This window comes from Pygocentrus nattereri, chromosome 1 (assembly GCF_015220715.1).
Source record: "Pygocentrus nattereri isolate fPygNat1 chromosome 1, fPygNat1.pri, whole genome shotgun sequence".
In the NCBI taxonomy this organism is placed as follows: domain Eukaryota; kingdom Metazoa; phylum Chordata; class Actinopteri; order Characiformes; family Serrasalmidae; genus Pygocentrus; species Pygocentrus nattereri.
In genome coordinates, this window is record NC_051211.1 from 13,417,512 (window position 1) to 13,561,690 (window position 144,179).

Below are 144,179 nucleotides of genomic sequence, written 5' to 3' on the forward strand. Positions count from 1 at the left end.
TTCTTCTTCACTCCCTCCTTCAGCTCGTATGGAGTGTCTCTTTCTCACTCGTTGTGAATAAATCAATAAATCTGCCCTTCATGTGCCGTTTCTGGCCACGTCAGAGCGTGAGCTTCACGTGAGGAGAGAAAGACAGTCAGCTGCCCGGGACAGGGGTCAAAAGGTCAGGAGAGTTAGGATTTGGATTCATTCATGCTTTGGTCCGGTGTCTGGACATGTGTCAGTCCATCTGTTTGTTATAATGTTCTGTAGTGAGTTTCTCTTTTTCCACACGTATTTTAGGTCTGGTTTTCTCGATCTGTACGAGACTCCACAGCAGTATCTGAAACTCCACTCACAGGTCTATGTTCTGTTCTATATTTCATCTGCGTAAGTAAGCTGTTTTTAAAATTGCGTTTTTTTTTTGTTTTTTTTTGACTTAACGCCACTTTTTAAAAATCATCTGAACTGCACGAGTGCGCCGAGCAAGTCGCTCTTCACGTCACTGCGTCACCTGCACCTATATTTACCCCGTCTATCATATCTGGAACGGTGTGAATAGTTGGGAGTTTGGTTGGTGGTGTTTTATTCCCTAATCTCAGTGTTCATCTGGCTGAAGTTTGTCCCTTACAGTGGACCGTACTTGGTCTCGTACTGGGCCATCATCTTCTTGCAGCGGCTGCAGTCCTTCCGGAGCTCGGCCACTTCCTGCCGCAGCGCAGCGTTTTCCCGCTCTAGAAAACTAGCCCGTACTGCGATTTGATTCTCCTTCAGCCGCCGTGCGTCACGGGAGCGCTTCGCTGCCACATTATTCTTCTTCCTCCTCACCCAGTACTTCTCATCCTGAGAGAGAGAGAGAGAGAGAGAGAGAGAGAGAGAGAGAGAGAGAGAGAGAGAGAGAGAGAGAGAGAGAGAGAGAGAGAGAGAGAGAGAGATTTGTAAGGATATTTAAGATATCCTTATATGTTTGAAAGACATCCTAGGTTACACTACCTATATACAGCTAAGTAGTAGCAGTATCAAAATTCTGAGGGGTTCATGAAAATAAACTTATGATGCCACGCTGCCACGGTTTAGCCGCTTCACCCACAGTGTGTGACATTCAGTCTTTGGTACCCTTAACTAACTAGAGATGCAGCAATGGTTTACCTCAGTGTGGTGCTACAGCTAACTGATTAAGGCAATTGGTCCTTCATAGCCTAGCAACTGTAAACAAGCACGGGAATACCTCTGAAAACCTGTACAAGCCAAAGCATATTTGTGAATCTGAAAATTTGCCGTTTTCCAGATTTTGGTGGAAAGACTGAATTGTTTCCCAAGCTCCTCTGTTTGAGAAATGAGTAAGACCTCAATGTGTGGAAGAGCAAATTGCCAAACTAGCAAAGAGCATTTCTACTATTTCCCCCCCCCCCAGTCAGAATCAGAAGACAATTTAGAGAGTCAGGAAAAGGTCATTACATTTTGATAGAATATTATGGGAAAATAAGAATACTGACCTTTAAATTTTAAGTGTAAAAAAGATACATTTTAAAAGGTGTCAAAAAGGGTTCTGCGGAGTAAAATGATAGACAAACCACTTTTAAGGTCCTATAACCTTTCAATAAACGATTATTTGCAAATGAGACGTGAGTGTGAAGAGCCTTTTCTAAAGGTTAAAGAACCTCCACATAAGTGTTCTGCAGGGTTCTATACCAGCAAGCAACAACTCCTCATGAAAATCTACTTTCCTGCAAAGTTTATCTGCGTCTAACACGCTGGGCCCTCGCACCCAAAACTAACACAGCTGAGCTGATCAGCCGATCTTGGACATCTAAAGAGGTTCATTATATGGAGCATGTGTGGTAGGTTGTGATTGGAACTAGACAGGACCAAGGTTGGTGAACACTGTTCTACAATAATTCATGTTCTATAAGGTTCAACTTAGTTTTCCTAGAACTGTACATCTAAGCAAAAGAACCATTTAGGAACCTTACTTTTTTACTGTAGCTCTTAAAGTCACATGTTTTTGCTCAGCACTAACATAAAACTGCTCTGTTGGAATCAACAATCTTTCACTTTAAAATTCATTTTAAAAATATCAGAAAGGCAACTTTACCTAATATAAACAGCAAATGGACAATAAAACAATAACAAATATATACAAAAAAATAACATACTCCTATAAAAAGTAACTTCATAGGAAAAGCAAAACATGCTTTTAACTTTCACTGCAAATTAATAACAAAATAACATTTTTATTAAATTCAATCAATTTTGACAATGTAAATGAAGCTAAACCTTCCAAATTATGTAAAATAATGAAAAACACTTAAAAAAAAAAAAAAAAAATATATATATATATATATATATATATATATATATATATATATATATATATATATATATATATACATACATACATATATATATACATACACACATACACACACACACACACACACTTTTTTTAAATGAAACAAAAGATAGATTTAATCATTATCTGATCAGTATCTGAACTTCCATACGTTTTCCATGCAAATGTCTTTCCTTCTACTATAGATATTTTTAACAAGGAACACGATTTAAAACGACGGTATGGTTATTTTTTTTATATACTACACTAAAATGCTGCATTCCACGCTGACCGTAACCCCAACTCTGTAAACCAACCACAAAGTCCTTCTCTGTAACCTATCCTCAAACTATTTCCCCTCGGGGCTCTCTCCCTTCATAGACCCTTACTCGGCAAGGGCTCTTGGCTCTTCTGATTTGCTGTTGCTAATCCAGCACTGCGATTTGCTAGCAGTCACACAGCTTGAGGGTGTGAATGGAACAAAGAGTTGCATTCACAAAGTGTAGAGACATTGAGTTCTGATGTGGGAATAAGGGTCTACTGTACACGTATTGAATGATCCCAGCTCACTGATGGGTTAGCAGGCCGATGCTTCAAGGACATAACTTTTTGTACAGTGACATTTCCAGGTGAAACACGGTATAAGGAAGGGTCTCAGCAGAAAAAGAAGAAAAACTCTATTTAGAGATGATTCCCAGTACTGTTAGTTTACTATTACATACAAGTTAACAAATTTACACGGTAAGAGTAAATGGTTATAGGGTTATAGAGTTGCTGTGGTTTTGCATTACTGTCAGATCTTTCATAATCATTATATTTTAGCTAATGATTAATTACCATAATAATAATAATAATAATAATAATTGTAATGAATTAAAATTGTCTTTTGTTTATTATATCCAACAAGTACAAGCTTAAAGTGGCCAAACTGGCTGTTTAGCCATCTTGCTTTCCAGCTGTAAACACTCCCAGGTAAAGACGGACACATCCTGAGCTCAAATAAGCAAACATTTCTCACCACTGCCTCATACTGGCTTTAAAGTAACAGGCAGAAGAAGAAATATTTGTTGATTCTGTATGTCTCATAACATGTCTTAATAAATGTGATTTCTGTTTTCTTGTATTTATGTCTGTTTTCCTCAACCCAACTGATGAAAATGACCCAACTGATGAAAATTCTTGGCGACGTAAACATAATTGCGATCAGCTCAAATAATTGCAAATAGGTAATCATGCAACAATTACAACAGTTGCATTGGCAAATTTGTTCACACGCAGACACGAAACTGTTCAGAACAAATTTAGCAAGTTAATTTATTCAAATAATCTGAGGAAACGTGCTGGGATTTCTGTTCCATTTTGTTCACAAAGGCTGCGGCCCGCGGTCTAGCTAAACCTGCTGCTACTCACGTTCGCAAACCACGGTTGGAAAATCTGGCCAATGATCTCATTGAATTACATGGAAAAATATATAGCAATGTCGATAATTAGCACTAGTTGTTATATGCATTTGTAAATGTTCAATTTAAAGTCTGAATTGCATTTAATTCTGATTATTTCTGATTTAAGAAAACTAAACTGATTCCATACTATAGTGGACATGCAGCCTTTTTTGTCAGTTTCTCTTCTGAGATCATTTTTCTGCCACATGTATGTAGATACCCATTCTACTTACTGAGTTCAACTATGTGAGACTAATAATTGCATAAAATCAAATCAGTCATGCAGTCTCCATAAATGATCACTAACAGTAGAATAAGAGTAAGAGTTCAGTGATTACAATGTGGTATGGTTATAGGATGCTACCTTTCCAACAAGTTTGTTGCCAATTTTTTGCTCTAGTAGAGCTACCCCAGTCAATTGTAAGTGCTGTTATAGTGAAGTGGAAGCGACTAGGATTAACAGCATAGTTGCAAAGAGGTAAGCCACACAACCTCACTTCATAGTCGAGGGATGAAGTGTACAACATAAGCAGTTTAGACTAAGTTTCAAACGGCTTCTGGAAGCAACATGAAACTTCATGGCTGAGCAGCCATTCAAGTAGAAGTAGTAGTGGGAGTACTGGAAATATGTTCTCTGGAGTGATAAATCTCACTCTACCATCTGCCAGCGTAATGGATGAATATGGATTTGAAGGAGAATACGTAAAATGCCGGCTGTGAATTTCAGTGGAGGAGGAATAAAAATGATTTGGTATTCAACTATCACATCTGGAGGAGGAGGTGGTGATGTCTGGGTGTCCACATACATTTGGCAATATAGTGCACCTTTAACAACAGTTACTGATAACAAAAAAATGAGTCTCTCACCTTGGCATCTTCAGGAACAAAGACTTTCTTAGCCTTTTTGATCATGGGTTGTGGTTTGAGCTCCTCCTCACTAAAGCGGTGTTTCCGTGGATTGAAAATCTCGCCTCCAGGAACACTGGATAGAAGCAGGTCTGTTGGGTCTGGCTGGAAGTTCACGTTCACCTCGATGTCCTCTGGGTTAAGTGGAGATGGAGTCACTCGGTCCAAATCCTTTCTGGGCTCTAGAAGAATACATGCAAATCATTTTTTATTTAAGTAAATTCAACATCATTGTCCCCGATATCAAAACTGCCTTGGGGCAGATTTACTAAAATAGGTGCCAATTACTTACAGTCTAAAAACTGCACTGCTGGGGTTGGCAAATTAGTGGATTGTCTAATATGATCTTCTATAGAAATAGAGGCGCAACCTTTCAGTTACCATATGACCAGCACAATATAATCCCACCCACCACCACCATCTTTCTGTATTGGAAACCTTTTTCAGTCAGATAGGATAAAACATCGTTGGTTGTTTGTATTGTTTCTGTCAGCGCAAATATGTTTATATTTTGACTTAGTATGTCAAAATCTTGACTTTTCATCTCGAAATAATGGCATGTTTTGATTTTATAAGTAGAGAGTGATTTATGAAGAAATACTGAGTTATTACTCTTCTATAAACTAAGCTTATTTCACCATAACTCATTATTTTGAGGCAATAAATAACAGATAAACAAGTCAAAATTGAGAAAATAAGTAGTAATAATAATTAAAATCTAATAATTAAAAATGTGAAGATGTCAAACATAAACTCTAAATTTGAGACATATTGCTCCAGAAAAAAGAAAAAATAATAATAAAACAAGAGTTTTTCAACTGGCAGAAACAGGCATTCATTTTGCCATGTTAAAGCCAAAAATTAGACATGTTTTTCTCAGACATTAAACAGCACACATAATTATCAATTCCCTATCATTCTGAGAAGGATACTACCATAAATGCATGTGATGAGGCAGAAGCACAGAATACTGATAGGTGGGGCCAGGAATCAGCATGTACATAAAGTAAACGTCCCAAAACCATGCCAAACATGCACTACGTAACTATGTTCCTGGTTATGGCCGCAGACTAAAGAGCTGATGAAACGTCTGAAATACTGATGGGCTACTAAATGTACTATACTGTAAAGTGCTTTGCTGTTTTTACCACTGGTTGTATTCACCACTCACTGCTCATCACTTGAAGATGCTTGCTTTTGATATTGTATGTGCCATCATCCTCCTGAAAAGTGGTTTGAACGCCAACATCCATGGCTGCACATTTTGGTAACCTTATCTAACAGAGCCAACTGCTTATTGCACCTTCACACATACCGTTCTTCAACTTAAAGGGTGAGACCAACTAAAAACGTCAACTTTTTTAACTGAGAGCACTGGCCAAACAATTATTCATGTACAAGTTAACTGTTAATGATTTACATCACTATATCAAAGAAACAGAAAAAATTCCATTCACAAGTTTATAACAGTCCTCAGATTGGGGGATGTGACTACCTGGGGGGCTGCAGGGTGTGTGAAGGGGGCTGCAGAAAAATCTCAGGAGTTGTATTACTGAGTTTTAATTTTGTCACTTAATTACTACAAAGGAAGCCTTAAACTAAACTTGGAGGGAAAAAGGCGCTAAAAAAGTGCTACATATTGACAAGAGCACATCATATTGTTCAAATGTTTGGAATCACTTATTTTAATGTTTGTTTAATAATATTAAACACAACAATAATTTGGAGATTTAAATATGATAAACTAGTCACCAAAGCATGACTAGCAGTTAACTGCCCTCAATTTTTTCTGAATATTTATTAGATTATAACTCAATTCTTGATGTTCTAGAGCTTTTTCAGCCAATTCAAAATGATCTAGAGATCTGTTCATCATTCTGGACATACCAAAATGTCCTTATTTATTACAGCTTCCTGCTTATTATTTGAAAGTTGTGAACTTGCACCGGACAAGAATATTAGAAATATTAGTTTATACATTTACCTGTGAGAAGACAAGCTATGTTTTATTGTAAACACGGACTGCAACCTCTTGAAATCCAACTCACCTGCAGCATTCTCCTTCACTTGCAGCTCAGCCGCATCACTCTCACACTCCTCCTCTCCCTCTTTTTCCTTGTCTTCTTCTTTAGCTTTCTCTTTTTCCTCAGACACTTTAGGGGTCGCCTCTGGGGCCGCCTCTGGGGCTGCCTCTGGGGCCGCCTCTGGGGCAGCTGTGGAAGATGCTGGAGCTTCGTTGCCATGATGCTCCTGCTCCAGAGTCTTCTGCAGCTCCTCCTCCAAAGCCACGGGGATGCCGTTCTCCAGCAGGAACTCATCTAGATCCATGTACTCCAGATGGAAGTTCTCCCCATCATACGGGATGGTTTTGTCCCAGATGGCTGGAGTTAGGGAGGCTGAAACACTGCCCGCACCCCCTGACCCTCCACTTCCACCTCCACCACCACCTCCATCTCCATGAGATTGCCCATCTCCATTGGAGCTCAACTTCTCCTTCTCGATTTCTGTGACCAAAAAAAAAAAAAAAAAAAGGAACGAGTTAGTGCAAACCAAAAACCAGAGGTGTTAAAATGCATCAAGCAATTAAAATGATATCCAATATAGCATGTGTGCATTTTACAAACTACCGACCAAAAGGTTTGGTATATTGGACCCGTTTTCACCGTCTTCATTTTGAGTATTCAATTAATTTTTAAAGGGCCAATATCATGGAAAATCAAACCCCTTACTTCTGTAAATCAAACAGTTTGACACTGCATATAAACAATACGCTTTCAAAACTTCTTGTTCATTCCCTAATTCCTATATGGAAACAACGGATGCAGAAAACAGTCCATTTGGAATTCAATGTTCTTATGATGTCATGAAAACCAACACATTTATATATATTTACTTATTCAATCTCTGGCAGTTTAGCTCAGCCCATTTATGCTGAAAGTTAGTAAAGAGAGTTTCAGTCTGAGCTCCTTTTTGAATATCAGTCATACATAAGGCACAGTAACAAAAAGACAATTTATTACTAAAAGCTAAACAGAGGTTGGAAAACAATAAATAAAACCACACAAACTTCATAGGGAACCAAATAAAAATGCAGAATACAGGCCCTTTAAATCAATCAATGAATCAATCAATCATTCTCATACAAAACTTATCAAATTTAATCAAATTGTGGGGTATGGATTTCATGATGCAATTATATATCAATCCACTTATTATAATCAATCCAGTTGAGGCTGGAAATTTACTCCATTCTGAAATACCACAGTTCATTGAAAGATCCCTGCGCAGGAATAGAACAGTAACTGGTCTTTTCTTTTGCTTCCATGGTCACCGAGTTCACTGCTGTTTGTGAAAATGCAGGCTAAACATTTCATGTACAAATATTTGAGCTGGTCCAAGTAACCATTGTAGTCTTGTGGATCCTGGAAGTGTGCAGTACTGTACACAAGACTGAAGAACTACAAAGAACTACATAAACTAAGAACTACAAAGGTTCTACAAAATCTTTGATAACAAATGCAGGGGACACTACAGGAGACGTGATGACAAAGCTTAGTGCTTTTATTTCTAACAATGTACATATAATGCAGAGTGTTTTCAATGTAAGAGAACAAAAGGTTGTGAAGCTTAGGAATGCATCAGTACCGATACTGGTGTTGGATATCAGCCTAATGTGGTGCTCGTATGCTTGCACTCATAAAAATGATACCAACATCTGATACCACCCAGTACCATGTGATGTATGCTGCTGTTACAAACAAATGACGTAAGTTGGCACTGAACGAATGTCTTCTCACACAAGTTTATCGAGTAATCATGTCACTATGGCCAAGGCACTACCCAACTTCACTCATTATGTGGACTGTCCCACCAGACAGGAAAGAACACTGGACCTGCTGTACGCTAATGTTAAGGATGCATACAGCTGCTCCCCCTCCCCCCTGGGAGGGTCAGACCACAACTTGGTGAACCTCAGTCCCTGGTATGTGCCGCTGGCGAAGAGTCAGCTTGTGACCACGCGGACAGTGAGTAGATGGTCTGAGGAGACTTACGAGGCACTGCAGGATTGCTTTGAGGCTACTGATTGGCTGGCACTTGGACATTGACAGGCTCACAGAGTGCATCATGGACTACAATAACTTCTGTCCGGACTCCACTGTCCCAACCAAGACTGTTAAATGCTACCCAAACAAGAAGCCGTAAGTAACAAAGGACATTAAAGCTCTTATTAACAGCAAGAAGAGGGCCTTCAGAGCTGGAGACAGAGAGGAGGTGAGAATGATCCAGAGGGAACTGAAGACAACTATCAGGGAGGCCAAGAACAAATATAGGAGGAAGCTGAAAGGAAAACTCCAGCAGAACAACATGAGGGAGGTTTGGTCCTCATTCCACTTCATCACCAGCTTTAGGTCCAGCAACAACAGAGGAGTAGAGGGCAGCGTGGACAGGGCTAACAAGCCAAATCTGTTCTTTAACAGATCTGACACTGCAGGCTCGGTCCTCCTCCGTCCTGACTCCTCTGTTGCTGGTCCTCAGCAGGCCATTCCACTCACCCTCCCTCCCCCTCCTGTGACAGCCCACCTCCAACCCTCCCCCACCCATCACCTCTACAGTGAGTCTCACTGCTGACCAGGTGAGAAGACAACTGAAGAGACTCCACACAAACAAGGCTGCAGGCCCTGATGGGGTCCCCCAAGGGTGCTTAAAGTCTGTGCCACCCAGCTTTGTGGAGTACTGCATCATGTCTTCAACATGAGCCTGAGTCTCCAGAGGGTTCCTATGATGTGGAAGACGTCCTGCATTGATATCTACAAACATCTGGGATTGTATATTGACAATAAACTGGACTGGGCTAAGAACACTGATGCTCTCTACAGGAAGGGCCATAGTCGTCTCTATTTTCTGAGGTGCCTGAGGTCCTTCAACATCTGCCAGACTATGCTCAGGATCTTCTATGAGCCTGTGGTGGCGATTGCCATCCTCTATGCTGTTGCATGCTGGGGAAGCAGGCTGAGGGTGGCAGATGCCAACAGGCTCAACAAACTGATCCGCAAGGTCGGTGACGTTGTGGGAGTGGAGCAGGATTTGCTGACGGCAGTATTAGAGAGGAGGATGCTGTTTAAGCTGCAGGCCATTATGGACAATGGCTCCCACCCACTCCACGACACAGTAATGAGAAAGAGGGGCAATTCAGTGCAAGACTCACTCTACCAAAATGCACCACAGGAAGTCATTCTTACCTGTGGCCATCAAACTCCTCCCTCAATGTGTGATACTATGGTTCATCTGTGCAGTACTCAATACCAAATTGTACTGTTCATATGGGTAATAATAATAATAAATAATTTTTTTTTATTATCCATGCAATAACTCAGAGGTGCAATAATTTGAACTGCTTTATACAGTATGTTTCATAATTATTATCACAGCCACTGCCACTTTAAACGTGTATATTGCAAATTTCTCTCTTGTTTTAAATTATTAAAGCGTTTATTCTTTTACATAAACAGTTGCAACTGTAATGACTGCAATTTCCCTCTGGGATCAATAAAGTATTCTGAATCTGAATCTGAAGTTCTGCCGATAGTGTGACAATCAGACGCCAAGTCGATGCACACTTCAAACATTTCACCTATGCAGTTTCCCACCTGACCTACACACGTATTTCAATCAGACCATTTTCATACCATGTGAATACATAATTTAGTAAGCTTTGCTCGATGCGCGATGCTCTATATATAACGTACAGTGTGAGTCACCAAAGAACAAGATTTCTAAACCTGCACAGTGAATGTCTGGCTTTAGAGGACCAAACTATGAAACATACTTTACTTACAGCTATAATGAAGTGCGTTTCTGATGTGGAACACCACTTAATCTTCTCCACTGCAACGCTACTCAAACTAAGGTAGCTAATGTAGCATAGCTAGCTAATGCATGTCATTGAGAATCATCTAGATTTTAATGATTTAACTGTTAAGGAGCAGTGCACTCATTTACACTAACAGCTACTCAATTCTAAGTAGGTTATATCGTATATTATGGGAACCTTGTTGGTAAGTAACTATTCAGTCTGAAAAAATGTTATTAATGCCTCACTAGTTAAGATTACTAAAGGAAAAGACGTTACAGAGTAGTTCTTGCTCATGTTCTAGGCCATCTGCAAAGGAACATCATGGCATACTAGTGAGTCCTGCAAGCTCCAATAATGCATTATATTTTCAGCATTACAATGCAAGCAGTAAAATACACCACCTCTAGAAAGAGTAACTGTATTTTATGGATATGGACCACCACATGATACAGATCCATTTTCAATACGCCCTCAATAACATCAACATTAAGCACTGTTAAAATGTGACAGACTTTAAATTATGAAGAAATGTAGAAAATCAGTAAACAAGCGATGTAAACAAAGTCATTCAGAGTAATTTGAGGTGAAATTGTTAATTATAGAGAAACTTGGTGGTTTCTTTAAAGTGGTGCTGAAAAGAACCAAGGGTCGCAATGGCTACAATGCAAAAAGCCAATCTATTTACTATCCAAAACCACCTGTGAAGCTACACAAGCCTGAGTTTTTACATGGAAGAATGACAATGGTAAAACACAAACAGTAAGTTTTCTTTGGGGACTGTTCGCCTTACAGCACAGGTCAAAACTTTCATAAAACAGACATTAGGCAGCTTATTTGCTACCATTTCATTTAACCCTCTTATTATCTTTGACCCTATTCAATGTTTAACATTACTAAATAAGGAATAGACATATTTTTGGTTCTGATTCAATGACTTTGCCTAATTTAAAGGGGACAAATGGGTGAACACAAAATTAACATGATATATTTTCAATGTTCTGTACACACTTTATATGCATCAGTGTACTCTGAGATCAATCTGACCTCAGCCTGGTTCAGCTGTATAAAACACATTTGTCATGACCAATAGTGGTCACAACAACACTGTAATTTTATAATCTCCAAAAACCTTCCCTTTGCTTTAGGGCCCTATCCTAACATAACCATACCAGTTAGAGAAAGAACCTCTGATGGCTCACAAAACACAGGAGGTTTAAACTGCTTAGGTCAAGGATGTGAGTGAATGTGAAGAGAACAGGAAAATTTAACTGTGATTCAGCATTTACACTCTGCATGCACTGAAGTTTGGTTCCCATCACCACTGCTGTGAACAATCACTTTCTACGCTTCTCTAGAACGGAGCATTTTATATTAGACCACTATGAATGACTGTTTACATCTGAACGATTTGATTATGCAGAAATGTGGTATTCCAGTTAAACTACTGAGGAGATACTGAACAGGTCTCCTAATGCAGTGAGCAATCATACACTTCACAGTGAATGACGGTGGAAGGGTAAAATTAGTAGCAGATCTAAAAGTAATGTGTAAAAGTGAAGGATGACCTGCTAAATCGCATGTTAGCGACAGAAACTTGGGCCAAGGGCAAAAAATTCTTAGCAGACTATCAGCTACTGTATCTAAATAACGCTAACAACTCTAACTCAGAGCAAACTGCTAGCAGTCTAGTAACAGTAATAGCCTTTTTCTTAGCGTGTTACAGGTTATAGATGGTGCTTTTGGACCACCAAGAAGAACCTAGCAGAAGAAAACTAAGGAGAGAACTTCATGTTCTTTCTGGTACAGCTAATGTCACTGTTACGCCAGAAGGAGGAAGTGCAGATACTGCATTAAAAGGCTGAACACTCTCTCTCTCTCTGCTTCTCACAGTTTCTCTTCATTCTAGGGTTTCGTCACCTGACTAGAGTACACAAAGCATGTACACAAAGGGCATTAATGCGCACGGCACGGAAAAACAGCCAACGAACAGATCTCTGTCTCCAAAATTAACTTCACGACAGAATGAACTTTGGACGGTGACGGTTGAGGCGTTCGGCTAGCTTAGCCTGCTACTCAACACCGACTCACTCGTATTTCATTTACGGACCACACGAAAACGCACACATACAAGGCCTGAGGACTTCACGGTCAGGCCAAAACCACCGTAATGTGCCCAGAACAATGTAATGTAATGTAATGTAAAGAACTCTTACCATCGTCTCCGTCGTCGAGTATATTAGGTGGAGGAATATCCATGATTTTCTTCAAAACAAAGGGGAACGATTTTTGCGGATCATTGCTGGGAGCAACAGCCACGGAAACGTTATCCGTCGTTTGTCCAGGCATAGCTCTCACACTGCAGTGGCCCTACCGTGAATAAGTAAATAACGAAACTACAGCTAAGCCGTTTCGCAGTCTTCCGTTGCCGCTAAAGCTGCCTTATTTTTCTAGCAGAAACAACGCCGTTGCTCCCCACTTCACCGTGTTAGGCTCTGGTTCGTTACATATTCATGAGACGAACACCGCCCTAAGACAAATCTAAAGCATCCATTGGCCATCGGTGACTTAACACATGAATATTAAGCAGACAGCGTTCATTCGAGCCAATGATCTCTAGGGAGGGCGGGGCAAATGCTCTACTCGATGTCCCACTGGTCAGCTATCGCGAATCCTTGAAACGTGCGGAAAGTGGAGAGAAAAGGGGATATAAACGCAGTCAATCCACCTTTTTAACTATCCCAAACCTGAGACAAAAACAGTAAACACCCAATATACTAACTCATTTCGGCAGTCACGCTTCAAAAAATAATTTTGTTTTTCTCATAACAATATTGATCACTTATTGCGTTACAGCTTTTGGAGTTTTTAAACACCTTGTCACTGCTGGACTGAGAATAGTCCACCAACCAAAAACATCCACCATCAACGTCCTGTGATCACTGATACAGTTTTTGATGATGACCAGCACAAACTGTGCAGCAACAGACGAGCTATGTCTAAGATTTCACATCTACAAGGTGGACCAACAAGGTGACCCGCTTCCTGAATAATGTCTGCTCTGTGGTGGTCCTGTGGGGGTCCTGACTACTGAAGCTCATTGTGAATGAGTGCACCCACATGTTAAGAGGAGCTGATAAAATGGACAATGAGTGCAGAAACAAGGAGGTGGTCTTAATATCATGGCTGGTGTATATATTATAGTATATTTATGTTTAACTAACAAGATATAGTTAAAGTATAATCATCTGTTATTTATATTACCGATTATACTTATTTTGACAATTATTTCATTTCCATATCTGCCCTTAATAATTACTGGACTCCGTATTCAGAGCTGACTGTGCTGGTACAGCCTGGATTCTGCCTGTATTTTTCCACCGTTTCTCTGCTCGTGTTTTCCCACGTGCCCATCACGCTCACCCGGAGTGTTCGGAATCGACGGCACGTGAGGCGGCGGGACAGAACGCGCTGACGTCACGCCCCGCCCCCGTGCTCAATTTCACTACGCACCGCAGTCTATAGCGAGGAGTTTCACGAACCGATTCATTCTAAATGTTCGATTCAATGATTAATTGATTCATGAGTAAACGCTCTTGTTTTCGGTCTGTTTGTGAGGGTTTCCAGACATTAGGACCACTGAACTGTCTCGCAGTAGTAGGTTCAAGCGACTAAACTTACAGCATAAACTTAAAACCTTGTGGTATTAAATGATTCATTGTGGTATTAAATGTGGTATTAAACACATTCATTATCAGTTCCTCTTCACAGTGTGAGTGCTGCGCTGCTGAGTACAATAGCACTTTCAAACAAGTTAGTTTCATTTAATTTCCTCCAGATTCAATGAGATTCGTCAGATTCATAAGTACAGAGCACAAACGCAAAACAGAAAAAGGTTACATTTTACTGAGAGATCTTTTACAACGTGGTATTTAATGTAGTGATTCTATGAGCATAAACTGGGTAAACTTGTGTCGCATTTATTTCTAATTTATAGGGGGGGGGTAACCTGTACCACGGACGTAGTAAGATCCATTTGGACTTGTGAATCGACTCGACCTGTGAATCAAAAGAACCGATTCATTCGTGAATCGGACCTCACTACGGGTTAGTACATTTTGTTCTCGCGCATTTTAACCGCAGGTGCAAAACCAAAAATGCTACAAAGGGGTTTGTTTCAACGCATCTTTCCTGCAATACGGTTGTAAAGACCGACTGTCTCAGTTTATAATCGTGCAACAAAAAATCAGGACCAACGTGACAAGAAAACCCACCAGAAACACGCACCGGAGCGAAGGCACGCGACCATGAGCGTGTGGAGCTGCGTTTACCCAGAATGACTTCTGCACCACATTAAAGCGGAAGGGGTGTGAGTGAACGGCCATAGGCACACTTCTCACGCACATATACGTGCACAGACACCCCCCCCCCACACACACACACACAAACACACACACACACACACACAAAAACAAACACACACAAAAACACACACACACACAAACAAACACACACAAAAACAAACACACACACAATACTGTGCAGTTAGAAACCACCCTTCATTTACTTAATTTCCAAATAGCACTAATTATCATTTTTCAGAATGAATATTTTTAAGAGTTTAAGATAATTCACATATGTAAAAAAGAAGGAAAGTCAAAAGCAAATAAGAAAGCATAAGCAAACAAGACTTTCCAAAACCTGAGTTTAAAAACGTTACAAGATACAGAAAAATGAGACTCCTAACACCAGTACAATTACTTGTACCTAAAGGCTATTTTGACTGGAAATTAAATAAATGATGGTTGGCTTGCACAGTACTCTATATGCATACATGTGCTCTCATGCATGTAGACACTGAGTGTGCATGCATATACTAGAGATGCACATACACACAACATATACACACATTCAGGACTCATGCATACATACATGCATACATAGAATTCTGTGCATGTATGTGTGCGTGGGTCCCTAGGCCTGTATACACATACACACACACACACACACACACGTTTTAATCACTGTGAGAACAGGAACATTATGTTCTATGCTGAATTCCTCTTGGACTACTTTGTGCTCTGTAACATGTAATCTCTGGTTACAGCGAAGCAGTAAACACTCTCAGCTTGAGCATTCACTTTTACACAAACACCACGAATGACAGCTTTATACAGAGCCGCTAGACAGGACCTACACCTCAGCCTCAGCACCTGTATTAACACTCCATTACAGTCACTATTACAGCTCATACATTAACCACAGTAGAGAAAGTGGCTCTACATGGCACAACATTCACTCAACTGTTGTTACATGAAAATAATAGGGATATAACAATACAATGTGATGTATATCAATTTATCATACATATTACCTTCTGGCTTGTGTATTAACTTATTAGCTTGTGACTACAGCAATAGACTGGAACACTGTATTGTTATCAAATATTGTACTTTTATAGAGTTGAAGGGTTGACTAAACTAAAAAAAGCTTGTTCTGCTTTGTTAACCGCTACCATGTCGGTGTCCCTGCAGTGCTGAAAATGATCCACTACCTAAATAATACCTGCTCTGTGGTGGTCCTATGTGGGCTAACAAAGTATGCAAAGAATCATATCTGAAATTGTACAAAGTGCACCTATATGTTCAATGGGGTCAACTGACAATGAGTGTAGATACCAAACAAGTGTACCTAATAAAATGACCAGTGAGTGTACATATATATACAGTCAAAGTTTGGGCATTGATGATCAAATGACTTTGTTTTGTTGATTTTCTGTGAAAGTGAAAATAAGTCTTCCACAGAGGGCACACTCCTGCACATTCAAACAAATACTGTTTATTTGCGTAATTTAATAATAAAACTGTATCCTGTGCAAAAGTTATGGCACATGTTTATTTATTTATTCACAGTATGTAAACTCAAGTTATTTGTACAGGGGTGTTTAAACCTTTGCTTGAGAATATGACGATTATCATGAATATGAAGATCAAAATGAACAAATCATATCTACTGAAAATGAAAATACAACATACTAATTTGATAAACATGTTCAAATCTATAAAGGGTGCATGCAAATTGTGCTTCGTGCAATCAACAGCCTGCAAACAGCTGCATGCGACCATGTAACTTTGGCCTTTTAGTCACAACAGAACAGAACAACAGCTTTGCAACAGCTTTACTCCCTTCAGGTGATCAGCTATAAGCTTCAGGTAATACGTAGCAGTTGAGCAGTTATTACACAGAATGCTACTGAATTAATAACCAGCTTCTGACCTTTATAATAAAACCCAACATTGACTGTAACACAAAGTAAGTAGTGAGAAAGCCCCTTTTTTTGCTAGGCCACCCTCAGTGAAGTCCATCACTCCCATCTCACTGCCTTATCACACTCCAGCAGGCTGCCAGCCAAAACAGACTTCATCTCACTTTTTCTCTAGAATACTGACTCAGGCTTTTTCCTCAAGCATGCACAAAGTGCTAATCAATATGGGTGAAGAATCAGCAAAAAGGCCCTTTATAAGATCTCAAAACATCTTTAAAAATCTCAAAAAATTACTTTTTTGCAAGCAGTGTATGTGGGGGCCTAATAGCAGTTATTCCCAGCATGCACAGATTTACTACAGCTAATATGCCCCATTACTATATAATTAATGTTATATGTAGGCAGTAAAATGTGCATTAGTATGCTATCTGTACAGCATGTGTTTACCTATTTTCATTTAAAAGATCTGCCAAACAAGTCATTTGAACAGAGGTACCCAAATGTTTGCATGCAAATGTTTATTTGATATTTAGTGAAAACCCAATCAGGACTGTTGCAAAGACAGCAGGGCCTAAATCTGCGCCTGCTGGGCTTTTTCCTGGCTTTTTCCTGGTAGCGCCTGTACAAACACACGACTGGCTCTTTGTACTGAAAGACAGGACTTCTTGTAATTCAAGCTATTCCATTCATATTTCAGCCACCGGGCACGTCTTCTGATAACATCACTGGTTCTAAGACAACCACAACAATGCTGGGAACTGCTACTCCACCATGTGATGATTATGGAAAGTTGTTTACCCAGGAGAACAAGAAGATCAGTGCTATTGCTTCTGAGGATTAAGGTCAATACAGATTTGTGGACCATGAGGTCCCCATCATTAAGGTTCATTTTAACTCTTTTAAACATCAAAGATTATTTTAATACAGCAAAGCCTCAGTCACAGAAACTGGTCATGATTGTTGCATACCCCTCTGCTGACTTTAGCACATCTGAATATGAATTTTTCCCCCATTCCTATTATTAGTTTTCATGCTGGTCTGAAACGAGTCTTGCAGACTTGCAAACTGTTTCTTTCACACCTCCCCTCCAAGGGCTTCAATCAGCACTTGGCTTCTCAGCATAGCTCCTTCCATTTTGAGGTTTTTAATTACAAAAATGTTAGTAGATCAGCACTCTGATTTTGACATATCAATACTGAGAGTCTGCCGTTTTTTTTTTGATAATCATTTCATACCACACTACTAGCATAATTTAGAAACTGCAGTAGGGAAACAGAATATACAAAATAAAGACATTTCAAATCCAGATAGCAAGAGGATTTCAGGCCACTGGTCCACTCATGGCAAAGCTGGTGGCTCACTGGCTTTTTGCTCAGTGTTTTCCAGGTAGCCCAGTGGTGATGCCAAGTCTCAGACAAAATACCACTTTTCCATCACTTATTTTCCACTCACAGTCCAACTGACAATTTACTTTTTTTCCCTTCAGTTATTCTTTAAGTTACGCTTTAGTGAATAATTTAGTAAATTAGTTAAGTAAATAATTCTAACAGAAATATCATAAATAAAGCCAGTTATACAGCTGTAACTAATCTAGCACATGGTCAGCAACAACATTTTCAACTAAATCACCTACTAACAACTGATGTTCTATTAGGCCTAGTCATCCTTTTTTCTCAGTAGTTTGTGATATTGGTCTTAAGCCCTATTCGAGTTGGATTAGTTTTATCTGGGGAGATCTGGTAATGTATTAAGTGTGCGATTTGACTGGCCCATTTCGACAGGATAAAGGATCTCTAATTTCCCTAAATTATCCCAAACAGCACAGACTGCAACATCATCACGCAGATGTTTAGCCGCACTGCAAACAGACAAGCATTAGGCCACCCAACAAGACAGAAAACGCACTTTCTGGTGAAAGAAGCTTTTGAGTTAAATTTCCTTTTCCTTGCAATTCAGCAAGCACCAAAAGCATTTGGGATTTCAGTATTCTTGACATAAATTTGAGGATTAAGGAATTGGGTCAAATCAAGCTCTATTTTAGCTGATAGCCTTGTCTTCAGGTCATAATAATGGGAGACACTGTTTTCGAAGTCAGCTTCTTATTCGCCAGCTTCTTGTTAGATTTTTTTAATTGAGGTGCCTGAATGTAACTGCTGCACCACTTAAGGTGGAACAGGAAAATTCAAACAAAAGGCTGGCAAATTGCAGTCAGCCTCATCCATTTTCTACTACCTGGTTTTGTTATTCCATTTCTGAGATGTAGATTTAAGCAGGACTACTACTACTGAGGAGCTCTGAGTTTGGCAAATTATAAAATGTAATGTTAATCCAGCTGGAATAAGGCTTTAGTTAATTTCCCCCAAATTTAAGGCTATGTGCATTTAAAATCTATGGAGATAATTAGATTCATTAGGCACGACAGTAATCTGGGTGGTCTAAAGTTGGACCAGCAACGGCATAGTGTCAGCAGGGTGCCGACCTTATCAGTGGACTGATATGTGCTTGCTATCTGGGAAATATCAGAAAGGCCTGACATGAGAAAGACCTGAAATCTTGCACAAAAACATGTTTGTGTCTGTTTTCCTTCAGTGAAAGAATGACTCAAGTAGCAATAAATGTAGCTGTCTAAAAACAACCTGAAGGAAAAAGTCGAAAGGCTTCAGAACTACTGGCACCATAATGAAGATAACAAAAAGACCTTAGAATAAAAAACAGTCTTCCACTGTAAACTTAAATTAGTTGACTTTAAAACAAATCCTGAAAAAAGTAAAGTTACTCAACAAGTACAAGCTTACATACTTTTATAGGAGCTATAGTTAATTTATAATTTTCAGTGATCCACACTTCCAAAGCAAGTAAGGTTAACTCAACCAGCTTAATATTTTCCACTAAAACAGACTTTTCCAAGTTTCATTTACTCTTAAGGTAGCTCCGGTAACTTCAATCGTATTTTCTTCCTTGCTCAAAACACATTGATTTCACTACATTACATATCATTACACATCCAACCTGTAACATTCTGCTTTAACAGTCTGATGCTGCTCGGCTTAACTTTTAAACCTGAACACAAACACCGTCATGGTGAGAACAACAAAATCATGTAAAAGCCATCCAAACTTCACATTTAACATGAGAGCATCTATGATATAAAATGAAGTTTTGAAAAGAGAATTATATTCATTAATTAGAAGAATAAGTGTTAATTAACACAAACCAACAAACAAAAAAACACTGAATGCTGGGAAGCTTTCTGGGCAAAAGACTTTTTGGCTGTAGAACTTGCAAATGGAAATGATCTTCACTCGATTCGCCTCAGTAACTAGGCATCATACAAGAAACAGTGCATGTTACTAGATTTGCATTAGTAACGTTAACAAAAAAGTACAATTATGTTTTACAGTGTAGGTTTTGAGGAGCTTGTGAAAGCATGCAAACCTGCGGAGCCCCACTGGTGACATCCTGTATAAATAAAAAAAATAATGCGTGGCCACAACTCAGTAAGCCACGATCTCGTTCCCACGCCTTATTAAGTCATGGCCACGCATTAGGATCTCGTTCCCACGCGTTAATAAGGCGTGGCCACGCAATATTTTTATTTATACAGGATGTCACCAGCGGGGCCCCGTACAACCCAGTAATTATAAGGTGTGTAGCTATTTTATAGCACGGTTTATGGAGGTCAGTGACCGTTCGTTTTATTCCACCTGTGTGTTCTCCAGTCTTCCCCAAGCTGATGGATGACTGAGGGTGTTTGGTCTGTCAGTAACCTTATATTCCCATTGCACGCCAAAAGCCATTGAATGGGGTCACTGAGCCCTAGAACCACAGTAGAACCACTGAGTACGTCCTGCATCTATCTAGCATAGGAACTGACGTCTGTTTGGCGCTTTTTCTCTCGTTTTGAGATTATTTTGGTCCAAAAGAAAGGCCAAAGCTCCAAAGTGAGACGTGTGAGCAACAGCCAAGTAATGCAGGAGGTAAACAAACAGCAGAGAATAAAGTTTAACACAGGTAAGAAGAAAATATATGAAGCTATAATTAAAAATCACAGATTCATCGACATCGTTTGAAGTATGGAGCTGCATATATGGAGTTAATTAGTTCGCTCCTCACGTCTGCCTGTATTGTCATTTACAGTTTTCATTAAGAATAGCTGGGATAACTGTAGGGAGACCTTTCCCCTGAACGTTTCAGCACAGCTAGCACAGGCTCCGAGAGTACAAAAGTCCATAAAACTGCTCAATTTGCAATCTATGAGGACAGGAATGTGAAGTTGACAGGAGAAGCTTTCTTACCGCCGTCATCAAAGTAAAGGAGTGAAGCTGGATAGTCCAGGAAAGTCTTGTAGACCTGCTGGACGTCACTGAGCCCGCTGAGAGAAAACATTTTAATATAAAATCCAAGAATCCACTGGTTTAAGGACAAAGATTCAGAAAAACTGTCGACATGTAACTAACTGCCCCGTCACTTCACTTAAGTTGCAACGCAGCAAACAAAAATCACGCGGCAGCGCCGTCTGCTACATTATTCAGCACGTGGGAACGTCCCCCGACTTATGAATATTCAAACCAGCGCCGGTGACCGGACCAATCCACTCATTGTCTCGTTGAATATGTAAATACTGGGCGTTAAAGGGCGTTGGTTGTCTACAAAACGAAAAACAGCGAAAAGCAATGTTTTGAACGTGCGTTTAGATTCACTTTATAAAAAGTTATGTAGTTTTCTCAACAATTTTATATATATATATATATATATATATATATATATATATATATATATATATATATATATATATATATATATATATAAAAATATGCACATATATATATATATATGTGTGTGTGCGTATGTATGTATAATATATATACATTTACATACATACATACATATAGATATATATACGTGTGTATTATATATATATATATATATATATATATATATATATATATATATATATATATATATATATATATATATATATAAACACATATACATACATACACACACACATACATACACACACTTATTTATTTTTCTTATTGGGTTGCTGTACTTATGTTTGAGAATAAACTTTAGTGCCGTTTCTTTCCATATATGATGCACAGGACAGCAGAAAGTAAAGCAGGAATGTCCTGCAAGGGTCACAGCATCAATTTACAGGCAACAGTTCATCTGGCACCACTGAATCACTCTGTACAGCCTCAGGTCAGGTGACAAACTCCATCTGCAGGCATAAATAACTTTTTCATGCTGGTGTTGAAGCAGATCACCTTTACCAAGTACAGCAAATGCTACACATGAAACTGAGCTGACAATCCTTTAAAAACACACAAAGAACAGCAGAGACAGTTAATCCTTTTATAAAAATATTTATTGGCATTATTTGGTCCATCGCTCATGGTGCTTGTATAATACGGAATTAAACTGAGGGCAAAATTAATACAAAATCATTCTCCTCCCTTTTCTTTCCCACACTCAAGTCACAGTCAGGTGTTTCATCATTCAAATATCAGCACTTTGTACACACGTTGATGGCTGCATGGCTGGGATCAGTACGGTAGTGGTTTCAAACCAGAAACTTTTATAACATTAGAATGAATCTCTTAACACAAATTGAATATGGCAAACTGAGTCACTTTCTCTTCACATGAAGAAAGGAAACTTCCCTCGTCACAAGAACTATGAGACGTTCACATTTTCAACTGGCAAAGCCTAATTTTGACATAAATTTGGCATATATTTCGTGACAAAAACAGAAACGTGACAAATAATGAGTATACATGAGCAATGAGTGATAAAGACAGTGGACCAGAAAATTCAGCAACTCTGAGTTCATCATTATCCATAATAATTCAAATAATTCTTCCTTCTTTAATATATTAAACTCTCACTGGCTTCTTCAGTCTATAAATGTTTTTACAGGCTGAGCCACTGCCAACACAAGTTCAAAATTACAGCACAAGGCCACACTATTGCTCTATACCCAGAGATCTCCATAATGACATAAAACACCACAATCCTGTGATGTCTGTTCAAACTTGTAGAACTCTCTCGATTTCTATCTCGAACTGTCTCTCTGGCCCAAATACCGAGCATGGTTTGGCCCCAAGAGATGTTTATTTGGGTCAGAGACAGTTTGTTCTGAATTAGACCGTAACCTGACCACTGTCTGTCTGCTGTGGTGGTGTTTTGGTCTGCTGGCTCTGTTGTGGGCTGACAGCCCGAAGACCCACAGAGCATATTCATTTATTCACCACATAGGGGACGACTACAGATAACTAGGCAAATATACCTTCAGAAATGCAGGTGCATTCTCTTCACTGTATCTTCAAAATGGTAACCTTTAAAGGGAAATGAAAAGGAAGGTACAACTTGAAGCCTGGCGAGAGTCATTTGGTAACTGACCAAAGAAACCAAAGATGAGAAATCAAATCATTGCTGGCCGCCGTATCTGCAATGGCTCACAAAGCAGAACATACAAAATAGGTCTGCACTACTTAGTCATATTGTTTGAATAACTATGTTCAAATTAAATGTTTTGTTGATTTCCTTTACAGGAAACAAACTCAAATATGGTGTTTTCCTGCAAAGGTAGATTTTCTTCCCCTAGTGTTAAGTCAGCAAATGAACATTAATTGTGTATTAAAACCATGCTGCGTGTGTTCTCTGTAGATAACTTATTTTCACTGAAAACAAATCATGTCATCTGACCAGGGGTGCCTAAACTTTTTCATACGACTCTATCAGTGTTACTCGTTATTGCGATACTGGCCTTCGCAATACTGATATCAAAGAAAGCTGCAATATGGAAACAAGCCCTCCATTGACCATTGTCTTTTAGTGTGTGCTCTGAACATCCTAAACGGCTTCAGATGAGCCTTGCTGCGAAGTCTGAATTATAATATTTCAAGGCAATTCACAATTGTGACTTGTAGCGATACAACTGCAATACAACCCCTTTCCAAAAAAGTTGGGACGCTGTGCAAAATGTACATAAAAACAAACTGCAATGATGTGCAAATCATTTAAAATGCTATCATTGAAAACAGTACAAAGGCAACATATCAAATGTTGAAATTGAGAAATTGTATTCTTTTTTGAAAAATATTTGCACATATTGAATTTGATGCCAACAACAGGTTTGACAAAGGTTGGGACCTGGGCAACAAAAGGCTGGTAATGTTGTGTAATACAATAAAAAAAAAAAAAAAAAACAAAAAAAAAAACACCTGGTGGTTGATTGGCAACAGGTCAGTAACATGATTGGGTGTCAAACCACATTTTGCATGCATTACAGCAGCACTGCTACGTATTAAGAGAGTCTGGGTGCTAAACTGACGTGCCTGCAGTCCAGACCTGTCACCACTGAAAACATTTGGTGCATTATGAAATGAACAATTTCCTGAACTGAGCAGCTGAAATCCTGCATCAAACAACAACAAAAAAGTTTCACTTTCAGAGCTACAGCAGCGTCTCCTCAGTTCCCAAACACTTAGTGTTGTTTAAAGAAGAGGTGATGAAACTCAGCAGTAAACCTGTCCCCGTCCCAACTTTCTGGAACATGTTGTTGGCATCAAATTCAAAATGGGCAAATATTTTTCAAAAAACAATAAAATTTCTCAGTTTCAACATTTGATTTGTTGCCTTTTTAGTATTTTCCTTTAAAAATAAATATGATGTACATGATTTGCACATCATTCCATCTTACTTTTATTTACATTCTCCACAGCATCCCAACCTTTTTGGAAATGGGGTTGTAGTATGCTGTCCATATTGTCTAGTAAAGTAAAAACATTAAATAAAAAAAAAATAAAATAAAAAAAAAGGCACCAGAGATTTGATCGTATTTTGAGCCTTAATCTACAGCGGTCAACCAGAATTTGTTTTAATTTCACCAAAAAAAAAAAAAAAAAAAAAAAACAACAAAACAATATAGCAGAGAGGTTTTCAAGTTTAGCGTCCATCATAAAACACATACATGGGAACTGAACATATTGAAAAAGTACATAAGGTACTTCAGAAGTAGTCTTGATTGAGGAATAGCTGGGATATCAGTAAAGATAGGGAGATATTGGATAGTAATGTCTAAAATCTTTGTCAGACGTGGCACAGGCACTACAGAACAATCTAATACTAATTTCAAAGGCACACTGATCATCCCTAAAGGCACACCATGGGTTCTAGGGAGCCCTGAAGGGAAAAAAAATGTGCTTTTTGATCTTTGATTTTTTGGTACTCTAACTTTCTCTGTCTCCTATGTAAGAGGTGAATCGTTTTCATTATAAAGTTCCTGCCTCCATGTAACTCAGAACTGCACAGTCATAAGCGAACATTTGAAAACAGTTTGAATAAAGTTTATGTTCACTTTTTTTCACTTAGAAAACCAACCAAACATCATTTGACCAGAGGCACCCCAATGTTTGCATACAACTGCAGGCTAGGGATGCACTGATATGGGAATTCTGGGCTGATGTTGATACACAAGAACTTTTAAATTGTAGAAATTGGGATTATACCTACATTAAAGAATAAATGCCATTTGTTTTTAGATGATTAAAAATACAGCAAAAGAAATAAAACAGACATTTTTGCAATACAAACCCAGCATCATCTAAACTTTCAGCTCCTTCAGAGTACAATATATTTATCAAATAGTTTGCAATAATGGTGAAATCTAAATCTAAGTTTCTAAGCAATTATCTGCAGAGACGGATATGATTCCCGTATTGTACTGCATCCCTAGTGTAAGCACAACTTAATCAAAATTTCAACCTGTACACATCACCAGCGTCATCTGATCAGCCATTTACAGAAATGTCTTCTTCTTAACTTGGGAAATGCATTCATGCTTCTACTTTTAAAGATTATTTCAGGAGAGCATTAGATGTTACTATATAACTGAGGCACTTAGTTTAAAGAGGCTTTTGCATTTGGTCCTAACTTTAGACTAGCAAGAACAGTCTATTACTGATCTATCTGAAGGTAAAAGTATGCTGTTGACTGTTTTGGCACAAATGAAGAGAGTTTAACATGTTAATAATGTTACCTGATGGAAGACCTGCTTCTAATGCCTGTTTTGGTCTAAAACTCCTGTACAGTCTGGTATACAGTGCTTTTAACACAAGTGTATTTGTCCCTAAAGACCTCCTCAGAGGAGGTGGGGTAATGTGATTATTACTGGTGTTTCTCTGCGATTATAGTCCTGTCCAAATCCATCATGTCAGTATTTATTACAAACTGTGCAAGTCCATTGCCTTTCCCTTCTATGAACCACAGAAAAAAAAAACTATATTTGAAAAAATTCTCTTTATAATAATGCTGTGCAAACTGCCATGTTGGTGAACACACACACACACACCTTCTAAACCGTTTATCCTTCTAGGTCGCGGGGGGCAGCTGGAGCCTATCCATCGTAGGGCAGACAGAAATATGCATTCTCTCTCACACACACACACACACACACACACACACACACACACACACCCCTAGAGGCAATTTCGCATGTCCAATTGGCCTGGCTACTGTGGGAGGAAACTGGAGCACCCAGAGGAAACCCAGGCAGACACAGGGAGAACATGCAGACACCACACAGAAAGGACCCCAGTATGTTGGTGTCCATCACATTTTTTCCTGATGTATGTATGCACTCAAAGAAACATTTACTTGTATTCTCTGTGGCCCAAATCATGCTGTTATGTATTGCCCTACCTTAAGTGTACTACTCAGCACATTATAAAAGTAAATTGCCAGAAAATAAAAATGTATGTGGCAGTGTTGACTGCTGGTTCTAATTGCTCAAGCTTATACATTCACATAAAGGGGAATTCCACAGATTTTTCAAAAATGTGTGCATAATTAAGTGCTTAAGATGTAAACGACGCATTTCAGAATGGTCTGAAGTAAAATGGTCCATTCTAGAGAAACATACTATATCAGAACTGTTCACAGTAGCGGTGATAGGAAATACACATCTGAAGTGTTTTAGTGTCTCTAAAAAGCTACCTTGCAGAAAGTTCTTACAGGAAGTGGTCCTGGATATACTGCCTAATATCGGAGACACTGTCTTATGATAGATTTATGATTTTAAAAATATTTTAGCTTTTGATGGAATAGTCCAGAAAGTAAATGTATTTCTCTAGATTTACCAATAATGCACCAACATCAACTTATGCATATAAAACTCAGAAGACACATGTAGATTCACTGGTCATTTTGGAGAGTAAATAAATTGGCAACATTTGCGTTGCACTGATTCCTTGGTAAAGAAACCAAAGCTGCATGTTTCTTTACAACAAACCATTTCACCTCAAACCACTCTGAATGACTATATTTAAATGACAATTATGCAAAAAAAAAATTAATTAAAAAAATCACCGGAATTCCTTTTTAGGGTAGGGTTAGATTGAGCTTAATTTTTCTTACAGTACATTTTTGGACGGCCCCATCTTGAGAGAAGTAATGTGTTACGTATGTATGCGACACCACTATGTGGTGTGGTGACAGTGCATAAACTCTGAAGCCAGTCTCTTCCCCAAAATTAATACCATTTATACCACCCATTTCATATCCTGTACAAATCGGTCATACACATTACAGATGTGGTAAAATTACATTACCTCACCTCCTCAAGGAAAACCTAAATTTAATCATAAAGTGCATAACATAAAACTTGCTCAAATGGGTAGGATTTCATTATTTTCTCAAAAGTTGAAGAACACAGAATCTATTCACTCCAGTTCTCAACTGGACTATACTTTTCACCTAAATGATGAGCCAGTTTGTTGAAGCACACAAATCCAACCAACAAAAACACCCTAGTTTAACAATGACAGCCTGCTGTCTTCCATGGCCTAAAATACATTTCCTTCTTGCTTCTTGGCTGGCAGCGTGGCACTGCCCAACTCTCATTAGTAAAGTAAGTATGATGCAGACAGTGCATTGTGTGTACAACAGCAGTATTGAATCTCATCCAGTTCTTAAGGCATTCAAAACACTAATATGGCCCAGTACCAGGGTGGTTCAGCAAGCATATTTTGGCATGCCTGAAATTCCACCTCTGTCTGGAAAATTAATCATGATTTATGTAATTTTAGGTATAGTTGGCAGTTCCAAGTATGTGCATTCTGACTAATTTTGATTTTGAGGATCTGCATGAGTATGTGAGCTTGTAAATGGATATTTGGTTAAACATAGAGAATAAAAAAAAAATTAATTAAAATTAATGTAGAGTTGTGGCCTATGTTTCAGGTGACAGCGCTGGTGTTGTACAAAAGATTAGCGTCATGCAGAGAAATGTTACACTGCTCAAAAATAGATGAGAGAGATTGGTAGGTTTTCGTGTTGGATGAATAACATAACGGAGACTCAATAATCTTCTATGTGTTTTTTTTTCTTTTCAGTGGACAATGTGCCAACATGCTTCTTTTTAAGGGAAATGTATTTTAATCATTTGTCAGCCTAGTCTAGAGCGACAAGATCTCTGCTTTCTTAGTCATATTCTTAACGTGTCCTTAAAAACACAGCCATGTTAAGGCACTCGCATTTCTGAGTAGCAAAGTATAACATAACGGCAAATTTAAGCAAAACTGATGTTTTACAGTTCTGTATCTGAATAGTGATTTCAGTATTTGAAAATATTGGCATCTTGAATGGTTAACCAAGTATTTGAGTACCCACAGAGAGCCCTAAGTGCTACCACTGAGACTCCGGTTCAAATGAGTTAACAACTGGAAGCCTTTGATGACACACATGGACGTCACTTCTGATACTATGTGCCACTCCAGTTGCCTGCAAACGCATAAAAGTACAGTGTGTAGAGTTCTTTTACAAGTGTGTTTAGGTGCTCAAGAAAGAGCAGCAACAAAACTCAAAAAAGTGCAGACACAAGGCTAACGTTTGATGCACTGAACTGCTATGGGAACCGGCTATGACTATGCTGGAAGGAGAAATGTGCAAAAATATAAGTATATATCTAAGAACAAAAAAATTAAACATAAATCATAAGCAAGTATCAAATAGTGAATAAAATGCGTGTGATAATACATGCACGGCAATTTGAAGTAAGGGAAGGGTCAGTGTGTGGTTCAAAAGAACTTGCGTGTGTGTGATTGCTTGTGAATGCATTTGTTCAATCTTGTAGGAGGAAGTTGTACTTCCCGAAGTCATTGTCAGTGGGAGCGATCAGCATGTCGGCTCGAGCTTTGTCCAACCTCCTCCGTAGGAAGTCCCGCCTGTCCCGCCATTCTTGAAGTTCCTCATCACTGTGGGCAAAGTCACAGCTCACACCTTCATCGCAGCCGGTCTGCAATCTGCCAATCAGCCAAACCGAAAAAAAACAACCTCTACAAATTCATTTTCAATTTCTTTTAGTAAAATGGACAGTTACACTTCTAAAATTTGACTGGCTGAGCTACAGTTGAATCTCATTTTTAAAATGTAAAATACTTGCTATATACATACATAACTGCACCCATATCAATTAAATTCAGTATTTCATTACCAGTTTAATGCAGTTATTAGAAAAAAGATAAGAAATGTTGTGTGGTTCATGTAAAACCTCCCTGAGAATGTGGAAGAAATGCTCAGATGAACAAAGACGAACCACTGAGGGGAACAAAGACTCAGAAAGAAAAACTCCTGAAAAGCACTAAAGAAGCGAAAAAAAAAAAAACACTCAGAAGAACTCTCTTAAAAAGACAAACTCTGTGAGCATTAGGAAGAACCACTGAGGTGAACCAAGACTCAAAAGGAAAAATATAAGAGCATTAGGAAAACCCACTCAAGACTCAAAAGAATAAACTCCAAAAGCACAAGAAAGAGCTGTTGTAACAAACCAAGAGTCATAAGGAGAAACATTAATAAGAACCACTAAAAGAAACCAAGACTTAGAAGGAAAAACTCCTTGAGCATGAAGTGGAAAAGTGGACCCATCCTCCTCTGGCACACACACACAACAGAAGAATGACAACAGGAAAAGTACATGTTTTGTGTACTGTGATATCAACTTCAATTTATCATTCTCATGCAGGGGTTGGCTGGCAAGCAAATGTATACACATACTACAACTGATTGGCAGGTTGCTATGACAGAAAAAGAAATATCCTGTAAAAAAAAATATCTTAAACTCTAATAAGCATCTACTTGCTGTCCTGAGAACCTCCACATCTCCAAAACAACCACTTTACTGGCTTGTTAAGGTTTAATCTAATTATCATAAAACCTCCAGGTATCTGGAGCTTTGTTTTGGATCTCAGAATTTCTAAAAGCCCAGGGGACATTAAAAGCGAGTACTAGAGTTATTAGCTGCACTTGGGCTTGTACTGTTTACATAATACATTAATGAGGCTGGCAGCTCACTGAAAACAAAAGGCACAGCAAAACTTACCTCTGTGCCAGTGACACTAATTAAATCCAGCCTCAGCAGAGTTTTTCTAGCCATAGCAAATATACAGACAGCTTTTGACTTTATATAATCCTTAGTATATCTTATAGTTATTTATACTGTAGAGCCTGAATGATAGGAAAACTGTCAGCAATACAATTTTAAGGAGTTCAAAATACTAAAAAATTAGCTGACATACCTAAACATGGTCAAAATCTAAACAGACACTAGGAGTTTTAGACAGTTCTTTTCTGACAGACATGAATTATTTCTCAATTGTGAGTTGTTGAGTTTTCAACTTCCTTCTTCTTTTTTTCTTTCGGCGGCTCCCTTTAGGGGTCGCCACAGCGGATCATCTGCCTCCATCTTGCCCTATCTACTGCCTCCTCTACTTTTACACCAACCATCTCCATGTCCAACTTCGCTACATCCATAAACCTTCTCTGAGGTCTACCTCTTCTCCTTTTGCCTGGCAGCTCCATCTCCAACATTCTTTGACCAATATATCCACTATTCCTCCTCAACACATGATGTCCAAACAATCTCAACCTGGCCTCTCTGGCTTTATCTCCAAACTGCTCCACCTTCACTGTCCCTCTGATCTGCTCATTTCTAATCTTGTCCATCCTTGTCACTCCCAACGAGTTTTCAACTTCCACATTTCATAAATGTAAAAAAACAGTAAAAATCCTAAGTCTTAAGTAATAAATACTGTAATAAATAGACATTCTGCGCTTCACTTGTGGTCAGTGGAAGTTGATGAGGGCAAGTTAAAAGGTACTGAATTGTGGCTTATTTTATCCAAAACCTTTTTTTCCCCAGACACCAAACATGTCTTGGCCAACTGACTACAATCAGGGAGGAACACTAGTGACGGCTTTTTGCTTTGTTTTGTTTTTTTTATCTTCTGCTTAAAAAGATGGTTTAGTTTAGTGAAAGGAGAGCAGGGTGTGTGTACCTAGGACACAGAGCGAAGCAGTGGCCGGGAAAACGGTGTATCCAGGTGAGGTTCTCCTCCTCACCCGCTCCACTCAACACGCGGTCTTTGTGACGCTCGGAGGAGATGTGCTGCTGCCACTGACGCTCGCTGTTACTGTGTTTACCACAGAGGCGGCAGTGGAATCCATCCTGACACATCCAGACAGAATACATATGTGAAGCAGATGTACAGTTAAAGTAGGTCAGATGAGTGGCATCCAACCCTGAGTTGTGTGTGCTGGATGCGGCAACAGAACAAAAGTTGAGCCAAGCTAAAGGGATTCAGATACTGTGGCTAGGCATAAGCATAATGGCATACTTCAAATACAAGGAAGAATATGTAAACTAACAAGTTTCTCTCTCACAAACCTACACATAATATTGCCAGGACATAAGATGTGCATGGGATTACATATATGCAACAATATATAATATTCTCTTTCTCTCTCTCTCTCTCTCTCTCTCTCACACACACACACAAAGATGTTGACACAACTACTACTTAAGTATACAGTATATGGCACTGAATCATAATGCAAGTTAGACATTATGATGTTCTGGACCTTTGCTTGTGGAAATTTTCCTTTGACGGGATCTTACTGAATTTTAATTGAAGACCTCTGCTCTACAGCATTGACTTTTACTTAACAGAACCATCAAGTTTATTTAGGCTTTGCAAGGATTGTAGCAATACTCTTATTTTGTTTTGGTTGAACTGCCCAGCAGAAAAGCAGGATCTCTCATTGGTGAAGCTTTTCAGAGCTGAACTGAGAGACATGCACCTTACATTAACCATCAACACAATTAGAAACCAGCAGCAGAATCAACCAAGCATGGTTTGGTTTACAACTGGTAGGACCAACATTGTTAGAAAAAAAAAGTCACTCTAGGCCTTCTGTCAAAGCATTACAGCAGAAATTAAAAATAGAAGTCACTGTAAAACTGCAACATGGAAAGTAAAATATCTTAATGTGCAATATGTTTATTACAAACTTCTAATAAAACATGGAGTGTCTTAAAAGCTCCAAGGGTCAGTTTTAATCTGGAACAGCCAGAACAATTTTACACAAACTTCTGCACAGCTGCTAGCTTAATGCTAACATACTACAGAAAAATCCAATAGAAGTGATAGCAGAAAATAGCACAATTGCTTTTGTGAGTTTTGACATTTATGGTCCAAAATCAAGGCCTAGCTAATGCAACAGAAGACCATTTTCTTTACAGCATATGCACTTTAGCACCGTTCTGTGAGCCTGCATGGTCTACAGCTTCAAGACTGACCTGTAGTTGCTCTATAGTAACTCCGTAGTACTTACAGTTGACTGGGGTAAATCTAGCAGGGTAATGACAGAACTCACTCATAGCAGAAGTGGAATCCTATGACAGTTTCATGTTATTCTATGAAATTTTAGTGCCAGTGTTTGTATATAGAGATTGCATGGCAATCAATTCCCGTACATAATGAAACACTAGGTCAATAACTAGAAGGGGTGGCACAGACCTCTGGTTATATACTTTTTGGCCATATGTATATATACACATTAATAATGTCCTACATCTACCACTTTTTAAGCCTAACCTACACCTGGTTTTGTCATTTCAGCTGCTATAAAAGGCACTTTACACTGTCAAGACACTTTTCGTAGTGTTTCAACAATTCAGGACATTTTTGAAAATGTACACAAACAATACTCACTATAGGTTCAGCAAAGTCTGTAGGCATGGTGATTTGTTTCTCCTCTACTGACTGAGACAGCGGAGTACCCTCAATTCGCTTGTTCTGATTGGCTGTTGACAGCCATACATCATAGACGTGCTGCAAGTCCCGCACTACAAAACAAATCCCCCAAAATTCCCACTTATTTAAAGCTCTCCAATGACTAAGCGTCTTACTGACTTGAAATACAGAGCTAAAACATTAGTCGTGTTTATGAACAACTTCTGCTTTTATTTAATAGGTACCCTTTTATAGGGGATTATTATTATAAGACATTATAGATATAGATATATATGTTTAATGCTACTAAAATGCTAGTGGTACAGATAGACTTTACAAGTTAGATAAAAACATTACATAAGCAGAAAATAAATGTGTATATATATGTTTAATCTCACAGCCTGTATTCTTCATGTAGGTCCACAGCTCCCTCTCCTCATGGCTGTGTGCAAAAGAACAGTTCCCAATGTAGTGGCACTTTTTCTGCTTCAACACATGCACACAAATCTGCAGGACACAAATATTTCATCCTTAGTTTTCAGAAAAAAATTTTTTTTTAAATATGTACTCACAGGCTCTAACAGTTCAGAGTGCTGGCAAAAGGGAGGATGTCATTTATATAGGGCTACAACTACCAAATATAATCAATTAACTTATTATTACATTGATTATCTGACTAATTAAAATATTATGCCCTCTTCAGTTCGTCTCTCAATTGCAAATAATTTTTATGGTACAAATAAACAATAGGTACCATATCACCCCCTATGCTTCCTGCAATGTAATGCAATCCATCAGAATGACAGCGTGTATCATACAAACCTAACAGCATTAATAAGTACTGCTGCACAATATGGACATGAAATGCAATGATGAATATTGTAAGGACAATATAATATAAGAACTATCATTGATTCTGAGCGTGCAGCACATACAAATACTCCTTTTCTGTGTAATTGAACAGAAATCCATCCATATCCATAATTTAATTAGTCATGCAACCCTATTTTTTTTTACATTGTGTCTGTAGCTGAATAATCACTACAGCCATAGTTTTAAATTTCTTAAAGTGCTGAAGTGAGTAAATAATGGGCTGTTATGACACTCACATCATACTGCTGGGGGTAGGTCTTTGCAAAGGGCAAAGGTCGTATAGACACCCACTTTTCCCTGTCCTGTGACTTCACCAAAAGCACTTTCCGTTCTTTAGTCCAGCTAGAGTGAGAGAGTTAGAGAGAGAGAAAGTGAGAGCGAGTGTGAGAGAGATAAGAGATAAGTGATAAGAGAACAAAAACACACAACATTCCCATTGCTTTGGCCAAAACACATCAAATGCTTACTCTTTAATATGTATCAAGGAATACAAGCAATTGCAGGTGCACTATACATGTACCTATGTCTTGCTTTAGAACTGCAGTATTTCTGCGTTTTGTCCGGTTCGCTCATTAGCCCATCCTTCCAGCACTGACTACAGACAAACTTCATCATTAGCCGCAGGTCCTTCACCGCCAAGACATTTCCTGTTCCAACGGCAACCATTCCACTTGATTGAACAGCTCCCAGTTTTCCGTTCATCTCAGTCCCTTTACCCACTCCCTCGCCTTTGGCTACAGCACCATCGGTTTGAGAAGAGAGCAGGTTCCCTGGCTGAGGGACAGATGGGGAGCAAGAAAGAGAGAGAAACAGCATTTTATTTATTTTGTGCTTTATATTAACTATTGCAGGACATTAAAGGAAATGCTAATTCTACTAGTTTAAAAAATATGTCTGTGATGTCTTGGCTAATCATCAATATAAGCAATACAAGCACTACAGAAGTGCAGTGTACATTCATCAACATTACATTAATAGAATAAAGGCAGGATATATGAAAATATGTATATCATGTACCAGTAATTGTAGAACATTTTTGTTGGAGCATTTCCATTAATCCTGATTAATGGAACAATCTGTAATTGTAACTGAAAATAGTGAAGACTTTTAAAGTATTTTAGCTTTTAATGCTCATTTTGTGAAATATACAAAATATTTCGCAGAAAAGGCTTCGGTCAACTGGTTTGGTGGGTAAGACTGGACAGTTTTCATGGACACTTATTTATTTAATTCAACATTGTGATAATACTGAAAACCATGCTTGATATATGTGTTATATAAATGTTACATGAGCGTGCAAATAATCCATATCCACATCTTTAAGCAGCAATACTGAAGGCTCTGTAGCAATGTGACTGAGCCTGGGAAGCAGATGGAGATCAGTCATTGGGTAGTCAAAGGAGAAACTCACTCTCTGTTTGTGCCAATGCTTCTTAGACTCCTGCACGATTTCCTCATGAGTGGTACCTGCACACGCACACACATGCACATACACATACACAAAAAGACTGTTGGAAGTATATCACCCCCTAATGGCTTGTTTATCATGTAGACTTGTTGGATAACAACATTTTGTTGTTCCCAAACTACATTAAAAACTAAATGAAATTTGTTATTAAACATTTAATAAGACAATTAAAGAGTGTGATTACAGACTATGAAGATATCATTTTAAAAGAAAATGCATGTGTGAGACAGCTTGAGGGAGTAGACATGTATGTGTGTACCTCTGTCTTTCTGCAGTATCCAGCACTCCAACTCAATCACTGAGTGTGCCAAAGAGCAACTGTTCTCAAGTGGGCAGGAGTGGCGCCGAGGGCAAACATCAAACTGACAGTGATAGCTCAGTGGCCTGATCTTATTGTAGCAGATACTGCTGTTCTTCACCACATGAACCAGACACCTGAGGAGAGAGAGAGAAAAAGGACCAAAAAGAAAAACAAAGATCAAGTAATAATGAAATAAAGCTGTTGTAACAGTATAGGCACATGTGCTTCATGAGTTAGTACACAAAATATGAAATAGAAAAATACTGCAAGCATAAAAAAGGTTTTAACGGCACTGACAAAAAAAAAAAAGAAAAAAGAAAAAAAAGAAACCGACTTGTTTTTGTCAAACTGATGGTGTGAGACCCCATTGGAGCATAAGGACGGACTCTCCTTATAGCGCTTACTTATGATCCTTGGCTTATAGTCAAAACACTCCTACACACGCGCACACGCAGACACACACACACAAAGACAGAAAACACATGGGTTTAGTTAAACTCAGGTAAAGAATACTGTTTTCATACACAATCTGAAAAATTCACTTGTAGGACCACAGTACACTGTTCCACTGTGCAGCAGTCAGTTTCGGATGATCTTAGCCCAGAGGAGTCAGCAGCGTTTCTGCATGTTGGCATATAGCTTCTGTAATTCTTAGCAAGCTATTGTCTAAACTTGCATTTGTGGGCGCAGAGACAAATAGTGTTTATCAACAATTGTTTGTCAGTTTGTGTTCCTTTAATGCAGTGACATCTGATGGATTAAAGGTTATAAGCATTCAGTTCTGGCATTGCCATTTCTCTGAATCTTTTGAAGATTATATGCACCATAGAGAGTGAAATACCAAAAAATCCTTGCAATCACTGATCGAGGAATCTTGTTTTTAAACTGCCAGATTATTCACATTGTTTGGCAAATGGTGAGTCTCAACCCACCCTTGCTCAAAAATACTCTTTCCTGGATGATTAAATGTTCTTAGTCTTAAACTGCTCATGTCCAGTCTTTTTTCTTTTTTGGAATATGATCAAAAATATCCATTTCAGAATGAGCTTATATTTACAAAAACAATGGTGTTTTAGGGTAAAATATAAAATCTAAATCTTTTCTTTGTACTGTTTCTGTTTAAATGCAGGTCAAAGTGGATTTACAAGTCTATTTACTGTGTCTATGTGCATTTCACTGTGCCAACTTAGAGTTTGTAGTTTAAAAGCCATCCATAAGGAGTAATGAGAGAGAGAGGAGGTCCGTGTATAGTATTTTAAAGGCAATGCATAAGGAATAAAGATGTATGCATGCATGTGTGTGAGCACACATACCTCACAGAGGAACATGAACATGCCCTTGTGTGAATTCAGCAGTCTGAGGACACTAAGTGCCTGCCTCTGATTGGTGGAGAGTGGGTTAAAGAGCAACTCTCTGGTCAGTAAGCCACGTCTCTCCTGCGTCCATACATCAATTTCTTCCTGACAATAAGCGAATGTGCAGGCTTCACCATATTTACAGTCCTGGTGTTCTAGAACCTCTACAAACACCAAAACAGAGTCAGAACATCATAATCTAAAACATGAGATATGTATGAACAACACAAAACTCATTGAGCACTTTGGTTAAAGCCATAAGAACTAGATTAGGCTTTTGCACTTGAGCATTATTTGAGCTTATGTAGTTTTATCAAGAGGAGCTGTACTGTGATTAGAGATTTGGCTTTTGGCTAAGTCTATCAGTTAGATCTGTCTTCGGGCTGGGCAATATGTCAAAAAGTATCGTTATCCGAATGTGGTTTGGATGTGTGATTTCATGTGTTTTTTTGCTGTCAAGATTATCAAAAATTAATCTAGATACAATATGGAATTTGCCAAAAGTCAGATTAGGGCTGGTGGTCTAAATAAGGCCAAAGAGATCATAATTAGTTCTGTTTAATTGGATTTAGTGCAGTCTAGTATGTGAAATATTGAAGGAAAAAAACCTAAGTATAGTGATATTACATTTTTGCCATATCACCAATTCAACTAACCAATAACTTCAAATTACTTAATATCTCAGAGATAACTCAGACTGAAAGGTAAAAGGGCAGATGTTCATGTCAGTGTTAGACCACAGGACACACAGGACAGTGCAGATTCATACGGAATTAAAAATCACTCCACCATTATTACTTGCAGACTGTAAAAACTACATGCTGAGAGTTCAAACTGGATTAAAATGACTCCACAATAACTAGCATCAGATGGTAAAAACCAACATACACTGCAGAATCATATTGGATTAAAATCATTCCACAATTATCACTGTCAAACTGTACAAACTACACATACTGTACATTCATACTGGATTAAAATCACTCCACAATAATTACCATCAGACGGCAAAAACTAGCCATGCTAAGGATTCATACATTCATAAACACACACACTGCAGATTCATATAGGATTAAGATCACTCCATAATTATTAATCTCAGACTCTGAAAACTACACAATGAGGATTCACACAGGATTAGAAGTTACTCCACAATTATCATGGCAAAACTAAAACCACACGCACATACAGTGCAGATTAATACTGGATTAGAATCCCTGCACAACTATTAATCAGAGTGAAAACTACACACACTGCACTTTCACACAGGATTAAAAGCCTTTTTAGTTACAGTATTCCCCCAAACTAACCCACTTTCAACAGGTCTTTGGGCTTGATTTGAATTCTAAAGCTCCTGGTTTGAGATTATTTTGAAGGTAAGTCTACTGACTACTTCACCACTGTGACAGAGCTGAAAGTTTACCTTTGCACAGCACATAGGAACCCAAGAAGTTATTTCGAGTTGGGCGTGGTCGAACTCGTCTCCAGGGATTCGCTCCTTTTCTTCTGCACAGCAGAATGTCTTTCTTACAGAAATGACCCAAATCAACCTTGTACTCGCAATCCAGCACTCCTGGACCTGAACGGAAGAAACAATATGAAATGAGATCATTTCATGGTTTTATGATGTAAAAGCACCAGATTTGCCAAATGGCTAAATTACACTTCTTACAGATAGATTTGGGCATGTTGCCCCAAACCATTACAACATAAAGATCTTCATAAGATTAGCTAAGAGTTCAAAAGAGCTCAGTATTGTAAGGCTTCATACAACCCGAATTCCAATGCAGTTGGGACGTTGTGTAAAACATAAATAAAAACAATACAACGATTTGCAAATGCTTTTCAATCTATATTCAATTGAATACACTACAAAGACAAGATATTTAATGTTCAAACGGACCAACTTAATTGTTTTTTACAAATATTCACTCATTTTGAATTTGATGCCTGCAACATGTTCCAAAGAAATTGGGACAGGGGCAACAAAAGACTGGGAAAGTTGAGGAATGCTCAAAAAACATCACAGGTGAACAGGTTAATTGGAAACAGGTGAGAGTCATGGTTGGGTATAAAGGGAGCCTCCCTGAAAGGCTCAGTCCTTCTGATGTGGTGAGGTTCACCACTTTGTGAACAACTGCATGAACAACTGTAATAGTCCAACAGTTTAAGAACAACATTTCTCAACGTGCAATTGCAAGGAATTTAGGGAGTTCATCACCTACCGTCCATAATATCATCAAAAGATTCAGAGAATCTGGAGAAATCTCTGCAAGTAAGCAGCAAGGCAGAAAACCAACATTGAATGCCCATGACCTTCGATCCCTCAGGCGGCACTGCATTAAAAACCCACATCATTCTGTAACGGATATTACCACATGGGCTCAGGAACACTTCAGGAAATCATTGTCAGTGAACAAAGTTTGTCGCTCCATCTACAAGTGCAAATCAAAAACTCAAATGCAAATGCAAAGCGAAAGCCATATATCAACAACACCCAGAAACGCCGCCAGCTTCTCTGGGCCCCAGCTCATCTGAGACAGACTGACGCAAAGTGGAATAGTGTTCTGTGGTCTGACGAGTCCTCATTTCAATTTGTTTCTGGAAATCATGGACGTCGTGTCCTCCAGGCCAAAGAGGAAAAGGACTGTCCAGATTGTTATCAGCGCAAAGTTCAAAAGCCAGCATCTCTGATAGTATGGGGGTGTGTTAGTGCCCATGGCATGGGTAACTTGCACATCTGTGAAGGTACCATTAATGCTGAAAGGTACATACAGGTTTTGGAGCAACATATGCTGCCATCCAAGCAAGCAACGTCTTTTTCAGGGACGTCCCTGCTTATTTCAGCAAGACAATGCCAAGCCACATTCTGCATATGTTACAACAGCGTGGCTTCGTAGTAAAAGAATGAGGGTACTAGACTGGCCTGCCTGCAGTCCTGACCTGTCTCTCATTGAAAATGTGTGGCGCATTATGAAGCGCAAAATACGACAACGGAGACCCCGGACTGTTGAGCAACTGAAGTTGTACATCAAGCAAGAATGGGAAAGAATTCCACCTACAAAGCTTCAACAATTAGTGTCTTCAGTTCCCAAACGCTTATTGAGTGTTGTTAAAAGGAAAGGTAATGTAACAACACAGTGGTAAACATGCCCCTGTCCCAACTTCTTTGGCACGTGTTGCAGGCATCAAATTCAAAACGAGTGAATATTTGCAAAAAACAATAATGTTTATCCGTTTGAACATTAAATATCTTGTCTTTGTAGTGTATTCAATTGAATATAGGTTGAAAAGGATTTGCAAATCATTGTATTCTGTTTTTATTTATGTTTTACATAACGTCCCAACTTCATTGGAATTGGGATTGTAGAAAGCTGAGCTTTGCTTTAGTTCCAGTATATGAGGAATGCAATGAGGTAGAATTAATTACCAGGGAGTGCATTCTGACTTTCTGTAAGAAGAGTGATTAAACGGATTGTTGGTTAACCACAAAGAATGGGGAAGAAACGGACAAGACAAACAAACAGTAGAATTCAGCTGAAATTAACATAGGCTCATGGTTTGCCATTGATTGTTAAGAGTTTTTTTTGCAATATGGCCCTTTTTAGGCCTTAACTCCACTACTGTTTTGTTTTTTGGATCAATTCTCAGCAGCAACTAATTGACATGACAGACTATGCTTAGTAGACTAGTTTTACTTCACCATAAATCACCACTCTCAATCATAGTCTGATCAATTACTGTTCTAGCAAGTAGGATAAATTGTTACTATGTGGAGTCTTGCCTAATCTGGCAACCTTGACCAGGTTGCTGAGAATGTGTGACCATGTCTGCGATAAGCAGTGCAGGTAAGACAACATGCTATCTAAAGCAGTAATGCAAAGCATTTGGACTGTATCCATCCACTTAAAACTGACTAATATAGGAAGTTAGGAATGAACTACTGCCAAAGATATAATATAATATAATATAATATATATATTTCTATATACACACACACACACACACACACACACACACACCCATCCATCTATCCATTATCTTCCGCTTTTCCCGGGTTCGGGTCGCGGGGGCAGCATCCTAAGCAATGAGGCCCAGACATCCCTTTCCCCAGCCACTTCCACTAGCTCTCCGGGGGCAATATAATCACGCCACCGTGTCCTGGGTCTTCCCCGGGGTCTCCTCCCGAGTGGACTTGCCTGTGACACCTCCCGAGGGAGGCGTACAGGAGGCATCCTAACCAGATGCCCGAACCACCTCAGCTGACTCCTCTCGATGTGGAGAAGCAGCGGCTCTACTCAAAGTCCCTCCCGGATGACCAAACTTCTCACCCTATCTCTAAGGGAGAGTCCAGACACCCTACGGAGGAAACTCATTTCAGCCAATCTATTCGCAATGTATTCGCAATCTCATTCTTTCGGTCATTACCCAAAGCTCATGACCATAGGTGAGGGTGGGAACATAGATCGACCGGTGAATCAAGAGCCTTGCCTTATGGCTCAGCTCTTTCTTTACCACAACAGACCGGTAAAGAGCCTGTCAATCTCCCGCTCCCTTGTACCATCACTCGTGAACAAGACCCCGAGATACTTAAACTCCACCACTTGAGGCAAGAGCTTATCCCCGACCCAGAGAGAGCTCTCCACCCTTTTCCGCCTGAGAACCATGGTCTCGGATTTGGAGGTACTGATTCTCATCCCGGCCGCTTCATGCTCGGCTGCAAACCGATCCAGCGAAAGCTGATGTGACCTTGAGGTCACCAAACCGGATACCATCCATCCCCTGACTGTGCCTAGAAATTCTATCCATAAAAATTATGAATAGAATCGGTGACAAAGGGCAATCCTGAGGCAGTCCAACTCTCACTGGGAACAAGTCTGACTTACTGCCGGCCATGCGAACCAAACTCCTGCTTTGTTTGTACAGGGCCTGTATGGCTCGTAGCAAAGAGCCATGTACTCTGTACTCCCAAAGCACCTCCCACAGGATACCCCGTGGAATACAGTCAAATGCCTTCTCCAAATCCACAAAGCACATGTGGACTGGTTGGGCAAACTCCCATGCATGGAGAGGGTGAAAAGTTGGTCCAGTGTTCCACGACCAGGGCAGAACCCGCACTGTTCCTCCTGAATCCGAGGTTCGACTATAAGCCGGACTCTCTTCTCCAGTACCCCTGCATAGACCTTACCAGGGAGGCTGAGGAGTGTGCTTCCCCTGTAGTTGGAACACTCCCTCCGGTCCCCCTTTTTAAAAAGAGGCACCACCACCCCAGTCTGCCAATCCAGTGGCACTGCCCCTGATGTCCACGCAATGTTGAAAAGGCGTGTCAGCCAAGACAGCCCCACAACATCCAGAGCCTTGAGGAACTCAGGACGGATCTCATCCACCCCTGGAGCCTTGCCGCCAAGGAGCTTCTTAACTACCTTAGCGACTTTGGCCACAGTAATGGTCAAGCCTATTCCCGTGTCCCCAGACTCTGCCTCCTCACTGGAGAACGTGTCGGCGGGATTGAGTATACCCCACTGTATACAGTGCTAGTGGCACACTGATTTCCCCTTCTGAGTCGTCTGACGGTTTGCCAGAATCTTTTCGGAGCCGACTTAAAGTCACTTTCCAAGGCCTCACCAAACTCCTCCCACACCCGGGTTTTCGCCTTGGCGACGACTGAAGTCGCAGATCGCTTGGCCTGTCGATACCTGCCAGCTGCCTCTGGTGTCCCACAGGCCAACCATGCCTGGTAGGACTCCTTCTTCAGCTTCACGGCATCTCTCACCTGGGGTGTCCACCACCGGGTTCGAGGATTACCGCCCCGACAGGCACAAACTACCTTGCGGCCACAGCTACAGTCAGTTGTTTCAACAACGGAGGAGTGGAACATGGCCCATTCTGGGTCAAGGTCCATCACCTCCCCCGATATCTGGTCAAAGTTCTGATGGAGGTGTGAGTTGAAGATCAATGTGACAGGTTCTTCTGCCAGACGTTCCCAGCAAACCCTCACTATATGTTTGAGTTTGCCTGGTCTGACCGGCATCTTCCCCCACCACCTGATCCAACTCACCACCAGGTGGTGACCAGTTGACAGCTCAGCTCCTCTCTTTACCCGAGTGTCCAAAACACATGGCCGGAAGTCAGATGACATGACTACAAAATCAATCATTGAACTGCGGCCTAGGGTGTCCTGGCGCCATGTGCACTTATGGACATCCTTGTGTTCAAATATGGTGATCCTGATGGACAAACTGTGGTTTGCACAGAAGTCCAAAAACTGAACACCACTCGGGTTCAGATCAGAGAGGCCATTCATCCCAATCACTCCCCTCCAGGTCTCACTGTCATTGCTCACGTGAGCATTGAAATCCCCCAGTAGGACAATAGAGTCTCCAGGAGGAGCACTTTTAAGCACCCTTCCCAAGGACTCTAAGAAGGCTGGGTACTCTGAACTGCTGTTCGGTGCATAAGCACAGACAACAGTCAGGACCCTGGGGAAGCTACCCTCTTGTCCACCGGAGAAAACCCACACAGGCGCCGAGTCGAGGGACTATGAGAAAGCCCACACCTGCTCGCCGCCTCTCACCATGGGCAACTCCAGAAAAGAATAAAGTCCAGCCCCTCTCAAGGAGATTGGTCCCAGAGCCCAAGCTGCGTGTTCCAAGTTCCAAAAGCCAGTTTCAGCAACCAAGGATCAGAACGCCAAGGCCCACGCCTTCGGACACTGCCCGATCCACAAAGCACAGAATCCCTACTACTGCCCCTCCCATCGGTGGTGGGTCGATGGGAGGGTATATTATATATATATATATATATATATATATATATATATATATATATATATATATATTTATTTATTTATATTCTTTCCTGTCAGACTGAAACACTGAGGGATGCATGCGCTTTCAAAAATTGTATGAAAGGATTGGTTATTAGAACTGCTTGTCCATTTTATAATATTTTAAGGAATATATTCGTTACAACCCTAAACATACCATACAGAATAAAACAATTGGGCGTGCATGGGGTTTGTGTAGGTTACCTATCCGTGTAAAACAGGCAGAACAAGCTTGGGTGAAGTCGTGTGTGTGTTCAAGAGGATTTTTGGACAGCTGGGACAGAGTGGATGCCACCCGACCGTTCTGCTGAAACAAAACAGGCACAAACTCAAACAATGTGCACATGTTTAGATGGAGAAAAAAATATATATAAATAAAATAAATATTTATCTAAAGAGCACAATAGTGAAGGTACATAATACAAGCAGCACAGCATCATTCACAGACACAAAAAAAAAAAAAAAAAAACCACAACCCAGGACTCACTGTAGAGTTGATGCAACCTGTCGAGCTTTTAATCTTCACTTGAGGGAAAAAACTGTGGGAGACTTTACCACCTGAGCAGCAGAGTGAAAAGGACGAAAGAGAGAAAGAAAAGAGAAAAAAGTTTGGTTACACATTACAAATGGCACTAACGAACATCCAGGCCCAGGTGGTGGTGTTGGGCAAAGCATTCTGGGGCACAGCCAGCAGGCAATGCAGTGCAGTATAGTATAGTATGATACGGTTACAAAGAACAATCACGCATTTTGTCATGGCTTCCATAACCAAGTCATACTGTTCCTGAGTATCAGTACCAAATTAGATTACCCTTCTTGCTGGGGTATGCAACGTAAAGATGGCAATCAGTCAAATAACCGATCAAGGCATATTTTAAGGTATCAGTATCTACTATGTCAAGTCTAATATAATTCCAGTACTATTATTACTATACTGTATATGGGCCTGTGTGTTTTTGAGCTCTGAACAGGCATACAGCAATGCATGTAGAATCTTTGTGTTACCATGGTTTTGACAACGCAAAGCAGGGTAAAATCCCTTTAACAACTTTGAGTGGTTTACAGCTCGTACAAAATGAAGAAACTCTGATGCTTTAATACATAATATAATTAGTGTGCAGTCAAATGTGTACAATATTGTATTAAAAATAGATAAAAATATCATACACAAATTGTTCTAAAAATCTTTTTTTTAATAGCAGGATGTGTGTATAGTATTTACAATAAAAAATAAATCTTAAAGTTAAAAGTTGTATACATAACAATGTTGGAGTAGAGAACCCTGTCATAGAGCACTGACCTCTACCAAGAGTCCTGAAACTGCTCCAGCATAAAATACATAAAACAAAATACATACACTACTGATACCTGTACGTACCAACATGTAAAAATATGAAAACGTATTATACTGCATCATATGATCATTATGTACGTGCCACATCAGTCATTTTATAAAGTGCTTAATGTCGAAAAGACTTTACTTCATTAACAGCCCATCTTCACCAAAAATCATCTGCAATGATGATGCTGATTTCTGCAAGCAGCAATGTGGGGTTCCCATACTTGGTTCCACTGTAGTCTAGTCCACACAGACTTTGGACAAACAAAAATTTTGATAATAGCACTGTTTTGACAACAGACTGCCACTACACTCTACATAGTTATGTAATTCTCCAAGACCAGGAGGCTGTGTCACAAAGCAGGATAATTTAGATGGCCACTCCAGCCAAAATAAAAGGTAACCATGGCAACAACCACTGTTAACATGCACTATATTTCCAAAAGTATTCACTCTCCCATTCAAATCATTGAATTCAGGTGTTCCAATCACTTCCATGGCCACAGGTGTATAAAACCAAGCACCTAGGCCTGCAGACTGCTTCTACAAACATATGTGAAAGAATGGGTCGCTCTCAGGAGCTCAGTGAATTCCAGCATGGTACTGTGATAGGATGCCACTTGTGCAACAAGTCTAGTTGTGAAATTTCCTCACTACTAAATATTCCACAGTCTTATAACAGTATTATTACAAAGTGGGATTGGGAACAGAAGCAACTCAGCCACGAAGTGGTAGGCCACGTAAAACGACAGAGCGGGGTCAGTGGATGCTGAGGGGCATAGTGCACAGAGGTCACCAACTTTCTGCAGAGTCAACCGTTACAGACCTGAATACTTCATGTGGCCTTCAGATTAGCTCAAGAACAGAGTAGAGAGCTTCATGGAATGACTTTCCATGGCTGAGCAGCTGCATCCAAGCCTTACATCACCAAGTGCAATGCAAAGCGTTGAATGCAGTGGTGTAGTGGCGACGTGTTCTCTGGAGTGACGAATCACACTTCTCCATCTGGCAATCCGATGGATTCCGATGGAGTCTGGGATTGGCGGTTGCCAGGAGAATGATATTTGTCTGACTGCATTGTGCCAAGTGTAAAGTTTGGTGGAGGGGAGATTATGGCATGGTGGTGTTTTTCAGGAGTTGGGCTTGCCCCCTCAGTTCCAGTAAAAGGAACACTTAATGATTAAGCAGACTGAGATATTTCACACAATTTTATGTTCCTAACTTTGTGGGAACAGTTTGGGGACAGCCTCTTCCTGTTCCAACATGACTGCACACCAGCACACAAAGCAAGGTCTATAAAGACATGGATGAGTGAGTATTGTGTGCAAGAACTTGACTGGCCTGCACAGACTCCTGACCTCAACCCGATAGAACACCTTTGGGATGAATTAGAGCAGAGACTGCAAGCCAGGCTTTCTCGTCCAACATCAGTGTCTGACCTCACCCAGAAGAGCTGAAGCCGTTATAGCTGCAAAGGGTGGGCTGACATCATATTAAACCCTATAGATTAAGAATGGGATATCACTCAAGTTCATATGTGTGTGAAAGCAGATGAGGAATACTTTTGGAAATATAGTGTACCTCTTCATCTCAAAAGCAAGACCTTTGGGTTAAAAAACTAGGGGAAAAAATATCACCATTCTAAAGCATCTTGAAAGTAAAAGTAAATTGTGATTGCTTTGGTGTTGATACTTGGGGCCTGGTTGTTTGATTTTGATTTTTTTTAAAAACTGAATTATTCCTTTAGCAAAGAAGTAAGTTTAACAATCAACTACAGTTGGTGTTCGATCACTAAAGCTAGCTAGCACATATGTATTTTTTTACCATACAATTTCCCAGTATTTAAGTACTACAATACCCCAAAATATAACTTTCTCCTGCATTCAAGATATAACAAAAGTGGGTTTTACACTTTTAAGAGGAAACTTTCACTATTGCAATTACTGTGGCACTACTATAGAAGACCTGTACAACAAAAAGTTTCCCCTTATTGGACAGACTTGACTTTTAGCTCAAGCTTTTAGCTGGATAACCTGGAATCCCTTGTTTGTGAATTATCCCCAGAAACACTGAACAGTTCTAAACACTCACCTGGCAGAGTGAATTCAGAAAGCGAGTCCAGCCCCTCTCCTCCCACCACTAGAGAGGGCTGCGGAGCCACAGAGCCCTGTGGGGGGGCATCCAATGGGGAAAACGAGTCCAGTGCATCAAGAGGCCTGTTGGGAGGGGCAAGGTCTCGGTTTGGCTCAGAGAAAGTGTCGAGAGTGTTCAGCTGATTTACAGCAGACGGAAAGAATGCAGGAGGGAGATGGGGAGAGGGCGCAGGGAGGAGAGGAGGGAAGGACGGACCCAAACCCATCACACCACCTGCAGGAACGTGAGTGGGAACTACGCCGCCTTTAGAGGAAGTCTGAGAGAGAAAGAGAGAAAGAGACACTGAAAAAACAGCACACTCAGCAATCTCTAAACCTTGAAGAAAAAAAAAAAAAAACTAGACAGTACATAGCACTGCAACCACAGTGTGTCTGTGAGGGTTGGAGAGGTTTGATTGACATGGACTTTAGTTATGGGTTTTATATATTTAACCTTTTGCTCTACTTTTTTTCCCCACAAAAGGTTAAGTTACATGTATAGCAATAATAAAAGCGCTAAGAATAGAAACAAAAAACTAATAAGTAGTGTCAGAGTTTCTGATGAAATGTCCTTGAATCACAGATTAATAAAAATTTTGTAAAAATCATTTACTTAAAATTGTTGAAATAAAGTTAGTCATATAGCTGAGACAGACAGATCTCTTCAGTAGAAAACAGGCCTAACGTTGTATGTACAGGACAGAATAAACTTATGACCCAGGCACAGGCAGTGTGCCTGTTAAATGGGGTTGTTAAATGGGCGAAAGCACCTGGAGTTTGGGAGGACTGAGAATCACTGCCTGCACAGCAAAAATATGAAAAGGAGCTAGCTGTTAATGAGAAGACTGGACGATTAGGACTGGCAAAAGCTGGTCTGTGAGCCAAATTAATGAGGAAAGTGCCTATCCAATGGCCTTGAGTACGGCAGGATGACTCGATACAGAAAGGATGAGAAATTATTTTAAAATATATGTTAAGAGTGGTTGGAAATAAGGGTTTCCAGAAGCTAATTTAAACCAATTACATAATGGGAACCAAAAGGTGAATCAAGGACACATAAAAAGGGGTGGAGAGCTCAGCCCGAAATGCGATATAAAGAAGGATGCTTTGTGATGATCATTGCATCTGGTTGTCCAGGAACCATCTTGCTACCTGAAGCTCAACAAATGAAGAGAGGGCCTTGTCCTTCCTTGCAAAAAGAACTCATTTACTGAAGTTTGTTTTTCTTTTTCTTTTACTTTCTTTTACTTTGCAGAACACTTTTTAGGTGTTATAACCTTTTTGTATAAGAGAGCAGAATAAATTTAGAACAAAAACTTAACTAAGAATAAATTAGCTTTAATATCCCATATGTCCAGACGCCGAACTGCTCTTAGTCCCGACAGAAGTATAATAATAATAATAATAATAATAACAACAACAACAACAAAAACAATAACAACACTTTCACATTTGTTCATTTTGAGATAATCCATAATACTGAATCATGTGTGTGAGCTAAAGCTTAATTTTCATGAATTAAAAGAGCATAATAAAAGAACATTTAGAAAAAAGTTGTGGTGTAAAATACCATTTTTAATTTGGCTACAAAACCATAATTAATCTTCTAATTAATTACAGAACTGCAAATGTTGCGACTGGTTACCGTTCAGCCTGATGTCTTGAAGCTGTTCTGAAGCTGTCTGTCTGTTTGTCTGACACACGGAAGCTGAGGCATTATTTTAGGGATGCGTTTTTCCACAAACCTGAAGCTGTTTTGTATGATGTTTGTAACCTGGCACTGTAGTCAGACGATATCATAAAATGTGCACTGTACCATGTAGGTGGCTTCTTTTGCAGACATAATGCCTGCCTGCAGCACTGAGCATGTTAAGCCTGTGTGCACATATCAATTCAAATTCCTTGTATATGTAAGATACATGGCGAAATAAAGTGTGGTTTTGATTTTGATGACCAAAGTTTCACCTTTGAGAGGCGTATGTGTGTGTGTGTGTATAAAACTCATTTAACCATATTTCAAGTACATCCTGTTGCTCAACTTGTACAACCATGATTTATGTATGCTGACAGAAGGTATATGGGAATTTTTAGTGTTCTTAGCTGTAGAAGGAGTTTACATTACTCTAAACATTGTGTGGACTCACCACTCTTTAAGTGCAAGAGTTTGAAAAGGGGTCAACTCCTTATAGTTTCCCAGGCTCTATGCATTTGTTATCTGTCCTGAGGCCTAGCATGCTGACAAGATGCTACTGTTATTAATTGTTTAGTGGCCTTGAGGGTGCAGACACAAAAGTTTCTAGATGAGACCAGGTAGGTAAAGGCTTTTCAGACCATATAAGAGCTTCCTTCCTTTTCTTTTATTATGTATATATGTTAACACTGTTATGGTCACTGTTATGCATATCACAATTAGTTGTAACCAATGGATTATATGTTCTTTGTTCTCTGTTAACCAATGACCCTACTTTAGGTATATAAGTTTTGTTACTTTGGTCTTTCTTTGGAGATCTCTGATACTTTCCAAGAGCTTTTCCCCAGCCATGAGTTTTAATAAACATATTTCTTTGGAGCATTAATTGTGACTCTGAGACTTTATAGTTTTATAGTTATAGTTTCTGTATTATTTAGCTATTTTCCACGACAAAAGCAATCATAAATTCGGATTCTGAATTCAACCCCCTAAATTCCCAAGAAAAGCTGGGTGAGTAAGGATGCATATTTTGGGATGTACAGTGTACAAACTTCAAAACTCACTCACCTGCAGAAGTTCCTCCTGTGTGGAAACACATGAGTCCAACAGAGTATCCAGCTCTTCTCCCATTAGCTCACAGTCTCCTAGCGGTTCTGAAACAGGAACCGATAGAGACACATCCACATCCAGCACAGCTGCCCTGGCCACCAGGGGGTCCTCACAGGCATCACTCACAGGAACCGGAGCAGGTAGGACAGGGGATACACACTCAGAAAAGCCAACTGAGAAAGAAAGTTTTAAAAAAACACTTAAATATTTGAATCTGATGATTAGAGAGGGACCTCTGGTAAGCTAAATGAAGGTCTTGGATCATTTTACAAAACTATCTGCAGCTCACTGGAATCACAGCAACTGGAAATGACAGAGGAGGGTGTTTTCACATCAGGACCCATCAAACTGGTAATTTTGCCTCAAGTTTTCTCTTTTGTTCGAGGCTACCCATGTTATTGCATGTGGATGTGTAGGCTGTACAGCTTCTGACAAGAAAGGTTACAATACATTCATCACTGTTTTGGAATGGTGAAAGCTTTGTGCTTTGACAATGATTAGCATTTTCTCCATTCCGGGCTGCCTCTCCAGATGTCAACACTTTCATTGGCTCATTGCACTGGAATGAAAGTAATGCCATTTAGTAGCAAACGCAGGTGTGACGGGGCCATAAGAAGAGTCTGAAAATGTGTTCCTAGGTTAACGTGTCAACACTAGATTTCCGCTTGTTTCTGCATTCAACACTGAAAAAGTACATTATTTGAAACAAAAGCTGTTCTTTATACTATCCAAATCTAATGCTCTAGCCACATGCTAGCCACAATCTAATGACATAGTCTGGTACTATACAATACACTGTGAATACAATTTTATACAATATGTTTTAACATCCATACAACTACAGTTATAAGTTTATAAAATTATACAGTTTAGAAGTACCTGTTTCTTTTGCATGAATAGGGGATATAAACAAAATGGTGGTAGGAATGAAAATTAGAGAGTAGATACTAGGGACCTCAAACGACCAGTGTCTCTAAGTAATATGCTGTACCAAACAATTTAAACTCACCATTTCATACTTCATTTGCATAAAGTTGAGAAAACCTCAGCTTGATTTGTTGCTTGTCACCCTGTTACTTAGTGCTTAATTGTAGCCACCTACTTCCATAGGAAATGACTACCTGTTACTTTGTTGACTGCTAATTATAATATAAGGTGAGACTTGTGTCAAAATTCATGACACACAATCGGAATCAGCTGAAATCAGAATTTTGACTCGAGGCAGGCAAATGCACTCGTGTGGTAGCTGAATGCTGCTGGTACACATCTACCAAAATATTGCAGTGTAATTATACATGTCATATTGTCCTAAATAGCCACTTTCAATGTAGAAATTACTTTTATTCATGTCATTTAAAATGGCAATTGATTTAAAATGAAAAGATTTCAATGCCAGATTGGGTTAATACATAGCAAATAAATGTTTTCTATATTTATCGAAGTAAAAAGTTCTAGAAATGCGCCAGTGCATCTCATTTGTACATTTATTCCTTCAGATTAAAAACAATAATTGTCCATAGACCAATTACTCAGAACTGGCCTTGAAAATAATTATGATTATCACATCCCCAGCCAGAGTATAAGCTATATTTTACCATCATGTCCAGTTGGTGTTAAGGCAAATTAAGGCAACATCTGAATAAAAAAATATACATATATAAATACTAACAAAATCATAGTGAATCACAATGAGCATCTGGGTGCCTCCTCCATCAGCCTGCTCCAACTAGCCTGACTCTTTCTAAATAAATGCAAGACACTGAAACAAGGAGCAAGAAAACAAATGGAAAAAACATAACACGAAACAAATAAACAAAATGAATGAGCCAATAAACTAAAAACTGGTAACTCCAATAGCCCTAAATATGCATAAATATTTAATAAAAATAAAAATAAAAAAAAACACACCTGCAACATCACACAAGTTGTCCAGCCCATTAGGGATCTGTGAAAAACAAAAAAATGAAAAAGTGAAAAAAAATGTACATACATACACGCCTACATGCATACATACATACATACATACACACACGCATGCATACATACATACATACATACACACACACGCCTGTAAAAAGCCTCACCGGCTCTAGAGAAGGTAGACTGTCCCCACTGCCATCAGCTACTGGCTGCCAGCACAACAGGAAAGAAGCGGTCAGACTGCACATCCTACACACTACACTAAATTACATACAGAGAGGCATCCAAGACCTAGTCAAACATCTGAACAACCTACTCACAGAGGTTTTACTTTATTTGAACCATTTTCCTTCACTAGAGTAATAGTGTAGGTTCTAAAACTATGAAATAATATATGGAATTATACAGTCACTAAATTAAAAGGACATAACTTCCACTTTAGAATCTTCACAGAAGCCCCGCCCACCCTTTATAATGATACACGTACTGAGACCAGGGTGGCTGCAGGAACTACTTGTTGAGGAAGAACTTCAAAAAATGCCTTTATTTATTTAGAACTTTTATTTTGGACAAAAGTTAATATAAGCACTAACTTAACTATAATCATCTTAACACATTTCAAGCACTGAAGCACTAATCTTTAAACATATTATCAAAAGCAAATCAGATATGTTTAACAACTGATACAGTATGTTTCCACTACCACAAGTGAATTCCACTGATTTCTCTACATTTTTGCATATTTCAGTCATTAAGATGTTAAGAAGGCATTTATTTACCATCAAAAACAACCAAGGAATCTTTTTATAGGAAACAATGATAATGGCAAAAGAGAACTTTTCTTTGGGGATTATTTTGCTTTAGAATACCCTGCACTGTCTCTGCCATGAATTAATTAAAAATGTTTTGAGACTAATTTCACTCAAAATTATTGTAAAGCAAAATTTCAGATGTTTGATTCTCATCACCACTACTGTTGAGTATGTTTCTCTAGAATAGGGCTTTTCACATCACCCTAAATACTTTTGTTTTAATGATATTTTAATGAATTATGCAGAAAAAAAAAATCAGTGCAATCCACCTTTATGTCTTAGGCTTTATTCATACGTACTGCTTCTGTGTGGCATGAGTGATGTGGCAGTGTGAACGCTACAGCTCCAACGCGCTGGCCTTTCATACATACAGCGTTTGAGCTGCTGACTGGAGCAGCGAGAAAGTTATACAGACATTCCTTTTTCCAGGTGGATAAATGGTCACAATCAGTCACTCTGCTCAATAACAATATAATTTATAAAAGTGTGCAGTATATTTGTTTATCCTCTACAGCATTTTGACTTGTGGTTTGGAAAAAGTTTCAAGCCTGGTAGACCAACCAGGAAATCTGTCTGCAGTACAGAATGTTTTAACTAGTACTTCATTACGAATTACATCAATTCAATTCAACAGTGGAATTTTCAAAAATTTCATAAATGCTTATTTCAGTGCATTTTACTGCGTGGCGTGAGCAGAAAAAAAAACTGCCACCGGGTCTATTCTCTGAATACCGTGCTGCTTCAATGTGCCATCTGGGGCACTTCGCATGTGCAGCCTTTGTAAACACGCTGACCCGTTAACATGGGTGCCAAAATGAAATACGGTCTCTTCAACTGAACCACACTGACTTACCTGTAGCTTCTTTAAATATACATTTATAATTTGATATGAAGAGCAAACCTGACAGAGTTATCTTACGGTGAAAGTAACAAGCTCCCTTATAGCAAAACCAGCCTTGGCAACAGACATAACTGCCTCGTGTTTATGTTTTGTGCAGCGCATTATAGTTACAACAACGTCACTGACCTGAAGGCCGACATAGGCTTTGCGGGTTTTGAGGTCCAGTTTGTTGGCCAACTCCTGAGCAAGTTCACTCACTTTCTTATCCTGAACACATAGTCAGAAAGAACAGTTTTAGTTACATTCATCAGAATTTTCTACCAATCAACTGTTTGGGAATGTATGAGCATAAGAAAAAAACTAAGCTACAATCCACTGACTTTCACATACTACATGGATTTTTCATCATTGGCAGCTGCTTGTGCAAGAGTATTTTATGGCTAATAAATGGCCCAAGACTACTTGCAAGCCTTTTTAAATGAAAAGACCATTTTTTCTAAATTTGAGCATAATTAAATTATTAAGATGTAAGCAAAGTAATTTAAAGTGGTTTGATGTGAAATGCTCCATTTTAGAGAAACTTACCAAGTCAGAATTGCTCACAGCGGAGTGTCACTGGAACTATACATCTACAGGTTAATGTCCCTAAAAGCTCCATCACAGAAAGCTATTTCTAAAAATGGTTATAAACATGCTGCCGGATGCCAAAGGCATTGTTTTACTAAAACTTTGAGATATGGTTTTGTTCTAAATCCATTTATGGTGGAGAGGTACATGCAAATCAATCAAACGTCGTTGTGGATAGTAAATAAAACAGCTATATTTACATTGCTGACATCACAGTGGTTCCTATCGCCACAACTGTAAAGAAACCTGAATTGCTGAGTTTCTCTCCAGTTAACCATTTCACATCAAACCACTCTGAATCACTGAATTATGCAGACATTCGTGGAATTCCTCCTTAAGAGGAAGTTTAAAACTTTTGTGCCTTTTCCTATATGTTACTGTTTCTGAGATACAAGGTTTTCTTATGACAAAGCAGTTTGAGCTTTTCATGACTGAACCTGAAATGCTATTAACAAAACGAGCAGTAGTCTGTTCATTTAAGATGATATCAATTTTTGTTATTCACATGTTATTAAATCTTTGTGACCATATGTTCCTGCAAATGTGTTTACCTGTGGTGAAGTGAGCAAGCAGGTGGTGCTGCATTCGTAAGCCTCCTTGTATTTGCCCAGCTCCTTCAGGCACACTGCCTTTCTGTACAACGCCCTACCACTGTCCTTAGACACACTTAGTGCATTGTCACAGTCCCTCACGCCCAATTCAAACTCACCCTGAGACACACATACACACACACACACAGGTCAAACAAACTGAAAAAGGGACAATTTCAAAACCAAAGCATGAACAGTTCATGGCTCTACTATGCAAGTTATGGGCATTTGGAGACTTCTCTGGTGGAAATGTGTAATTGCTTTCAACGTGCAGAAGAACATTTTGTAATGTCAGTTGCGCTTCCCAACCCGTCCGTAGCGTATGAATCTTACGTATGTGAGAGCAATGAACGAATATTTGAAAAGAGAACCGGGTCTAAACGTGGGTGAAGGATGAGCATGTGAGTGAATAACCTACTGTCTTCATCATGTTTTTTTTTCTTCTTGACTCTGTAATCCTAATTCTCTCAAAACAAAACATTCTAACATAGAGAAGCTTTAATATTTATCCAAAGCACAATGCAAGTCCATACTGCATTACAGTGCTGCAGAACATGGACACCAGAAACAGGTTAGAAAGACCAAAATAAATAAATAAACTAACAATCTGGCAACATCAATCATATTATTGAGGACAGGAATAAAAGGGTCAACTATCATTAATCTAGCTTTAGTTTAGGAATTTGGACTCTTAGACAATATAACCTAAATACTGCAAACTTAAACAATACTACATAATTACATGCTTACTCGTGTTAATAGAGACAAAACATTTTCAAAGCTTCATACCCCCTTATATACAATCCACTTAAAACTCACTGAGCTTTGCAGCCACCACGAGAGCACCCAAGTCATCTACTCACCATGTTATGAAGTGCTGCAGCTCTGTTCACATAAAGACTCTCCAGTAATGCTACAGGAACCTTCAGACCTTCAGCCTGGGCGTAGCGTGCTACGCTAATGCCCTCACTAAAGTGGCCGCGGGCCAGCGTCCACTCCCCCTCACAAAACGCTGCGTTACCCTCATCCAGTAGGTTGCACACCAGCTGCATCATGAAGCCCTGAAAGGTGGGAGGAAGAAAAGAGTGAGGAACAGTTGAGAGGAGGAACAGAGCAACCTTCTATTCAAGGAGAGTGATAGTCTATTGCTGCAGTGTTGAAATGAATGAAAGCAGCGTGAATTTGTTGATTGCTCAACAACGCTCTATGCTGTTTTACATACAATTGAATGAACTCAATACAGTTCTGAAATCAACACAATTCGCTAGGTCAATTCGTTGATGAAACCAGTTTATTTGTTTATCTTCTAGTGAAAATGTTAACAAATCTTTTACAGAGAATAAACTTTTAACTTTAGTGCACAATTGCTATTTTTGATCAAACAAAACAAAGAACATAAAATGGGCCATAACTTTGGAACAGCCTACATTTTATGTTTTTTTTTTTGGCCATACGTTAAACTCAGCAAATAAACAGCAATTATGTATTAAAATGTGCAGAAACATGTTCTTTATAGATGTGTTAACTTTCACTCAGAAACTCAGTAAAATATCTATCACTTATTACTAGACTTGCAGGGCCGGACATGATATTGCTACAAGAACATCTGAGGACAAACATGAGAAATTCTGGACTAAAATTGGATAGGAATGTATATTTATTAGGGTGGGAACAAACAGAGTGAAGTTCCTAAACCAATCAACACTGAGAAAGGCAGAGCTCAAAGTTGGGGTCGATGCACTTGCAAATATTTGATCTCATTCACCAACCATTCTTAAGAAGAAATTTTTTCTTAAAACCCACTCGAAGTTTTTACAAAGATTCTGACATTCACCAATACTTTTTATAAGCTTAGTCCTTAGATGTGTATTCTCATTGCAAGATAATATCCAGCCTTGTGAAACTAGTATAATCATAGACTGACAGCCACATTACACGCGGCAGGAAAAGCATAAATGATGCTCGATAGAGACTGAATGAGCAAGGTGTGCAAGAGTGCAGATCTACCTCATAGCCATCCGGGTCAGGGAAAGGCAGCGATGATCTGAAAACACAGAACACGAGATTTTATGCATCACACAAGTGCAGACAAAAGCTAACGTAAGTTACACTTGTGTTCCTTTACATAGAGGCATAACAGTACAGTCAGCCCACAATTCAATTCAATTCTCAATACTGGGTTCACGATGTGGCACTCTCACAGCATTCTGAACAAAATTCAAATGAAGAAAAATGATGACTATATCCATGTTGTTGGACAGTTACTACTAGGTTGCACGATGTTGTCTGGTGTTGGCTGTTTGGGAACTTTGGTGCTCAAATAATGCAACTGCATTTAATGCCATTCTCAATACTGCAATTTCCCTCTGGGATCAATAAAGGAATATGAATCTGAATACGTTAATCTCCAAGACGGACATGGTCACATTTTTGCACTGTGATATCAAAATGTTACACCAATGCCATTAAAGTCTGCAGTTTTTAAAAGTACGCCTTGCTCTAATCGCAGAACCGACGGCTTTCTTACTGAATGAAGGCCAGGGCTCTCTGTATCTCCTCCTTGCGCTTCTGCCTCTCCATGTTCATGGCAGCTCATAGGGCAAAAGACAGGTTCCTGTAAGAACCTGAGAGACCAAAAGAATTGACACATATTTAAAGAAAGAAGCCAGAACAGTAGAAAACTATCATACTAAAAAGAACCATAAGAATCATGTCACAGGACACAAAGGCCATATAACCAGAGGGTAAGGCTTAAAAGCAGCTATGTTTAAATATTCTTCTTCACTATCCGGGGTATTTCACAGTTTAGCCAGATAGTTGAAATACAGAGTGAAGCTTGTCCAAAAAGAGCTGAGGGTCATTCCTATTAGACAGTCCTCATCTTTGGGCTCAACTTATCCGGCTAACTGAGAAATCCAGCTTTGTGGAATACCACAGATCCTAGCCAAACTGGCGGGGCTTGTGATGAGTAATGACGCGTTACCTGAAACAATTAACTAAATCTAATCACTGCCGCCCAATGAAAGGGGAACAAATGATTGCCTCTCAGCACTTTTTGCCAGTATTTTTGTCAGAGCCGCTAGTTTGGAGAGGCAGAACGGCAGCCAGAGCTCCACAAGCTCCAACGATAAGACAAAGTAGTTATTTATTTCCTCTCCGGAAGAGTGAGCCGAGCAGCAGGGTCACAGATTCACTCTCAAAACCCGAAACAGTTCATCAAAGTAGCATATCGGTTTAGGTCTACAAAATGAACCCGGCCATCCATAAACTAGATACAGTAATATATGGCAACTAATGGAACCTGTGCTCCAAGTAAAGACAAGAATAAAACATATAATAATAACATTTAGCAAGTACATAAACGCTAGTTTGGAGGCAAAGCAACGAAAATAAAACTTCCAAGCTAAGCTAGCATTTGAGGGGTTCAGCTGAGATTAAGGGATTAAACAACATGACTCTGAACTCACCCGTGTTAAGGAAACGCTCAAGTGAAGTTATGAACTTTAAAATGCGGCCGCTTTTACAGTTTAATGTTGAATTCTGTAGTTATATAAGTGAGAGTTTTTATGCTTCACTCCGAGTGCTAACTATGCGGAACATGTGTGGATCCTCTGCGCGGACAGCCGTGGCTGCTCGGTCCTACAGCCCGCCGCTTTCGAGAAGCAACTAGCATCATTGCGTGGTGGGAAGTAACAGTCACCATGCTGTGCTCTATCGCGAGGAGAGCAAAATAGTTGAGGGTCGTACTTAAAGGGCCCACATCACGGAAAACTGAACGTTCCCACAGGCCATAGAATAAACCGCAGAACAGCCTGCTTTGAAATTCAGCGTATCTGTGTTACGGAAACCATCATATTTAAATATATACTCTCCGCACATTCATGCTGAAGTTATGAAGGGTGTTTCAGATGCCTCCTGCATCAGCTCCACTGAAACCCTGTGGTCCCACAGAATAAACTCAACCAGGATCTACACAGTATAATAACCATCCATCCATACATCCATCCATTTTCTAAGACGCCTCTCCGTCAGGGTCGCGGGGGGGATGCTGCAGCCTATCCCAGCAGTCTTTGGGCGGAAGGCAGGATACACCCTGGACAGGTCGCCAGTCCATCGCAGGGCAGAGTATAATAACCAATATAATAGAAATTAATGTTATGACTATAAAATTAATAAGATCAAATTCACCACACAGTCTAGAGTGTTGTTTGAATGAGGCAGGGCGGCCATTCAGAACAGAGCTAATTTGCATAAATTAGTCTTAAATTTGTGAGGGATAAAGTAGTCATGGTAAATTTACTTTTTTTGGTATACATAAACCACACAAATTTGGAAGTAGACCTCACTATATAGAAAATAATCCAATTAAAGTATAATGCAGGACATGGGCCCTTTAGCATTATTTTGGAAGACTTTGCTTCAATTCCTGGAGAAAATGTATATGATTTATTCCCCACATTCTCATTTAGGTTTTCAAAGTGCTCCTTGCTAATTTTAAAGGTTACGAGAGTTTTCTCTTTTACCAGTCAGCCGAGCTGCTGTGCATTTTAACCTTTTGTTTTATTACAACATCTAACCACACTCATATTAGTGTAAAATGGATTATTATTATTAACATTAAAACTTTGACTGTGCACTTTCATATAGTGTCTTTAAATGTAGATACTCGTTTTATAGAGCGGAAGAGTATATCTTTGTCAACTTTTGTAAACAGGAGCACTATATAAAACACCACTATATTTAGTAAGGTGTAGGAACAAGATAATTAAGTCATCAGCTTAATTTTGAAGATCACTAATGTCACAAAAAAGATGCCAAATCGTAAAATATCCCACGCAGAGTTCACTGTCCACCAGGTTTACGTAATGATCATGCTTTCTGTTTTTTTAAGGATGGATTATTAGACTGACTGCTGTGGTGTGTGAATAGATTATTGATTTAAAGTAAACCCGAATGTTCCAAAACATGAAATAATCAGATCATTAAAATCATATAAATATGCTTTTTGGAGGAACCTTTGGAAGCAGTCACCCAGGTCACTCATATGGCGGATCCTGTTATGCTCCTGCACCAGTTAATCAAGCCTGGGAAGTGATAGTTTGGAGAACTAGAGTGGATCAGTCTTTCACAGCCTCAAGTTCAGTTCTTCTAAGTAGACAACAACGCATAGCATAATGTATTGTGGTAAACATACAATCTGCAACTAATAATTAAGCAGAGCTCTAAGTAAAAATTGTCAGGATATTGTTGCATGCTGTTTATAATACAAAGAAATGATCTTGGAGTAGCCTCGTTAGCTTTACTAGTGCTGGGACTTCGCCGCGGTCAATGGACTACAAATCCCATGAACCATCGCGACGATTTTGAACTGCACCGACGTCATTTGGATGAGCGGGACGAACCCGGCGACCCACTACACAAGTTCCTACATCAAACCTTGAAAATCGAACTGAAAACAGTCGAACAGGTAAATATGTTCATGATATTTATAAACTGATGTGGCCAGAGAGGCTGGACTGGTCGGTAACAGCCAGCCTGAGCGGTATTCGAGCTCATGTAAGTCTCCATGCTGCGTCGCTGCGTTTCCATAGACAGCGAGTCAGATATCAATGTGGTTTCACTGTTGTCGCTTTGTAATGTTCTGTATTAACTTCTCTTTAGTCTAACAGTAATTAAATACATTGATGTTGTTATCCAGAGGTGGGTAGTAACTAGCCTCCATTACTCCATGTGCAATTTTAATAGATTTAATTAGACTATTTAAATAATAATAATAGTAATAATAATAATACTTGTACTCTGGTAACGTTAGCTAGATAGCTTTAAGTTATATAAGCTAATTAAGTTATGTAAGTATCTAAAATCTAAGTTATATAAATTAAATAAGCTATATAAGTATATAGATATGCTTAAAAATAGTTCTTCAGATTGATGGAGAATATGTTGTATATGGTTCTCTATTTAGTTCTCTATTTACCTTTCTTTATACAGCACCAAAAAGGGTTCATCTATTGTTACAAGCTTGATATCGTGACAACAGAAGAACCCTTTTTGATGCTAAATAGAACTTATGGTTCTTAAATAGGACCATTACCTTTACTAAAGAACTGTTGAAGAACCATCTTTTCTAAGTGTGTATGTAGTGAATTCTGGTTTTTCCTCTTGTCTTCACATGTCGTTTATTGATTTCTCTTATTCTGTTTAATTTCCATCTGTTCTGTTGAATCAGCACCTGTACTGTTTTGCTGCCTAACTAACCAGTTAAGTTAGATGTATCCATATATTCCACTGCATGAGTGCAGAATTTGGAGAAGTTTTGAGCCTAACAAGTTTACTCAACTTGTTTTGTAGCCATTAATCTGCTCATTTCATTATAGCACCAATAATTTGCTACGGTGCAGCTTTAGGCTTCTCTACCCATCTTCACTGTCGACATATTCTTCAAATATTCTACAAAGTTTAACACAAAACCAAATGCATAATTGACTACCGTAAAAACAGGGATGTTAAATGAGGAAAGTGCAGTAGCTGTTATTTAGGATTGTTTTTGTCACTTTACACCTTTCTCCTGTTTTTTTTTTTTTTTTTTTTGTGGCAGGCGACTAAATGTAAATGGCATATTCAGATTTATTTACAACCACTGGCCTAAAGTTTGGTTTTGTGTGCAGAATGTGATTATATTATGATTATATGCACACGTCATTATATGTAGCCTTCTAAAACATCTTGGTGATCCCTTCATATGACGTGAGCAAATATTACCTTGGAAAAATAACTTTGAAAAATAATGTGCACTACCGCTCAAAAGTTTAGAATCCCTCCTCTGATTAAAGGCCTCATTGCTGGAAAAGTACATTTCCCTCCCTTTTTTTGGTTTAAAGCAGCATGTAGGCTAAACATAGTTAGTACATGGTACCATTTGCTACCCAGTTCATACAGTCTATATATGGAAACTTTGCTGCAAAAAACAGGATTGTTTCAGGTTGGTTTCTGTGATGTCATGAGAATCAACTCATTTACATATATTCTATTTAGCCTACAGTACTGTGCTACTACAGTTCTACTACAGTAATTTCTATATTGAAGTTCTATAGAGTGTTTGTTTTTTGTTTGTCCCCCCTTTTGCTGCAGTAACTGCCTCTATTGTTCTGCTCACAGGCAGTGAGGTAGTGATGCTAGATGATTAGTTCTGGATCACTCCAACTCATCCCAGAGGAGTTGGATGGAGCTCTATTACTCCAGAGAACACAGTTCCATTGCACCACAGCCCAATGCTGGGGAGTTTTTTTTGTACTCTTCTAGCTGACGCTTGGCTTTGGGCATGGTGTCCTTAGGCTTATGTGTGGCTACTCCAGACTGTCCCACTCTATTGGGACTGCTTTTCTGTGGAGATTAAAATACAAGCCGTTTGTGCACCTGTTGAACGCCTGGGTCAGCAATGGAAGCACCTTGGAGTAGCTCTCCAAATCCACTGACTAGAAAGGCTGTCTGTGTTTTTTTGGACTTATAATGTAGCTCTTGTAGGTGAAGAGACCAGTCGATACTCTCTGTGTTTCTTGAGATGTTTTTATGTTTTCTTTTTTTTCTGTTGAAGAAGAGAACCCTGCCCCCCATTTCTAAGTATCTGCAAAGTTCATTTCAAGGTTAGACATTAGGAGTCCACAGAGAAGATATATTTTCTTCCTGAGAAAATATTTCTTGAGCTGATACCAGGTGGCTGCATCCAATTACTGTCCGTGTTCTTATCACATCACACTTGGGAGCGTTCCATTGCTGTGAGCTACCATCTGCCCTCAGTCCTTGAAAATATTAAACAGACAGATTTCTGTACAGCAAAAAACAGTAAAATATTTTTTATTTTCTTATATGCTAAATTCAGCTAATAAACAGTTATTGTGCATTAAAATGTGCAGAAGTGTGTTCTCTGTAGAGGATGTACTTATTTTCACATAGAATGCAGCAAAGCATCATTTGATCAGGGACACCCAAACATTTGCATACAATGATGGATGGATGGGTAGTAGAGCTGAACAAGATCCATATTCCAATTATATGTGACATAAATCAATATTGTTTTAAGTGGGGAAATTTCACTGGCAGCCTGGGACATTAGTTCAGTATTCAAACCTTATGTGTTCTTGGCCAAAAAAATAATCCCTGGAGCTTAATTTATAGAAAACAATCACATTTAAATTGCATTTACAACATCTGTGAGAAAAATCGCAATTAGATATTTAACCCAGATTGTTCAACCCTAACAAAGAGACTAGAGAAAGACAGACATAAAGGAAAAAAGAGAGAAAATTTGCATGTTAACCTACATCACTTAAATGCTTAATCTTTCATGTCTAAACATTAAGTCATATATTACATTGTTGATAGAGAAACAGACCACTGATGGAAATTGTCTGGCCCGGTTTCCCAAAAGCATCTTAGTGTTAAATCTTAAAGGGGAGTTATGAAAAAAAAAATTTAATTTAAAGATGTAAGCAGGGTCATTCAGGGTGATCTGATGTGAATTCTTTTTTACAGACTCAAATTTCTTTAAAGTGGTGGTGATAGGACCATTCATAATGTCTGCAGCACAAATATTGCTGTTTTATTTACTATCCAAAACCACCAGTGAATGCACATGCCCCTTCTGAGTTTTATATGTAATGCTGATGGTGATAAAGTAATGTTAAATCTGAACATAAAGATCCATGGGTGGATTCAAATGAATTGATTTAAATATTAAATACATTTTAAGCCAAAACTTTGACAAAACTATCATAAAACAACGTGTCAGACATCAGGACAGGCAGCATATATATCTAACCACTTCATGTAATAACTGTGAACGGGAGCTTTTAGATGCATTAAACTCTTTGATGTCTGGTTCCTGTCAGCATCACTGTGAGCAATTCTGACTCACTAAGCTTCTCTGGAATGGATCACTTCACACCAACCCACTCTGATTGACATTGTTTACATCTTAACCATTTAATCATGGCGGATGGTGGTTTTGTGAAATTCAGCCCTGTTTGATTTTCAGGTTGTTTATTGATTTTCATAGATAGACATGGGGACTGTTCACATCAACTCACCAGGCTTCAGGAAACACAACTTCACCGTGTTTATTTGCCTTTTTGTGTTTATGTATGTGTGTGATAGGTGTGAGGATGGCGTCGGATGATGTTGCTCAGTTGGCTGACTCGCTGGCCAAGACTCAGGTCGGAGAGGGTGAACTCAGCTATAAAGGGCAGGGTCTGAAACTGAATGACGCCCAGTCTGGTGAGCACTTGTAATGCAGTCACCACCAAATAGTGATGTAAATCTCTGACCTCGCAATGATTGAGTTAAATTACAATTCTTTAATGCATGATTCAATGAATCATGAAACGTCAGATGCCACTGTTTCATTTGGTTTGTTTGGTATGATTTCGAATAGGAAAAAATACTTAACATACATATTTAACTAGAAATCTATTTACACTGTAGTGGCAAATAGACCTGTTATTATAATCGATTGTAATCATATAACTCTAGCAAAATCTATACAGTTCAATCGCCTCCATTAGATTGGTACATCCTGATGCATTTTTACACCCCTACTACCAAACACTTCCCTTAAGTTTTAACTAAAGACTTTTCAAGTCAAATCTGGAGGCAAGAACCCACAGTTAGTAATTGCCATAATTTTCTAATGTTCATTAAGGGTGGTCAAGTTTTACTTTTCTACTCTTTGTGCTGAGCTGAATAACCATCTGTTCTCACATAGAATCAGTGGGCAACTAACAGAAACATCTTTATATGGCTTGTGATGTGATGTGGCTCTTTACACATTGCAGACTTGCTGTTTATTCAGTCATCTGTCAGCTCCTTTAACCCTTTTTTCTCTCTCCTCCATCCATCTCTAGCGGAAGAGATCGTGAAGGCTATTCGGGAGTTTAAGGGTTTGCAGGCTTTGCGGTTGGAGGGGAACACTGTTGGAGTAGAGGCTGCCCAGGCCATCGCTAAAGCACTGGAGGACAAGAGTGACTTTCAGGTACACAGTGGTAAACCCAGGGCAACAGGCACTATCATTAGCTTGGCACTGTCATACAAGTGACTTACAGCACTGAAGCTTTCATGTAACTAGTTGCATGTTGTGAGTTGCCTGCAACATAATTTCCCTGCAACTTGACATTCATTGCAGACCACATCTGTAATAATTCCCATCCTTTGTATCCCAAACAAACCTTGAGTCAGCCGGTCTTTTATTTTCTTGTGCAGTGATCTGGTGGAATTTGTCGTTTTAGAGTATGCTACTTGATATAATCCCATGATGCATTATTGGCATTTTGATTGGCTTATTTCATAGTTTAGTTTCTTACAACTCTTGCGTCTGAGTTTCAAGACGCTTTACATTATGCAACTCAAACAGTTTCATTTCATGTAGGTTTCAAGCAGCTAATGTTGTGTGAAGGTTTCACCATGTAAAACCAGGCTAACATGGCCAATTCCATGCTAGTGGAAGTCAGTGTTATTTTGTAATGGTAAAAATGTGGGAAATTGATGTTGAGAATCATTAATTAATTAATTCATTCATTCATGCATTTATTCATTCATCTATAACCGCTTAATCCATCTGTTGAGAAGAAGTAAATAATAACCAATTATGTGTCACAGCTAAATGTTATAATCATGGTGATTTCATGATGCATCCATTGTTATTTGATTTTCAGCCCTACTGATGCCTGTGTTCTAGTGAGTTGAGTGTTTTTTACACTGTCTTTGTTTATATGAGGATGTTTTTCTCTGTTTATTTCAGTGCTGCTACTGGAGTGACATGTTCACTGGCCGCCTGCGTTCTGAGATCCCTCCTGCACTGGTAAGAGCTTCTGCAGCAGAAATGAGGGGAGAGGGTGGGCAGAGAAGAAAGGGATGGGGCGGCGGGAGAAAAGAAAAGAGGGGAAAACGCAAAGTATAATAAGGTGCTTTAAAGCAAATACATTTTTGTGATCATTACATGTTCTTGAAAACTAACACAGTAAAGAGAAGGTATAATCATGGTAAGCTGTTTTACATTTTAGTGTTACAGTTTAGTGTTTCTTTAATAATTTCATGCTCACCCTTTCTTTCTCTCTCTTACTCTTCCTGTCTCTGTCTCTCTCTCAGAACTCTCTAGGAGCAGCTCTAATAAATGCTGGAGCTCAGCTGAAGGTGCTAGATCTAAGTGATAACGCGTTTGGTCCTGATGGTGTGAAGGGCATTGAGAAGCTGCTGAAGAGCACTGCTTGTCACACACTGCAGGAACTGCGCCTCAACAACTGCGGCATGGGCATAGGTGGAGGGAAGGTAAGAGGAAGGTTTGGTGTTAAACGGCAGGCTTAGTTGAACAGATTAGTGTGGACCACTGACCTTTATAACTGTAAAATCTGTGCAGGCCTCTGTCATATAAAAGGGTCTGAAGTCTGCATCTCATTGTAGCTTTTTGATGTCGTACACTTTAGATCTTGGCAGCAGCACTAACAGAGTGCCATAAGAAGTCGAGCGAACTTGGTGCCCCCCTGAGCCTGAAGGTCTTCGTTGCAGGCAGGAACAGGCTGGAGAATGATGGTGCCACAGCACTGGCACAGGCCTTTCAGGTGAAAATACACACTGTGCACAGATCTGTCTGTCTTAAAACACCACCTTTTACTATTCATAAAGTGTGCAAATTTCTCCTGTAGCTTTCGATCAGTGAACGGAAGAAGGCTAATATGTGTAAATTATCCTCGTTTGTAGTTAAGACAGCTGCCACGTTTTTATCTGAAATTTGTGTAGATCACTGATTTCTGTGGACTGTTTTAACTACTGTGAGAGCTACATGTTCGTCTACAAATTACATCGTAAGTGGTAATCATGGGGGTCCAAGCACAACAGGCTTTAAGGCCTAAGTTTAATCCTTTTGGAAGAAAACAAATAGCAAGTTTTTTAAAGGCCTCTGTTTATAATAATTACTGATGAGGGGTTGCTGAAGATGATGTCTGCCAAATTTCCTACATGAAAACATTTTACCCCCAACCACCCCCTACAAAAACTACCATGACTACTATGGCTAGAGCTGTGCTTCTGTTATTTCTCTAGTTAATGGGCAGCCTGGAGGAAATCCACATGCCTCAGAATGGCATCAACCATCCCGGAGTGACGGCTTTGGCCAGTGCTGTGCAGCACAACGCACAGCTCAGGGTGCTCAACCTCAACGACAACACCTTTACTAAGAAGGGTGCTATTGCCATGGCCCAGGTATGCTATTCCTGCTACATGTTAAACACCAACAGTACTATGCAAATGTCAGACATTTTTTTTAATTGACAGTAAAAACAGTGTCAGAAAAAACATGATGCTCTTGTCTGAAACAGCTTGTTTTGATTGTTTGTGTTTTGTTTTCATTTTATTTCGTAAATGCTAACAAAAACTATATTTTCAGGAAGTTTTTTGTGTTTTAACTTTTTTTTTTCAAAATGATGTGACATATACTGTAAATTACATATATTACATTTAATGTTTTTTGCTATCAAGACAGCTAAAACTAAGAATCAGTGTGTGACATCAATACCAGTTTAACACTAACAGAAATGAAAGACTGGAACAGAGTCACTGTAACTAAATGAGAGTAAACAGTATAGTGTATCTGTCCCTCAGGCACTGAAGCATCTACGCAGTGTGCAGGTGATAAACTTCGGGGACTGCCTGGTTCGGTCTGAGGGAGCCATCGCTATAGCCGAGGCTCTAACAGACGGACTTCCAATTCTCAAGGTACAAAATGCTAAATTTGAGACTGAAAACTGAGATTCGAGTCTGCGCTTTGTGCTTCTTTCAAAGCCAAAAAAAATTATAAACACGGCCAAATATACATTTTTCTTTCTGCAAAACAAGATTGTATAACAGGAACTTCTCATGAAATTGAAATAATAATAAAATATCATTTTAAAATAACATTTAAAACCTGCATTTCCAACAGAATTTCTCCACTTGATTTAATGAGCTACAGATGAGAATTAATATAAAACTACAACATTCTTCTGTTATCACCCACCGTAACCCGAGAGCCCAGATGGAGAATATATTGAAACATCGTTTTGTCTTTGTCTTACTTTTTCTTAGGAATTAAATCTGTCATTTGGAGAGATCACAGAGGAGGCAGCACTGGCAGTTGCAAAAGCTGTTGAACGCAAAGATCAACTAGAGAAACTCGACCTTAATGGTACTTCGTTCACATACACATAATTCTGTCCTTCTCTCCCCCTCTCTCTGTTTCTCTCTGTCTCTCTGTTTCTCTCTCAGTTTAACTCATAGTAGCTTTATTGGCACGAATGTCTCAAGTATAGTGTTGCCAAAAGCATATAACTTTGAAGCTGAATGTACTTTGTAGAATAAATAGTTATGGAATTACTTGGTGATATTAAAAATTGTAATAATGATAAAGAAATAACTATAATAAAAATGAGAAAGGGAATAAATAAAATATGATTACATATTAAATAATAAAAAACAATAGACAATATATATATATATATATATATATATATATAGTTGCTATTGGAACAAAACCCCACATCTCCAAAACAGAAACTTTACAGGTGAAAGAAAAAACATAGTTTATTTTTAATGCAAGTCAGTGGAACCAGACATTTTACCACATAATTTTGGGCTGTTTCTTTTGGTCCATTCATCATGAAATTTACACACAATGTAAAGGACAACAGGCATTTTCAAATTATGTCAAACACTGAAAAATGACAAAAGTGGAGATACAAGGGTTTGTTCTGACAGCAATGATATTTCATTTCTTATATAGAGTGAGAGATTTGGTAACCGGTTTGTGGGATTGCAGTGTGGAGAGTGTTACTGTCCATCAGGCGGTGGAGTGTTGCCATGTATTTTGCAGCAGGAGATGCTGTGTTTCCTTTACTAAGGAAAATTGGTAATTTTTCAGATTGTGTTACATCCTCAAGACTGGATACTTTGTTTATCAGTTTTTGGTGGAACTTTGAGTCAATTTGAGTTTTTCACACAGTACAGCTCTGTCTTGAACTCATCCCACCCCACTACTCCAAAATTGGGATGTAGATGATTTAGTGTATCAAGAAATGTAAATTTCACCATAGTTTAATTCAATTTGATTAGTTTGGGATGACTTGGAATCATTAAAAATATGAATATGAAAATAGACTATTTACACAGTAGGGAAATATAAAAAAAAAACAATATAAGCTTTTTTTGAATCTTTGTTTTTGGAATTAGACCAAAGATATAAAGTTATTTTCATACTTTGTACAATGGTTTTTGAAACAATTCTAAAATGTATGGTTTGATACATTTTTGTCAATACATTTTTACAATTCTTTTTCAATACATTTTTAAGAATTCCGATATCGTGTGTGTGTGTGTAGGTAATTGTTTAGGTGAGGAGGGGTGTCAGAACCTTCAGGAGCTGATGCAGAATATGAACATGGAAGACATGCTGGGGTCTCTGAGGTACTGAACACTTACTACAACTCTGTATAACTTGCAATTGTAACATGCCTTGGAATATATTAGCAGCTCAGTGAATGTGATGTAGAATTGGCCTTCAAAATAATCCACTTTGGTTGAATTACATGATTGAAAAACCCATTGAAACACTCAACACGAACCGTGATTGGTCAAGATGCACATAGTGCACAATAAAAACACTGATAAGTTAGTCTTTTGTAATATCAGTATTGCTAAGCCAATGAACAAATGGATCCTTGACCAAATCAAGCCTCACCACTCACTTGAAGCCCAGATAACCAAATTGAATTTGGGCATATTACATTTTCCTTGAAACATTATCTTGGAATTATTTGCCATTATGTTCTATGCAGTTTCAATTCTAACATTCCCTTCTTCTCTCTGATCTCACATTCAGTGATGATGAAGGAGAGCCAGAGGAAGATGATGATGAAGATGATGATGAGGAGGAAGAGGAAGATGAAGAGGAGGAGGAAGATGATGATGAAGATGAGGAGGAGGAGGAAGAGGAAGATGAAGAAGAGGAAAATGAGGAAGAGGGAGAAGATGAGCCCAGCAAACCCAGTCAGGTCAGTGTTCTTAGTTAGGTGACGCCTAACCATCAGAACAGGAGCGCTTGAGGAGGCCAAAACATGTTAAAAATCTGAGTAACAAATCAGCATTTGTACACTCATTAACCAGACAAGTACATAGTTAATCAGTGAATCCTGTTGTACTTGTTTTAATACAAAAACACAATATTTAATGGTTTGCCTTATGAGCTTTTTTTTCCCAGATTTTTTTTTGGGGTAAATATACGCTTGTTCCAAATTTGATACCAAGAGCATGTTTACCACTGTGTAGCATAACGTTACCTTTTATAACACTTACTAAATGTCTGAGGACTGAAGATACCAACTTGAAAGTGTATTTTTTTGCCATTTTTAACAGTCTTTTTAAGAAACTGTACAATTGTGCAACTGAACATGCCTTTGTAATGTCCATTGTAAGGGGGGGGCAGATGCACTTTCCGATTACATGGCCATGCTGTTGTAAAGTACAGAATGTCGCTTGCTGTTGTCCATGCTTATTTCAACATGACATCCCTGCAAAAGATGTTTAGAAGGCAGCACGTGTTTCTCCAAAGTGTGTCTTTCAGCGTTAATGGTGCCTTAGCAGTGGACACTTTAGTTTCATCTTTGCCAGTATCGTTGGAGCCATCGTGAAGCTTCTCTGACTAACAGCTGGGCTCATTACCCAGAGTGTGCTCCAACTTGCTGTAAAAAGGCATGTTTTTTGAGCATGGTCACTTCTTTGGTTCGCATCCTCGGATTCTTTAAACTTTCAGACTTTTAACCGCTCATTTACGCTGCTGCCTCGCTCTCCTACGTTCACCTTCTGCCATTTCTTTCAAAATCTCTTCCAACACGGAGCAGTTGTGAGAAGTCTCTTCTAAATTTTAGTACAGAAACACCAGCCTTGACGAATGTAGAGTTTTTTTTTTTGTTTTGTTTAAATACAGGTCAAAATAGATCACTGTTAGTTTACGTATCACGTTTTCTGGTTGTTGTTCGCATTTCACACTGTCCTCACTTTTTGGAACTGAAGGTTGTACAGATATGTTGCCCACCGCAGTTAAAAGAAGGATGGGTTCTCCTTTTGAGCCTTGGTTCCTCTTGGTGTTTCTTCCTCATGTTTGTAGGCAGTGGCTGGGCTTGTTCCACTTATCACATTTTTATAACATTTTTGAACAAGATCTCCTGATGAACAATTTCCTGATGCATGCAAGTGATGGCAAATTCGTGAAATTTTACAGTGAAATTTTACAGTGAAATTTATTTAATTCATATTACACATATTAGTATTAGGGCTGCTGCAAATGGTTACTGTATTAACAGTTGTTCAAGTAATTGATTAATTGATCATTATGTTGTGATGGAGGCTTTCCTCTCGCTTTGTCTCATAACAGCACTGCCATCATTCAAACATCCATAAGCAGATTCTCCATTTTTTAAAATAATAGATGCCATGTTTCCCCCCTGTGTTTCCTGTAGTGTATAACAGTCATAATATACTTTCATAATGACTAATCATTGCAGTCCTAGTTAGACCTGCCCAGTATTAACAGAGGGGACTGACCTGAGACCTGTGTTCTTCTTCTGTGTGTGCAGATGTCGACTCCTCCTTCAGCTTCTCGGCCTCCAGATGTTTCGTCCTTCCTCTGTTTTCCATCTCCAGACAAACTTCTCCGTCTTGGCAGCAAGAGAGCTGAACTCATCCAGCAGCAGGTAAGGCCTGAAGGAGAAAGCAGATTTTCCAATGTATTATTTTGCACAGTGCTGTGCAGGTAAGTTCTTAAGCTTACTTTCTTGGTGCCTTATAGAAACCTTCTCAGTGGAGTGTCACTGCATGTAGAATCATTTAAATAATTAAAGAGTCAGACAGTTTTCCTCCAATGACCCAGAGGTTTGTTTATATGCACATATAGGTGGATGTGGCGGATGTGGGGAAGACTGTAGAAGCTTTCCTGAAGATTTCATCTGTGTATAAGGAAGATGACCCTGAGGTGAAAACAGCAGTGCTTGAGAGCATTGGTAAGCTCCAACACTCATAACATGTCTTCACAGTCACTTGAAGAAATGCTACAAAACATCTACATGGTGGGCCTGGGTGATATCTAAAAATAATTAGAACAGATATTTTGCTGTTCGATCTTTCCATGCTACTTTCCATGCTGTCTTTAGTTTACATGCCTTTTCAAGATTCACTGATTTTAAAGAAAATCTTGAATGAAATCATATTTTAAATATTTAATTCTGAGTAATTAAACTTTATTGCTTATTTCACCTCTCGTTCTGAGTGTCCATTGATGAGCTCCTGCTGGTCTTGGTTCATTGTTGTTTCTTTTTTTTTTCAAATGATGCACACGATGCACTGGCTGATGGCACCCCCTTGCTAAAAAACATCAGCCTGCTATGCGAGTTCCAAAGCCAAATCCATTTGCCTCCTGTATTTACAACAACAGTGCTTTCCATCTTTATAGTGGAGGCATTATAGAAGAAATAACTTTACAAAGTGGTTGGTTAGTGTAGTGGTTAACACCTCTACCTTCCACACTGTAGACTGGGGTTCAGTCCCCTGCTTGGACAAGCACCCTACACTATACCAATAAGAGTCCTTGAGCAAGACTCCTAACACTGCCTTTCGATTACCTGTGTAAAATGATCAATTTGTAAGTCGCTCTGGATAAGAGCATCAGCCAAATGCCGTAAATGTAAGAAATGTAAATGTACAATGCATCTGAAACTTTGATACGCTTTCTTTTTTCACAATTGTTCACATATTGTTGCTGTCCAAAGAAAAACATGTATCTCTAAAATGGTACATTTACAGGAGAGGCCAAAAAATGTTCTTTACTTTCAATGTAAGTTAATGTAAAGTGAGTTTATTCCAAGCCGTTTTTGAGCATTTCTGTTGATCCATTTGTCATGAAATTGTTGTACAATGTGAAGAGCAGCTGCTGGGCTCAAATGATGTGGAAAAGAAAAAAAATGGAAATACTTGTTTTTCTTTGGACAGCGATGATATGGTATGTCACACCCTGGTGAACCACCAGCAGAGACAGTGGAGAATTTGCTGCAACTGCTTACTAATGAGCCATGCAAATCCATTATTACAGTAAGAAGGAAAAAAACATTTACATGCAAATATCAATTCAGTTCCCTTTCCAAACATTGTGTTTCGGTTACTTGTCAGTTTTCACTGATACCTATTACATCACCTCTTCACTTAGGCCTACACAATTAAGAAGACAACAAACCAACACAGATGTTTTCAAATCTAAACCCTTAGTCCAGTTTTGAGTTTATAATAATTGGTAATTATAATAATTGGTAGTTTACTGAACTGTAATGCAATTAACCAGTTCATATCATCCCAGCAAGTGATTACAAAATCCAGGACCAGAACTGGATTTAAGGCCTGGATTCAAAGACTTTTGCTGTAAAACATCGTCACACACACTTCATACACAGAAACGCAGTGTTCTATACTGAGGTCTGTTCTCTGTTCATTCTCCATCATACATTGCCAGCGAATGCCTGTCCTGATAGGATGCTTTACTAAAAATGTAGTGCTAAAGAAGGCTGTGCTGGTTCTTTCCAGATGCTGTTCTGAGGAAAATGTTTTCCTTGCCATCAGCCCAGACCTTCAGCTTTATCTCCTCATTACTAGTGATGCTTGGGTTATTAAAGGTAAACCCACACAACCTTCACACACACACAAACATCCCCTACTCCCATGAGGACAATCTCTGGCGCTTAGCACAGACTACTGGATTTTCTACATTCTAGCCATTGTTAAAAACACACAGTAATGGGTTCCCTGATGTTTTGTCTTTAGTTGTTTTTCAGTCATCAAAGACCCCCCACTTTCAGATTATGCTCACAAAGCAGCCCAGTGAACTGGAACTGTCTCTCAGAATCTGATGTCTCACACTTTCACATGAACAGATGTAACTTCAGATCAAAACCAGCATGTCAGATGTCTGCAAGGCACAGACCCACTGTGTGTGAACATAGCCAAAATAGTTTACAGTGAAAATTAGGATACTGAATATGGATCAAAAAGGCTTTGCAAATTATTGTTGTCTGCTTTTATTTATATTTGTCCTACTGTCTCAACTTTTTCAGAAACTTAATTCCATAATCATCAAAGTCAATAACTATTTACTGCAGCCCTAATACACAGATGTATACGCCTCTCTGTTCACCCTTTTGTTTGTTTGCTTTTTTTTTATTGTTCTTTCTCTCGCTCTTTCTCTGTCCCTTTTTCCTGCTCTCTCCTCCTGTGTGCATGTTTAGAGTGAGGATAAAGTGAAGCCAGTGGCAGTAGTAGCAGGACATCTGCAGTGTTTGGAGCACGCAGTGAAGCAGGACTATTTCCCCCGAGAGCACATCGCTGTACTGCATGCGTTTATGGCCAGGTACAAACATACTCAGTCACACGCATGTTCGTCTGCTTTACACTGGTAAGTCTCCCAATTTGAAATGAAAAAGTTCTGAGAAAGAGGTAGTTTTAGGAATTAGTAAATATTGCAGGGTGCTGAGTTACTTTGCTACTCTTTTTCAGCAATTGGCTATAATTTTACCCCCCATTTTTAGATGCAGAACATTCATTACAGTATTTACTTTTCTGAGGTTTGTGAATAAATTGAAATCGACAGAATGCACCAACAAAACAGTAGCGTCACATGGAAAAAAATTATATGGCTACATTCACATTACCAGGTTGAAGTGGCACAAATCCGATTAAATTTTTTTTTTTGCCCAAATGTGATTCAGATCTGCTGTTCTCCAGGCTATGTGGATCTTTTCAAATCCGATCTGAGTCGCTTTCATATGTGATCCTAGGTCGGATACGTATCCGATCTGTGGCCATGCGACCTTAATATGGACGTTCAGATCGGCATTCATGTGCTTTTTTTCTCCACTGCACGTGCGCCATCATTCAGCGTCACAATGGCAGCAGCGCCAAACAGAAGTTAAAGCCTGTAAACAGTGGAAAATCAGCTCATCTCACCTTTTCTGCAATTTTCTCACTCTAATCACTCTAATAATGAGCAGCTGAGAGCTGATCAGTATTAATTATCTTCTCAGCGAAAGCTCGTTCTGACCGCTGATGATTCATTCATGTGATGTTACTGAGTAGGAGGTGCGCATGCGGGTCATTTCAGGACACCAGTTCGTTCACATTAATGACAGATTTTAATCACTTATCTAAACGAGTGTGAACGATCTTGTCAGAGAGATCGGATTTCAGCAAAAATTCAGATTTGTATTGTGAACGTAGCTCTTGAAAAACATTTTTAGTCAGTATTTTCAAAGGTACACCATTTAAGAAAGCTCAGGAAGATCTTTTTTGGTGATGCTGTTGTTTAGTCTGCTGCTGACAATGCTAATGAACCCTGCCCCCCAAAAAACTTGTTTTTATGAATAATGATAACATACTGACAGGGTTGTCACTGTCTATTACTTAAGTAATCAAGTAATCTACTGACTGTTTTGCAGATTAATTGAGGAGAGTTTAAAAAAAGGCAATAATAACTTGACAATAATAAACCTGTTTTAAAAATTATGAAATACTTTACTAGAAAAAGACTTCAATAAAAAAAAAAAACACTGTTAGGCAAAAAATGTAAATGAGTGGTCATGTAATTCCAAGCAGTAAGCCATGTGAGGCAGTGTGATAGTGATTTTATCATAGGTTGGTATTAGGCACAATGCGAAGCAGAGTATGTTTTTGTTGTCTAGCGGCAGTGGATTCTTGTAGGAGGACAAGAATGTTCAGTCACCCATCAGTGTATATTGCAGTCTTTTTAGGTTTTAACATTTTTCATATAATAATCAACATATTGCTGCTGCTGGAACAAAACCTCCAACCTTGTTCCTCCGTTTTCGTCATTTGATAGTGCGTTGCCCTGTACATTGTATGTAAATTTCATGATGAATGGACTAAAAGAAATGACCTAAAATTACTTGGAAAAAGTCTGGATACACTTACTTACAATAAAAGTAAACTAGGTTTTGTCCTTCTCCTCTAAAATGACCATTTTGGAGCCACAAGGATTTGTTCCAGTGACAGTGATATAAGAAAGTAATGTTAATGCAAAAAGGACCAGAACTATTTCTTTCACAAAGGCCATTTTCAAGTAAATGAAAGAAGTAGGGGAATTTAAAAAATGTATTAGTATCATGCAAATCACTTTATCAAAGTTAAATTCCTCAAGGAAATTTTAATCAGTTTTTTTTTTAATGGAGAACTCAGCCTTAATCTAGTAATCTAGGCCCCTGTCCTATTGCCTGACTCTAGTTTCTTATTTTGTCTGTGTCTGACTGTATTTATTTTTACTAGACCAAACAAATCATTGGAGACGTGCGTCAGCGCTCGGGACAGCCTGAGATCCACACTGCAGAGACTCCAGCCAGAGAGCTAAAAGGACATCCACACCCTCACAAGCTTACACGCACACACGGCTGACAAATATTTGGACATTTTTCTGCTCATTTGACTGGACTTAAACTGTAAGAAGAGCTCAGCTATGGCGGACAGAATTTGACAAAAAGGGATTCAGGCTACTAGGAAGACATTCAGTGGCTATTAATAATGCCAGTCTCTGACAACTGCTGGATTACACTGAAAGCCATTCAGAATTTGAGCTTTAAATGACAGCCTGTCATTGTTGGCTTTTTTTTTTAAAACTAATTAAACAACAACTCTTAGCACTGAAGATGAACCTAACTGGAGCTTTTAGCTGTTGTCAAAAACTTGACTCTGCAAGTCTGCTGTTGTTTGAGGACAGTGGTAATTCTCTTGTGTTGTAGACAGGTCTCCACCATTTTGGTCTTCATGGCATTCACTAGCTTTTCTGTAGCGATAAGTTAAGTTCTTTAGCGTGTACACTGGCCATCAAAAACTGGGAGACATCTCGCCTTCTATTGCAATTTGAATTTTACCACTATTTCTGGCCCATACATCACTGTTTGTTTTATGGCCCAAAAGTTATTTAAGCACCTGAAATCAAAGTTTCATGTCTTATAACATTTCTATAGACCTCTGTAGTCGTGTCGTCAAAATGTTCCAAACCTGATAGTTTTTTCCGTGCCGACATCCAGATGTCACTGGATCATTTGAATTACAAGGTCAGTAAGGAGACGAAATACAGAGCTAGTTAGTTAAATAACAGACTTTCATACAATGTTGTTTCAGTGTCGTTTCAGTGCTCAAGAGCATTAGCTTGGTCATGGCATGTACGTAGCCTTACTCTGAGTGCTAAAGGCCCTTGTGATTCAGTGGGGAGAGACATCCATGAGCCAAAATGTATCAGGTTTGGAAAACTTGTTCATCACATGATGCAATTTAAAAAACAATATGTTCCTAATTATAGGCATTATAACTTTAGAGGTCAATATCTAAGCACTCAGTCTTATAAGCACTCGTAAGCCATTAAAATGCCCATTCCAAAATCCGCACTGCTGATTGGCTGTCTAAACAATGTTATTAATGTCAGCGTTTCTTGATTATGCTCCAGTGCAGTTGAATATGCGCACCTCCAGCACCTGTGTCATTCCTGCATTAAGCATAGTTCATTTTGAACAATACCCGGTTGTTACAGTACATTTTTCAATTACCTAAAATATGTAATATATTAAGTAATTGATAAATGACAAAGGAGACATGTATTGAACATTTTTAAAGGCTAGTGTGCCCCAATCCCCCCACCCCCCACCCCTCTGGGCACTGTATATCCATACACCATGCCAAAAATGCCTTTTTATAAATTTTTCAAATTAGATGTGATTGTACCTTTAATGTATGGGCTGTTTCATACTTTTATGTGGATGTGAATTTCAATGCATTATACGTAGCTCACTGTGTGGTTTCTTTAAAGACATTCTATAATACCATTATAAAACAAATGATTGTCATAAATAAATGAATAAATGTCATAATGGGCTGACATCCAGTCAGTTTGTGTTTTTACTCTGTGCTGGTTGTTTACAGATTCTCTCTTTGGTTTAAATCAGTCTTCATGATACTCAGCAGTTGTTCAGTTTTCTAGAAGTGCTGATGCTCATGACAGACTCAGAAATGCTCAATGTGACCTTATTGGATAACATGCCATTAGGGCTCACTAATATTGATTAAATTATATATTGATCATATATGGTTATCAGCAGGTAATTGTTTTTAAACATTGATCAGCATTGGACAGAGGAGTAGATTTGACCTATATGATAAACTGATAATTGATCTATACTGGCAGAGCAAGATGTTTAGATGTCAGATGATTGCAGTGGATAACTTCACCCACGAGATGGGGGTAATGTGCTGTTAGTGTGAGCTCATGCCCAGCTCGTGGGCTGTCGGACGGGAGGCCCATATTAAGACACGGGATGGAGTGTCCATATTAAGACAAAGACCATATTAAGACAATGGGAGACGTTGACTCTTGGGTAAAAGATTGTGTACTCTGTCGCAACTGCTGTTTGCTGAGCGGACAGAATGTTCTGGGTGAGTTTGTCATAAATATGTGCACAGTGACAGAGCACTTTCACCAGAAATGATATTTTAATGTTAAATTTGAGAACATGAGTAATTAGGCAGGAGATGAGTGAGTGAAGTAGCTCACAGCTGAATGAGGAAAGCAGGTGAGGGAGAAGAGGAAGAGCAGAGTGCAAGAATAAGAGCAGACTGGTGCTGCTGGGGGCAGTCCACGTCCATGGTTCAAGGTCACAGGTCAGATCAAGTAGGCTAGTGCTGGGGACACGGCACAGGACAGGTAAACAGGGTCTGAACACACCATTTAGATAAACTGCTGCTCCAGGCAGTGTTTGGTAAAAGCACTGATACCCATTTATCACCTGTCTGTGACTGTCCACACCAACTAAGAAGGTATTTACAGCTACCAGACTGATCAGTGGACTCATCTAAACAAGCTATAAATATGGGTTAATAATATACTATAAACTTCAGAACAATCTAAATTAGACAAGGTCAATAGCAGTTGAGGAAGTAGTGCTGCTGGTCCAAATTGTGTAAAAATCATGTTTTTCTATCAGCAATATATCAAAATTTTGACAGTAACTCAAACTCATGACTTTTCAAATTCCCTGCTGTAAAAAAACAGCTATGAGCAGCATGAATTCCTTGCTGGTTCAGCTAGTCACCCAGCATGGTTGTGCAGCATATCCAGCAATCAAGACACAGCATGTGCTGGTTTTTATGTTGACATGGTTTTTTTACATAATAACATTATTATCTTTAAATATTGACTTACTCTCTCAAAATAATGCCTTATTTTCATAAAACACTGCAGTTACTTATTTTGTTGAGATTTTGAGTTATGACTAAGATGATTAACTCTGACATATGTTAAAATCCATCCATCCATCCCATCCATCCATTATCTTCCGCTTCTCCGGGGTTCGGGTCGTGGGGGCAGCATCCTAAGCAATGAGGCCCAGACCTCCCTTTCCCCAGCCACTTCCACTAGCTCTCCAAGGGGGATTCCGAGGCGCTCCCAAGCCAGCTGGGCGATATAGTCACGCCACCGTGTCCTGGGTCTTCCCCGGGGTCTCCTCCCAGGTGGACTTGCCTGTGACACCTCCCGAGGGAGGCGTCCAGGAGGCATCCTGACCAGATGCCTGAACCACCTCAGCTGACTCCTCTCGATGCAAAGAAGCAGCGGCTCTACTCCGAGTCCATCCCGGATGACCGAACTTCTCACCCTATCTCTAAGGTAGAGTCCAGACACCCTGCGGAGGAACTCATTTCAGCCGCTTGTATTCGCGATCTTATTCTTTAGGTCATTACCCAAAGCTCATGACCATAGGTGAGGGTGGGAACGTAGATCGACCGGTAAATCGAGAGCCTTGCCTTATGGCTCAGCTCTTTCTTTACCACAACAGACCGGTAAAGAGCCCGCATCACTGCTGACCCAGCACCAATCCGCCTGTCAATCTCCCGCTCCCTTGTACCATCACTCGTGAACAAGACCCCGAGATACTTGAACTCCTCCACTTGAGGCAAGAGCCTATCCCCGACCCAGAGAGGGCTCTCCACCCTTTTCCGCCTGAGAACCATGGTCTCGGATTTGGAGGTACCGATTCTCATCCCGGCCACTTCACACTCAGCTGCAAACCGATCCAGCGAAAGCTAAAGTTCGCGGCCTGATGTCCCCAATAGGACCACATCATCTGCAAACAGCAGTGATATGACCCTGAGGTCACCAAACCGGACACCCTCCATCCCCTGACTGCGCCTAGAAATTCTAGCCATAAAAATTATGAATAGAATCGGTGACAAAGGGCAGCCCTGACAGAGTCCAACTCTCCCTGGGAACGAGTCTGACTTACTGCCGGCCATGCGAACCAAACTCCTGCTTTGTTTGTACAGGGCCTGAATGGCTCGTAGCAAAGAGCCATGTACCCCGTACTCCCGAAGCACCTCCCACAGAATACCCCGGGGAACACAGTCGAATGCCTTCTCCAGATCCACAAAGCACATGTGGACTGGTTGGGCAAACTCCCATGCACCCTCCAGAATCCTGGAGAGGGTGAAGAGTTGGTCCAGTGTTCCACGACCAGAACGGAACCCGCACTGCTCCTCCTGGATCCGAAGTTCAACTATAAGCCGGACTCTCTTCTCCAGTACCCCTGCATAGACCTTACCAGGGAGGCTGAGGAGTGTGATTCCCCTGTAGTTGGAACACACCCTCCGATCCCCTTTTTTAAAAAGAGGCACCACCACCCCAGTCTGCCAATCCAGTGGCACCGCCCCCGATGTCCACGCAATGTTCAAAAAGGCGTGTCAGCAAAGACAGCCCCACAACATCCAGAGCCTTGAGGAACTCAAGGCGGATCTCATCCACCCCTGGAGCCTTGCGACCAAGGAGCTTCTTAACTACCTTAGCGACTTCGGCCTCAGTAATGGACAAGCCTATTGTGTCAGCAGCACACCATCTCCACTAAATACAGTGCTTGTGGCACACTGCTTTCCCCTTCTGAGTCGCCTGACGGTTTGCCAGAATCTTTTCGGAGCCGACTTAAAGTCACTTTCCAAGGCCTCACCAAACTCCTCCCATACACGGGTTTTTGCCTTGGCGACGACTGAACCTGCAGATCGCTTGGCCTGTCGATACCTGCCAGCTGCCTCTGGTGTCCCACAGGCCAACCATGCCTGGTAGGACTCCTTCTTCAGCTTGACAGCATCTCTCACCTGGGGTGTCCACCACCGGGTTCGAGGATTACCGCCCCGACAGGCACTAACTACCTTATGGCCACAGCTACAGTCAGCCACTTCAACAATGGAGGAACGGAACATGGCCACAGCTACAGTCAGCCACTTCAACAATGGAGGAACGGAACATGGCCCATTCTGAGTCACTGTCCCCCACCTCCCCTGATATCTGGTCAAAGTTTTGACGGAGGTGTGAGTTGAAGATCAATCTGACAGGTTCTTCTGCCAGACGTTCCCAGCAAACCCTCACTATACGTTTGGGCTTGCCTGGTCTGACCGGCATCTTCCCCCACCACCTGAACCAACTCACCACCAGGTGGTGATCAGTTGCCAGCTCAGCTCCTCTCTTTACCCGAGTGTCCAAAACACATGGCCGCAAGTCCGATGACACGACTACAAAGTCAATCATTGAACTGCGGCCTAGGGTGTCCTGGTACCATGTGCACTTATGGACATCCTTGTGTTCGAACATGGTGTTTGTGATGGACAAACTGTGGTTTGCACAGAAGTCCAAAAACTGAACACCACTCAGGTTCAGATCAGAGAGGCCATTCCTCCCAATCACACCCCTCCAGGTCTCACTGTCATTGCCCATGTGAGCATTGAAGTCCCCCAGTAGGACAATAGAGTCTCCAGGAGGAGCACTTTCAAGCACCCTTTCCAAGGACTCTAAGAAGGCTGGGTACTCTGAACTGCTGTTCGGTGCATAAGCACAGACAGCAGTCAGGACCCGTTCCCCAACCTGAAGGTGTAGGGAAGCTACCCTGTTGTCCACCGGAGAAAACCCCAACATACAGGCACCGAGTCGAGGGGCTATGAGAAAGCCCACACCTGCCCGCCGCCTCTCACCATGGGCAACTCCAGAAAAGAATAAAGTCCAGCCCCTCTCAAGAAGATTGGTCCCAGAGCCCAAGCTGTGTGTTGAGGTGAGCCCAACTATATCTAGCTGGTATCTCTCAACCTCGCGCACCAACTCGGGCTCCTTCCCCGCCAGTGAGGTAACGTTCCAAGTTCCAAAAGCCAGTTTCAGCAACCGAGGATCAGAACGCCAAGGCCCACGCCTTCGGACACTGCCCGATCCACAAAGCACCGAACCCCTACTACTGCCCCTCCCATTGGTGGTGGGTCGATGGGAGGGATATGTTAAAATAATGAGTTAAATTTCAAGATAGTAAGAAGTTATGTTGGGATAATAAGACATTATTTAGAGAAATTAACTGATTTATGCAGTATATGGACAAAAGTATTGGAACACACCTCTTAGTCATCGTATTCAGGTGTTTCATTCAGTCTCATTGCCACAGGTGTATAAAATCAAGCACCTGACCATGCAGTCTGCATTTACAAAAGTTTGTGAAAGAATTGGTCGTTCTACAGACCTCATTGAATTCGAGCATGGTACTGTAATAGGGTGCCATTGTTGCAACAAGTCAGTTCACAAGTTTTCTCCCCACCTAGATATTCCATGATCAGCTGTGAGTGGTATTATTGAAATGTGGAAACTTTTAAGAACCACAGCAACTCAGCCATGAAGTGGAAGGCCATGTAAAGTTACAGAGCGGGTCGCACAGGGCTGAGGTGCATTGTGCATAAAAGTCATGAACACTCTGCTGACTCAGTAACTGCAGAGTTCCAAACCTCCTCTGGGATTAACATCAGCACAACAACTGTATGCTGGGAGCTTCATGGCATGGGTTTCCATGGCCAAGCAGCTGCATGCAAGCCTAAGATCAATAAGCACAATGCTGAACGTCGGATGGAGTGATGTAAAACACGCTGTCACTGGACTCTGGAGCAGTGGAAACATTCTGTGGAGTGATGAAATAACTTTATCTGGCAGTCTCACGGACAAGTCTGGGGTTGGGGAATGCTAGGAGGACGTTACCTGCCTGACTGCACTGTGCTAACTGTAAAGTTTGGTGGAGGAGGGATATGCTATGGGGTTGTTTTTCAGGGAGTGGCCTAGACCCCTTAGTTTCAGTCAAGGGAAATCTTAATACTTCAGTAAACCAAGACATTTTGGTCTATTATATGCTTCTATGTGGGAACAGTCTGGGGAAGAACCTTTACTGTTCCAGCATGACTGAGCCCCAATGCACAAAGCACGCTCCATAAAGGCATGACTGGGTGAGTCTGATGAGGAAGAACTGGACATGCCTGCACAGAGCCCTGACCTCAACACCATCAAACACCTTTGGAATGAACTAGACCAGAAATTGTGAGCCCTGCCCTCTCGCCCAACATCAGTGTCTGACCTCACAAATGCTCTTTTGAATGGGCAAAAATTCCCTCAGACACTCTCCAAACTCTTGCAGAAAGAGTTGGAAGCTGCAAATGTAAGACCAATTCCATATTAATGCGTATTTATTTAGGATGGGATGTATAAAAAGCTCCTGTGGGTGTAATGTGTAGATGTCCTAATACTTTTGTCCATGAAGTGTAGGTCAAAAGTTTAAGAAACCATTGAGAAGTCTTTATTTTTTTGTTTTACCCCTCATTTCCTGGCAGGAATGGCTTCGTAGGTGAAAACTAGGCCTTTGAAGACTGTAGCTAACATTTTTATTGATTTTTGGCTCACATTTTGAATCATTGTGAATAAATAGCTTCTGAAATATAAATTCATGAAATCAGCATTTTACTGAACTGTTTGTATATTTTCCCCATATTTTGGTGATAAACAAAACCTGAACAATGATTTCGGTATTCAAATACTGACACTTAGTACTTAAGTATCTGCAAATCCCTGTCTGTGTTATGTCTCCTTCTGTGTATGGAGGGTTGTGTGTCCATCTGAATGGTCTCTGTTCTGTTTGATTGTGGCTGTTCCTTTCACACAGAGGATTCGCCCACTAGATGGGGGTAATGTGCTGTTAGTGTGAGCTCATGCCCTACTCACGGGCTGTCGGACGGGCGGCCCATATTAAGACACGGGATGGAGTGTCCATATTAAGACAAAGACCATATTAAGACAATGGGAGACGTGGACTCTTGGGTAAAAGATTGTGTACTCTGTCGCAACTGTGTTTGCTGAGCAGACAGAATGTTCTGGGTGAGTTTGTCATAAATATGTGCGCAGTGACAGAGCACTTTCACCAGAAATGATATTTTAATGTTAAATTTGAGAACATGAGGAATTAGGCAGGAGATGAGTGAGTGAAGTAGCTCACAGCTGAATGAGGAAAGCAGGTGAGGGAGAAGAGGAAAAGCAGAGCGCAAGAATAAGAGCAGACTGGTACTGCTGGGGGCAGTCCACGTCCACGGGTCAAGGTCACAGGTCAGATCAAGTAAGCTAGTGCTGGGGACACGACACAGGACAGGTAAACAGGGTCTGAACACACCATTTAGATAAACTGCTGCTCCAGGCAGTGTTTGGTAAAAACACTGATACCCATTTATCATCTGTCTGTGACTGTCCTCACCACCTGAGTAGGTATTTAGAGCTGCCATACTGATCAATGGACTTCTCATCTAAACAAGCTATAAATATGGGTTAATAATATACTATAAACTTCAGAACAATCTAAATTAGACAAGGTCAATAGCAGTTGAGGAAGTAGTGCTGATGGTCCAAATTGTGTAACAATCATACATATATATTTTTTTCTATCAGCAATATGTCAAAATTTTGACAGTAACTCAAACGGATGACTGTTTTCTGAAAACAATGACTTTTTAAAATCCCTGCTATTAAAACAGAGCAGCACCAGACCACCATAAACCACCTTAAACCAGCAAGGAATTCATGCTGGTCTAAGCCGGTTTATGCTGGTCTGGTGCTGCTCTGTCGCTGGGCTATCTGGTCACCCGGCATAATTGTGCTGCATGTGCTGGTCTAAGCTAGTTTTTCTTTTAACATCATCATCATCATTAACCACTTAGTCCAGAAAAGGTTGGGAAAAAGCAGTTGGGAGAGCAGAGAATCCCAGACGACCTGGTCCCCTGCAACTTCCTCTTTCCCGGGGACCCAAGCTGCTCCCAGGCCAACTTAGAGATATAATCCCTCCAGTGAGTCCTAGGACAACCCAGGGATCAGATAACTGATCCACCTTAACTGGCTTCTCCCAATGCGGAGGAGTAGTGGCTCTACTCTAAGGTCCTCCTGGATGACTGAGCTCCTCACCCTATTAAGTAGAGTGTAGCTGCCACCCTGCACCTTTTACAGTGTAAGAGTTCTCAAGGTGACTCAGTGAATCAAATCCTTTTCGGAGTGAATTTTACCTGTGGGCCATTGTCATTGTCACATTTTCATTACCATTACAATTAAACATATTTAAAACGTTACATGGATATACACATTATGCACAGCTCACTGTGCACTTGTGCTTTCTTTGAAGCTGTGTAGACTTACTAATTTGCTGCATGAAGGTAATATAACAGAGCAGTGGTCATCAGGCTGGACATCTTGTCTTGGATGTTCATAATGTCAGTAGAAATCTTGCCGCTGGTTTTCTGGCGCATTCCAAGTTACATCAGAGACTGTGCTCCCTCCTCTCTTATCATCATTTATAAAAGCCCTGACCTCCAGATAAGGACTCGGCTTCCTTCTGGGCCAAATGTCAGACAGAGGAACAGAGGGGTCATGCTGGCTTCAGGAAATACATCCTGTCTTTTAAATGTATTTTAAACAGTAATTGCTTCCAGGTTATGATTTCTGTATAATAAAAACATTCATTTTAAAAATGAAAGGGGAATTCCATCAGTGTCTCAAATTCTCTGCGCAACCACAGTAGTTTGAGTAAGCTGAAAGTAAGTTATTCAGAGTGGTTTGGTATAAATTGGTGAATTTTAGATAAACATACAGAGTCAGATTTGTTCACAGCAGCAGTGACAAAAACTGGCATTCCATGTTCCATGAAGTTCAAATACACTGTCTGATGGTTGTGACGTCTGAATTTGGTTTGAAATAAGGTTTTGGCCTAAAAATGTTTTTTTTTTTGTAACTTTTTATTTATGGTATTTTTTGTCACAATAAGAATATTAAGAAAAACAGGGAAAAACGAAAGGAAAAAAGCAAAACAAAGCAGGAAAAAAAAAAAAAAAAAAAAAAAAAAAAAAAAAAAAAAAAAAAACAACTGAGGTCCAGGAGTAAATGCATATCACGTCTGATATCAGATCTGACGTCTGATTAATCTATGTTATTGGTTCTGTCATTCATGTAAACGGACCATTTTCCCCACTTTCTTTCTCCAATTTCTTTCTGCCGTAAGGAATAAGTCATCTGCTCAAGAAAGTGCAAATGTTTTACAATACCAACAAATGTGCCCACAGTAGGTGTATCTTTCTGAAGCCAATATTTAGTAATTGCCTTCTTCCCTGCTACCAACATAATTTTTAAGAGATACTCATCATCTTTATCTAAGTCCTCAGGAGAATTACCTAAATACAAATGAAGAAATGTCACATCCACACTAAAACCCAGAACCTTATCAATGACTACTGTCACCTCCGGCCTAAAAATGTTTTGATATACAGGGTAAGGCAATGTAATATTATGTAAGTCAAAATAATACTCCAAAGAAAACTAGAGGTTTGCCACTATTTTACTATGATTACATATAATAACTCAAAAGATGTGTAGGTTCACAGGTGGTTTTGGATAGTAAGTAAAATGGCTATATATGTGTTGTAGTCATTGCAACCCCTGGTTCCTATCATCACTACTGTAAAACAGTTGGAGTTGGTTTCTCTACAATCTATTTTGCACCAAATCTCTCTGAATGACTTTGTTTACCATCTCAAAAGCTGAACTAAGTAGAGTTCTCAGAGTGTGGCAAAACAGTATGAAGCTGAAATCAGTTTCTTATTGGAATTTTCCTGTTCCACTTTAAATGGTGCTGCAGTTACATTTATATGCCACAATTTACTGCTGCGCCATTGAAGGTGAAATATCAAGGGAAAATTCAAAAAAGGTTGAGCCTTTTTTGAACATCTCATAAGTGCTGAACATCTCATAAGTGCATCTGTTACCACCCTAAAGAAAGAGACCACAGATGAAACACAAGTGCACTTTCCTCATAGATGGCTTTACCTTGAATGAATATAACATGAAACAAGGCTCGTTTACATGCTTTTTGGTTCAGTCCACTGACAATAAAATAAAGACTTCTTTATACCATTATAATTAGTTTGAGACAATTACTTTACTGTTCAATCTCTACGTTGCATAATCCACACTTCCTTTTAAAACAAAAAGCCTTATAATGTGCAGAATAAAGCCATTTGTTTACATCTAACATATTTTGTAACTCAGCATTACTAAACTGCACAAAAATATGATTAAGAATTTATAACATTACATCAGTAAATGAACAGCTCTTGAAAGAAATTAGTTTCATGGGCTAGGTTATATCTATCTGCCATTATCGTTAGCTAGTCTACCATGCACATTCCATGCGTATAGTAATACCGTGAAATGGTGGCGTTGACCTCCTTAACTAACGATTTCCATCATACGCACATTCAAACAACTAGAGAATTTATAACCTATTAGAATAAACAAACATAACAAAAACATACATCTTTCATAGTTGACAGTAATTTCTGAGTGGTTGTTTAACACCATTAGCTCTGGTTTTTCCATTCGAGTTTACCTAGATTAATATCCTCACCAGACTTTTCTATAAACTTTTAACACCATTGCTGCATTATCTTATTTTTTACAAACAAAATATAACTTTTTTTAGCTTAGGATGTCTTTACTATAACAATTCCAACAATATGGAACTGTATGTGCTTGGATTCCTGCCTAAATAGAGGGAGTAAGAGACCACGGATGAAACACAATCGCAGTTTCCTCATAGATGGCTTGATCTTGAATGAGGAAAAGCCTGTGATCGCCACCTTCTGTCTGGATCGAGGAATAGCCAATCGAGCAGCTAAACTTTATGTCTTTCACTACGCTGGATCGTGGATTAGCCATCATTTTTCCAAGTTCCTAAAGTATTACTCTATGTTAAGTAAGTCCCATTATTTTAACTTGCCACACGTCTCTTACAGTCAAACTTTGACGCTGCTGGTATTTGGTAAACATTACAAGCCGTTCACACTACCAGTCTTCGCTGAGAAGACTAAATCGTAGACTCATGACCAACTTCTAACCCCAAGAGACTGGCTTTTTTTTTTTTGTTCAACCCCTCAGGCTGCAATTCACTACACAAAGCTGAGGGAATCAGCGTGTTGCACACTGTTCATATGTCACATTATCTGTATTTATTTGCATACTGGTCTAATGGTCAGAACAAAAGTAATACCCTAAAAAGAATGTCAGCCAGTATACAGGATTATATTGGCCACTGACATGCTAAGCTTTTCAAGGGGTGCTATCGCTGTTCTTCGAATATGTCACACTACAACACTCGTTAACTCGTTCTTGAATTTGTCGGCTGCAACATCATTGTGCCAAAATCGGACTGGGTTTGTGTGGTCTGATCCCGGAATGTAATGATTGTTCACACTCATTTAGGTAAGCAACTCAAATCTGTCCTTACTCTGAATGACAAATGGCTTTAATCGGTTTGGTGCTGCAGCCATTTGCACCAGATTTACTTGAACCTCTGATGTTTCTAGGTACATTCATTCTGATTACATGTGTCAGTGACAAAGCAATGTTATTAGCATATTATTGTAATTAGGTTTGCCTTATTTATTCATTCTCAGTAGCAGTAGCAGTTGAAGAATATTACTAATAAATAAGCTTAATAGAATCTTTTTTTTACATTTACAACATAGGAATAGCCTTTAATCACAGAAAATGTAAGTTGGTCTGTATAATGCATAAGAATGTATTGAGCTTCCAACAGTGCTATCAGTTCATACAGCATGTAAACATTCTGAAAGGAGAATTCCACTAAAACTTTCAAGATTTTTATATGATTAAATGATTAAGTAAACAAATTCATTCAGAGCGGTTTGGTGTGAAGTGGTCTGTTGTAGAGAAACTAACATCTTGTAATCCATTTAATTCATTCAAGGTGGAGGGTACATGCAGTGTACATGAGGTACATGCAGTGTGTTGTGAGGCAAAATAGTGCCCAAAGAAAACATATTTTTTCAGATTTTCCACTATTTTACCATCATCAACATTACATATAAAAACTCAGAGGACACCTGTAGGTTCATTGGTGTTTTTGGAGAGTAAATAAGACATAAGTAATCAGATGAGAGCAATACTTCAAATGATTCACAATGAGCATCACAAGCTTCTACTGTTTTAACTATGTGATATGCTTTTATCCATGTTTATAGACAACACGGTCACAGTGTGTAAATGAGATTTTTGCTGAGCTGTTTTGATTTCTGCTGGTGAATTAACTGATACAGAATATGCTGCCTGCTGCATAGTGCATATGTATATGTAGCCTGCTTGTCAGCTGCTGTTTAGATGCTCTTGGCCTTTTGAAAAGTATGGATCCATTTTGGAAATTCATATACAGCATAATCTTACAGAAACAATAAATTAATTTTATTTGTTTTTCACCAAAAAGATTGCTAGCATGTCAGTCATGGCTACAGGTATTAAAACATTAATATATATAGTATTATGTACATCATTCTGTAATTATACAGAAAACAAAGATAATAACACTGTTAAAAAGATGTGCTTCATTAATAGTACAAAACTCAAGTGAATCAGGTGTTAGAAACATACATATTTCTAGAATATCCACAGTTTAGGTACAAAACAAAATACCACAGATGGTCATCATTAACAATGGTTTTTTTCAATAGAAAAATGCAATGAATCTCAAAGTGCAACATTGTCTTTTAAAGTTATTAACATCTCTTTCAGAAAGATCCGCAGTAGGCTCTGCTCATACTGAGAAAACACATACATAATTGATTTTCTTCATGAATGATCACCTTCTGTCTCATAGTCAGGTGTAATTTGGCCATGCCGGGAAAGTAAATCGTAAAAGCTTAAAGTTTACAGTGAAAAATGCTTGTACTTCTTGTTTATGACAACTTACAGCTTTCAATCTGAATCAAATGTCAGCAGTGTAAACACTCTCAAACTGAATCAAATGCCCCAGTTCTGGGGTGAATCCAGTGGTGATTAGCATTTGAAATTGTGCTCAACTGTACGACTGGATAGCCCAGAGCTGAAAGCAAACAGTCAGTTTTAAAAGACTGTCTGATCCGATTCTCTTTCTCCAGTGTAAACACAAACTCTTTGAAGCAATAGCATTCAGACCGGATCCACTGCTGAACTCCACTGGCTCTGAAACAGCAGACTCCGTGCAAAATCTGTCTTTACTGCCTTCCTTACACTTTCTGAGGCCAGTCTCTTCAAACTCTTTTTGCTACTTTCTTCTTTCATCTTCTTCCTTTTTATCTGTTAGTTCTTCAGTCCTTCTCTCTCTCTCTCTCTCTCCATCTCTCTCACGACTTAAGGCCCATCCGAGCCATGAGCTGCTCATACACGGTCCAGGCCATCGCCGCCATCATCGTTCTCCGAAGAGAGCGTGGCACAGCACCACGAAAAAATCCCACCAGACCATGCTCCTGAAACACACGAATATGCAAATTAACACCTAATACAGAGACACAGCGATTCATTAACTATTCATTTAAGTTTCATTCATTTTCCATCTGTGCTGAACAAGAACTTTGATGAGCCCCATTCCTTAAAACCAAACTGAAAGATGTGATGAGAAAGACGGAAAAACTAATGCAGGAGTACAGAATGTCAAAGGGAGCATTAATACATCAACCATTGCCTGGTGGTGTGCTAAAGTAACCCTGAAGGAGGAGCAGAATGGTCTTGAGACAAGATCTCTACAGAAGACACAAAGGTCAACTTGGTCCACTTAACACACCAAATGAAGAGCATACAGAGGACTGGATGTTTGCCTTGGAGAGTGCACCTCTGTAGTTCTGATGTGAAAGTATACAGTGAGTGTCTTGAAGTTTTGGTTATTACAGTTGACCATCCAAATTAAAGATAAAGATGATTTGGTGGTTTAAACTAATGGAACTGACAGCTAGACACTAAGGCTTAGAAGCCTAAACTGTATAGTTTTGTAAGGTATAGCAATGGTATTTTGGTTCTGGAGGGTGAGAGTCCAGCACAGTTTGGTGATTCCCTGCTCAAACGCACCTACTACAGATGGAAGTCGCCTGAGAAAACTGACATAAATCACTAAACTGTGCTGGCCCTCCAGAACTGGAACTGAATATCCCTGATGTACTGGTTAGGGCTGTCATGGTTGCTTTGTTAAGTTAACTCACTTGCTTAGTTAAAAGTCCTAGATTAAAATATACCATTTCAATGTATTGGCAAATATTTGCTGGCAATTTGCGTGATGAATAATGCATGTTTTCCACAGCTGTGTATTGCACCAAGAAACAGCTTGATTTACACTAAATTAGAAGCATTTTAACAACATACTGTTGTTGTTTTTTTCTTGATTACTAATAAAATAAACAGTGACAGCTGGTATAGCTGGTATAGCTATGTAAAAAAATTGTGCTGGGTGATGATGTTTTCAGCTGACAGTGTGCTGGAGAATGATAAGGCAGATCAGTAGAGTGGGGGTGAGAAGAGCTCTAGAGCAAAACCAATGTTGCAAGTGAGGTCAATTACCATGTAGATGTAGTGGACTACATCGGTGGTCCTCTTGAAGAGATGGGGGCTCACCTGGACGTGAGTTTTAACCACGTCTGCAGGTTGAGTGATCAGAGAGGCCAGCACACCAGCCACAACCCCACAGCTAAAGTTAGCCAAGGGTGCATAGGCTGACTGGCTTATCTCTGTAAAGACAGAGAAAGAAAAAGTTAGACGTCATAGGTGGAAACCAACTGACTTGCAAAGTGAGCAAACAGAATTGCAAAGGTTACAGATGAACCAATTAGGCCTTAGGTAATCCATAACTTTATGTGAGCTAAGCCCTAAACTAAACCGGATACAGCCTGTCTGACAGAATGTGCTGTGGATAAGCATGCGCACGAACTCTAACCATACGACACATTGGGCTCATTCACACTTAATGCCAGTATAATATTCATTGTGCAGTACAGTTCATACAATTGAGCAAATCCATATGTGCACATAAGCACAGTCAAACCCTCAGTGGCATACTGACCGCTGGGCAGTGTGCTCTTGGCCTGGCTGTAGAACATGACGTAGATGCCGGAGAACGGTGCGTCACGCATCAGGGTGGCTGTCAAGCCAGAGAAGAGTGCCCTCGGACCCTCAGTCTGACACACACTCCGCAAAGCCCCTGCCACACTGCCATAGTTATAGCGCCCACTCTGCAACACACATGCAGAAATAAAAACTATTGATCTGGATTCAGTTTATGCAGGACATGCCTCAATACAGCCAAACTGTTTTTATGTATTCTTTCTTAATGTACACAGTGGACTGCAAGCTTGTGCATGTGATATGTGCTCATTATGAATTTGAAATGTATTATTAAATGTGCTGAAGCAACAATTAATGTTCTGATTTTTATTCGATTCTAATTTTTAAATGAAACCAACAGATATTCAGTTAATCCTTCAAGGCTGTGGCTATTTCTGCCATTTAATCTGCTCGTGTTAATAATAACAGAAATTCTCAATGCAGCTGTTGCATTTATTTAATGTGTAAATATTGTAATAGAACAAAGCTGATTTTTTAATTCAGTTTGTCTTATATACTAACATGCAAACACATGTATATAAATTATTATATTTATGTATATTATTCCTTGTTTTGATTTAGCAGCACAGCAGATGAAACAAGAAACCGTGACCGAGTCCACACCAGTGCAGAACGGCACAGACTGGCCTTGATAATGATTTGGCTCTACAGTGGATCTCCATCACATCCATACTCATACATACCTCGAAGCGTGTTTTGATGACAGTGACCGGCAGCATACACACTCCTGCCACACTCCGGGCTCCAGCCCCCAGCAGCATGGCCTCCACGGGGCCCGGAGCCCTGTCACTAAAAAAATGCTGCTTCAGGCTGAAGTAGGTGCTGAAGTAGATCCCCACTCCGGGAATACAGCGCACAAACGACTGCAGCAGGAGAGGGGATGTAGGGGGTGGGGGTTATGAGAAGAAGAAGAAAGTTAGACTTAACCCTTTAAAGATGACACAAATGCGCTTGTGTGTGTGTGTGTGTGTGTATAACACTTACTGGAGAGACTCCTTTCCACAGTCCAAGCAGCTTCTCTGTCCTCACAACACTGAGGAACACTGTTACCATGCCAACCCTTCCTGAACTGACACAGAAAAACAAACCAGTCACAATCTAAATTACTTAGTCCCTCTAAACACCTGTCAATCATCCTTTAAACTAACCTCTGGTGTATGTGAGGCATGTGTGTTTAATAAGAGCCACTCATAGTTCAGGGTAAGTGTTTCTGAGCTTGTTGAATTAGATGAATCAAAGTATTCATATAAGACAAGAAATATAATTTATTTTGGTCAAAATACTACAGACCATCATTTAAATGGGTAATATTATTCATTACAAACCAATATTCTGTCTGTATCCTGCAGTCCTCATATGTGGTCTTAGTGTTGCAGTATGTGTGTGCATCCGGTGTGTGTGTGGTTCTCACCCAGGGTGCACGCTGTTCTGTAGAGTCTGCAGGCGGGTCTTGACCAGGTCCAGAGGCTGAAAGAGCAGAGTGGAGCAGGTTCCACTCAGAGAGCCACACATGAAGGCTTTGATAGCAGGGTGAGCCTGTACCAATCACACACACATATAGAACATAGAACATCAGTCATTTTTCAGAGGCAAAAATAAATATGTTAATAATTAAAACAAAAAGGGGCTAGTAAAGGCTTTTCCTCTGGACAGTGCAGTATGGCATGGTACGGTTATCAAACAGCTATCCATATGCTGGTTGAGTACCTGGGTCCATCTTTCGTTGCATAACAGAACCAGGTTATCCAAAGGTTATGTTGTGATCATATAAATTCTGATGCAAATCTAGTGTTATCAAACAACAGAAGCAACGTTGGAGGAGCTTTGCGTATTGAATGACCTTTTACGCAGCACAAACAGTGCGTTTACATGCACTCAGTTATCCAATCATAATCAGGTATCTGCAGTTATCTTTTTTATATTATCATCTTTATTATATTATTCAAATGGTCTTATAAACAGCATACTCCGATTTCTTAGATCAGAATCAGGTCTAGAAATCCAATTAAATCTGATAAAGTGAGGTGGATTTCAGCTCAGTAATCAGATTTCTCAGTGCGTGTGTACTCTCACTCAGATTTCTTTCAGATTTCTCAGTCTGCAAACTGACATGCAAGATAGCAGCAAAACACTTTTGGAGCATTAAATATTCTTCATCTTCTAAATGACATATGATGCTTCAGGTAAAGTGGCGAAAAGAAAGTTTAAAAATGTATAACATTACATAGAACAATTTAAAAAGGAAACTAAGAACCGAATGAGTTATTTATAGTATAAAATATGTTTGTTTTCTCTCTAAGTGGGTGAGCAGGGGGTAGGTTTGGGGTCACTTTCTGGCAGGCCGAATCAAACGAGCCACACTTTGGGCAGTCACTGGTTACTAACATTAGACAGAGACATAATACAAGGACAAACGTTTAGAAAAAGAATGGTCAGCAAAAGATTATGACATGTACAGACTATGAGAGGTGTGAGTCAGGTTTCAGTAAGGAGTCGCAGTGTGCTGGTTATGCGTCAGTAATCAGAGTTAAACATTTAGTGGTTTCTGAGATAAAGGGGACGAGGCTGAGAAAGCTGGTCCAATAGAACGAGGTTTAATCTCTTGTGTGATCAAAGGGTGACGCACAGGCACAACGTATTCAAACAAACCTACTACAACCACATCTTCCTCACACACTGTGCGTATGTATACACATGAACACTAACACATAAACAAACAGTCAAAGAAGGAGCAGGTGGGGGAGTGGGGGGGGGGGGGGGTTCTGTCACAAGACTAACTAAATGCCACCCTTTGAACGGGAAACAGTCTGACACACATACTCATAGAATTAAGTGTGGGTTATGAGAACCCTGTTTACAGTGATAGTTTGGCCAAAATTAAAATCTTCACAATGTAATCAATCAGCCAAGTAATAACCAGTGTCCAAAGTTAGGTTTTGTGCAGGAGCTGTGAAGCTGAAAAGCAAAGAAAGCTTCAGCATTGTGCAAACCACATGCCTAAATCATCCTGCCTTAAACAGTGTTGAGTAGTTAAGTAATCTTAGTTTGACATGTTTCTGTTGTTTTCTGACACTGTACGACAAATCTGTAGCAAGATTAACTGAAGAAATGTTGCCTGTACACTGGCAAAAAAAACGCTATTTTAAATGATATTAAAGCTACTCTAGGCAAGTTTCAGGGGGTTTGGAGACCTCTCTGGCAGAAATGTGTAACTGCACAAAACTCGCAGAAGAACATTTTGTAATGTAGGTTGTACTTTGGACCCTGACAAATGGATGAATCTGATGTTTGTGAGTGGTAAAGGAGTATTCAAAGAGAATACAGTCAAAACTAGGTAAAGGACGTGTCTTCTGAGGACATAAGTAAATTATCTACTATTGTTACCATATTTTTAGCAGTATAATAATTAATGTAACATTTATGATCTAAACATCAAGTTGGACCTTCTTTTTGAGCCTGTGCATGTGACGTAAGACACGGTCTGAAAAACTCTTGTGAAATCCAAACCAAAACCTCTGACTTATAAGTTATTATTTCAGGATTTACAGGAAAGCCCTGCTGGTGACGTCCCATATAAATAAAAATACTAAATCCTGGCCACGCATTCATTTTATGTATACAGGGTGTCACCGGCAGGGCTCCATAGGGAGACTCACCGCATGTCTTGACTGATTGACTACATTGAGCAGAAATTTGTTTTTTGGACCGTTGCCTTAACTCACTCTAACTGCACATGGTTTTGGCCTTTGACTGCCTGTCTTTCTACTCGTGTGAATGCATACCTGTCTCAGTGTCTCTCTGTGTCTTTCGTATCGGTCTGCCTGCCTTTTTGTCTCCTCTGTTGTGGCAATGCTTGCTTTCAAAGCTGCCAGCTATGCATGAACCAATGAGGAGCCTGGAAACTGGAAGCTTGGCACAGCTTTACCCATTTCTTACACGTTTACTAAGGAAACTGACCCAATTCTCTCGTACGGCAGCTCTGATTGGTGTAAATACTTGAAAACGAAAGTAAACAAAACCAAAAACAACAACAATCTTCTGGAACTTGCTCGAGTCAGGCTTTACAAAGAAACTCCAACAGGACCACTCTGCATGCATGGCAGCAGTGAGGAGTTGAGTCACTTTGGCTAAAGCTTTACTCAGTCATTGGTCTCCTGGACACAGAAGAAGCTCAATCTGGGCATAAAAATGAATCCTCAATGACTGTCAACATAGTCATTTAATCTGAAACCTGACAATTAGCCTGGGGTGAGGAGAAGAGCCTTCTTACTGATCTGGAAACAGCACTGCCTTTAATGCAGTAGTAGAGCATTTGGTGATATGAGTGGAAATGTGTGACCTCACGTTTCCGTTCAATGATCCCACAGAAAACAATTCAAGGTATCCTTAAATCTCAGTTCAATTCTCTTAGTTCAATGAGAATCAATTGAGAAAAAAAAATTATTAATAAACAAACTTGACAGAATAAGTAGTGGAATATAGACAATGACATTTTATTTTGGCCAAATATGAGTAGATTACTAAATACCTTTCACCAGTTATAATTCATTTTAACTTTCCAAAATCTGAAAAAAAGCAAGCCCGACTCAAACCTGATGTTTTGCCACGCCTTTCAGGCTCAGATCAGGTGGCAGGTCTCTAGCTCTGATGCACTTTTACTTGGCTAGTAGCTTAGTAGTTGCACTAGATTCAGTTGTATGCAAAAGTTTGGGCACCCCAGAATTTCACGTTTTGTTTATTTCCTAAGTGAAAATAACATCCTCTACAGGGAGCAAACTTAAGTAAGCATTTTCTGCACAATTTCTATTTATTTGCTGAGTTAACACATTGAAAAGAACGAAAACATAAAACAGAAAATGTGCCCTAACTTTGGCACAGGCCGCATTTTATGTTTTGTGTTATATTCAGCAAATAAAGAGCATTTCTGGTAATATCGTTAAAATGTGTATTAATCTGTTTACTTATTTTCACATAGAAAATCAAGAAATTTTGTCATTTGCCCATGGGTGCCTAAACGTTTGCATACAGGTCAAGTTGTTGCAAACTGACCATAACATAGTCAGTCTGACGGTCATACTTTCAAACCAATTAAATCACAAAGTCTTATACATCTAACACGCAAAGGAAAAGGGGCACAGAGCGGCGGAAAGGCTGCTAGGAGTTCGGCCTCCTATTCATTGTCCACTAAACCTGCTAGAAACTTCATAGTGACTTCTGAGATTGGGTTAGATAAAGCATCTGGGCAGCTGTGAGATATAAGCAGACCTGCTGTAATGCAGTAACACTCCGTCTTGCAGAAGCCTAAACAAACCTTTAGACAGATATGTGCTGAAAGCGCTGAGCTGGGCACTTACCAGAGACAACTCCATGATTATGCTGTGGAGAAGCTGCAGGCTGATAACTCTGTGTGCAGAAAGCGCAGTCCTTCCCCTCCTGATTTGGTCTGGTGCTCCTATGCAAAGGAAATAAAGATGCGGCAGATTAATGCATGCGCCTAAAATACTATGTGAGGTCACGTTACTGAAAGCAGGAGCAGCACGTGCTCCTCACCCATGAATGACATACAGCGCAGCACACGCTGCTCCCAATTAACTAATCAGTGAACATGACTCTGCTCATTCAGAATTACTATAAAAAAATAGCGTACAACTGACTTGTGTGACAGCAATTTAGCACACATGAGTACTGACCAGCTGACCATGCGTGTGCATTTAATTAAGAGAGTTTAGTCCCACAATGGGGAAATTTCACCTCTATGAAGTGAAACACCACATACACACTAGTGAGCACACACACACACACTAGGGGACAGTGAGCACACATTCCTGGAGCGGTGGACAGCCCTATCCGCAGGGCCCTATCTGGGGAACAATTGGGGGCTCAAGGACACCTCATGTACTGTCAGCTCTGGGGATCGAACCAGTGACCTTCTGGTCACAGGCCTGGTTCCCTAACCTCCAGCCCATGACTGCCTCCTAGTTACAAGGAAATAAAGACAAATAGAAGTAAAAGTAGGTACGCCTTAGTAAAGTCAGCCTCTGTCGTCAGAGAAACTACCGTTTGTTAGCTTGTATTTATCTCTTTTTGGGGTCATTTTGGTCTAAAGCAAAACCAAAAACGGTCACAGAAAATCTGTACATGACCATTTTCCAACTTATCCCTTAGAATTAAATTGGCTGTTTTTGTTACTGTGTCTTTAAGACTGATAAATGCCTCAGTTCTGATTAGCTGCCCTGTATTGTACCACATTCAATAAGCAGCCTTGGCTGAAACACTTCTTACAACTTCATTGTGAATGGGCGGGGCTTAACTGTTGTATGCTGGAATATGTAAATGAGTTGGTTTGTGTGACATCACAAAAACAAATACAAAGTGGGGTGTTTTTGCAGCTTAGTTTCCACTGGACAGTAAACAGCATATTTTGAAATTCTGTCAATGTTTAACTCAAGAAAGCTAAGAAAATTTGCTTTTCAATGATACGGCCCTTTAAAAACTAAATTTGAAGACCAAAAATGGAACTGAGGTAAAACCAGACGCCTGTATTCCATTCAAAAAGTGCAAATCTGTCTAATTGTACTGAAGCACACTTAGCCGAGTAAATGGGACGAGCGGCATGAATTAGCGTCATTCTCAGAAACATGACAAATGCTAAAAAACTTAAATGATAGTTTGTAAAACTTGAATAAAAAAATGTTTTCTTTCTGGATAGACCAACAATAATGCTTGATGAAATAGTGAAACAAAAACCTGTATGATTTAATGAGCTAAAATAAAGTAACATTATTTTTTATATAATCTATACACACTGTCAGACTTTTTTAGATGTAATTACTAAAACAAATATGTTATACAAGTTATAGCATTTTTTTATTTTAGCAATTTTATCTCATTGCCACAACACACTGACAGCCATTCAGGTTTTTGTTTTAACTTTTGGTTCACTTCCTTAGAGTTTAGAGGGAAAACATTAAAGAGATTCAACAGTTAAAAGTAATACAAACTCCTTTATAAATTTTAAAATCCAAAAAAAGTATACTTACTGGAAATAAGAAACAGAAATGTGGATTTAACTGCAGCAAAGAAAACTGGGGTACGTGCCAAAAAAAACTGAAAAGAATATTTTAAAGCTACACTATGCAAGTTTGGGGGTTTTGGCACTACCTCTGGTGGAAGTGTGTCATTGCCTACAACATACACATTGCCTACAACATACAGAAAAACATTTTGTAATGTTGGTTGGTCCCCTTCCCTGAGCAGATCTATCTGATTGAATGGACTACTGCTGACATCTCCGTCAGCTGATTTTGCATTTGAGATGGTTTTAAGTTTGTACGTGTGACATTAATACATAAAGCTGTATGCGTGGCCTGAAAACATCCTGCAAAATCCGATCCCACACCTCTCGCTTTTAATTGATGATTTCAGGCTTTATTCAGGTGACTCGCAGCAGTGCACGCTCATGCTCACGCTCACCACGTTAGTGTTTTTTCCCTCTAGACTCAGTCATGCTACACACATTGTGTGTTTGCTGTCTCGTAGATATCTACGAGATATCTACGATATTAAATGATTTTTAATCTGCATGATTATGACACAGACATAGCTTGTGAGAATGTCACATTAAGGCTCAAAGCAGGTTGGACTACAGCACTGGAGTTGAGAAATACTCCTCTAGTAAACCGATTACTGAGCAGATCTCTTCTCTGAGCAGCAGTTACATATTCGGTTGCTTAACCCCTTTGATATGGATTTCAGTGTTTCTCAATCGGGCTCCTGCAGTAGCCTTGCAGTCCACACTGTCCTTGGTCTACACAGTCATAAAGTGCTTGTTAATGAGGTGATGAGCTGATGGAGTGTTAGAGCAGAAAAACAATAAAATGTGTAGTGAGACTGAGGAACACTGGACTGACCATCACCAGACTTCTGGCACATAGAAGAAACTTCACATGGAGTAAACTGCATTACTAATGATGACTGATCACTGAGAAGCTTTTGAGTCTAAACTGAAGCTGATTTAGTCTGTTAAATAAAAAAAAACCATGTAAAACGAAATCTGACCCAGCATATCTATATCAGTGGATGACCAGTGCATACTATTTCTCAACTAGTTCAGTCTAATATGTTGTAGCACTGTGATGCTGGACACTCACCTCTCTGAGGACGGATATTAAAGAGAAAAGCCGGAGCTCCAGCACCGTCTTTCTGAACTATGAGCTGTTTATGCTTCTCTATGAGCTCCTAGTAAAAGTGATTCATAGGAGGCAGCGGTCCAATCTCCAGTTTTGGGACAGCAGCACCTTCAGCCTCCTGTCCGCTCTCCCTCCTTTAAAAGCGTGGACGTAGACTCAGATAGACCGAGACGGATTCTGATTGGCTGACGCTCATCTTGCTCGGCTTCTACGCGATCTGATTGGCTCTCCGAAAGGCAGCGGTGTGAATGTGATTGCTGCGTCTGTCAGGCGACTAATATGCATCTGAAAGAAAACGGTGGGTTTTAGGGAAAGTCGTTAGCAGTTTTATATCTCAAACGCTAAAATGAAAAATAATATATCTGTCATCGGGTTCAGACTTTTAAACATACAGAAATAAAGAAGTTTCTCCAGTCCTGTCAGACGCGTTTCAAACTGCAGCATACTAAGTAGCTCTGTACTGTGCGAAGCGCATCTGGCGTTTATTTAATCAGTCTGTGGGTAAAAATGTCGACTAACCATCAGAAAAAGTCATTTAACACCAAACTCAGATTTCAGGGAGTGAAGATGAGACACGCACAAGCCTCAGATCCGCTCCGAACCGGTTTGAACCGATCCAGTCCTGTTAAGAGCCAACACTGCGCCATCTGGCGGCGAAACCGAGTTACTGCAGGGTTCCGTAACTGGGCTGTATTTGCCTGAATTACATGTAATACTGCTAATGCTATATAGTACAGTGCAAAAGCAGCTGTAGCAATAAAACATGTACAGCTCTCACTTTATACAGTGACAATGATTTGTCATCCTTTTGTGTTGAGTGCCAGATGATGGGCACAGTAATAATAACAGCAGTACATCTAACTTTATATAAGCAACACTAATGTGGCTTACATCTTCATTTAGTGAAATAGTGTGTACATCATGCATTAACATACTGCACATTCACAGTGGGATCTCTTAATATTAAAGGGACCTCCACCCAGTTTCCAACATTTAATAAATATAAATGTAAATGCAAACAAAAAGATGGGTATTCTAAGGCAAAACAGTCCCTAAGGACAACTTGTTTTTCATATTTACCACTGTATTATCATCATTCACGTTACATATAAACCCCCAGAAGGCTGTTGGTTTTGTATTGTAGGTAAAAAATTTTTTTTTTTTTTTTGATGTTAACTTCTGGACCCCTAGGTCCCATCACCACCACTGTAAAGAAGTCAGGCTCCGTAGGTCACATCAAACCACTCTGAATGACTGCTTATATCTCAACCACTGCATTATGCAGAAATTTTGAAAAATCAGTGGAATTCCCCTTTAAACTGAACATGAAGCCTGTCCAATAGTGAGGAACATTCCTACTGGACGAGTGGTTGAGATACAAACCTTTTCAGATCACTTTGACACAAATTAGTGCATTGTAGAGAAACTTTACAGTGCTGGAGATGGAACCAGGGGTCCCGATGTCTACAATGCAAATTACTATCCAAAATGTCCTGTTACCTCACACATCTGGGTATTTCTATGTAATGTTGACAATGGTAAAATAGTGCTAAGTAAAAAAAAATCTTTTCCTTTTACTATTTTGTCTATATACACTCTATATGTTAAAAATACATTTCTGGCCAAAACCTCATTTAAAATGATCGTAAAACAAAGTGTCTCGGGCGTCCGGCAGTGTATTCATAATTTCGTGTAACTGCTTTCTAAGAAGCAGCTTTTCTCAAGCATTGAACTCTTTGGGAGGGTATGCGTGCTTGAATGATCCTAGGAGCTATGTTGTCTGGAGCAAAAGCTCCTGGTAGGGTCTTCCCATGGCAAACTGGTCCTAGGTGACAGGTCAGACAAAGTGTGATCCATAATAACCCCTATGAAAAGACAAAAACAGGACTTGTGTACCCTGCCCGGAACAGGGTTACCGGGGCCCCACCCTGGAGCTAGGCCTGGTGGAGGGGCTCGCCGTTCCGCTCCTCCATTGTTGAAGCGGCTGACTGTAGCTGTGGCCGCAAGGTAGTTGGTGCCTGTGAGGGCAGTAATCCTCGAACCCGGTGGTGGACACCCCAGGTGAGAGATGCCATCAAGCTGAAGAAGGAGTCCTACCAGGCATGGTTGGCCTGTGGGACACCAGAGGCAGCTGGCAGGTATCGACAGGCCAAGCGATCTGCAGGTTCAGTCGTCGCCAAGGCAAAAACCCGTGTATGGGAGGAGTTTGGTGAGGCCTTGGAAAGTGACTTTAAGTCGCCTCTGAAAAGATTCTGGCAAACCGTCAGGCGACTCAGAAGGGGAAAGCAGTGTGCCACTAGCACTGTATATAGTGGAGATGGTGTGCTGCTGACTTCAACTGAAGACGTCATTGGGCAGTGGAAGGAATACTTTGAGGACCTTCTTAATCCCACCGACACGTTCTCCAGTGAGGAGGCAGAGTCTGGGGACATGGGAATAGGCTTGTCCATTACTGAGGCCAAAGTCGCTAAGGTAGTTAAGAAGCTCCTTGGTGGCAGGGCTCCAGGGGTGGATGAGATCCGCCCTGAGTTCCTCAAGGCTCTGGATGTTGTGGGGCTGTCTTGGCTGACAAACAACATCACTTTATTAAAATGACATAATCCATCCATCCAAAGTGTTTTTTTTCCAAGCAGTGTGCTCTCTATTAAACTCTATTAAAATGTGCTCTCTATTAAACTCTATTAAAATGACATAAGTGAGGTCTAATTAAATCTACATTATTTCCACATGAATATAACAGTACAATTATTGCTGAAAGCAAACTGAAAAACAGAACTGCATGAAGGTCATTTTTCAGTGTGTAACATTAAGAAAAACATTCCATATAGACAGAAGTTTCCATTCCATTATAATCCAGATTATATGAGTCTGATGTTTAGGAAGCTAATCAGATGGCAGTGTATAAAGTAGCTCACAGAGAAGCACTGCTAAGAGACCGAAACACACATTTACTCACATTTAGTCAGCAAATTAGTCCATCATAACAAGATATGCTAATTTTAAATGCAGAGTAATTGACACACAAGACTGGTAACTGTCCTGATGGCAGATTTTCACCATAATTGATGCTTTATTGATTAAGGCTGAATGATGACGATTCTCACGGTCACTTTCTATAACAAGGGTGTCCAGAAGGGTGGCTGGCTCTAGCAACTCTTTGGCTACGCCTTTTAAAACTAGTGATAAAATCTTGTTGAATATTAACAAATTTTTACTCACAGCTTTTTGAAACAAGCTGAGGAATTTTGTGAAAAGTGCAAATGCAGATCTTTCAATCCATTCAGCATTTGTGTTTGTACATTTGCAGGTGATATTTTATGATTTGAAGAAATGTGGAATACAAATTATCCTTCACATGTTTTCCCTTTAATGACATTAAAACAAATGGAAAAATGTAAGTTCAGATTTAAAGCTGTAGATACAGAAAGTAAAAAAAATGCAAATTCCGTGATGTAACCGCGATGTCATCACCTCTGGAGTTACATTTTAACTGCACTGCAAAATGGCCGTAGACATCTGAGGGTTAAAATGTGAAAGCTTTCAATAAAACTCAGTTTATTACGCACCAAAATCAGACGACATGCTTTTGAAGCATCTCATACAAACTAGAACGTTACAGACTGTAAAACAACTGGATGAGTTAAAGATTTAGACTTTAAAGAAATGACCAAAAGGACACAATGATTGTGAAACTGTGGAAAAACAACAGACAAAGCTCACTGTAGCCGTTTTAGAAAGCCATGTTTATTTGCATAATACCAACAGTTTTCAACTCCTCTCTCTGGATATCATTTTAGAGTTGCAGAAAAAAAACAATAGTACAAAATTAAGATTTTTTTTTTTTTTTTGCATTCTCTTTTTTTGTGTCGTTATGTATGTATGGAGAGTACTCGTTAGCTATTTATACGTCAACATTAGAATAAATTCCTCTCACTTCCCAGCAGTGTGAGCAAGAAAAGCGGATTACAGTGTGCTGTGAGAGAATAAATCTACCCCACCACCCCGGCTTTTCCCTGCACATCAGTAAAGAGACTGTAGGAAACGTCCAAAATTACCTAAAAAAAAACCAAACAAACAAAAAAAAAAAAAAAAAAAAAACAACAAAATATTGAGAAATATTGGAAAAAGTCGTAATAGTAGAACGCATCTGACTTTAAGGCTATAGTGCATAGTGCTGTGTCTATGAGCTTGTGCATTGCCCGACTTTTCTGTATTCCTTCCATTCTTTCCAATTAGATTTGTTGTATTGCTCAGTGTGAAGACATATGTAATCCTATTCATGTTACAGTGCACCTTGCTAATATTCTCGGTGCACGTTCGAGTTAAATGAAGTACGGGTTACAGTTTCATCAAGCCCAAAAAGCGCAAAAAGTGGAAGATGATACTTTTATACAGTACAAGTGCCTCTAATTTACCAACACAGGCGAGAGAGATAGATAAGGAGACAGAGAGAGACAGACAGACAGACAGGATGCAGCAGTTACCATAACTGGGTAGTATACTTTCATCCTTATGCCTTTTATAAAAACGTCAGAATAAAATACACTTCTATAGAGAGCTTCGCCATTTTGGTCCCCTTCCAACAGTTTGTGTTCTTCACTTTTAACGACTGGTTCAATCTTTCACACACTCCTGTGCTTCCGTTACTTCAATTAGAAAAATAGATCCGAAAACGAGCCTACGAGAACTGGAATGTCTCCTTACAAAAATATCATTCATTATCTTTTAAATCCCAGAGAACAAACACGATGACAAAATTTGGTCCTTGGCTGAGTGATGAATAACTGTGTTGGAAGTGTTGATTGTCAACGGAACGTGTGTGTGTGTGTGTGTGTGTGTGTGTGTGTGTGTGTGTGTGTGTGTGTGTGTGTGTGTGTGTGTGTGTGAGAGAGAGAGAGAATTTGCTATGGCACTAACAAATCGCGTGTGCATCTCTGAGCTCCAGGGGACAGTGATGTCCAAAGGTATGTGTACATGTGTGCATGTAAGAAAAACACAGCTGCAGTTCAGCACTGCAGCCAGAGGTGGCACTGTAAGAGTTTGTTCACTCTGGTTTGGGTTCAGGGGTTTCGCTCTTGGCCTCGCTCTCTTCATCACTCTCCACACCACCGCGGCTGACGACGCGGCGCATGGTGAAGGGCAAATCGCCGCGCCTAAAGAAAACACAAACCACAGAGGATTAGGATGGATGTGCCCTAATCACAATGATGCAATGCAATTGTCAACTAAATGGTGTGCACTAACGGTGTGTACTAATATGCTATTACTAGGGAGACACTTGAATTTCAGCAGTCAAAAAAACTACAATGCTGGCCCAAAAATAACTAAATAAATAGATAAATAAAAGATGTCAATAAAGAGTTAAAATCTAACACAAATAATTTAATTGATAACATTGTTCATTTCACTCTAATGCAGCATTCTAACAGGTTAAGCAGCATATCACCAGTGAAAGACTCACACAGGCTGCTGCAGCTACATTCTATACTGTCTTTAACTTGCATGCTTTTAAGCATTACCTGACTAAATGAAAGTATAGACATCATAACACTATCAATAATCGATAACAATATTTTTGGTACTAAACTTTGTTGTTACTGCAAATACGTGCATTGCGGTTTTAATGGCTGCTGCTTCTCTTTAAATGACAAACAGTAAAGCAGCTTGTGTACTAACAGCGCCCCCTGCTGTTACGCATTTTGGTAGGTAGTGTTCTCCTGGCATCCACCAAGTCCAGACAGTGGCTCGTATCAGGTTCCACTCTGAAGACTGTCAGCAGAATATTCCATATACACAACCGCCTGAGAGTTTGTCTTAAATTAAGCTCATTAGTTTTACCTGGAAATTAAGGTCAGGTTTATTCAATTTATAGCAAATGGCATGAATTTTGTTTGAGTCTTGTCCTTTTCTGAACCATCCTTTTGTTTAAAGAGGGGGTTGATTCCATAAAAGAGCAGCGTGCAGGGCTTTAGGGTGCAGGGTTTGGTACCTGAATCTTTAGGAAGTGAGGTGTAGCAGGTAAAGTGTATATTTGTGTATGCATTACCTGAGTTTGCTCTTGAGTGAGGTCACCTCACGGTTCATGGCATCAGCCGACTCGGTGGCGTCCTCCAGCTCACGCAGTAGTTTTCTGCGGTTAGCATTAGCTCTCTGTGCCTCCTCCTCAGCCTCCTCCAGCTGCCTCTTCAGCTGCTTCATACGGCTGTTCAGTTTCTCTGTCTGCAGGGCCAAACGCACACCAGAATCATGTACAGGCTCTGACCTGGGGTCTACTTACTGTAATAATAATGTATAATGGTCTTGGGCTTTTATGCTTTGGTTTTACTGAAGTGTGGCACTTTTTGAAAACAGATGTGCGAGTGTGAGAACAAAGCACTCCAGACCTTGAGTCTACTGTAAAGTATTGTATTTTGTAATCACTGGTAGGTAATTTAAACAATGCGATAAAACTCAACAAGTCTGGGTCCCCACTGCTCTGCACAGGTTTGCCTACCCTAACACCTCATCTAGCTCTTTAAGAGTCAGGCATGACACTAGATGGCCAATCAAAAATGAAATTAATCACAGTAATTACAAAATTCAGGTCTGGTAATTGGTACCACTTAGTAATAAGGTACTGTATTGGTATTGTACCACCAGGTATAGGGTCTAATCTGCCTCTGACCTGGTTTTTATACTAGATTTGTAGTATACTGTAATGTATAGGCACTGACCTGGTCTTTGTACTGTTCAGAGTTGCGTCTCTCATCATCCACCTGCAGAACAACCTCCTTCAACTTCTTCTCTGTGCGACGCACCAATTTGGTGGCCGACTGCCTCTCTCTAGACACAAAACATACAATTATCTGGCTTTGAGCCTCTAGTTGCACTGTGTGTATTTGTATTACACTGTAATTCACTGTTTTTGCTTTTACTGTGTGGTCCCGTAAATAGTAGTCTGGAGTTGTTGCACCAACAATGTTATTTCATTCCATCATGAACATATTCTTTAAGACTTATGTAAACTACATATAGCCAAAGGCTATAATGGGGTTCATGGCTTTATTTCTTTTGAGCCATGTCCCACCCCCACCAATTAAAACATTTTTTAAATGCTGATGTGATGACCCAAATTTCCAAAACATTTCATCCAAAATGTTTCCAAAAATCACTAATGTTACCAAAGGAATCAAATAGGCTGAGTTAGTTTGGGCAGTGTTAGGTAACTCTTAGTTATTCAGTGTTCTTCATGCAATCTGACCTAGTCTCAACATCCAGCTGCTCTTCGAGCTGTGCGATTTTGGCCTCCAGAGCGGCAATGGTAGCCTTGTATTTGCTCTTCACTGTTCCCTCCATCTCAGTCAGTTTGAGTTTCAGCTCCTTGTTCTGGCGCTCAAACTGTGACCGCGCACCCTCCAAACGCTGGGAGGTGCTGCGCTCTGCAGTAAGCTCCACATTCACCTGATCCACCTGAGAGAGACACAAGTACAGAGACAATTATGAATCCATACCAAAACCAAGGAAAAAAAAAAAAAAAAAATACTTCCTCACATTTTAAGGTGGAAAAAAAGGAAACTAAAGAGAGAGAAAAAACAAAAACATTTAAAATGTAACTACTTCAATCATCACACAGACTAACACTGAGATGGTAAGAATGAGAGTGCCATGTAGATGGGTGATGTGTATAAGCTCACCTGCAGCAGAGTTCTCTTCAGACGGTCGTTCAGGAGCTCCGTGTTGCCCTGCTCCTCCTCCAGCTCCTCCTCCAACTGAGCGATTCTCGCCTCCAGTCGACGTTTCTCCTCCACAGCTAGAGCACTACATGGAACAAGGGAGCAAAAGACAGAGATGCGTGATTGAATAAATAAATAAATAAATAAATAAATAAAAACTTCTGACCAAAGTTCTGTATGTGTCAGTCATATACTTCACACTTTTGAATGAGATAGCAGAATTTGCTTTAGGTCAATCAAAATACAGACATGGCAGGTGGTTAAATCTGTAAATTTTACCATAAAGCTTGCTGTTTTGAGAATGTAAATACATCACATATGTTAAGGTCACTCATATCACTAATGTTATCTGGCTAGTCTGCTGCTAACACTACTCATGCAGGTGTTTGCATGCCCCCCCCACCCCCCCAACTGTGTAGCTCTGCATTTTAAACAATGGGGCCTCTTTTGTCCTGTTACTTTCTGATGCTGTGTGCAAGGGGGTGTTAGGGTTTTCAGTGGAGCTATTTTTTTTGTATACGTGTGCTCTTACGTCTTGCTGGCCTGGTTGTTGATCTCGTCCTGCAGTTCATCTCTTTCCTGCTGAGCCTGTCTCTTCATACGCTCTGCTGCAGCTAGTTCCTGCATGTGCACACACAGTGACATGTGACTTATGTACAAATCAGTAAGATATTTGAAAAAGAAAGAAAGAAAAAGAAAAAGAAAAAGAAAAGAAAGAAAGAAAAAGAGAGAGAGGATGTGTGAGAGGGGGACAGAAGGGAAAAAGACAGAAGGAGATGAGAGGGGGACAGAAGGGAGATAGAGAGGCTGACAAAACAGAAAAAGATGAAAGAGAGACAAAGTTAGAGAGAGCAGAAAAAGAAGCAGAGATAATTAGTAGAGCGAGGAAAGAAAGTTAGAGATAGAGGCAGAAAAAGAAAAAGTGGGACAGAGTGAGAGAAAATTTGGGATAAAAAGATAGAGAGATAGCGACAGAGAGACAGTAAGATATAAAAGGTAAAGAGAGAGAGATATAAAGATAAACAGAGAGAGGAAAAAAATGTGAGTATTGGTGTGTATAAAGAAATTGAGTACCTCCTGCATTTGGATCATGTCTGCCTCCATGCTCTTGACCTTCTTCTCATTCTCTTTGCTCTGGGCCAGAATCTCCTCCCTGGAGAGACGCGTCTCGTCCAGCTCCCGCAGGAGGTCCTTCATTTGAGCCTACACACCACAATACACACACCAGCCATTTACACAGATTGTTCTGACAGAGAACTGAGACAGTGGACTTCAGCTGCGCAGCATTGTGTCATAAAAGAGGACCTGAAGTTTCTTGAGCTGTTTGAGGGCCTCCTCACGGTTCTTGTTGGCCTGATCGATAGCCGCCTCTAGTTCCTTCAGATCCAGCTCCATCTTCTTACGGGCTGCCACGGCAACGGAGCGCTGCTTCCTCTCGTCCTCAAGCTCCATCTCCATCTCCCGTACCTGACAGCAGAGACTACTTTACCCACAATGCATTGCACACAGCTCCAGCACCAGCAGCATACAGAACACTATATTCATATGTTGCACTTTGATTGAAACCTTTCTTTTTCCTTCTTTCAAATGTGTTAGTCTATTTTAAGTTATAAAAATGAGAAGTCAAATGATCCTACTTGGAGGTTTCTACACGTTTCCACGGCTGTGTACCTGTTTGACGAGCTGCCTCTTCTTTTCCTCTCCCATCTCATCCTTTCCAGCCAGGTCGCGCTCATATTGTGCCTTCATGGCCTGCATGTTGACTTCCAGCCTCAGTTTGGCGTCCTCTGTGGCTTGTAGCTCATCCTCAAGCTCCTCTAGCTGTGTGCGCATCTCCTCTAGCTGCTGCTCCATCCCGCGCTTCGACTTCTCCAGCTCATGCACCTGAGGGAGTGGGCAGTAAAATAACGAGGAAATAAAGGAGGGAAGGAGCAGAGTAAAGAAACAAGAAAGGAGAAAAAGGAGTGATATTTCAAACCCTTTTAAATCAAAGCAAGGAGTTAAAGTGACAAACAGATAGATAACAGTCTCATTCATGCAATCTTCCCCTTATCCCAAATGCAGTCAATCAGCTAAGGCATGTTTGTCATCATAGAAAATAGTCTTACGCTCTTTCCAACGTCATCCTTGGAGGAGACCAGGTCCTCCATCTCAGCCCGGAGCATCTTGTTTGCGCGGTCAAGTTCATCCTTCATGTCAGAGATGGTCTCGAGTTCGCGGGCCAGAGCCAGCGCCCGTGTCTCCTTCTCTCGAGCCTCAGCCTCGGCACGGTCGCGCTCCTCTGCATAACGAGCCGAGATAGACTTCTCCTCTGCCAACATCTACACTCACACAGAGTGAAAATACGAAGCTACTTTAAGCCTCTTATGTTCACTGTAGCGTATACCTTCATTTCATTTCTTTAATTTCTGTACATTTTCTTTAATCCACGTTGAATGTCACATCTTTGAAAATTACATTTTGATAGAAATTTCTATGAAAGTTTCTACACAAACTGGTTTAAATTAGGATTGGGATTTTGGTTCTCACACAGAATCACACAAACCTGGTCGAACTTCTTCTGTTTCTTCTCTAGGTTGGATACGATCTGGCGCAGATGGTCCTGATCAACCAGCAGATCGTCCAGCTCCTGCTGCAAACGGGTTTTTGTCTTGTCCAGCTTGTCGTAAGCCAGGCTTCTTTCGTCAAGCCGCTGAGTGACTGCCTCCAAGTCACGCTGAACACGCTTCTTACCTTCTTCTGCGTTCTCCAAAGAGCCTGCCTCCACCTCCATCTTCTTACGCAGCTCACCCAGCTAGAAAGATAGAGAGAGGTTAGGGTCTCAAGACAAGTTAGACAATTACAGTACATTACTTATTATTAATTATTAAAACTTCTCTTCATTCATGAAAGATAGAATAAAACCACAGAAATTGCTTTTTGGCAATTTTTTTCACCCCAGCCACCACCACCTGCCTTGGACTAGCTGCCCACCCTACACTGATGTTGTCATAGACTGCTAGCTATTCCTACTACCAATACTACTGCTATTAATATTGTAGTATAATCACTTGTAGGTAGTTTGACCAGAGGAGGATGGGCCCCCCCCCGGTGAGCCTGGTTCCTCCCAAGGTTTCTTCCTCAGTTCTGAGGGAGTTTTTCCTCGCCACTGTTGCCCCTGGCTTGCTTGCCAGGGGGGTTTTACATTTTTACACTCTTGTTAAAACTCTGTCTTTTCTGAAATTCTGTGAAGCTGCTTTGTGACAACATCTGTTGTAAAAAGTGCTATACAAATAAATTTGATTTGATTATTTTGTAATGCAAGTTAAAATCTGTGTAAAATATCAAAAACAATTCACACATGAATATGTGTGGGTACATGTATATACCTGGGCCTGCGCAGCCTGCAGCTGTTTCTCTACGTTCCTCCTGGCCTCTTCCTCTTCTTCCAGCTGTTCTTTCAGGCCATTCTGCTCGTCCTCCAGCTGCCGCAGTCGTGTGCCAAAAGACAACTTCTGACGGGTCTCCTCCTGGAGCAGTTCCTACACGGGACCACAGAGAGAAAGGAACTTACAGCCACAAGCCTCACCGGAACTAATTAAACCAGACAAAATGATTATCACTAAAACATGATCTGAAATCTTTCTCCCATTACAACACTAAAGATAACAGGTACTACAAGCTTACATTCACCATACACATTCCAGAAAAAAATTGCTCGATTTACTGATGTGACCCTACCTGGACGTCCTGCAGCTGTGATTCCACGGCTGAGCAGTCTTTGGTTGCTTTGATGGACTTGCCCTCTACTTCGCTGAGCAAGCTGTTCACATTATCCAGCTCTGCCTGCAGCAAAATCGACCAAAACATCAGTTTAACTCTCCCATTCACACAGTGGAAAAATTCATGCATTTGGGTGAGGCAATTGAATATTTTAATTTTGAAATATTCTATGGGATAATACATTACTGATTTGCCGATTTCAGCATTCTATTGATTTGTTTAGCTCTCACTTTTAATTCAAATCTGATTGGAACAATACAAGGAAAAGAAAAAACATCACTGAAAGTAGTTTCACAGCAAGTATCAACTGGTGGCATAAGGTGGATAGCTGGGGCTGGCTAGCTGGGCCACATCTGGAATTAAAACTGACTACCGCCTCAAATCAGTTAGGAAAGGAGTCTCACAAGACATGCAGTAGCTGCATGGTACTGGTGACAACCTAGCATTTAGCTTAATAAATGTTTGTTTCCTCACAGCAGTGCATGGTTTGATAAAAGCGGCAGACGTTCAATTATATAAAACACTTTAATGATCAAATTAATGAAATACCGATAAATATATGTTGCTACCCCCACCCAAGGCACGTAACAGAGGGCTAATCACCTAGCCCAGGTGAAATGGCAAGGGTTTCTTAAGGTCTGCTCTGGTAAACTGTGTTGCTGTGCTCCATTTCTGATTAATAATCTTTTGTGATATATGCAGTAAAATGCTGTGGGCACAAGCACGGCTAATTAGACCAGTCTTCTGTGTGTTCATGCACAACTGTTATTATAGTATTGTTACTTTAACCTCACAGGCTGACAAGTCTATAAGTGCATAATTGTTCAGATGTGTTATCATGCTATTGATGAAGTTGAATAGTCTGTCTGCGTGTGTACTGTTACAGGGTTCTATGCCTGATGGCGTCTCGATCAATGCCTGTGCTGACCAGACTCTTCACAAGAATGGGCATGTGTTGGCTGGTGGAGTTACGCACCTGCAGCTTGGTCACTTTTTCTGCCAGTTCAGCTCTCTGCTTCTCACTCTCAGCATGTTTGACCTGTAGCTCCTGCACCTGAGCCTCAGCTTTCTTCCTGCGGTGCTCAGACTCGCCCTTCCCCTGCATGAGCGTCTGCAACTCGATCTGCAGCTCATTGCGCTCTGACTCCAGAGCTTGCTTGGCCTTGTCCACAGATGCCTTATTCTGTAGGGACAGACAGAGTGCACTTGGGTCAGAACTACTGTGAACATGTGCATAAGCATGAGTGTGTAAAGGACAAACAAATGAGAAGTAGGTACAATAGTGCATATATTAATGGACATGTGTGTGTTAGGTACAATAAATGGAAAAGGCTAATCTGTTTCAGCAAATGACCAATAGGCATGGATGTATGTTTTACCCTCTTAGCCTGTTCCAGTTGCTCATTGAGCTCGTCAAATGCCTGACCGTGTTTCTGTCTCATCTCCACCACCACTTGCTCATGCACTTTAGCTTCATCCTCCAGAGTCTTCTTCAGATGAGCCACCTCTGTCTCACGCTTTGCCCTGATACACAAACACAATCAACTCTAATTCAGGGGTGCCCAAACCTTTACACAGGACAACAAAAGGTGCTGCAACCCAGTGCAAGCAGGTCACCTTTTTAGTTCTATTGATTTACCTGAGTTCCTGTTGGGCAGCGGTGGAGTCCAGTGTGTCCTCCAGCTCAGTCTTCAGCGCTTCCAGCTCCTCTCCCAGGTCACGCCGGTGTTTCTCTGCTTTAGTGCGAGCGGCCCGCTCCAGCTCCAAATCCTCCTGCAACTCGCTCAACTGAGCCTCCAGCTCACGGATCTTTTTCTGGGCCAGATTCTTCTGTGCTGCTTCCTCCTCAATCCTGCACAAATAGATGTAAGAAAGAGGTCATTAAAAAAAAAAAAAAAAAAAAAAGGGTAATTTTCCATTTGTAATTTTTTTTTAGTAGAAATGATGTACCTAGTATAATAATACAGATGATGTAGTAATAACATTTTTGACATCATTTAATATCTCACTGAGGTTTCAATCATTACAGATTGAATGACTGAAACCTCAAAAGATCATAAATACAAAATACACCTTACGAATGCTAATTGGTTCCTGTGTTCAGTTCAGCATTTCTGACAAGTTAATCTTTTAACATGGAGATATTTTGGTAACTGTGATCCAGACCTGGCCAGCGCCTCCTGGAGCTCCTCCTCCTTCTTTGCCAGCTGAGCGCGGAGCTCGGCGATTTGGGCTTGCAGCTCAGCGATCTGATCGTGAAGCTCTGTGGAGTCACCTTCCAGCTTTCTGCGGTTCTTCTCCAGCTCCTGGCGCAGCTTCTCCTCCCGCCGCAGACGGTCTGGTACACAAATACAAAGCGTCAATTCACTTAATTTGACACAGAAATAACCTATCTGAGAATCTAATGTCAGACTGGGAATGATGTAGTAATGATCTTTAGTTTTATTCTGCCATATGTAAAAAAAAAAAAAAAAAAAAAAGTCGTTAAACTACAGTGTACAAAGGAATTGTAACAAATCAGTATGAAAGTGGTGATTTAACTGCATTCATTTCTGAATGTGAAAAACTATTTTTCTGGTCAACATAAGATTGTCTGGCAGTTTCCACATGCTACTTTTACAGAATAATCTCTTGTCAGCTTGGACGTATAGAGCTAGATACGCAATATAAATATTAAGCCAGTTTAGCTGCTTTAGATTTGTACTTTATTAGTTGCATAAAGGAAATTGTTAATGCAATTATTCATACAACTATTAATTATCAGATAAAATTTCATGATTGTGACTGGCCTAAATCACCAGCACTCCTGATTTCAGAGAAGCCATTAAATTAAATTTTCCCACAGCTGAACTACGATTCAGCTATTTTTCTTCTATAACATTAATTGAACACTTCTATTTACAAAACAGTAAGTGTTGTGTTTAAATGCTTTTTTTCATTGAGGCAGATTTTTTTTAAATCTAGAGAACAGTGCTACAGTGGTGCTGTCCGTTCTATCTTGGTATGGCCATCTTTGTGGAGTGGTGCGAGTTGTTTTCACAGCAGGAGACTCTTATATGTCATCCCTCATTGCTAGTATCTCAATTCAGAGCCACAGCCTTTCATACAGAGTACCTACATAGTCCTAGTTATCTAATAACAGAATTACAGTGAAAGAATATTTTTGGATTATATTAACTTTAAATATCTGAGTTGATAACCATTCTTCTACCTCAGGTGTAGCCTGCAGAAAGGAGGTTAATTTGGTGAAGTACTAATTTAGCCAAATTAAGTATTGGACAATACCTTCTACAAACAACACTGGGCTTTCTCAAGGAGAAGTTTGGAAATGGCTAAACAAAAACAACTGCATACATTAAATCAAATTTCTTGTATTAACGTACGTTGTTTTTATTCTAATAGTAATACTGTTTGAGCAAACACCACATGTGCCCAAGACTTCTGCATAATGCTGTATGTAATTACATTCCATCAAGAAGGATAGGTAAATACTGGACCAAGATCAGCTCTCAAACCATGAGGATGTTAATAAGTACTAGTCCATAGACGTAGAGACCTACCCTCTAGATCTGTGATCATGGCTTCATGTTTGTTCTTTAGCTTCTGTAGACTCTTGGATTTCTCCTCCTCCTCTGCCAGGTTGGTTGTGAACTCTGCAACTCTTTCTTCCAAAAGCTTCTTTTCCTATTAAACGCAAAACAATGTCCATTTTACATATTGTCTCACAACTGCATTTTAAAGTGCTTAGAAAGAACAGCAACAGCACAAATAAATTGTTCACTGCATATCTTGCAGAACACGTGGTGTGATTGTTGGTTTTAACACATGCTGGACATATTTGGCCATATTTGGACTTATGCTGGAAAGATCACTTAAATACAGTGAAATTGGCAAAGCTATTTAATTTTTTTCTAATTGAATCTTCATTTAGATCTTATGTTAAATTATTCAAATTGAGTCAAATTACACATCTACCAAAAGTATCCAGACATACCTTCTAATTAGTGAATTCGGCTACATTTGTATAATCTACATAGAAAAACATTATTTGAATTGGACATTCTGGAGCAGCCACACATGAGCCTAAGATCACAACGTCCAATGCCAAGTATTGGCTACAGCAACAGCACTGGTCAGTGGAGCAGTGGAACTACTAGTCTGGATTGACAGCACTCCACTCAATACCTCTAGGATGAGTTTGAGTGATTCAGAACTTTTATAAAATCATTTTCCCTAACATTCTTAGTTCTGCTAGACCACACCAGGACGGACCTTAGACAGTTTGTTGTTTTGGTCATCCAGCACCATGACATCCTCCTCCACCTTCTTCAGTTTAGCCTCCAGAGTGACACGCTCCAGCTGCAGCTTCTGACGGGCTGCTTCTTCCTCATCCAGCTGCTGCTCCAGATCCTATTGGATGAAATTAAAAGGGTAAAAGTTGTGTTTGGTCAAAAAAAAAAAGTCTAGCTTTGTTATTATTATGCAGTTTGGGATACTTAAACTACACCCAGAAAAGTGATATGCTGAATAACCCTCTCTCAGTTCTGTAGTGTACAGAACACAGCAGGCTGTACCGTGATATTCTGTTGCATCTTCTTCTTTTCTGTTTGAAGATGATTGGCTCTCTCTTCCTCTTCCTCCACTCGAGCCTCAAGGTCATGCAGGATCTCCTCCAGCTCCTGCTTTTTTGCCACCAGTCGGTTCCTCATCTCGTCTGCCTCGGCACACAGGTCCATCTCAGCCTGCAGCTGCTCTTGTAGCGCTAGCTTCTCCGCCATCAGCTGCACACAGAGAGCACCAGTGGATGTGTGAGTCATGAGTCAGTTAAAGGCAAGTCAGAGTTTGGTTGCGAATCAGTTAAGATAGAGTGCAAGTACATATATGGTTATGCTAAAGTACTATCTTGTTCTACAACTTTGCCTTTTCATGTTCATTTCTGTTATTTTTTGTCTTGACTGTAAAGTACTCTGACTTGTTACTTATATGGCAAGTGCTTTAAATATCAAATATTCTGAATTAACTGCAAGTTTTGAATGTGATTCTATGTAGTTTGTGTGAAATTTTTTAATGTGTCTCATTTTCTTACGCCATGAGTGTGTTGTGTCTCTTGAACCATTTTAATTTGGCTCATACTGTGTACATTACCTGCTGCTGTTTGACCTCCATATCTTCCAGCTGTTTCTCAGCATGTAGCTGTTTCTCTTTGACTTTGTTGAGCTCATCCTCTTTTGCCTGCATCTCCTCCTCCTGCCGGCTCACCTGGAGCAGAGGCTTCACCTGCAGCACAAGAGGTCGAAATACAGACATTAGAGCCCAAGCAGAAAGTTTAAATTGCACTTCAGGTGCATGATATAAGGCAAACCTGAGCCACAACAACAAACCTGAGTTTCTCAAAGCTAACAATTCTTTAATCAGCTGCATTAACTTCAGGCGAGTGAGTGCTGTTAGTGAGTGCATTAGAGGCTTCACCTTTGTAAAGAGTCTCCACCACTGCCAGTTTCTGAGTTTGAGATAAGCGGCGCAGTTCCTCTGGATCACCTTCATGGCCGTCAGCTGCTGCTGCCTCTTGGCGAATGCCCTTAGAGTACACAATCACACACAGTGTCAGAGATGGGCAGCAGGGCATGTCTATGTGAATGGATGTGTGTAGATGTGTTTGAGAACACGAACGTAATCGAAAACACAATCTATGTGCAGACAGGCTGAAATTCTGCTGAAATCAGTTCTAAAAAATAAACATTACATTTTTGCTTTGTGATTTTTGACACTGAGTCACACAGGAAATAATCAGAAGTGCAGACTTCTGTAAATGACTCATGCAACTATATAATTGATGGTGTAGTTAAGTAATTACATTTAAATACTACAGCAAAGTCACAGTAATGACTGTAGACCTCAAAGCATTAAATCACCATCATAATTCTAGGTATTGCATTCTGTGTTTTCACCTGGCACGAATAACTAAGTTATTGCACTCACTTGCGGGCGACATAGCCACGGCACCAGGCTTGGAAGCTAATGATGACGTCAGTAATCTTCATGTCTCGCTCCTCCTCCAGGTGGGCCAAAACTCCGGCTCGGAAGAACACTTTACTCTGTCCGATTCGGTACAGGTTAGGGTCCAGCTCCAGAGCTTTGATCTGACGAAAAGAGTGTGTGAAGTTGAGCTTTTCAAATTTGTTGGAGTAAATGTTTATTAACCCTGTAAGGTTCAACATTGTGGCCGCCCATTTTTATATACCTACTATTGTCTAGGTTTGTAAACTTGTGTTTGATATTCACTCCAAAGTTTTGCTCTTTCAGAACAAGGTGAAATTTTCAATAAACACAAATTATTAAAATGGACTGAGGTTTGATATACAGCACCCCATTTAAAATAATAAAATTAAAATAAACTTTAAGACAAAAATAACTGAAAAAAATGTATATTGTTTTTCATAAAAATGTTCATATATAAATATTCAATATAAATGTTAAACATTAATAATAATTGTATTATTACTCAGAGCACCCAACAGTCTAATCCCAAGTTTAGGAATGTGGTGGAGAAACCTAGACCACCTTTCTCTCTGTTCATGACTAATGTAAGGCCTAGAGCAGAAAAAACAAAATGATCTGAGGTTAACTATTAGACTCTTACCATCAACACACAAGCCTGTTTGCCATCCATGAAGCCTTTAGGGATGGCATTAGGAGTGAGGATCTCATACCTGAAGAACAGCGAACAGAAAGCCACTTCAATTGCATGAATTCAATTAAAAAGTGTAATGAATAACTCCTGGCAGAACATCCAAAGACATTTTAAATCTAGCTCTTGTTTATCCTCCACTAAAGAACTTCTGGAAAGGGGAAAACACTCATTTAAGCAGCGCTGTCCAGAAATGTAGTGGTGTAGGTTTAGTGTAGATACCTCTGTCTAAACTCCTGGAAGACAATACGGTTGGGGAAGCCCTGTCTGCAGATACGGATTCCCTCCAGGACACCATTACACCTGAGCTGATCCAGAACCAGATGAGGGTCCAACTTTCCAGCCTGAGAGTGAGAGACAAAAACACATTTCAGTGCAATAGGTAATACAGCACCCATTCCATGATGATGCACAAGTGTTTTAAACCCCATTTTTCTATCAGCCCAACTCCTAACCCAACAGCATCTACAAAAAGGTCACAGCAGTGAAACATGCAAACTGCACATTCACAGGCTCTTAGTTACTGAGCAGTAAGGCTGACCTTTATTTTTTTACTTAATATAAAAAGGTAAGCTGGTGTAAAAGTCTGGTGCTGGTAAGGAGGGTTATGGTACCTTCTTCTCATGGTTGGGAATGATACAGCGCACAAAGTTGGGGTTGGTGTTCCTGAGAGTGGCCATCAGTTTGGACAGCTGCTCCTTATAGAGCTGGCCAACAGTCCTGAACATTCCCTTACGAGTCTTAAAAGCACCAGGCAATTCCGACATACCGGCCACTTTATCCAACCCAACGATACGGTCCACTGAGAGGGAGAGAGATAGAGAAACAGAAAAAAAAACCAACTGTCGTTTATGTAGATTTCTCACAGGCCGACTTCACAAGCAGCATACTTTTACCCACAACGCTGTGGGATTAAAAACAGCTACAACAAACAACAAAGACTCATCAATACGGGTGACAAAACACACAACCACACAGTGAATGGAGGTGAAGGGAAAGGTCTGAGAAAACAAAAGGACAGTCACACGATGCCAGTGAAGTGTGTAAGGAAGGGGACATACATGAGAAAACGGAACCAATTCAATGCAGTGACTGTGTGTGTGTGCATGCGCATGTGTGTGTATATTTACACTCAAAAATACAAATCTCACAATATGCAAGATCGGTTTTGTATGGGCAAACAGAACAGTATGTAAAACAAAAAAATGCTCTTTTATTCCTGATTACTTATGAGTGTGTGAGTTTGTGTGTTCATGTTCATAATGAGACACAGTTCTTTAGTAATATAGAATTTACAGAATGTAATATCGCTTTCTTAAACATTTCATTGTGTATTTATCAGAGACAGAGATTTGAGTCACTTGCCTTGGACTCTCCCCTACACTCGCCTTACAGGGCTTGCCACATGACATTGGCTCGCCCTTAACTGACTTGCAACTAGACCGATTTGCCCTTTAACTGACTTGCAACTAGACCGATTTACCCTTTAACTGACTTGCAACTAGACCGATTTACCCTTTAACTGCCTTGCAACTAGACCGATTTGCCCTTTAACTGCCTTGCAACTAGACCGATTTGCCCTTTAACTGCCTTGCAACTAGACCGATTTGCCCTTTAACTGACTTGCAACTAGACCGATTTGCCCTTTAACTGACTTGCAACTAGACCGATTTGCCCTTTAACTGACTTGCAACTAGACTGATTTGCCCTTTAACTGACTTGTGGCTCAGATTTGCCACTTGACTCAGGCTCACCCTTAACAAAGCCTTGACTCTGGCTCTTCCTTATCTGACTAGCGAATTAACTCTGACCCTTAACCGACCTTTAATTTGACTTAGGCTCACACATAACTGGCATGCAACTCAATTCTGACTTGCCCTTAACTGGCTCGTCATTTGACTTGGCCTCGCCCCAAACTGATACAAATGTTGACTCTGACTTGCCCTTAACTAACTCTTCACACACTTACTGGACTAACAGACTCCCTCCTTGGCTGTGCTGAGCAATGGAGGAGAGGAGGGCCAGAGAGAGCAATGCCAATTCTGCAGGTGAACTTGCATTTTGATTCATTATATTTAATTAGTGCCGTGTGTGTGTGTGTGTGTGTGTGTGTGTGTGTGTGTGTGTGTATATATGTGTAGTTTTATGAAGCTGCTGAGGTGATGTTCTGTGCACCTAATGTACATCTGGAGTGATAACAGAACCAAACCCATGCAGTTTATACCCATTTCTGCAGTACCAAAGACCAACAGCAGGGGGCCCCAACCACACTATTACACAGAGAGGGAGAGAGGAAGAGAGATGAGCACCAGCAGAGGAAAACAAGCACACGCTCTCTCACACACACACACACGCACACAACCAGAGGAACGCAGCAGGATCAAGGTATGAAGGGAAGAGAGTGAAATGTACGATGGAAAGAACAAAAAAGGAGCGAAAACAGAAAGATGTCACCTGGCTCAAAATGAAGGAAAGGAAAACGCTGATAAAAATAAGCTCTCTGACAACTCTGCACCTCTGAGAGCCAACGGAAAAGAAATGAAAGATAAAGAAAACAGAAAAGCAAGAGAGTGAGAGAAACAGAGTGAAGGTGCCAGAGCAGAGCAGAGCAGAGCAGAGCAGAGCAGAGCAGAGAAGAGAAGAGAAGAGAAGCAAGTAGGGGGACAAACAAGAGCACAGGGCAGGTACAGAGGTCCACGAGCAAGAAGAAGGGATAGACAGAGAAAGGGAAGAACAGAGGTCCAGCAAACGAAGAGAAAAACATGAAAACTCAACATGGAACACAAACCATGTCATCACTGCTCCTGCAACAAGGACCACTGGCTAATACCCAACATTCCCCAAACCCCAGGACAGTAAACAAAACTAATAATAAACAACAGCCTCACAAAGATTCTCCAAATATTCTCTAAAATAGCTTGTTCCTTCTCAACTCTTACTCCAAAACCTCTGCTAAAGCATAGAAGGAACAATATGCTACTTTTCCCTCAATGTCTGACAAAGTTCAGAAAAAAATTCAGAAACAAATCTGAATTGACAATTTCCCTTGCAAATATAGTCAATCAGCCACGGCATGTTTGTTGTATGTATACTGCTGGCAGTACTGACACACTGTAACCTATAAAAACAGAAAAATATAAAAAAAAGGGGAAAAAACCCCCCCAAAAAAACTAAATCAGGCTTTGAGACGTGTGTCATACAGTTTCAGAAACCACACAAATAATCTCAAATATACTCAAATATAAACTCAACCCCATCAAAAAGTGTGATGATTCAGCAACATTGATAAGTTGATGATGGTGCAAGCTCCCACAGCTTCTCAGGTACATACCTCCAGTGCAATACTAAAGAAGGTCTTTGGATATCAAACGTGCCTTAGCTGACTGACTGAAGACTTTCACCAAACTATCGCTTTAAACGGCTTTGTTCAGAACTCTCTCTCCTCATGGTGCTTGAGGCTGGTGAAGCTGTTTGCTTTACTCACCGTCCTTCCACAGCTCGGACACAAACTTATCAGTGGACTGGTTGAGCAATGTCGCCACATTATCGTTCAGGGGGTCCATGTTCTTCATCAGCCATTCATCAGCTTTGTAGTCCACCTGGGGGTGGGGGGGCCAAAATGAGCATAAAATGTTTCTTATCTTGTTCTTAAGAACAAATCACCATTTAAATGCTTGTAAATGTAGGTTTAAATATTACTGCACACCTAAAGGTGTTTTAGATGTTTAACTCCGTATTTTGTTTTTCAGGGGAACAAGAAGTAATTAAATAATAACCCATGATAAATTTAAGTATAAATATTATAGTGCTCCACCTCAAGGTTTGATCATTGGCTTTTAAATACTAGGTATCCTGAATATCATTTTTTATGCTGGTTATGCTGCTTTTAACACACCTGCAGGAGAAGACACATTTAAAATGACTTGTTTCTTGCTACTAGCAGTGTATTAGAATATTCTAGTGAAGAGTGATTAAATTCTAAATATTAATTTTAAGTCATTTGTTGAAGTGGGTAAGTGTTTACTTTGCCAGCGTAGTGGATAATGCAGAAGTCAGCCTCGTCCTTCAGTTTCTTAGGTTTGAAGAATTTGGGATGTGTGCCCTGCTCTTGCAAGACCTTCTCCACAAAGCTCTTGTCTGTGGCTTTGGGGAACCAGCACTCCTCATCCAGCAGAGCCAGGATACCAGGGGGACTCGCCTGGAAATGAGAGACATCAAAACTGACCATTAGGCTACATTCATACACACCGCCTGACCTCATTTACAAGGTTGCTACACAATTTTAAAAGCAAATTCAATGCTTTTTAGTACATTTAAGATCTCAACAAAGCAAAAATGATATCTGGAGTGCACAACAGAGCAAACAAACTCAACTGTCTATTTTATTTAAATTGATTAGTTGAAAAAGCTCTAGCTTTCCTCTGTGCTCAGTTTTTGGCCACAGGACTGCTGACAGATGAGTAGTTATGAAATAGTTTAATACATACAATTTAAGAACCATCTTAGAATTTATTTAGGGATGTCATGATTCATTCAATTATGATTCTAAATTATTCAATTTTTTTCCTGGAGAAATGTTTCCCTAGATAATACAGCTGCACAACTTGAGATATACCTGACTGCCAATGAATACATCAGTAAAATTACTTTATTCACTATTTTGCACGCAATGTGACATCAAGATTTTTGGCTTCCATACTTATGATGAAGTATTATTGATCACCCTGATGCTGTGACCACCATATACTTTAGTATGCAGTAAAATCTTTTACAGGCATAGTGGTATAGTTACACCTCTCTCTCCAGCCTGCAGGTTTATGTATTTCTCATGCACACTCACAGGTTTCTCGATGAGGTCAATGCAGGGCTGCAGATCCAGGCCGAAGTCAATGAAGCTCCACTCAATGCCTTCGCGCTGGTACTCCTCCTGCTCCAGGATGAACATGGTGTGGTTGAACAGCTGCTGCAGCTTCTCGTTGGTGTAGTTGATGCAAAGCTGCTCAAATGAGTTCAGCTGAAGGAACAAAGAAGAAACATTAAAACATATTTTACAACTTCTATGTACAGTACAGTAAAATGAAGGCTTTGAATATAATGAACAAAATCACAAATCACTAAAATTTATTTTACACCAGTTATAAGTCATACTGTTTGTTAACCACATAAAAGTTCGTAAAGTTAATTCCATGGGGCATCATCTGTGTATATTATAATACAATAAGCTTCATACATTAACTAGAAAGTTCAACAAGCACATCACTTTATACTACAGAGAAACACTCAATTGTCAGATTTATACTATTTTTTTAAAGCACTATTTTTGTCTCAAAAACTTGACTTTACCTCAAAGATCTCAAAGCCAGCGATATCCAGGATGCCAATGAAGGAGGCGCCCTGACGCTTGGTCTTGTCCAGAGCTTTGTTGATGCGCATGACAAGCCAGCGGAACATTCTTTCATAGGTGGCCTTGGCCAGAGCCTCCACAGCAAACTCAGCCTGCTCCTGCGTCTGGGCCTTCTGAACATAATCTCTACCCACCTTGATGCGCGGAGACAGGATGGCCCGAGTGAAGTCTGTCACATTCATGCCCATCAGGTGACACACTTTCTGTGCCGCTAGAGAAGAAGATTAAATTGAAAGCTGGATTAGTGTTGTGAAAACCTAGCAGAAAAGTCAACTCTGAAGAGTCTCCAGCCTTTAGGGTAGAAATGATTAGTCAATAAATTTGATAATTTTTGGGGGGTCGTCTAAAATGTTTAGATGATACAGAGAGTCAATACACTACATGAGGCTTCTATGGCTTCTATTATTTCACTGCACCACAAAAAAAAATAAAGCACTAATTAATAATAGCCATGTGCTGAAATAAAAATTCCTGGCTGGAACTGGAACCGTCAAGCCTGGCCGCTTTTCAAGTAGCCAAAGAAGCTTACAATTACAGCAGAACGCAGAACATCCAAAGACAAACAAGAAAACACAGTAGTACATAGACAACACTAGAGAGGACAACCTAATGGAGGAGTAGTTTAGATTTGAGAAAGGTTGTAGGCGAGAGAACATAGACACTTGAAGAGGTGAAGGGAATTTTGGGTTAGCTTACCCGTATCATCAGGCATAGAGGCCTGGTCAGAGTGACGTTCCTTCTTAAAGCTCATGTTACCCAGCTGCAGTACTGAGGACACCACCCGCAGCAAACCTGCAAGGACACACACAAAAATATGCACAAGCACAAAAGTGCCTCAGAATCCCATTTCTGAAGTTCAAATTAGATTGTCCTATGCAAGCACCAAAAAAAAAAAAAAATTAGTGGTTCCTATTCTATGTGCAACTGATGTTCCTGTTGCTTTCAGGTCATCTTGCAACCAAGTTACTGCTGGCTTCTCTCTTACCTTTGTTGTCATTAGTCTGAGAGAAATCTTGCCCCTGACAATTAACTTTGATGAACTTTCCAAGCGCACATTACTTGATCAATTGTACTGACAGTGATATCCAAATTCTTGGCCAGGGCTCTATAGCTTTTTCCATTTGTTGTTTCTAAGTGTTCCTTCACCATGATTTCTACTTGTTGCAGTGAGACCAGTTGCATTTAAATACATTTGATATATATGCAGAACTCTAATAATCCACAAATACGTATATTTTAGTGTGTGAAATTTAAGTGGATATATGCACTGGAATTATATTAAATAGCAAAATTCAGCAAAAGTGTCTTAAGACTTGTTCCCCTCACTGTATATAAATAACTCTGATATAGCAAAAAGCTTGCTAAAGATCAGTGACGCTTACCAATGTGCTCCTCCGGGGAGAAGCCCATGATGCGCATGGCCTCCATGGTGTCGGTGAACATGTCTTTGTCTTGCTGGCCTGGGATGGTGACATTGCCGTTGGACAGGAAGCGATATTTACTGTAGCCCTCCAGACACAGTTCAGCTGAAACACACAACACACAGCAGTTAACCAGGCAGAAATAAAGATTTAAAAAATTCTGACCATAACAGGAACCTTGCAAATGGCATGAGCGACGTTATTTATTTCCATTATTGATGTCACAGTTTGCCCAAATGTTTGCATTCAGCTGAACTTTCACCATCAGTACAATGGGTCAGTGTGTACAACACTTCCTAGATTGGCTACTTGGTGGTCAAACAGCTCTTTCAGTGACATGTTTTTGAACAGACCTGCTCTGTCAGGCTGCTTAGATTAAAGCCCTAGCTAACCACATCAGAGAAGCTGTCAAAAACACCCAGTTGCCTGCTTCAATTAGCAGGCTAGTGAGAAGGAATCTATGATGTAAGCTCTTGTAAATTTCAAAATCAATTAGCCTATAAAGAAAAACAACAATCTAAACAAAAAGTCTCACTGCGTATTTTGTCTCCTGCTCCAGAGAGCATGTAGTAGAAAATGTGGAAGGTTCTCTCTTCTCTGGCCTGGCGGATGGCACGGGACTTCTCCAGAAGGTCTAAGGGTCAGGCAGTTAAGGGAGTAATCAATGTGGGCAAAAGGCAATACCTGAAACCACTTCAGACAGCTCCATTGATCACTGTTGTATAAGGCAAAGAAAAGAGTTGTTGCTTGGTCTAGGGAATAAGTTTAGGGTTCTGTCCAAAAAAAAAAAAAACTTAACTTGGAGACTGATTATTGCCTTGGGAATTAATTAGCTTAAGATCTGACCGCTGCCTTGGCAATATAGAAGTTTAGGGTTCAACTACTGACTTGGGAATCAAGTAGCACAGGAACCAACTGCTGTCTTGGGATTGTATTTGCTTAGGAACGGACCACTGCTTTAAGAATGTATTAGCTTAAGAACTGACCACTGTCTTGGGAATCTACTACCTTAGGAATCTATTAGGAATTCACCAATTCCTTAGGAATATCTCAGCTTGGGTATTGACAATTATTTTACAAATCTATTACTAAGAAATCTATTGGGTTAAAGACTGACCATCAGATGAGGAATGTATTCTCTTATGAATACGTTACTTTAGGAATTTATTAGCTTAGGAATGAACTATTATTTTTGGAATCTAAAAACAACAAACAAACAAACAAACAAACAAACAAAAAACAAACAAAAAAAAAAAACAGCAGATTGGCAACGAAAGGATACAGGTCTCAATGTTGGCTCCAACGATGTAACCGTTAACATCAAAGTTGATTCTGATGAATTTGCCCTGTTAGAGAAGAGTAACTTCAAGTAAACAAATAAAAACCATCCAGCATAAGAACTGTTCAACCATGTGAATGCATAGCGCTCTTACAAATCTTGAGGAATTGTCGTTCTTGACCGTTTTGGCGTTACCGAAGGCCTCGAGGATGGGGTTTGCCTGCAGCAGCTGTTTCTCCAGCTCTCCCTAATATTGACACACAAACAGCCAAATGCTTACAAAGCATGCTGAAGGTAAAGCAGAGTGGTATTCAGAAATGCCAAATCCAACAGAACAGAGTGATACAGGAACCATAATGCCTTACCGTGTCTTACCGTCTCAGAGTATTAGCATGAATAACACAAAAACACACAATGCAGCAATCCATCCTCACATACACCCGCACCCTCATCCACACAATCCCAGTGAAGTGTTAGAAGTCCTGACACCATTAAACAATGACCCAGACACAAGAATCCCATCACCTTATAAAACACCCAACCTGACCCAAGACTTCATGCACAACAGAACCGCTGAAGTATACATTACATGCAAATAAACTGAGTTTAAATATGCAGATGTGGACATTTCAGCATATTAAGATTAACAGCAGCTTTTCAACTTGTAAAAGGTGAAATTTGCCCAGAGACAGATCTTTATCTCAGCTGGGATGCTTGCGCAGCTCATAATATGTACTGTGTATATATTACAGAGATCTGTACAGTTGTCTATCACTAACAGACAAAAAGCTGAATATAGCATACATGAGCAGTGTAGGAGCTGTCCATAGACTACACTCCTTGACCATTTTGAACAGGGGTGTCAAGTTCTTCAGGTGCTGAAGTACCAGAGGTAAATTCTGTTTGGAGATTTTCCTGTCAAGTTATTAAAGCTATAATTCACACTTTAAAACGTAAATGTTAATTAATCATAATCAATCCTTGGGAATCTAGCTACTGCCTTAAGAACCTATCAGCTTAAGAACTGACCACTGCCTCGGAAATCTATTTGCATAGGAGAATGTCTGCCGTCTTGGGAATATAATATTCTAGGACTAGGAACTATAATTAAATTAAATCAACTATTCAAACCAATATAGATTCTGTGGTTTCCCCTCACTCTGCTCCTTCAAAAGTGCCATCTGTGATGTGAGCGATTTCTTCTTTCAAGGTGAAAAGAAGTAGAAGCCGTATCACCCCCTACACTTCCTGCAGTGTACCAAAACGCCCATGTGCATCATATGAATATTAGAGATTTAGTTTTTAAGTAAATGATGCACTGATGTTTCGACTCCTCTCCACAATAAACGTATAGAAACCGATGATTAATTGAAAAGTGTGGTGCAAGCACCAATTACACCTGGTAACTAACTGCTGGGTTGTGGTCTTGTGGGGCCAGATGTGATCTTGTAACGAGAATGTCCGAGCACAACAATAAGACATTTTAAGCTAAATGTGGATGATGACAGACTTGCTATAATGGGAACGAGCAGAGTGTGAAATTTCAAAACCAATCTAGTGCTTTGCGAAGGCAGAGTGGGGAGCTCCCCTACTTTGCACTCATCAAAACTGTCCAGTGGACAACCAGCCTGTCACAGACGTAACAAAGTTGGTATGCAAGTTGACATTACCTTAGAACGGAAATACAGTTCTGTTATTCCAGACGTTCCGGAAGAGTTCCAGACTGCACTTCAGACATTAAAAGTGCACAGACTAATGGAATTTGGAGGCTGATTTTAGGGTGTACCCTTGTTAGCTGCGGATTTCGCCACAGTCCAGCGTCCAGTTGTTCGCAGACGTGTATTATAGTTTCATATAGTAAGAATACATCTGGCCCCACAAGCTTAAGCTGAATCAGGTTTGTTTGAGCAGGAAAATCAACAAACTATTGTGGGCTGAGGCCCTCTAGGACTGCAGCTGGACCCCCCCAGGTTGTAGAGAAAGAGCAGATTCTATTCTACCATACAGGAAATGCTTTCAAATAGCAGCACAAACAGGAATCTATACCTTCCTTAGAACTACAACCAGGATATGCTCGAGTTAAACTGAACAAGCATGGTCCTGCAGTCAGAGCTCAGCCAGTTCAGCTACAAAAAAACTCCTTGTGAGTCTGCCATTCTTTACACATGATGCTCAACGTTTTACAAACAGGGACAGAGATTGCTTAAGATAGCTACAATCATTAGCACTCACTTCTCTAAAGTTGTAAATGATTCATCTGGAGGAAATCCAAAGGTAAATCATTACATTTCTCGCTAATGGTGTAATGAAGCAGCCCTTTGGCCTGAGTGTTCAGGCTTTGAGGCTTGTTAAATACAGAAAACTCTCCCTAGTGGGGGACTCACATACCAACACAGTGAGAGCGTGATTTTTCCCCATTGCTACATCGATCAATCACATCATGTTTCTGTTCAAAGAGCAAACACTATAATAATGTCAAAAACCCAGAACACAACACCCTCATATGAACAGCATGTGGAACAGACAGACCACTGAACTAATCATGGAATAATACCAGCTGGTTAGTACTGGTGATAAAAATGCAGCTCACTTTTTAAAAAAACACTAACATTTTTGCATAATTTAGATAACCACCCTAAATGGTGAATCTTAAAGGTGATAGATTGGCAAAAATGCCATTTACACTGTTTTCCCCTTACCTCAAACACTGTCAAAGATTGTACTGAAGCTACGAGGCTAGTGTAGCTAAGAAACAACTTGCGAAATGGACTTCTAAATTAATCACACACTCATTTCATAAAACACTGAATTCCACAGATATTTCAAAACGTGTGCATAATTTAATTGTTGAGCTCTAAACAGTCAGCCAGAGTGGTTTGATCTGAAATGGTTCATTGTAAAGGATTTTTACTTTCTAATTTCTTCACAGTGGTGGTGATAGGAACCAGAGTAGCAGTGTCTACAAATGTTGCCATATTATTTACGATCAAAAACAACCAGTGGGCCATGTAGTGTTGATAATAATAATATTGTAGTAAATATAGGTACTATTTGGCTGCTATACAGCCTTACATCATCATCATCATAAAACACTGTCTCAGGCATCAGGCAATGATATAGTAAACTCATGTGAAAGCTTTTAGAAGCATTAAACACTTCAGACATCTGGTTCCTATCACCACAAGTATGAACAATTCAGACGCCATTTCTCTAAAATGAAGCATTAAACCACTTTGAATGACTGATTGCGTTGTAATAATTTAATTCTGCAGAAATTTTAAAAATACATGGAATTCCTGTAAAGTATTATCAAATAGCCTTGGTTACATAATTTCTGAGCCTGTATGACACTGTTACCCATCTAAAATGGACAAAAGTACCTTAGCACAGCTAAACAAAAAAGCAACTCCAAGCATGCCTTGGCTGACTACATTTCAGGTAAGGAGAACATTGTATAAATTTGAATTTGCACATAAATATTGATCTCAAACTCAAAGTAGCTGGGGGGCATAAGCCAACTGTCCCCTATTTTGTGGACCTGAAGTTTGAGATTCCTGATTGAAACACCTCATAATGCTTGTAATACTATACAATCAATCAATTTCACTAACATACCAATATACTTCTGAAAATAATACACTACTGTACAACTCTTAAGAATTTTTTTCTGCATTAGAAACAAATGCACACCCACACACACAGCCATTTCTCTCACACACACACACAAAGCAAGCGCACACACACACACACACACACACACACACACACACACACACACACACGCTCGCAGAGAAAGCATAAATCAGGCACATGTGGACACGCCATCAGGTACAACAGCAAATCAATCCCAACCCAACCCCGCAGATGGACAACCAGACTGGAAAGAGATGCATTCAGACAGACACTGATGAGAGTGAAGGCCTGCTGCACTAAAGGCATTCATACATCCATCACTGTTCATAGTTGAGTCAAAGTTTTCATGAAAGCCAATGTGGTTGCATAAAAACTGATTCTAATATGTTGTCCAGAATGAAAGGAGCTGTAGATGATACAATGATTGAGAAAGCTGTACAAAATTAAGTTCTAATAAAAGGAATATCCAGAATGCCACATAACTGAAATGTGGTGATAAAAATTCTACCTAGCAGACAATTATTGTAAATGCGCAATTAAACAATATCACTTCATAAAATCTTAAACGCTCCCAAACTGTTGGACAATCAAGTGTAATAATAATAATAATAATAATAATAATAATATCTAGTTCGCCATTTCAGTCAACATTGTTATTATTAATCTCACAAGTGATTCCAAACCTTTGAACAGTATTGTATGTGCCAAAGGCTTTAGTAAAGCAGGTTGCAATAACAATCAAGCATTAATAAACCTCTGATGGATGGAAGCCCTTAAACCACCCAAGTACATTGTGTTTTTTTTGTTGCATGCCCATTCTGTGTTTTCTGTTGCACAATATCACGTTAAAGAACAGGCTGTGCAAGCAGAACCAATTAAAATTAACTCATTAAATTTAGTGATTTCTTCATAATTTCCCCATTCTTGTCTGTCTGAATGGTATTTTGCTTTCTGCATTGTGACCCGGGTCATGTGACAATCCATATGACCAGCTAGCCCGCCAGACAGCACACATTAGCGAAGAGAAAGAGTGTGAGAGTGAGAGAAAAAGAAAGAGAGAGTGGGTGTATGTGTGAGAGAGGGAGAGGGAGGTGAAGAGAATGTGTGTAACTCACATGTGACAGGACCGAGCTGTTCTGTTGATGAAAAGAAAAAACAAAACTCAAACTCAAATGATAAAATAAAAAGAAAAATAAATAAACCTCTCAAATCTCTCCGCTCTGGTTTGGAGAGTAAACAGGCCCCAGACTCTTTCCCTTTTCCAACTGAGATGGGTTTAGCTGTGAAACCACGGCATTTTGATATACAAATACAAAATGCAGCACAGAATATACACTGTATATAAAATATATATAGTTAATTATATAAGTCAGAAAGCGAGTCAGTCAGAAAGTAAGGCAGTCAGTCAGTATGCAAGTTAGAAAGAATGTTAGTAAGAAATGGAGGCATTCAGTGAGGAGTATGGAGTTCTACAAGAATGCATTAGAAGACGTAGTTGCAAAAACAGCCTGCTTTGAATTCTTTACTTTTGTGATGCCATGAAAAGTAACATGTTTACATATATTCTCCTATTCAAGCTACCACCTTTTAGCCCTGCTCAATCATGCTGCAGCTATAAGGAGCATTTTGGCCCGGAGTGCTAAAAGTATTTCAGTCCATACCATAAAAGCATCAAATTTCAATACCCAGCCTTATGTGCAAAAACTTTGGAAATATGCCAACCATAGAAACCATGGCCTTCTGATAGGCCCAAATGTAAAATCCAGCCCGATTAAAATGAAAACTTTTAAGCTTCATATGATGTGTGAAGATCTGCGCGGCTTATGCAATGCAGATTGTATGTGTAACACCCACATGCTCACAGGCCAACAGAATAAAACCATAGGAGGCCTGTCTAGGAGGTGGTGCGAGCACATATGGGAGTGATTAGCTCTCAGTGTGAGAGAAACATGTAGGGCAATCACTCCTGAAGCAAAAAAGGAAGAGAAGGAAGAAAAGGAGGTAGAGAAGAGGGGACTGTGACATCATTAAAAAAAGAAGAAGAAAAGAAAAAAAGAAAACCAAAACCCTAAACTTTCAAAAATCTTTCAGGTAACATTCAGGGAACTGACTGTTCTCAGATATATACGTGTTCGCATATTTGCACACAATGTCCAGTTGTGCTGCTGAATTACTCATGCAGGACTGACCCAGGAGAGCAATGACCGAGTTCCGCAGTCATAAACTCTCATGTACTTTAACATACTGCAACCATTTACAGTAGCATAACACACACACACACACACACACACACACATACACACACACACACACACACACACACACACACACACACACACACACACACACACACACACACACACACACACTTCTCAGTTATGCTGTTGATATCCCATCAGGGACCAGAGAGACATGGGAAAAAGTCTCAGATCAGATAAAAAGTGGAAGGCAATGTCTTAATAAGGAAAAAAGAAAAAAAAAAGAAGAAGAAAAAAAGTCAAACAGACTCTTACCAATCATTTATGCCAGACTGCTGAGACTGTATGTTGATGTGTGACAGGTGAGAGAGAGAGAGACAGAGAGAGAGAGACAGAGAGAAAGAGAGACACAGAGAGAGAGACACAGAGAGAGAGAGAGAGAGAGAGAGACAGACACAGAGAGAGAGAGAGAGAGAGAGAGAGAGAGAGAGAGAGAGAGAGACACAGAGAGAGAGAGAGAGACACAGAGAGAGAGAGAGAGAGAGAGAGAGAGAGAGAGAGAGAGAGAGAGAGAGAGAGAGAGAGAGAGAGAGAGAGAGAGAGAGAGACACAGAGAGAGAGAGAGAGAGAGACACAGAGAGAGAGAGAGAGAGAGACACAGAGAGAGAGAGAGAGAGAGACACAGAGAGAGAGAGAGAGAGAGACACAGAGAGAGAGAGAGAGAGAGACACAGAGAGAGAGAGAGAGAGAGACACAGAGAGAGAGAGAGAGAGACACAGAGAGAGAGAGAGAGACACAGAGAGAGAGAGAGAGGGGGGGACACAGAGAGAGGGGGGGACACAGAGAGAGGGGGGGACACAGAGAGAGGGGGGGACACAGAGAGAGGGGGACACAGAGAGAGGGGGACACAGAGAGAGGGGGACACAGAGAGAGGGACACAGAGAGAGAGAGAGACACAGAGAAAGCAAGGGAGAATATCTAACCTGGTCTTTCTTGGTCTTGTGAGAGGAGGCCACATGGGCCAGATACTGAATGACCTTCTTGGTGTTTTCTGTCTTTCCAGCTCCAGACTCACCCCTGAAAAGAGACAGAGAGATTGTTCAATTCCTCCAGAGCTTCTCCTTTGAAATGACAAAAACTGTGGTTGCTTGTGCTCATTCACAACACTCACGTGCACAGGATAGACTGATCTTCACGATCTGTTCAGAGAGGGAGAAAAAAAAAATGACTTTATTAGCAAAATAATAATTTTTCAGATACTGTCAGCTAGTAGGTCAAGGACCGTTTTTGCCAGTTCAAATGTCAAAGGAATTCATTTTGTTTTTGTCACTTACACAGGAACTTTCTTTGCTTTTGGAAAGTCAAAGGGTGAATTCAATTTAATAATAATAATTAAAAAAAAAAGTTCTTCTACAGCAAATTGGTTTTGGGCTGGCATTACAGTTACTGAGTGCTAACTGGTTGTTTTTACCTCACCTATGGCTAACCAGATATCTCTTTGTGAACTCTACAAATACTAGAGTATCAAAATCAGCCCTAATATTCAGGTAGGAGTAATTATGACCGTGATATGATTTTATTCATAAGCATTTGAATGGATTGTGAAAAACAGGTGTTCTGAAACAAAGAGACCTGGATATTAGTCTATGGTGATTTGCAGGGGACAACTTGACTCCTGACAGAGCTACAATTTTGTCTTTTAAATTATATAACATATGATGAATCATGCTTAACCATAACAACCAAAGTTAAGGGTAGTTTAGCGTCAATTTCAGGTTGACTAAATTAAATTAACTCTGTGTAAGGTAAATGGACCATTTAGGTTTTAATGCAGGGGCTGCAATAGCAGCTTCAAACTTCACTAGAAAGAGTGCTGCAACTGAACAACTTCATGCTCATAAAAGGGAAAAAATATTCTGAGTGCAGTTTTGTGTTGTTCGATAAAGCCCATTACATTGAACACAATCGTTATCTACTGCACACAAGCCCCAGAGTTTTGTCTCACTAACAGGACGTGCTTGGCCCACATACAGGAAACTGATATCCGGCTTACTGTGACTGGAAAAAGAAGTTGCCTTTCAACCATCAGTCTAACCTCTGCACCACAACGCAAGAACACCACCCTCACCACAGCAGCTAAAAAGCCAAGAACATCTCCCTCTCTGCGGCAAATACTGACCTGAGAACACCATGACATCTTTATTACTCAAGTGACCTTGCATATGTGAAAAGGCACTATATGTGTAATACACAGTGCTATTATTAAATGAGGAAGTGAAATCCCACCCACCCACCCACACCCAAGAAAACTAAACTCACTTGGGCACGCTATTTCTAGAGCATAACAATCCAAACATCTTCAAGAATGTGCTAGAGCACCACCACTATGATGATCAGAAAAAAGACATTTACAAACATTCGCCTGAATCTACATGGTGCATCAAAAGTTTGGGGACAATTCAGAGCAGTCTGAAACAAGTCTCTCTCTCTCTTTTTTTAATTGTCCATTGTGTACAAGTTATTAATTTTTCAGGTGATATTTCTGAGTCAAGATAAATTCAGTAAAGAGTTGGAGTTTCCCCCAAACAGAGCCCAACATAGCTGAATCTGTTTTGTATTACTTGATTTGTGAGAAGCAGAAAATGCAAATCAACTTCTAAGACAGTTCTTAGAAAAAATATCCCTGCAGATTTCCTTGAAAAAATGAAAGCAAGTTCACCCCCTCCCAAAAATGGAAACTGTAATAAAGGCAAAGGGTAGACACACTAAATACTGAACAATTGTGCTGATTTATTTTGTTGTTAAGGTTTTTCTGCTAAATATGCGTTTTCTGCTTTTTTTAAATCACCTGAACAAATTCATACTTTGCACCTAAAGGCTGTTTTAAGTGGAAACTCAGTGGAAACTGACTATACCTGTGGCAATATTTGTGATGGGGATGGATTTCATTCAAAAATTGTTTTATACCAATACCAACACAATACCTTTGATACAATATCAATACAACTGACTTATAGTAATTCCAGAACAATACTTTCGACACATTCTTGTCAATTTCAAACCAAAAGTGAATGTGGCTTTTGGCACTGGAGGTAGGTATATACTGACTGCACTTGATTGCAGACCATTTAAGAAGCTCTTACGTTAACATGCATATGGAATGTAATTTAGACAGCCAATCAGCGGTCTGGATTTTAGAACTAGCATGTTTACTGGCTCACCAATGCTAAGATTGACTACTTGTACTGCAGTTTGGTACTAAATGACTGGCATTTTTTGGTAATTCTTCAGTAGCCTTGAAGCAATTCGGTCAGTACAATAAAAGTATAAAATTCTGTCTTACTGATAAATGCTACATTGGGAATAATGCCAAACTGCAAATGTTACAGCCTTGTTGTGATAGCAATCAAACCATTAAGCTGTTTAAGCCACCTTTAGGTCAAAAGGATTTGAGGGATGCAAAATATTCCCAAATTATAATTCATTTAACAAAATCTTTACAGGTATTTCCTGTGTGTCCTCAAACTTCTGACAGGCAAAGCAGAAAAGCAGAGAAATGCACTGCATTAAACAGAGCTACTTCCCTCCTGGCTCTTCCACCAACATACGTGAGAGATGGAAATCGAGGTCAGCGTCTCGCTTACTAGAACATCTTCGAGATGGACTAAGGGAACCTTATTAAAGCCTGGAGGGGATTCTGGGAAATTGCCTTTTGTCTCTTGCTGCTCTGCTATGGTCAAAATGAAGGCTGGTAAAGGGACTAAAGCAGCTGCACTCACATCAGATCAGCTTTTAATGTGCACTTCAACCAGTTTAGATGCCTGTGTGTGTGCAGACCAGCTTCTTCAGGGATAAAGGGTTCAGATGTGTTACACGAAGTGATCTTTCAGTCAGATGTGTAAAATGAAGGTGCAGTCTGTTTGTGAAGTGGGGAGCCAGTAAAAGTGCATGACTTCTAAAAACGTGTTACTAACGTAACCATGGAAATGGTTGTAGTGTAGTCTTCGCCTCAGATGCCCTGTGTGTGTGCCACAGTAAGCTAAGCTGAAAAAAACTGCTGTGATTTTGTCACTATCATTCTGATTGACTATCTGCATGTCCGTGCGAACACAAACCATGTAGTGGGTTTTAAAACACACCATTGCAAGTAGTTACCTGCTTGATTCGCCACGCTGACAGTTAGTCTTTCAGAGTGAGATACAGCGGAGAGACTGAAAAAGTTTGCCAAGATGTTTGCTTTCACATCGGAAAAAGTTATTCAGCTTACTGGGAAGCATTTCACCCACTTGCTGGCACACAGCCATTTGTTTTCTGCATGTATTTAGTCTGTGACCGGTTACTTTGCATGTCAAATAAACAGCACTTAAAGCTTTAATCTTTGAGAGAGATAAAAGAGGAAAATATATATATATATATATATATATATATATATATATATATATATATATATATATATATATATATATATATATATATATATATATATATATATATATATATATATATATATATATATCAAGCCCTGTGATAGTTTCCTATCTTAAAACATCACTGAATGCATTTCAAAGCTATAATAAATACAACCAACTTCTAAGACTAAACTAAGGAGGTATGGAAAAATATCCCTGCAGATTTCTGCAAATGTGAAACATTCTGCAAATATGAGTCTCACAAAAAAAAAGCTGTAATAAAAGCAAATATGAGGAAAAAAAGGCTAGTTTTTGAGGTTTGTATGCAAATTTCTGCTAAATTTGTTTTCTGTTTTTTCCTTTGATGCTGAAAAACACTTAACAGCTGTTTAAGGGGAGTGGGGGGTGTCCTCTATATCTCCAGTGTGAACTATACTTATGGTTATATGGACACTCACCTTGCATCATGCTTCTGTATGCAGTATCTGTGATGGCATAGATGTGGGGGGGCATCTCGTGTCTCTTTTTTCCCTTGTACATTTCCACAATCTCTTCTGAGTAGATGGGCAGGTTCTTATAGGGATTTATCACCACACAGAAGAGTCCAGAGTATGTCTGCAGAGAGCGAGAGCGAGAAAGAGAGGGAGAGATTGCATATTTATTGTAAAGTGATCCGTCTACCATGCGGTAATGAATGCCTAAGAAACAGAGCAGCACCACACAGTGAAGGAAGCCAAGCAAAGCAGAAAGCCTGCAGCTGAATATGGCCTTCTCAGTGAGGCCTGTAATTCCAGCAGCTTTTTACACATGACTCCATCAAGGTCTAATGAATAGGTGTAAAAGAAGTAGCGATTAAGTCATAGAGGAAAAACGACTGTTAGTTCTTACTCTTTCATTTCCTAATTATCCCCTTCAACATTCACCAGAGGCAGCACTTACACATGATGCTAATCCCCCCTTTCAGACCCTCTCCGTCTAAAAATCCATCATTTTGACTCATTTAGGTCGAGTCCATTCATGATATTAAATCATCCAGTTTCTTTTACATAACAAGTGCCATTATTCTTTGCCATAATCTCTGATGGCATTTTTATTTCTCCTTTAGAATACTTTCCTGAATACTTTCTTGTGGCACACCCATTTTTTAAAATTACTCTCTCAGTGCAATTTCTTTTTATTACTGTAAAGCAATTATCTGTATTATTATGTGGTATTACTTGTTAGCAACATTAGCCTCATAACTAGGGCTGTGTTCAAATATTAACAGTAATATTCAGCTCATGGTTGTATGCTTATCAATAATTTGAATGTATTTTTACACAGCAAGTTAATATGCATGTAAGAGAGGCACTCCTGAGAGCCTGAGAGAGCGACATTTACAATATTCTACAAATGGCAAAAGTGAACATTAATAAAAAACAGTTGTTCTCTCCAACCACACTTGTTCATTATTCTTGTAGTTTTTAAATAATTTTTTGTGTAAACATTGACATGACAATGATCAGGCAAGTAAGAGTGAATCCACATCCATGACATGCAAACAAAGGCCCGTTGATCCGGTCTGTTGGATGCGGTTGATCCGGTCTGTTGGATGAAGTATTCAGGTTAAAAACTCTAAACCCCCTCGAAAACTCTCTCTCCTACGTCTCTTTCTCTCCCTCCTGTTCTCTCCCTGTATCTCTCGCACCTTAATTCTCTCTTCTTCCATTTCATTACTCCAATGTTGTTCTATTTCTCTCTTTCTCTCTCTTTTAATTTGTCTAATCCTCTCCCCAAGTCTCTCTCTCGCCACCCTCAATATCTCTCTCCCCAGTTTCTTCATGCAATTCTTTCCTTCTTTCTCTCCTATTTCTTAATTTCCATGTCGTTTAACCGCTCATTCCCCTTTTCTTTTCCTGTCTCTCTCTCTGTCTGTCTCTCTCTCTCTCTCTCATCCCTCTCATCCCCTTCTTCCCTTTCTCCATCCAGTTCTGTCTCTCATTAGGTCTTGCAATCTGCCAGTCTTTCCTTCTTCCCTTCTCCCTACCCCTCAATCTCAGTCTCTCTCTATCCACTTCTCTCTCGCTCTACCACTCCACTCTCATTCTCTTCGTCTCTCACTCTCTCTTTACAGTGGTTTTCTTTCTCTCTAGAACTCCGTCTTTCATTCTCCCTCTATACTCCATTCTTTTCTGCGTTCTCACTCTCCATCTCTTTGGAGGTCCTTCTCGCCCTCCTCCCTCTTACATATTGTTCCCTCGAGTTTCCTGTTTACCGCAAAACTCCAAACACACACACAGAGAGAGAGAGAGAGAAAGAGAGAGAGAAAGAGAGAGATCCTCCTTCTCTTTGTTGTGGGTGTTTGTGTGGTCAGTCTGAGTGATTCTGAGATGACTAATTAAGGGAGCATTTTGGGGGATGCAGTGCTCAGATGGTGTTTAGGGAGACCACAGAGTGATCCACCACACCTGACACACACACACCCCTACATCTCTTATAACAGCTGCACAAACCCCGCAGTCTTCAGTTAAATACATGAATTGTGTAATACTTCTCTCACTAAAAGAATAACTGTTGCCACAACAAACACTGAATATAAAACGCTAAATTATTTGAAAGTTCAAAAAGGCTATTACGCAACATTGCAGGAGGGTGGGGAAGGCTCAGAGCATTCACTTTATAGCAGCATGATTGGCAATCCTCCACTAGTCTCAGAGATTGCACTTTAAATGGGATTTCCACTGACTTTTCAAAATATCTGCATAATTTAATCTTTAAGATATAAAGTGGTTTGATAAGAAATGCTTCATTCCAGAGAAACTTATCCAGTCACCATTGTTCGCAGTGGTGGTGATAGGAACCAGACATCTGAAGTACTTATTGTCTCTAAAAGCTACCTCACAGAAAGTTATTACTAGAAATGATTACGGAAATGCTGCCTGATGCCTGAAAGACTGTTTCACGACAGATCGGAGACCAGACTTTGGCCTATAATATAACAAACAGTATCAAAACAATCATCTACATTATGTATAAAAACTTGGAGGACACATGTATGTTCACAGGTCTTTTGGATAATAAAATGTCTGAATCATAGAGATCTTTGGTCATAGAGATCCATTCTTTTGGTTCCTATTTCCATCATAAAATAATCTGACTAGGTAGTTTCTCTACAACTGTTTCTCTGCACAGTTTCACAACAAACCATTCTTAATGACTTCGTTTACATCTCATCATCTCTTGACTTATGCAGAATTATCCAGAAATGTTGAAAATGTGATGGAATTTCCGGTTAATTTTACCCAAGGAGTCTAACAGTGTTTCTAGCAAAGGCAGTGATATTAAACTGCAGTATAGCAGCACTAATAAGATGGACAGTACAAGCATAATAGTGCCACTGACTTTTCTTTTATTTACAATAATTGAATATGAACAGATCTACTGGTACATTAATAACTGTAACTAAGCACTGGTTTCCCTGAACCCCCAATCCCACATCTCTCCTTGCCCCTACCACTTAGTCTTTCGGCCTTCGCTTTGCATGTTCACGCCTGTGGGGTAGGAGGTCCCATTTTTGTTGAGATTGAGGGGTAGAGTGAAGGGTTGGAGCTACATGGCCCTCCAACCAGAGGTTTTTCAGAGGCACACTCCAAATGGAGTGATATGAGAAAAAAGAAACCCATAAATGTGAGAATTTTCTCAATTAAAAAAATACGATAACCATTGCATTGTCTTGGTTTAAAGTCATTTCATTGTATTATGGTAAATTTAGGCTATGGGCCCTTCAAGCAGTTACAATATTCATATTTAATATTCAGATGTTAGACTGTTGAAGAAATGCTTAATATCTTATTGCTCAGATCCAGACAATATAGCAGAAGCAGGCTGTAAAGCACAGTCTCAGTAGCAGAACAGAGTTGTATGGGTAACTTACGTAGATAAGGCCTGAGTAGTATCTCTCTTTCAGGTTGTGCAGCACGGAGGCCTCATTCAGGCATGTCAGTTCAGCCATGTCCTCCACCTTGTTAAACTTTGGAGGGTTCATCTTCTGGATGTCATCCTTGTTGACTCTGACTTTCTTGCCAGAGTCGGCGAGCTCCACCAGCACCTCGTCTCCGTGCTCCTCCTTCACTGAGCCGGCCTCGAAGCCCAGGCGCTCCGATGGAACCCATACCAGCTTCTTACTGGCCCAGTCTGCCTGCGCCAGTGGGTTGTTCACCACGGAGCGGTCCACGTACAAGTACTTATCTGCAGCTGACATGGTTGCTGAGGGAGAAGAAAATGGAAAAGAGGAGAGTTAGAGGCTGCAATGTTCACATAGCACCTGTTATACTTAGATGCAGCTCATAATACTTCACAGTATACTTAAATCAAACAATAAAACAGCAAATAGCAAAAAAGAACTTGCTTAATCAGCTAACTTCAAGCACAGTTTCATCCAACCTTGGATTCAGTAATTATTTACCATGTTACATCGTCATGGCAATTTATTCTGAACATATAAGGGAAGCTTAAGTTTAGGATAAACTGCTCTTGGACCAACCAGGGACGAGTTTACAACCAAGTAAGTACTCAGGTCACTTAAAAAATAAAATTGTGACATTCGTTGCATCAATCGACCAATGTAAAGCAATTACTACTCAATTACTACGCAATTACTGCCACCATTATAAATTCTTTACTTTCTACATATTTTCATAACATTTCCTGTTTATTCATTTAATAACATCACACGAGTAAAACAAGTTAACTGGGGTCACATTTGTTTTCTGAAGCAAAAATTTGTTGCGGCACCTTCAGCTGAATATGCTTCAGTTAAATATGCTGAAGCTTCAGTTGAATATGCTTCCCGAGACAGACCCAAAGTGAAATGGGGAAAAAGTTTAAATGGGAATTACCCTACTTATTTTTTACCCTACTTCCAGTAAATTCTACATAGAATCTTATATGAAAACATAACATACCTGACCGCTCCTATTCATATACTGTAGGCTATATTTTTAAACAATCCATAAATGCAAACTTATTCAGAGATCAGAGATTGTAGATTAACAGTTAAACATAATGCATCATGTAAATATGGCATTATGCAGCTTGTTTTGGTATTGGAAAACAAGAATGGCAACAGTCTTTGTAGCCCCACCCACAATAATAATGTGGTGAGAAGACTGTCACACAACAAAACCGCATGCTTACAGAAGCACGTGATCAGACCTGCCCCATACTTCGCATTGATGTGAACAAAAAGATGGAATTTTTAAAAAATAAATCCTATTGTTGGATGCATGACTAACATGTACACAACACACACAGTCCGAACATTCTGAACATACAGACTCATTTGTCCACATTATAAGAACAGGACTTGGTTTAATATAAGGACTTTCAGCTGTGTGTTTACTCCACACTAACTGTGCAGTAACCCAACACTAGGCCTATCCTGCATTGCCAAAACCGGCTCTACAGGTTACTACAATAGAAACAGCGCCCTATAGGTATTCTAAGAATAGCTTTGGTAAACTTCTGCTTGGTCAGTATAATGCTGTTTTGATGAGCAATGGACTTTCTACCCAAAGAAAAAAAAAGCCTTGCCCCCTCTTTTTCTTAAAGCACAAAAAAAAAGCTTGCCCATGTATCTTACATAAGCCTTCAGGAATGTGGAGGTCACAATCTGTTAAGCACTCTCGCTCTCTCAAACACACACAATCTCTGTATAGACCAGATTAGGTCAGGAAACAGCGCATTGCCTCATTCCTGTAAGTCATGTAACTGTGCTCACTCTCTAAGCAGAATGTTCACCATTTGTTGGCCTTTTCAGTTTAAATATGTGGTTTGGACAAACGACTTTGCTGATTACATGGTTCCAAGACGGCCTTTTAAACAATTTGTGCCTTTTTAAGTAACATGTCTGTGCCGTGTGTGTCTATGCCAGAGAGAGAGTGAGAGAGAGCGCGAGAGATGGACTTGGGGAGATATTTGTAACCTTATAACCTGTGGGAAGAGTGTGACTCGTAACAGAAATTGTATTGCCACTGGATTTCAGATAGCATGGACAATATAGCACTTGGTGGGACGGGAGATCACTCAGGACAGTTGTTTTATGGTTATTTTATGATTTCAATAAAAACCAGAGTGTTACAGGACACCTACAAAGAATCCTAAAAAGACCCTCAACTGAAGTGGTCAGGTAGAGGTGCTCAGCATCTTACTATTACTGCATTAAAGTCAGGCGCATATATAAAAATTTTAATTACATTTTTTAAAATTACACGGATCAAGGCAGCCAATGGCAATTTAAACTCTTCAAGAGAAATGATAAATTCTCCAGCTTATGCTGTATTTCAACCACAGCTTTTGGCCCACAAACAGCAAGATTGTGAAAAGCTGGTGATGACAAACCTGATATTCACTAAATTGTGTTTAAAGTTGTGTTTCAATAAATCTGTCAATCAGTGCTGTGCTGCAATGCCTCCTGTGTCGTATAGGTGTGCTTTTTACTACCTGCTACCCAGCAGCAGAGACCCTCTGGTGGAATGACCTACAGCCCCTTGTATGTTAGCTTTTAGCCTACTTTAGCAGCCTTTATGCTTCTTTCTAGGGGGGGGGGGGGGGGGGGGAGAACTGGTGGCAGTGCAGCAGTTTTTTCTGCTCACAAATCTGTTTATAGTATTTTGTTAGCGATTAGCAATAATTGTTGCCATGTGCGACAGTAGAACAGTAGATCTTTCGGCTTCAGAAAACAAACGGCTGTTTCTTTTGACCTCTTTGACCCTATAACCCTTCTAAATTTTCACTTTGAAGGTGGAGTCTTCACAGGCATTTACCCTTGCATGCTAACGCTAGCAGCGCAGGCGTGATCACTCCTGAATGGGAGTTTGAATTAGAGCATGGCTTTACAGCAGTGCAATGCCCTTTTCCCCTAATGAGCATGAGCAGCTTAACAAAGCCTTGGGAACGTGCAGCCAGAACTTCAGTTAAACAACAAAAACATTACAAGCCCTGACAAGGCCGCTCTGCCTTTCCCATGCTCGGCAGTTCTTTCAAAGACTCTCTAACCTAGCGAGAGGTGACTAGACGGGTTTTACTGGGCCGGAGGCCTTACGTAAGCCCGAGCAGCTCCCCAGGGCTTCATATGGAAGGCAATTATCTGAGCCTGTAGAGCTCTCGCTTTCACTCCAGCCATTAGCATTCCTGCTCCACAGGAGACAAGCCCTCTCCCACTGCTACACTTAGCCCGCTAAAGCTAGCACTTGCACATGGCATGTTTTCAGCTGTAATGAGAAAGTACTTCACCATCTCTGCCTTTTCTCAAAAAATGAATTCCTTTACTGAACTAAACACATAAGC

At 39.9% G+C, this 144,179-nt stretch overlaps 5 protein-coding genes across 11 annotated transcripts in view; 1 reads left to right on the plus strand and 4 right to left on the minus strand.

Moving 5' to 3' along the window:
- Positions 1-325: 325 nt before the first annotated feature.
- tefb (TEF transcription factor, PAR bZIP family member b) lies at positions 326-21,262 on the minus strand. Of its 2 annotated transcripts, none has more exons than XM_017717329.2 (4): positions 21,071-21,262; positions 6,708-7,163; positions 4,621-4,841; positions 326-822 (listed from the first exon to the last, which is right to left on the minus strand). In XM_017717329.2, the coding sequence occupies exons 1-4, from the start codon at positions 21,159-21,161 to the stop codon at positions 607-609; spliced, it is 984 nt and encodes a 327-aa protein (XP_017572818.1). In that variant the 5' UTR covers positions 21,162-21,262; the 3' UTR covers positions 326-606. The 2 variants fall into 2 exon arrangements, with proteins under 2 accessions (XP_017572818.1, XP_017572817.1); XM_017717328.2 differs by lacking the exon at positions 21,071-21,262 and adding an exon at positions 12,727-13,027.
- Positions 21,263-24,191: 2,929 nt separating this feature from the next.
- Positions 24,192-58,392, minus strand: zc3h7ba (zinc finger CCCH-type containing 7Ba). 3 transcript variants are annotated; one of them, XM_017717326.2, is made up of 23 exons: positions 58,203-58,391; positions 57,263-57,359; positions 56,743-56,779; positions 55,599-55,796; positions 54,697-54,855; positions 53,705-53,785; positions 52,030-52,074; positions 51,854-51,890; positions 49,904-50,118; positions 47,105-47,423; positions 44,162-44,232; positions 43,879-43,978; positions 38,272-38,427; positions 36,807-37,012; positions 35,828-35,928; positions 35,452-35,627; positions 35,136-35,191; positions 34,245-34,498; positions 33,961-34,066; positions 33,250-33,358; positions 32,831-32,964; positions 31,115-31,284; positions 24,192-29,083 (listed from the first exon to the last, which is right to left on the minus strand). In XM_017717326.2, the coding sequence occupies exons 2-23, from the start codon at positions 57,319-57,321 to the stop codon at positions 28,903-28,905; spliced, it is 2,970 nt and encodes a 989-aa protein (XP_017572815.1). In that variant the 5' UTR covers positions 57,322-57,359; positions 58,203-58,391; the 3' UTR covers positions 24,192-28,902. The 3 variants fall into 3 exon arrangements, with proteins under 3 accessions (XP_017572815.1, XP_037393125.1, XP_037393131.1); XM_037537228.1 differs by having other exon boundaries at positions 43,879-43,981; XM_037537234.1 differs by lacking the exon at positions 52,030-52,074 and having other exon boundaries at positions 43,879-43,981; positions 58,203-58,392.
- A 1,716-nt stretch (positions 58,393-60,108) lies between these two features.
- On the plus strand, positions 60,109-77,740 carry rangap1a (RAN GTPase activating protein 1a). 2 transcript variants are annotated; one of them, XM_017717325.2, is made up of 16 exons: positions 60,109-60,202; positions 63,889-64,008; positions 64,635-64,762; positions 65,528-65,587; positions 65,875-66,054; positions 66,210-66,344; positions 66,826-66,984; positions 67,384-67,497; positions 67,846-67,945; positions 69,135-69,219; positions 69,635-69,806; positions 71,388-71,504; positions 71,705-71,810; positions 73,381-73,469; positions 74,079-74,245; positions 76,129-77,740. In XM_017717325.2, coding segments are annotated over exons 2-16 (1,725 nt in total). In that variant the 5' UTR covers positions 60,109-60,202; positions 63,889-63,896; the 3' UTR covers positions 76,130-77,740. The 2 variants fall into 2 exon arrangements, with proteins under 2 accessions (XP_017572814.1, XP_017572812.1); XM_017717323.2 differs by having other exon boundaries at positions 74,079-74,200.
- An 11,712-nt stretch (positions 77,741-89,452) lies between these two features.
- Positions 89,453-100,494, minus strand: slc25a38a (solute carrier family 25 member 38a). Its single transcript, XM_017717322.2, has 8 exons — positions 100,309-100,494; positions 97,513-97,610; positions 93,570-93,694; positions 93,143-93,227; positions 92,842-93,021; positions 92,097-92,265; positions 91,598-91,764; positions 89,453-90,516 (listed from the first exon to the last, which is right to left on the minus strand). The coding sequence occupies exons 2-8, from the start codon at positions 97,525-97,527 to the stop codon at positions 90,394-90,396; spliced, it is 864 nt and encodes a 287-aa protein (XP_017572811.1). The 5' UTR covers positions 97,528-97,610; positions 100,309-100,494; the 3' UTR covers positions 89,453-90,393.
- A 3,577-nt stretch (positions 100,495-104,071) lies between these two features.
- The window catches only part of myh9b (myosin, heavy chain 9b, non-muscle), a 58,237-nt gene continuing 18,129 nt past the window's right edge, over positions 104,072-144,179 (minus strand). The window contains exons 2-43 of one of the 3 annotated variants that reach the window (XM_037542430.1): positions 140,767-141,098; positions 137,312-137,468; positions 133,616-133,643; positions 133,428-133,521; positions 131,362-131,382; positions 126,768-126,860; positions 126,617-126,680; positions 125,870-125,968; positions 125,296-125,439; positions 124,610-124,705; positions 123,853-124,124; positions 123,350-123,523; positions 122,534-122,707; positions 121,994-122,108; positions 120,964-121,026; positions 119,882-119,887; positions 119,124-119,311; positions 118,732-118,853; positions 118,462-118,531; positions 117,801-117,961; positions 117,291-117,399; positions 116,967-117,098; positions 116,396-116,602; positions 116,094-116,231; positions 115,382-115,505; positions 113,988-114,159; positions 113,461-113,673; positions 113,201-113,345; positions 112,798-113,004; positions 111,780-111,884; positions 111,428-111,580; positions 110,605-110,853; positions 110,168-110,380; positions 109,731-109,943; positions 109,365-109,526; positions 109,134-109,262; positions 108,592-108,680; positions 108,021-108,144; positions 107,588-107,796; positions 107,061-107,169; positions 106,394-106,566; positions 104,072-105,500 (exon numbers count right to left, since the gene is read on the minus strand). In XM_037542430.1, coding sequence (XP_037398327.1) covers positions 105,392-105,500; positions 106,394-106,566; positions 107,061-107,169; positions 107,588-107,796; positions 108,021-108,144; positions 108,592-108,680; positions 109,134-109,262; positions 109,365-109,526; positions 109,731-109,943; positions 110,168-110,380; positions 110,605-110,853; positions 111,428-111,580; positions 111,780-111,884; positions 112,798-113,004; positions 113,201-113,345; positions 113,461-113,673; positions 113,988-114,159; positions 115,382-115,505; positions 116,094-116,231; positions 116,396-116,602; positions 116,967-117,098; positions 117,291-117,399; positions 117,801-117,961; positions 118,462-118,531; positions 118,732-118,853; positions 119,124-119,311; positions 119,882-119,887; positions 120,964-121,026; positions 121,994-122,108; positions 122,534-122,707; positions 123,350-123,523; positions 123,853-124,124; positions 124,610-124,705; positions 125,296-125,439; positions 125,870-125,968; positions 126,617-126,680; positions 126,768-126,860; positions 131,362-131,382; positions 133,428-133,521; positions 133,616-133,643; positions 137,312-137,468; positions 140,767-141,093 — 5,952 coding nt within the window. In that variant the 5' untranslated portion in view covers positions 141,094-141,098 and the 3' untranslated portion in view covers positions 104,072-105,391. Of the gene's footprint in view, positions 105,501-106,393; positions 106,567-107,060; positions 107,170-107,587; positions 107,797-108,020; positions 108,145-108,591; positions 108,681-109,133; positions 109,263-109,364; positions 109,527-109,730; positions 109,944-110,167; positions 110,381-110,604; positions 110,854-111,427; positions 111,581-111,779; positions 111,885-112,797; positions 113,005-113,200; positions 113,346-113,460; positions 113,674-113,987; positions 114,160-115,381; positions 115,506-116,093; positions 116,232-116,395; positions 116,603-116,966; positions 117,099-117,290; positions 117,400-117,800; positions 117,962-118,461; positions 118,532-118,731; positions 118,854-119,123; positions 119,312-119,881; positions 119,888-120,963; positions 121,027-121,993; positions 122,109-122,533; positions 122,708-123,349; positions 123,524-123,852; positions 124,125-124,609; positions 124,706-125,295; positions 125,440-125,869; positions 125,969-126,616; positions 126,681-126,767; positions 126,861-131,361; positions 131,383-133,427; positions 133,522-133,615; positions 133,644-137,311; positions 137,469-140,766; positions 141,099-144,179 lie in introns of those variants that run through there. The other 2 variants (XM_017717319.2, XM_017717321.2) reach the window with 2 other exon arrangements.

Bases quoted from the DNA above. Each gene is read 5' to 3' on its own strand.
- zc3h7ba (XM_037537228.1), bottom strand. From the start codon at position 57,321: ATGAACATGGAGAGGCAGAAGCGCAAGGAGGAGATACAGAGAGCCCTG. The intron at 50,119-51,853 runs GTGTGTTTTTTT...TTTCTTTCTCAG, and splicing joins CAACTTGTGTGATGTTGCAG to TTGGCTTTTCTGAGTGTGTA. The intron at 29,084-31,114 runs GTACACACACCC...GCTGATTGGCAG, and splicing joins TGCTTCGCTCTGTGTCCTAG to ATTGCAGACCGGCTGCGATG.
- rangap1a (XM_017717323.2), top strand. From the start codon at position 63,897: ATGGCGTCGGATGATGTTGCTCAGTTGGCTGACTCGCTGGCCAAGACT. The intron at 71,505-71,704 runs GTAAGGCCTGAA...ATGCACATATAG, and splicing joins CTGAACTCATCCAGCAGCAG to GTGGATGTGGCGGATGTGGG. The intron at 71,811-73,380 runs GTAAGCTCCAAC...GGTTCTTTCCAG, and splicing joins AGCAGTGCTTGAGAGCATTG to ATGCTGTTCTGAGGAAAATG.
- slc25a38a (XM_017717322.2), bottom strand. The intron at 92,266-92,841 runs GTATGTATGAGT...TGTGTGTTGCAG, and splicing joins TCATCAAAACACGCTTCGAG to AGTGGGCGCTATAACTATGG. The intron at 91,765-92,096 runs GTCAGTATGCCA...CTGTCTTTACAG, and splicing joins CAAGAGCACACTGCCCAGCG to AGATAAGCCAGTCAGCCTAT.
- tefb (XM_017717328.2), bottom strand. From the start codon at position 12,859: ATGCCTGGACAAACGACGGATAACGTTTCCGTGGCTGTTGCTCCCAGC. The intron at 4,842-6,707 runs GTGAGTTGGATT...GTATTCTTCTAG, and splicing joins AGTGAAGGAGAATGCTGCAG to AGCCCAGAAAGGATTTGGAC. The intron at 823-4,620 runs GTGAGAGACTCA...TCTCTCTCTCAG, and splicing joins TTGTTCCTGAAGATGCCAAG to GATGAGAAGTACTGGGTGAG.